Here is a 134,390-nt window from a genome sequence, read left to right on the forward strand (position 1 = left end):
TCATCTACAGGAGCACAGCGGACAAAGAACATTAAGTTCAGCCTCCTCCCACAACACTGCCATGTGAAATTGGCCGGCCTGCTGCAGATCCTGATAAACCCATATCATGCTTTCAGAGAAGAGACAAATAAACAATTCTGGACAGTGGGGCTGCTAACATGTGTATAATGAAGGTAGGTTATTTGCTGGTGCATTAATTAGCACTTCGATCACCTTGTTCTTGTTTGTGCTCAAAGATGGAAAAAGTCCTTAGTAGCACATTTTAGTTTCGACAATGATCCATCAATAATGCTGTATGTTGAAGCGCACAGATAAAGCTCAACTGTTCACTACTAATCCCGTTTTGCAATGATGTGTGTGTGTTTGCATATGGTTTGTCTGTGGGTGTAGTGCAGTGGCCTTGTTTAACACAGCTATTAAATGCAACAATTATAAAATGAGAGACCATTATGCAAGGAAATAATATGTCTCTCAAAAACCGAGCGGGTGAGATCTGCCCTTATTTGTTTAACAGCAAACACCTTAACGATATGAAATAAAAACATTGCATTCTTACCACATAGCATCAGGAAACACACAATATTTTTTTAACATGTACAAAGCACTTCACGTTGCACAGCTTTGCAGAAGGAAATTAACGGTCTCACTAAAATAGCCAGGTGTCCCTAAGATGGATAAATTGGAGTCTTTAACCTTACTTTCACATTGCATTGAATCTCCCCAAGCCAACATTCATGCTGGATTAATCTAAACCCATGTTTCTAAAAGCCTCTGTGAGAACTGACTTATATCGCACCGGGATGTTTTTCTAACCAGGGGATGTGCTTGAAGAATTTATCCATTTCATTTGCCAGTTATTGTTGGATGGCAATGATCCAAAAGCTTTTGAAAATCAGCACAAGCACCTGCCCTTCAGAAAACAGGTAAGAAATCCAGGTTTTGAAGAGACTTATAACATTCCTTCAGTTTAATTGTAGAAGACATTCAAGACTTTCAAGACCTTTGACAACACACACAAACGGCTTTCAAATGTTTATGCAATATCTGGATTTCAAAGTTAAAAGAATTCTGCTTAGCATTCTGTTTAATGTCGTGTCCTCTCTGGCTCTTGCTAAGCATCTACTGTATAGTTTACAACTGACCCTTGAGCTGTGTTCAAAGCGTCTTATTATATCTGTGATCTCCCCTGATGTGTCCAGTCCTCTAAAACTCCTTTCCTCTCTGTGTGCGATAGGGATCTTAAACACTTCACCAGTGTTCTGCTTTTATCTGGAGCGAGCACTAATGTGCCTCATTACTTGCCTAGGCTGTTCCTCATGCACTGTGAAAGAGCGATGGATGGGAGAAGCTGAAGGAAGAAAGAGGGGAAGTAAATGAAGGAGGAGAGAACTGCTGGGAGCTTGAGACTAAGAATGCTCCTTTGGGGTTTGTTCGAGAAGCCAGGCGAACTCAGCAAGGCGTGAAATATGCACATTCTGCTCTTGCTGTTGTTGTGACTGTGACATGTCATTTCAACGTTCAAATTTAAAGCTGAAGTTTGTCATTTCTTTTCACGTTTAAATACTTTGCGCAACTTAATATGCAGAGACGTCTATTAAGCAGCCATTTGTTGATTGATTACCACATAAAATACATATGAAAAATACATAACCAATAGTATTAGTTCGGAGAGGTGTCTCTGTTGCCCTATACCAATGGCATACTAGAGGAGTGTGATCAATATAATTATTTGTCTGATAAAATCGTGCATTCCATAAAAATACAAAATGCATTGCTGCAGTGCTATTTATTGAACAACCTTGGAGCCCCAAGGTTTCACGTGTTGTTAAAAATATTGAAGATATAATCTGCAGCTCAGCTCAGAGGAACTCTAAATGATTATGTGCAAGAGGGAGGATTTTAGTAACTGCTGTACCATAGCTTATACCATCAAGAGAGGCAGCAGGAAAGAGGAGGGGTTAAAAGTTTCGACAGGTGTGAGAGCTTGTTTCACACTACAGTGCACAGCAAATAAACATACTTGAATTGGTGTGTGTGTTCACGCAAGGCTGATTCACAGCTGGCTATGAAAGAGAAATGCAGTGCGGTTTTCCTCTTTGACAGTACGAAGTAAGAGACAGGAGTATTTATCAAGGGAGACAGCTCTTGCATTCTTTGTAGCAGGCGCCTACGCACAGGTGCATACATACAGTACCAGGTGCATTGAGACTTTTTTCTTATCAATTAAAATCTTTCACAGACCACCTTTGATATGGGATTTCATAACAAGCCATTAGGGTACGGGCTGTTTTGGGACTTTTTTGGGAGACTATTTATTACCCAATTAGAGATGAGGCAGCATGCAGCTCAGGTTTGTGCATCCAAGATACCCCTGGAATCCCCAGTTATGAGACTGAGAACCTATTACAGTGTTTATTCATATTTCAATAGTGGCTAAATTGGCAAGTCCGCAGCAATTTTGTCTTTTCAGCACAGTCCACTGCCGTCTGCACACAAAGACTGCAAGCAGACCCATTTTCAACCATGCACGAGCAAAGAACAAAAAATGTCACTTGTTTTAGTATAGTATAAACACTTTCAAATTAAAGATTTTAAATCAACATGTCGAATGTACTTTTACTTTTTCCAAAAATGTTCCAGTTTACATTTCACGTCAAAAAGAAATGTGAGCCGAGCCTCATTTTCTCTCGTGCGCTCATGGCATTCACAAAACATTGCATGCCTTGAAGAAAGAATGTCAGAGACTGTGTTGCTCTCTGTATGAGCTCTTTTGCCACTCATCTACTTTTAAAATAACAAACGCACAAAACGTAAGTGGCAATAAGGGGCCACCTCTGGCTCGGCCCCTGGTTGGCAACACTCCCAACTGTGTTTTTAATCTGTAGTCAAAGACTAGAGTTCCCGTTGGCTGCATTGTCATACTCCACAAATAAATGTCTCTTATAGTGCACATTCATCAATCTTTACACACATTCAATGAAGTATACTTTAAAAAGATTGCTTGTTTAGTTCACCCAAATATAAAAATATCGGTCTTCATTTATGCACCCTCATGTCGTTCATAACTTGTCTTAGACTCTTTCTTATGTGCAACATAAAAGATATTCAGTGGTTGTCCTCTTTTAATGAAGGTTTACTACTGAGCAAAGTATACCATATGTATGTATCTATATAGGCTTTAGCCAAGAATTCTGTTCTAGAAAGCTGAAGTGTCACCCTCTCATGTATTTGTTTTAAATCTCCATCACTAACTCGCTGCAGACCACCAGGTTTACTCTTTCTTAATTCATTTTGTCAGAGAAAATGAAACACTGTTTTATAGAAGTAACAGACTTCAATTTAATGATCTCAGTATTAATATTTTACCCCAGCTCACTCAAACAAATGCTTGCGTTTAGCAACAGAATCTGGACCATATGTGGCTTACTGTACATGGCTGATGCAATTTGGAGTCTGACCTGCGACATGTCCCAGCCCCTCCCTATCCACCAAATCATTTCCTGTTCTCTCTCCACTGTGATCTCTCAACACTGACAATTATTACCAGAATAATTGTCTAATTTCTGTGTTACCTCATATGATACAGATCAAACCATTAATAAAGCCATTCACTGTCATCCTACACAATGTCAGACACGATTTAACTGAATAACAGAAGACTGATGATTTAATGTTTATTTCAATAGCCCAGACAGTCAAAAAGATGTACACTTTAGCAGTTTTGCCAACTAAAGGGACATAGTTATGGCATTCTCTGGTCAGTTTGATGTTCTCTGATAAAGCTACAGAAATCGCAGAGGAACTGTTTTTTTTCTTTTTAAATGCGCACCAAGGAAATATACAGTGGCGTAGAACCACTGCTCCCCCACATGGTGATAGCTAGTAACCTCTATTTCATGCATGGCATCTTCAAACCTGTCATGTTTACAGCCTAAATGAACAAATTTCAAAATATTTTCTTTTAATAAAAAGTCAAAAGTAGTATTTAATATGTTGAATTTATATGGATCAAGAACTTTCAGGGGTCAGATCAAACATAAATATATCCTTAAAGGGAATGAAAATGATGTCATCCTCTAGAGATTAAACAACAGTAGGAAGAGAAGTTGGATCGGCAAAGGACCATGAGTCGGGTTTCGAACTTGGGTTGGCTGATGTGCACTTGCCCACAAGACCAAGTAACCGATTTTAACAGCGCAATATATTCTTGCCAATAGTAAAAAGTAAAAAATAGAACTTGTGGACAGACGATTGTGTCTTCATGGGCATTATACAGAGGACTACAAATGACACAAAATGGCACACCTCCAGGGAGACAGTACCATGCATTTCAATAACTGTCACTTTATTGACTTTGCTTAAAGTGCACTGAGACTTTTTTACAGCATCAGTACATGGACAGAGATTTTTGCTGTAAGTGATAATAACCATTTTATCCAAAAGAATGCAAGGTTCTCCACTTCATCATGTTCTAACTATACTGGCCAGCACTGGGACAGGTGTGTGATCAGTTGCAAAGAAATAAATGGTAATGAGATAAAATAAAAGACACAACCTTCAGACACAACCTTCATTTGAGATTCAATAAAAGCTCCCCTAAAGTTGGATTTATCTTTTGAGCCCTTTGATCACAATCAGTCTGGTGTACAAAAGCATGGAGTATGCTGGTCCTGCACTACTGGAGACCTTCAAATGTACAGAATCAGTTTGAGTAATATCATGAGTCCACCTAAAGAGAGTGTAGGATTCCGTGGCTGTCATTACATTATATGTAATGTAAATTTATAGTGTGGTTACATGCCTAAATGAAAGGGTTAAATTGTTTGTAGCCTGACTATGTGCCCTAGGTACACCCGGCGCAAGGCGCAGAGCAAGTGTCTTTGCTAGTTTCAGCCCGACGCATATCTCATTTTCCCGTCATGCGCCAGGTTGTTTAAATAGCAAATGCATGTGTGCTCATTCGCGCGCCCATGGGCATATTGGTCTAGAAAATAGGTGTGCTGGGGCGCATTCTGGCGCATTGCTATTTTGAGGAACTGAAAACAGACTGCGCCATAGACCAACTCAAACCTGGTCTAAAGTCTAAAGTCAATGGCGCAATATGTTTTTATTTATTTGAAGAGCGCGTTAGGAATATGCGCCTATAGGCGGGTGCACAGCGCACGTGCATTCTGCTTATTACACACAGAGGAATACGCAGAAGCACACAATAATGCCAAATATAAAAATGAATTACAATGTAAAATAAAGAAACACGCATAAACTTATACTTATGTACCGAATAGTATTTTAGATTTGGGAATGTTTTGTTAAAAGGGACGGTTCATCTAAAAATAATTGATTTACCCTTGTGTCTTTCATTACTTTCAAAATCTCAGCTGTCTTGTGTACATACAATGGAAGCCGAGGGAGGACAATGTTGTGTGGTTACCAACATTCTTCAAAATGTCTTCTTCTGTGTTCTGCAGAAGAATGGAGGTTATCCAGTTTCAAATTGACATGGGGTGAGTAAATGATGTAAGAATTTTCATTTTGGGGTGAACAAAAGCCTTAAAGCATGCGAGAACAACAAAAAAAAATGCAAAAGGCCAAACTAAAACAGAATCATGTGAGAGGACTGGACCAATGCAACTTAAACAAAAGCATAGCAGAGAACTAAAGTATTTGTTTTAGATTTTCATTTTTATTCTTCAAAGTTCGTTTCCTATCATAACATAAATGAATATTTTTTACATTACCTTACAAGTGTGAGGACAATGTCTTCCAAGTGTAGAGGTCAGCCATAGAAAGAGTTTTTATAAAAAGATCATTTCACAAAATCCAGCTCAAGGAGCGCCAAATCTGGGGTGTGAATTCTGATAGCCACTTGTGCCAGATACCTTAGAGGACATTGATTTGAGCGACACAGTTACTCTTCCTGTTCTCTAGATGAAACATTAGGATGCTGCACTGTGCAAGCTCTCTGTCGCTCCCCCTCTCTTTTCTTTTTCTTAATCTCCCTTCAGTATGTTAATGTGTAAAAATAAAAACAATACAGTATGTAGTGGAGTCGCAAGCGACACTACAAATCTACACTGTAAAACTTTGCTGTTATTTTGCAGCAGGTTTGCCTGTAACTGACTGTAGATTTGATAACTGATTCATATTTTCCTAAACTGTTGTTAATTTGAGTTAAACTTTACTTTTTATCAAATTAAAATACTTTTGAGATTCAAAATGAGCCAGTTATGAGAAAGCTGGTCTCATTACTGGCATTAGCACAGCAACACTGCAAACAATGACATTCTCCCTAAGCATTTTTGTCTTGTTTTCTTTTAAAATATTTAGAACTTCTTAAATTGTGATACATTTACAAAACAAGAAAAGTGTCCTAAGATATTTAGTCTTGTTTTATGAAAGAAAACTACAGCAAGGTTTTACAGTGTACACTAAAATTCATGTAATGCATTAGAACAAACAGACAATAATGATTTATACAGCAGATGGACATACTGTACGTGATGTGATGGTACAACCTCAAACTCTAATGATATTAAATAATGTTTGTCAGGAAAATAACAGCAATACTGTAGCTGGGTTTCCATCCAAATGTGAAGCAAATCTATTAAAAAAGGCAAGTATAGAAAATAATCGGAAAAGACACCCTCAGCGGAAACCAATTATCAGTCATGTTTGCTAAGTCAAAATGTATATTTTAAATTTATAAGTAAATGCCATGATTCACATTAGCTCACTCATTTCTTACAAGTAAAACAGTTTGATGGAAACATAGCTAGTGCCCTCATGTCATAATTTAACATACAAGTCAGGTAAATGGTGATGAAAAATGTCAGCAGTAATTGTATAAAACAAGTGACTCTACAGTGAAATGTCAGGGTTGTATATATGGTTGTGCATGTGAAATAAGTCTCAGTGGGAATTTCGATCAGAGGGCTTTTAACACTAGATCCACCACAGGGTCAAATTTACACATGGATGTTTTTTTTACATGGAATGTACATAACAGATTTTCAAAAATATATCCAAGTCTCCCAGTCATTGGCTTCTCCTAAAAGTGTGTTATTTACAAGCCCCTGTTAATAATTGTTTAGATAACACCAGATTAAAAACCTATAAGCGCCGTCAGGTCAAATTTACCTCATGTTTTGTCCTCTTATATATGTGTTGTGAGGAAGGCTGGACCAGAGCCGGGAGTCGAGGCGTCAGCTGTACAGGTCTCGTATCACGGAGGAGATCGGGAGCATAAGAGGACGAGCGACGGGAACATAAGAGGACGAGCGACCGGACCGTCAGTGAGAGAGGACCAGGCCTTGCTTTTAGTTGTGGTTTTGTGTGTGTCGCCGGCAGTTGCCCGTGAGGAGGCTGCTGGCTGTCTATTTACGTTTGTATTTATTAATTAAAAGTTGCTTTATGTTTGCCGGTTCCCACCTCCTTCCTTCCTTTTATTGAACTGTGTTACAATATGATACAACTGAACAAATTAATAATTATTTAGGTGAAACTGCACTTGAATTTGTTGTTGCATCAATTTTTATACCACTAAAAAGTGATTTTCTTACTTATTACTTCGAACATAAAACAACAGCACAAAAACATAGTTGGTGATTTAAAAAAATCTTTCATGTCTCTAGACATACTTTGTGGTGACAGATACATAAAACAGTGACATAATAAGTTTTTAACCATATCAAAACAATATTCATGTGCATGGGTACATTTTACAGCAAACTGGCTTTTTTATTGTTAAAGTTAAAAGGTTAAATTGAATTTAGCATTAAAGTTTAAGGTGTGTTTGATTTCAGATAGGGTTCACTGGGCATTTAGACTTGTGTTAAGGTTAGGCATGTAGGAGTGTACAGTGAGGTTAATGTTTGTGTAAGAAGCAGGTTTTCAGAGACTTTTAGGATTTAATTAAACAATAGGATTGGAGTATTTTGTCTTTTAAAGTTAGCTTATAAATAAAACATGGTGTGTGTGTCCTAGGATCAGTATATTTTTAGGCATATCTGTTGCATTTTCCTTTCCATTTATAGATCAATGGATATATTTGATGTGTGAATTAGCCTCGGGCAATACTTTACATGATGTTATAGCTTTATGTTGGGGCCATTGCTTGAATCTTCTAAACTTTAACTAAAGGGAACATTTATATACAGGCAGACATTAATAACATGTTGATAACATTAATACAACAATTATACATTTAAAAATGATCATGCACAGTTTATACATATCCCACAACATGCAATGTGGATAAAGGTGAACAGCTTTGAAATATATGGACAATTTTGTCCGTGTAATGAGACGAAAGGTGAGCTATCCTCAGGAGAGTAAAACTGATCTCTCTTCCCAAACACACCGCCTGATTGATTTTCCTTTGACCTCTTCTACTCTGATGTTTCCATATAATACATTAGTTGCTTAATCCCAAAAGCAAATAGTTTAAATCTGTCAAACGTGAAAGTTGTTTGATGCCTAACACACTGGAAATAATCCACTATATAAACAGTATGGAAACCTAAAGCACTCTGAAAATGAACGGTGGGATTTGACATATTCACAGATGAACTCAGATGGGCAGTTTAATTTGAAATAAATAAAAATGACTCAAAAGAGGTGAGTGGGTTACATATGTAATGTACATGAAAATAGCAAAACAAAAATAATTATGCAAAGACACATACAGTATATAACAGTGAAAATATGCTGGGTTATTATCAACCCAGTGTTGGGTCACAAAATAATGAACCCAACCGTTGAGTTTATATTAATGCTACCTTGCTGTTTTCCATTATTGGGTAAAATTATAAACATTTACTGGGTTCATTTAACTCAATGGTTGAGTTGGTTTATTTTTGACCCAGCACTGGGTTGAAAATAACGTGGCTTTTGTAATGTAAATACTTGATGAAAGACAAAAACCCATAGATTACAGTTACTTTCTATATGTCTGAAGTGTTGCTGAGCACTAGGAGCTTACACATATTGAAATCAAAGGAGGTATTTCGTCTAAATCTGCTGTACAAATATAATTTAAGCTATTTATAACTAAAACCTGCTTAGTGGAATTAATGTGGACAGTTCTAAAAATGTAATAAATATTTTCATCCATATTTATTTACCAGGGCTAATTTGCAGGGAGTCATGGTGCTACAGCATCCTGCTCAGCAGATGGGCCCTGTCTGACGTGCAGAACCGAAAACAGATCATTTGAAATGCATTCCGGTTTATTTTTGGAATGAAAGATTAATATTTGATCAGGTCAAATACTTCAGACAAGACAACAGAAATATGCAACGGAGCTCAGTGTTTGGGTTATGCATAATTCATGGTTTTCAGTTTCATGAAGGCATGAGGGAAGGCATAAAATAAACAGAGATGTTTAATGTGTGCTGTGCGTTCTGTTTTATGAAAACTACTGTAAATACGATGTGGAGAGTCAGAACTAACTATGCCTGATTAAATCACCAACATGATCGCCTGGGAAATCAGCATGTTTTTTTCTGCCACAAAACTGACTGTACTGAATTACCGACAAACATCACTATTTTTCCTACCTTAAAGAGGTCGTATGGCGCGAATACGTGTTTTTCAGTATCAATTTAATAAAATATAATATCATACAAACAGTTGCCTTCTTAAAATTATTTGTTGTTTTCCTCATTTGATAAATTGGTTTTGATGTGTCTGCTAAGATTTGTCGTTATAGTAATAATTGTATCACATTGTCAAATTATGTTGGATTAATTCATTGAAGAAAAACAATTATAGTTTTTTTCAGCGTTTGATCTCATCTCCGTAACAAAAAGTTGCCTCTTACCATATTTGGAACATCAGGTTGTTCTGACTGGTACGCCCACCTTACTTGCTATTACATTCGGCGGTCTTAGTCAAGTCATACCACAAACTGATGTAGATTTGTGGGGTTGTGGTTACACGAGGCGTTTCAGGCAGGTCTGGGTGAGCATTCGCTTTTAGATAGAATGCATCTTTTGTTCCGACACTTTGATTTTGTAAGGATCTACCACGAGACCGCTCCTTACCTCCGGACCAGCAGGGGGCGATCTACTCTGGATCAAACCTCAACACCGCCCTAATCAAGCCTGATGCGCTACACCTGAACTTAACCCTATTTAAAGGGACTCATGTTATCTACCCTTTGTTCAGTCTTGAGCCTATGTTACCCATTGTTTGCACCTAGCTATATTGAAGTGGCCTATTGTTTTGGAATATTGTTTTTGGTACCTTTCTTTTTCAAGTAAACTCTATTTAGTCTAAAAGACTCTTGACTCGTTTGCTGACTCTGCTCTTGGATTCATGAAGAAATCTATCATCTAGGGTTGAACTCTGACTGCAAGACTGAACCAAAAGAGATAATCCTGCGGAAGGAGCCTCACCACCCTCTAATGTTGATCGTATTTTGTCTGCCCTTTCAGAACAAGCAACATCCATTCAGAGACATGACCAGATGCTCACTGAGGTTCTTCAACAACTGAGTCTTCGGTCGGCAGCACCTACAGAATCTCAACAGTTATCCGGGAGTCCTCCTCAGTTGCTGATAACGTCCCTGTCAGAGCCGAAACTTCCAGCACCGGAGCGGTTTGGTGGTAGTCCGGAGAAATGGCTTTATTACTCAGTGTACCCTGGTGTTTCATCTGCAGCCTGGCAGCTTTCCCACAGAGAACAGCAAGGTGGCCTATATAATCACGCTTCTTATCTGCAGAGCGTTAACCTGGGCTTCGGCGCTGTGGGAGCAGAGATCCACACTCACCTGAGACAGTGGGCTGTTTATAAGCGAGACGAAGAAGGTATTCCATCACCCAGCCAGCGTTGGAGATGTGGAGTATCGCCTGCTTCAGCTTTCTCAGGGCACCCGGACTGTGGCGGAGTTCGCCATTGAATTTCGTACTCTGGCTACAGAGAGTGGGTGGGATCAACGAGCCCTTAGGGCTACTCTCTATCAAGCCTTGTGTCCTGAACTCAAGGATGAGCTGGCTTACAGAGATCCTGCACCCGATCTGGAGTCCCTTATCAATATGGCTATCCGAGTAGATTTCCGTCTCAGAGAACGGCAACAGGAACGAGACAGAGGGGCTAGTGTGTGCTTTCCCCAAGTACCTCTCAGAACTCATGAACGACAGTGGAGAACCAGGGATACGGAAGAACCAATGCAACTTGGTAGATCCAGACTCGACCGGGTAGAGAGGGACCGACGCATGAGGGAACACCACTGTCTGTATTGTGGAAATTATGGCCATTTTCGTTCCAACTGCCCTGAATTGTCGGGAAAAGCCAGCTCTCGCCCAGGAAGAGGGGAACTGGGTTGAGAGTAAACCTCATCTCCTCTCCCTGTACCCTTGGAGTGATTATTCAGGCAACCATCTCACATAACAATCAGCGTCACCAGATAGGGGCATTCATCGATTCAGGAGCAGCTGGAAACTTCTTGGATCTGAAGGTAGCCAGGGAGCTAGACATCCCAATTGTTCCCCTTCGACCCCTTAACATCACAGCGTTGGACGGCAGACCGCTGGGCTCAGGACAGGTCAGTCATTGTACTTCACTCCTACATTTTGAGGTTGGCGACCATAAGGAATGTATAAATGTTTTCCTGACTCAATCCCCAGAGCTTCCTCTAGTTCTTGGTTATCCATGGCTAACCTGTCATAATCCACAGATCAACTGGGCCGAGGGTTGTATCCAGAGTTGGGGAACTAACTGTTGCACCTCTGCTTTCTCTCTTTGTCGCTCCCCAGAAACTCAAGGAACCATCCCAGAACCCTCTCCTCTCCCCAGATGTCCTGCCAGACAGGACATGCCTAGCACGCGGGGTCTATCAGTCTCACAGCTCAAGCCCGTCTCAAGATTTCCAGCCCTTCATCCCGAGTTGTCCCGACTCCCTCAGGCTTTCTAGTCCCGAGACCCAGACGAAGATACCTTCCTCACCTCTTTCCGAATTATCCCGAGTTCCTCTAGAGTATGATGATCTCAGAGAAGTCTTTAGCAAGTCTCGAGCCACCTCACTGCCTCCACACAGACCATACGACTGTGGGATAGAACTGATTCCAGGAGCAGTTCCACCTCGGGGCAGGCTTTATTCCCTTTCCGCCCCAGAAAGATTAGCCATGGAGAAGTACCTGAAGGATGCCCTGAAGAGTGGTTTTATCCGTCCTTCAGTCTCACCTGCAGGAGCGGGGTTTTTCTTTGTCGAGAAGAAGGATGGAGACCTCAGGCCATGCATTGACTACAGAGGTCTCAATCACATAACCATTAAGAACTGCTATCCTCTACCCCTGATGACGTCTGCCTTCGAGATCCTACAGGGTGCTACCATCTTCACCAAGTTGGATCTCCGAAATGCCTACCATCTGGTCAGGATCCGAAGTGGAGATGAGTGGAAGACTGCATTCAACACCCCGACAGGCCATTACGAGTACAGGGTGATGCCGTTTGGTTTGATCAACAATGTTCTCAGAGAGATGCTTGACAAGTTTGTCTTCGTCTATCTTGATGATATCCTCATTTTTTCAACCAACTACCAAGATCACGTCCAACACGTCCGCCAAGTCCTGTCCCAATTACTCAAGCACAGCCTCTTTGTGAAACTGGAGAAGAGTGAGTTGCATGTGCCCTCAGTCTCGTTTCTTGGTTTTATTGTCTCGAGGGGTAGTCTCCAGATGGATCCTGGCAAGGTGCGTGCGGCACGAGAATGGCCTCAACCCAACTCTTTAAAACAGGTCCAGCGATTTCTTGGGTTTGCTAATTTCTATAGACGCTTCATTAGGAACTTCAGCTCTGTGGCAGAACCACTTACCGCATTGACGAAGACATCAGCTCAACCTTTCAAGTGGACAGAGAAAGCAGACCAAGCTTTCTCCAAACTTAAACGTCTATTCACCTCAAACCCCATTCTAACACTCCCGGACTCAGAGTTACCTTTCGTAGTGGAGGTGGACGCCTCAGATGTGGGGATAGGGGCAGTTTTATCTCAAAGGTCTGGAAAGGATAACAAGCTTCATCCCTGTGCTTATCTGTCTCGTCGACTAACCCCTGCAGAAGGAAATTATGACATCGGAAATCGGGAGTTATTGGTGGTAAAGGTAGCCCTAGAGGACTGGAGACATTGGTTGGAGGGAGCTAAACATACTTTCCTCATCTGGACGGATCACAGGAATCTGACCTACATTCGAGATGCCAAGAGACTCAACTCCCGTCAAGCTAGTTGGGCTCTGTTTTTTAATCGGTTTGATTTTGTCCTCTCTTATCGACCAGGGTCCAAGAATGCGAAACCTGACGCACTCTCAAGGCAATTTGACGCACCAGAGGAGGTCCCGAGACCAGAACCCACCCTACCCTCCTCCAGAATGGTGGCAGCGGTCCAGTGGGGCATTGAAACGGCGGTCAAGAAGGCACAACAACCAGACCCAGGTAATGGTCCAACAGAGTCCGTTCAGATGTGTTGCAGTGAGCACATGACTCCCTTCCCTCTGGTCATCCTGGGGCCGTGAGGACGGGCAGACTCATTCGGAGGAGGTTTTGGTGGCCAAGGTTGCAAAATGATGTCCTGGACTTTGTGGCTGCCTGTACAGTTTGTGCCAAGAATAAGGAACCCAGAACCCACCTTCAAGGACTTCTGCATCCCCTGCCCATCCCTTAGCGGCCGTGGTCACACATATCACTCGACTTTGTCACAGGCTTACCGAAATCCCAAGGTAATACAGTCATTCTCGTGGTAGTGGACAGGTTCTCTAAAGCATGCCATCTCCTGGCCCTACCCAAACTTCCCACAGCAGGCCAGACTTCAGACCTTCTCCTGCAGCATGTGTTCAGGATTCATGGCTTCCCCGAGGATATGGTGTCAGACAGAGGCTCCCAGTTCACGTCTACGGTTCTGGAAGGCTTTCGGTAGCCTCATCGGGTCCAACATCAGTCTATCGTCTGGATACCATCCTCAGTCACGCTCAGAGACTCCATCAAGAAAAGTTCGGGAGCCGTTCTTAGAGGTCTAAAAGACTCTTGACTCGTTTGCTGACTCTGCTCTTGGATTCATGAAGAAATCTATCATCTAGGGTTGAACTCTTACAGATGTATGCAATTTTACGTGTCTTAATACAGGCATGGGCAACTTATAACATACCAAAGACAAATAAATACACTCACTTAAAGGATTACTAGGAACACCATACTAATACTGTGTTTGACCCCCTTTCGCCTTCAGAACTGCCTTAATTCTACGTAACGTTGATTCAACAAGGTGCTGAAAGCATTCTTTAGAAATGTTGGCCCATATTGATAGGATAGCATCTTGCAGTTGATGGAGATTTGTGGGATGCACATCCAGGGCACGAAGCTCCCGTTCCACCACATCCCAAAGATGCTCTATTGGGTTGAGATCTGGTGACTGTGGGCTATTTTAGTACAGTGAACTCATTTTCATTTTCAAGAAACCAATTTGAAATGATTCAAGCTTTGTGACATGGTGCATTATCCTGCTGGTAGTAGCCATCAGAGGATGGGTACATGGTGGTCATAAAGGGATGAACATGGTCAGAAACAATGCTCAGGTAGGTCGTGGCATTTAAACCATGCCGAATTGGCACTAAGGGGCCTAAAGTGTGCCAAGAAAAAATCCCCCACACCATTACACCACCACCACCAGCCTGCACAGTGGTAACAAGGCATGATGGATCCATGTTCTCATTCTGTTTACGCCAAATTCTGACTCTACCATTTGAATGTCTCAACAGAAATCGAGACTCATCAGACCAGGCAACATTTTTCCAGTCTTCAACTGTCCAATTTTGGTGAGCTTGTTTAAATTGTAGCCTCTTTTTCCTATTTGTAGTCGAGATGAGTGGTAGCCGGTGGGGTCTTCTGCTGTTGTAGCCCATCCGCCTCAAGGTTGTGCGTGTTGTGGCTTCACAAATGCTTTGCTGCATACCTTGGTTGTAACGAGTGGATATTTCAGTCAAAGTTGCTCTTCTATCAGCTTGAATCAGTCAGCCCATTCTCCTCTGACCTCTAGCATCAACAAGGCATTTTCGCCCACAGGACTGCCGCATACTGGATGTTTTTCCCTTTTCACACCATTCTTTGTAAACCCTAGAAATGGTTGTGCATGAAAATCCCAGTAACTGAGCAGATTGTGAAATACTCAGACTGGCCCGTCTGGCACCAACAACCATGCCACGCTCAATATTGCTTAAATCCGCTTTCTTTCCCAGTCTGACATTCATTTTGGAGTTCAGGAGATTGTCTTGACCAGGACCACACCCCTAAATGCATTGAAGCAACTGCCATGTGATTGGTTGATTAGATAATTGCATTAATATGAAATTGAACAGGTGTTCCTAATACTCCTTTAGGTGAGTGTACATTTCAAGTCAAGTCAGCTTTATTTATATAGAGCTTTTGACAATTTTCATTGTTACAAAGCAGCTGTACAAGAAAACATTGACTATAAGCAAAACATCTAAGGTTATGCCAGTCAGAACATAGGTCAAATAGCAGACAGAAAATAAATTCCTATATGCAGTGTTAATTAAATAAAACAAAAAAATTATTGCAGCCCCCCCGGCCAGGCAAACAATGCAAAACGGTATACAAACAGTGGCGAGGAACCCAAAATTTAATTGGAGGAGAAGATAAAAACTCAGAGGGAAACCAGGCGTAACTAGGGGATTCCAATTCACCTCTGGCAAAAGCTGCAGCCTCTGCACAAGATCGACAGGGCAAAATAAAACAAATTAGATTTAAGAATATCATTAATAATCTAATAGCGGCTGAAATTTTGTAGAGTCGCCCCGTCCATTTCGTCTTGTACAATGTTCTTTGTAACTTATTTGTTTAATAGATATTTGAACATCTGTAAACATACTTTTTGTCTTTCATTTCTCTTTGTTGTGTATTCAGTTTGTTTATTGGTTTCTGTTATTATATGTTTATGCACTAAATCTTTACATTGTTTTAATGTAAACCATTGTTATTGTTTATGTTATTGTTGCTGTGTTTTTTTTACTATTTATGTGCTGCTTTTATTTATTGTTTGACATTATTGTATTTTTATGTTTCTCTTGTATTGTGTGACTTTGTTTTGTTTATTTCTTCTGTGATCTAAATTAAGGTGTTATTGTTGTTTGGTACCTCTTTTGACATTGCTATATTTTATTGTCAGCATCACTTAAACAATATATTTTTCAACTATTCGACATATAATATTATACATTGTAAGTTTGGCAGCACTTTGGCTCTTTCTTGGGTTACACATGGGAAACAGGCAGTGTTATGGAACGGTTAGGGCTGATTCCAGGGAGTTGGGTGAGTGTTGGTCTGCTTCAGGCATGGTTCTGGCATTCTTTAGGCAAGCAGCTTAAGGGCCATTAGAGGGAAGTTGTCCGTGGTGGTATGTGGGCCATAACAACTGGCCAAATTGAACCAGATAAGGCCCATAACCAATTTGCTACCTGGGGAGACGGGAGTGAGAATTGCAACATCAGTATACTGTATGCGCAGAAAAAATACAAAGGATGTATACTGCCATGAAAATAAATAAATGATGTTTTACATTTGGCAGATGCTCTTAATATAGCAAATTAAAGTGGATTCAACCTATACAGCACATTTTATCAATGTTTCCTGCGAATTCAACCCATGACCTTTTTGCATTACCAATACCAATTGAATATAAATAAATGATGACTATGCTGGGTACTCTGAAGAGAGAAGGATCATGGTATGCACGTTAACGTGTCTTTTTAACCTAAAATTCTCAAAAATATCATTTAAAAATTTTCCTGGGGTTTATTTTTATGGACATTGGTTACCAAGATTTTTTTGTGCTTTTTTAGTTTACATACACACAGAAAAAATACAAAACCAATTACAACATTAAAGCAATTGTTCTCCATAGGAAAAACATAAGGTTTTATATTCGTATTTTAGAAATGTATCATTATTTGTGAGGCAAAATAAGTCCAAAGAGGTCTTTAACACCTATCACTTACTGTCACTGACATTTATCGAAAATGAAGTTGCATGATTATGTAGCATTTATAAACTATTTGAAATATTCCATGCTTAAAACAGCAGTTCTTTATGAGTTTGACATCATCAGCAGTAAATGCAAAGTGACTTGTAACTATGGAGCCACAGGAAATCATGACAATGAAGATAAGCTGATGGCACCTCCCAAACGTGACCAGTCCCAAGACAGAGTCGTAGCACAGACTTCAGAGGAGGAAAAATAAATCATGAACGTGTGCAAGCAATAATGTCCAATGCTCAAGCCCATGACATGTAATGTTGCCCAGCTGAACTGAAAATAAGTTTGAAGGAATGGGAACTCGCAATGCATACACAGATACACATTACTAAAGAGAGACTGGAATAATAGTACAGTCATGTTTAAAAATAGCTACTCAATAGAGTGAAACAGTTGCGGACAGACTTTAAATTATTTCTGGCACAGAAATAAATTCAGTTTTCCTTCCCAGTTTTGGAGTGGACATCTACTAATAGTATATACTTTGACTATGCTTGCTACGTAAAGCATTCTAAAAGCTTGTGGTTGAACATATTGCACACAAGCATCTCAGCTGAGGTCTAGGTACCTGTTAAGAGTCTGAGAACACGTATCCATTTTTTTCTAGGCAGTCTCTTTTCCCAGACAAAGATTGAGTTTAGCCTTGTCCCAGGTTTAAATGTGATACTGATTTCTTCCCACAGTCCGTGGCATCCACTATGAGACTCCCAATTGCAATCTCTCCCTTCCTCTTTCTTCCCACAGCTAGAAGATATCCAATTTTCCTCTCCTTAATGGCTCTTCCTGGCTTTATCTTGTGAGACACACACAGATTTCAGAGATAGGTGAAAGCCCCCACTGTATCAAATGTCTGTGGAGCCAGACACTTGTGATGACACATTGTACAGTACCTTTCACCTGCATCATACAAGTTTGATACCATTATATGAGACATTTTCTTGTTTGTTTTAAGGATACTATTTATCAGAACTGCGTTATTACAAAATCTTGTTGATTTAGAAGACAAATTGTATACAGTATTTAAATATCATTTGTATGTTTGTTTTTAGAAATGAGCAAAACACATACAGTATGCAATAAAACTTACATACTGAATAAAGTAATAATATACAATGTACATAACAATATACAGCGGTGGCCAAACGTGATGACAGAGGGAGATATTTGCATTTACATTTACTCATTTGGCAGACGCTTTTATCCAAAGCGACTTACAAGTAGTTTTTTTACAGTGTCACATTACTGCAGAGCAATCAGGGGTAAGGTGTCTTGCTCGAGGGCACTTCAGTCATGACCTGCTGGCACTGAGATTAGAACCGGCAACCTTCTGATCACAAGCCCTACGCTCTAACCACCGCAAAAAAAGAAAACGCTCATGGCAAATAAAGCATACATTGACTATAATTTGATCAGTTATATGTTGATTATCCTGTCTAGTATTATTTTTTACTATCACTGTCTATTTTTACCATTCTGGGCCTTGACTGAGAACGCTTTGTACATGTGTGTTGGAGTTCTCAGTTAACAGTATGGAGGTGTAAAATTAATGTAGATTGTATAGGTAAAATAATCTTGCGAAAACTTTAGACATGTTTGAGTTCATATTGAAATCTTAAATAATATTGACTTTTGATTGCAGATTTGGGATCAGAGTTGAGATCTTTCTGAAACTAATGGAGATTTGCATGGATCATTTTCTCAGGAGAAATATCTGAGGCACAGTGGACTTAAGCAAAAGTTTCTAATTGCTATTCATATACTTTCAGAAATATTTAACTCATAGCATAACCTGATAATCGTTGTGTTTATCATTTCTTTCTTCACTGTTGAAGCTCATAACCTTCCAATTGTGTTCTCCTTCTATCTCCACTGTGTATACCTCTCTCTCATATTTCCTTTCATCCTCGCTGCCCCTTGAGCAGGCTTTCGTCTCCATCTGAAAGGGCCAATTTGATCCCTTGGGCAGATTTTCACTATACATGTGACCTTGCCCTGACTTTTGGAAACAAGCACCTTACAACACAGTTTATCCATCTTCTGGACAACAATGAATCACCCTCTGGCAGGTAAAAGTGTAAGGAAAGTTTAATTAGGTTTGACACTACAAAAAAGTTACATTTATTTTCTACAGCACGGCACAGGCAGCTCATTTTCTAAATCACCACGCTGAAATATCTTGCTGAGAAGGTTTTTGCAAATACAATTTGTGCTTTTTAACTTTGGAAAATGTATTGCCTTTGAGTATGACTCAAATTTATGTTAGAAGATCAAAGCAAGTATTTCTGGTCTCTGCATTTGACGTTTGGCAAAACGACAATTTAGCACATTATCTAGATGTTTGCTGTTCTTTGTTTTCACACATTTATGGCCAATCTTTGCGTGACACCTGGAGAACATACGTAGAGATGCACACACACTGGCCATCTTTATGAATCTCTTCTGAGCCATAACTTGTCTTCACCCCATTATATGTAACTGTAAACAGAAGTAAAGGAGCAGGAAATTTGTGCTGACACCCCAATAAGCAGCCAGGGCGATGGCAGAATGAGCATTGTTTTGGGGCCATGAGAAATAAGTGCTGACTTTGGAATGTACTGGAAGAATTACACCCCAGGGACTCAACATAAAAGGCAAAAGCAATCCGGCTATATACAGGGGCAATGCCTATGAGCATTTATCAAAAATATGTGTTCGAGGCAATCTTAAACACAAATTTAAAAACAGATTTGAGGAACAAAACCGGAAAAGGCCTGTTATATTAGTGTCTATACTTAGAAAACAACTTAATTTTAATAGCACACCATTTAAAAACCTGCCCAATGGTGTGCTAAAACACAGAAATTGCTTAAACCTACTGGCCCTAGTGTCAACACCATTACTTAAGAGCACATTTGGAGGGGAACACATTTGTCACAACTAAACTTGGCAGTGTTTAAATTAGTGTTTCTACGTCGCTACGTGAAGGACAGAAAGATTCACAACTTTGTAAGACATGCATAGTCCTTACTCAAAAGAACTCAAAGCATAGCAAAGGCAAACATTTTACCCTTGTATCCTATAAATTGTAAAAAAAAAATTAGAACAGAGGATTAGAAAAAAAGTAATTTTGGATTTCAATTGAAACTATACTTACTCTCAATGCTTACTCTTTGTGACCCTGTTTCAGATTGGACCCTCAGCCCATGTGGTACTTTTGATGCTTATGGATATGAAGGACCTCACAGAAATGTGCAAGCCACAAGACTGTAAGTCCACATCAAGTGTCCCAGGCTTGTGAGATTGTAAACATGGTCAAATTTTTTTTGCCAAACCTCAGGCTCTCTAACATCAGGTGTGCTTGAGCAGTGATTTTGAGCAATAAATATGAAGGGTGAGAACAATTAAACCACAAAAGCGCTCTCAGTTACAGCCAAGGTTATGCTTCTAAATAACTAATGAGCTGTCTTTGCTCAGAGGCAGTACATCTGTTTATTGCAAGGCCGGGAGAGACATTGCAGTAATTCATGAATTAAGTCAAGTCACTTTAAATTAAACTGCTCTGGAATGTAGGTGATCACTGTTAAGGTTGTTTGGGTAAAATGTCACACTTGTCTACCACTTAGAACGTTAATTTATCTTAAGATTACCCCTCAGGCTCGCATCGCTAGACACAAAAGGCAGTGAGTAAATAGTCTTTACGTGTATTCAGTTTTTGTATTTGTCCCATATTAAACATTTATCTGAAGCTCATATTTTTTCATCGTTACCTGAATTCCAAAATAGACTAAAACAATTTGTATTTATTATTATTTATTGAAGAATTATTATTTAATCATATTTAATTGCCACTTAGTGTCAATGAGATCAACTAAGCCGACAGTCCAAGTATTTTAAAGCCCCACTGCAATGCCATGGAACGCGCAGCAGTATTTAATATGTAAGCTAGACATATCGAGTGACCCCACCCCCCTTTTAAAATAACCAATAGCGTTTCGTTCATGGCACACAGTCAAAAATGTCTATCGAAAAAATAGGAAGATCATCAATACCAGTGATGTGTCATTTGAGGCTTTTTATTTAAGTTGGAGAGTGACGACACTGGCATTTGTCTTCTCCTTCACTCATCAAGGCTGCATTGTCCGATCTCTTCCATTGAGCCTTAGCATTCAACTTAGCATTCAACTGACGCCAGCAGGGACTAGAGAAGGGAGCAACAGAGTGAAGAATGCAGACAGCAAGGTACACTATCAGATGTTCTGTAAACCAAGGTTCAGGCACTAAAACGAGACTAGGCAAGACTAAGGCAAGAATTAAACAGGCTAGATACACTAGACCTAAGTCAGTCTGAACTGGTGTGAAATAACGGGGAAACACGAGGGCAGGGCAAGTGACGTAGACAATGAGCACATGCCCTGCCGTCAAACAACGGAATACCCGTGCTTGACCAAACACAACACACCTCCCGTGCCAGACAACACCCAGACAAGACCGAAACCACAACAGTACCCCCCCAACATCTCCCTGGGGAGAATGGCATCGACAGAAGACTCCCCCCCAGGAGCCTCGAACAGGCGAGAGAGCGAATCAGGTTTAACATTCTTAGAGCCGGGCCGTTATGAAAGGGTGAAGTTAAATCTGCCGAAGAAGAGCGCCCAATGGGCCTGGCACGAGGCTGAACGGACACATTCCAGGTTCTTATGGTCCGTCCAGACCAAGAAGGGTTGTGTCGCCCCCTCCAGCCAGTGACGCCACTAGCCCAAAGCAAGATGAACCGCCAGTAGCTCCCTGTTGCCGTATGGTAATTTCAAGACCGAAACCACAACAATTTGTCTAATAGAAAACGTGCATTTGTGGATCAGGCGGCACACGTGCATTCATCCTGTTTTGTACATTTGGATCTTGAGACATATTTTGCAGATTTTGCATTGGACAATCCACACGCACATAAGTTCTGATCCACACACAACCGTGCCTAAGAAAAGCAACTACCACTAGATGGCAGGCTCACGGAGCTTTACAGAACTTGGTGGCGTGAAAGACTGTATATGGTTGACTTTCCAAACATTTACGTTATAATCTCTGTTTTTATCACATAATCAAGCCAAATCGACTTCATGACACAAGGCTCTGTTTGTTGAATTTTCATTCTTTTTAATGTAGTGTATGGCTTCACAACAGCCTACATTGCTTGCATTCAAACTGTCTCGAATTTCACTGCGGGACAGCACATCATTTGAACCTTTCACATCTAGCTTTAATATGTGAAAAATTGACGATCTAAAATGACCTGTTTTCAGCGTATTATGCGTGCGATTCGTTTTTAGTTCACGTGCGTTTAAATGAATTGTGACTTCTTGGCTTGATTATGTGATTATTGCAATGCGCTTCTGGCTGGACTTCCTGCTTGCACAATCAAACCTCTCCAGATGATCCAGAATGCGGCGGCAAGAGTGGTCTTCAATGAACCGAAGAGAGCGCATGTAACTCCGCTCTTCATCAGGTTACACTGGCTCCCTGTTGCCGCCCGCATAAAGTTCAAGGCTTTGCTCCTGGCCTACAAGACCAACACCGGATCTGCACCATCGTATCTCCACTCGCTAATGCAGATCTATGTTCCTGCCAGATCACTGCGGTCTGCAAAGGAACAACGACTAGTGGTACCATCCCAAAAAGGAAAAAAGTCACTCTCCCGTACCTTCACTGGATCTGTTCCACATTGGTGGAATGATCTACCAGCTGCTACAAGATCAGCAGACTCGGTTGCCATCTTTAAAAAACACCTAAAAACGCATCTCTTCCGTCAACACGTTGCTGATTGAGTTTTTCCTAATTCTCTTCCCTTTCCTTCTTAAAAAAAAAAAAATAAAAAAAAAAATAAACCTTACTAACCTCACTATTCTTAGCTTTTATACTGTGCTAGGCTTTAATGGACTAGTTTGATGCACTTATGTATTTTCGTTGCCTATGTTGTTATAATTGCTTCCAATGTTTCCTCATCTGTAAGTCGCTTTGGATAAAAGCGTCTGCTAAATGACTAAATGTAATGTAAATGTTCTGCTGTTTTTCAATGTTTATGTTTAGTTTGGTTAGAATAGCAATGTATGGAAATTGCATAGAAGCAGCATCGCACACTGTTGTAATGGCATATATGTAAATGTTTATAAACAAAGCTTTATGACTTAAAGAACATATACAGCATGTTTTATATGTATTTTGATTTCTGGATAAGCACGTTTGTTATTTGTTGAGGTGTCTCGTTTTTCTGTTGATCTGACATGCATGCTACTATGATGAAAATTAATGTAGCTCACTCTATATCTAATAAGACGGGAAATTTCCTGACTTTAAACTATTAACCATTTACATGCTTTAGAAATTTGCATTTTAAGAATGTACTGTGAGACTATAGATATAAGTTACTGTTGTAACATTAATAGGTGATAACTTACCTGACATTAACCCCGTACACAGAAATCTATGTCTGCATGCATCTGCGTTTCGTTTCTGCAGCTCCAAGCCGTACACTACATTGGTTAACGTTTAAGAGCCACATGTTTTTAACTAAAGCGGAATGAAGATAACGTTAAATGTGGCACATCCTGAGTCGGGAGAAGACTTGGAACTTGACGTGACATGCAGCGCTGTGCTTCTCATCCGGTGGTCACTGCCGCTTTGCAGTCTCCATTCCAGAGTGAATCATCATTGACTACACACACACACACTGTGCACAAACTTTTTGAACTGTTGCCTTCAAACACCAGGACTTCCAGACACAGAAGCAGCTTCTTCCCCCACAGGCAATCTCCCTTCCAAACAGATAACTGCTCCTTAAGAGCAAGATTCCACTTTCACTACGCTGTACATGTGTCTTATATGACCAGGTGACAAGCTTCTTCAACCGATGGGAGGCTTTGCAGAGAATTGTCCACATAAAAGGATCGTTCTATGGACACTCGAACGTCTTCACCTGGCTGACTGTGGTCAAACACATGTTTCTGCAGCGCAAAGGTTGCACAACAGGGACTACATGTGGTGCCAAATGGAAGGACTTGCCATGAGTAGATGCTGGGGGGTTCCTCTGTCTTCAGATCACGCCACAGGAAGCGCAGCAATGGCTTGTCCTCTGGGAGCACCCTCGCCTGATGAAACATGCCTTTAATATCGCTGCCGACAGCAATTGCATGCTCTCTGAAGCGCAGCAGTACACTGAGTAGACTGGAACTTAAAGTGGGCCCAGGCAACATCAGCTCATTAAGGGTTTCTCCCTTGTACTGTTATGGCTCACCATGTCATGTGGGATGAACCAGGACTCGGCTGCTTTGCTCAGCTCCTCTTCTGACACTTTAACTGCATAGTCCACCTTTTGCAGCTTTCCAATCTCTGTACAGTATGCAGCTGCTCTTCAAGGGTCCCGCAGCAGGTGCCTCTCTGTACTTCGGGGATTAGCTAGCACAGCCTCGTTAGGTGCCTGAAGCTGTGGCATGTTCTTTACCCTGACGAGGAGAGGAGCGTAGCGCTGAATTCCGTCAACCTCTACTCGTGAAGTTTTTCGCTCCTGTATGGCAGAACATCCAGCTACCACAATCTCTCTACACTCTGTATAAACTCGTTTGTGGGTGAGAGGATGGAGACGTGCAGGCACTGTTGTGATGTTGCCTGCTGCTTGCTGTACCTGGTCGTCCCCTGAAGTGTCCAACCCAACTTTGTCTTCACGGCAGCTGGTCCTCCTTGAAGTCCCAAATGCACAGGCTCCACTGGAGTGATTAAGTGGGTATAATCTGACCAGATTAGCAACAGGGGTTGCACTCTGTTAATCGTCTGAAGAGGGAGGCCTCTTAAATGTTTGTACTTCCTCTGAAGTGCCTTCATTGAGTAATTGTGCTCAGCCAGACCCAGTTGCCCAGCAGTGAATGCTCTGTAGATCTTGAAGGACTTCTTTGGATTGTCTACTGGGGAGATGGAGAACGTCTCGGTTACGTATGTAACCTCCGTTCCCTGATGGAGGGAACGAGACATTGTGTCGACAGAATGGGGTTTGACTTGAGAACCTACCTTCTCTGACTGACTTGAACAGGCCAATGAAAATTGGCGAATGAAATTTGCATGCCGGACTCCGCCCCCGGATATCCGGGTATAAAAGGGAGCCGGCGTGCCGCATTCATTCATCTTTTGTGCTGAGGGGCCTGAGGATCGTGCCCCGACTGCTGCAGCGGGCGGCCAGTGTTGTGGCATGAAGGACACAACGTCTCGTTCCCTCCATCAGGGAACGGAGGTTACATACATAACCGAGACGTTCCCTTTCTGTCGGTCTCTCGACGTTGTGTCGACAGAATGGGGTTCCTCGGAAAACGCCACAGCGCTGTGCCGCGTCACAATTCCTCGCGAAGCGACACTGACTGGCCTGGGCGTGTCAGACGTGAGCGCTTAGCATGAATTGCAACCTTCCAGTGGAAGGGAAGGAGTCCAGAGCTTTCCTAAAAAGATGGGAGCCCCTTCCACCGGCCGTCACGGACGGCGGCCTAGTTCTCTTAACAGCGAGAAGCCGCCCGGCACCGTAAGGGCCACTGGGAAGCGTCATTCCCCCTGAGGGAATGCGCTACGGAGACCACTTCCTACCGCAGGGAGGAGCTTTAGTGGAGATTCACACACGGTCTCACCGGATAGGGGAGAGCACGTGGGAGACATGCAGACACGAGAGGGTGTCGCGAGCAGGTGAAGTACACCTGGGAGAGGTCATGGGCCATCGATTGAGAGCCATTCATGAGAAGACAACAGACGGAACCGCCCTGTGGGGGGGTTACTACGTGTGGAGCACTAGGCCTTGTTTGAGTCACTGCTAGATCTCAGAAACAGGCCAAGGGAGGCAGGGCCGCTCCGCCGGGCCCGCCGCCGAGGAGTGCTTAGTGATGGATGGAATGCCTACTCTTCACCCACGTGGGGGGAAGAGGGGAGGCTAGATAGCGCCGCGTCTCACCTATGGAGGGGCGCTATCGCAGGCGTACGCCCACCGGCTGCCGGACTTACCTGGCGGTGCTTCGTAAGACTCTGGCTGATACCGGTTCCACGCGGAGGCTGTAGAACCTCGCGAAGGTGCTGGGCGTAGCCCAACCCGCAGCTCTACATACGTCTGCCAGAGGGGCGCCCTGCGCCAGTGCCCACGAGGAGGCCACACCCCTGGTGGAGTGTGCCCTCACTGCAAGCGGGCACGGGAGATCCTGTGATCGGTAAGCCATAGTGATGGCATCCACGATCCAGTGCGCCAACCTCTGTTTGGAGACAGCCCTCCCCTTGTGCTGACCTCCAAAACAGACAAAAAGCTGCTCAGAGCTCCTGAAGCTCTGCGTGCGGTCCAAGTAGAGGCGCAGCGCGCGTACTGGACACAACACGGAAGGGGTTGGGTCTTCCTCCCCAGAAGGGAGCGCCTGCAGGTTCACCACCTGGTCCCGAAAGGGAGTGGTGGGAACTTTGGGCTCGTAGCCAGGCCGGGGTCTCAGGATAACGCGAGATTGACCAGGCCCGAACTCTAGGCAATCCGTGGCCACGAAAAATGCTTGTAGGTCCCCTACCCTCTTGATGGAAGCGAGCGCCACTAGGAGAGCCGTCTTCATCGAGAGATGAGAAAGAGCGGCATCTCCGAGGGGCTCGAAGGGGGGCCTCTGGAGGCCCGCCAGGACCACATTGAGGTCCCAAGAGGGAACGGAGCGCGGACGGGCCGGATTCAGCCTCCTCGCGCCCCTCAGGAACCTAATGACCAGGTCGTGCTGTCCCAGAGACTTCCCACTAACTGGTTCGTGATGAGCGGCAATTGCGGCTACATACACTTTCAGCGTGGAAGGGGAGAGATTGTTCTCGAGTCTCGACTGCAGGAAGGACAGCACGCTCCCGATCGAGCATATCCGTGGGTCTTCTCTACGAGAAGAACACCAGGACGAGAAGAGGCGCCACTTAAATGCGTATAACCGCCTCGTGGCCGGGGCCCTAGCCTGAACAATGGTTTCCACCACCGCTGGGGGTAGACCACTCAGGATCTCCTCGTCCCGTCCAGCAGCCAGACATGGAGTTTCCAGAGGTCTGGTCTCGGATGCCATAACGCGCCCTTCCCCTGAGAAAGAAGGTCCTTCGTCAGGGGAATCGGCCAGGGGGAGTTGTCGTCAGGAGCTTTAGCTCCGAGAACCAAGTCCGGTTGGGCCAGTAAGGCGCAACTAGTAGCACTTGATGCTCCTCTTCCCTGACCTTGCACAAGACGTGTGCAATGAGGCTCACTGGGGGGAAGGCGTACTTCCGCTTGTCCCGCGACCAGCACGTGCTTGTCCTGCACGAGGGGAAGGAACCTCCTCAGTGCAAGCAGCACCGCCAACAACTCTAGGCGATTGATATGCCAGCGCAGGCGGGGGCCCGTCCAGAGACCCGACACTGCGTGCCCGTTGCACACAGCACCCCAACCCTGCAGGGAGGCGTCTGTCGTCACCACGACGCGCCTCGAAACCTGCCCAAGAGGGACCCCTGTCCGCAGAAAGGTCATTGAAGACCATGGGGTTAGGGTGCGCCGGCAGAAGGGCGTGATCGCGACGCGCCTGTTGCCGGTGTGCCACGCACTCCAAGGAACTCTGCTCTGTAGCCAGTGCTGTAGCGGTCTCATGTGCATCAACCCGAGGGGGACCACCCCCGCCGAGGACGCCATGTGTCCCAGGAGCCTCTGAAAAAGTTTCAGCAGGACCGCTGGCTGCTGCCTGAAGCTCCTCAGGCAGGTCAGCACCGACTGGGCACGCTCGGAAGAAAGACGTGCAGTCATGGAGACAGAGTCGAGTTCCATACCGAGGAAGAGGATGCTCTGCACAGGGGAGAGCTTGCTCTTCTCTCGGTTGACCTGTAACCCCAAATGGTCTAGGTGCCGGAGCACCAGGTCCCTGTGTGTACACAACAGATCTCGGGAGTGCGCCAAGATGAGCCAGTCGTCGAGATAGTTGAGTATCCGCACCCCTTGCTCCCTGAGGGGAGTGAGGGCGGCCTCCACGACCTTCGTTAAGACTCGAGGAGACAGGGACAGACCAAATGGGAGGACGCAATACTGATATGCCTGTCCCTCGAAAGCGAACCGTAGGAACGGCCGGTGACGAGGGAGGATGGACACATGGAAGTACGCGTCCTTCAGGTCGATTGCCATGAACCAATCCTGACGTCTGACGGACGTCATAATGCGCTTCTGCGTTAGCATCCTGAACGGCAGCTTGTGTAGGTGCTTGTTCAGGGTACGCAGGTCCAAGATGGGGCGGAACCCGCCACTTTTCTTGGGGACAATGAAATACGGGCTGTAAAACCCGGAGTACATCTCGGCCAGAGGGACGAGCTCGATCGCCCCCTTCGCCAGAAGGGTAGCGACCTCGGCCCGAAGCACGGGAGCATCTACCCCTCCCACTGAGGTGAAGAGGATGCCCCGAAACTTGGGTGGGCGCTTGGCGAACTGAATCGCATAGCCGAGACGGATCGTTCGCTCTAGCCACCGTGCTGGGCAGAGCCAACCAGGCTCCCAGGGACCGAGACAGGGGGACCAGAGGTTCGATCTGATTCATTGCCCCCGTGGGGGGTGGTTCGATGGCTGGCAGTACGGCTCCCTCGTCGTGGGGGGGACCCCGGGGAGGAGAGCGGCTCTGCCGAGGTGCCTGCCGAGCGATATCGCGGCACACCGCACCGTCTGACTGAGGGTGCTGGTGGCCACGGAGAGTTACACCAAAGCGTGTGTCTCGCCGGAACACAACGTGGGGTTGCCGAGCACCGTCCTGCGGAGGGTGAGAGCGGCTGTGAGAAAGACCCAGGGAGAGAGACAGCTCTTTTTGTGAGAATGTGGGCACCAGGCCCTGAAAAGGGCCCGGCTGGTGTTGCTGGGACCGGGCAGGCACCGTCCCAGTCCGACCCTCTAGCGATGTAGTTGCTTGGGTCGGGCCCGGTGAACTCGATCTCCCTGGGTTCACCCCGTCAGGAACGCTCCTGCTTCCGCAGAGGTTGGTGACGGGATGGTGCTCTCCTCTGCGACGTCCTTCTCCGGGAGGCCGCCTGTGCAGGGGGCGCTGGAGTCGGAGTCTGAGTCGGAGAGGGGCGGGGCTGCTGGGAAGCAGACGCCGCATGGGACCTCGACGGACGATAGGCGGCCGGGGCGTGGCGGGGCAGGATATGCTTAATCGCCTCCGTCTGCTTCTTTACAGTCGAGAACTGCTGGGAGAAGTCCTCGACCGTATCACCAAACAGCCCACCCTGCGCGATGGGAGCCTCGAGAAAGCGAACCTTCTCAGTGTCCCGCATCTGCGCAAGGTTCAGCCAAAGATGTCTCTCCTGGACCACCAGTGTGGACATCATACGACCCAGGGCTCGCGCCGTCACCTTCGTCGCCCGAAGAGCGAGGTCAGTGGCTGTGCGGAGCTCCTGCATTGTCCCCGGGTCGGACTTTCCCTCGTGCAACTCATTCAACGCCTTGGCCTGATGGACCTGCAGGATGGCCATGGCGTGAAGAGCCGAGGCAGCTTGACCCGCAGCGTTGTAAGCCTTCGACACCAGTGATGCCGAAAAACTTACAAGCCTTGGAAGGGAGCCTTGGTCGATCCCTCCAGGTGGCAGCTGTCTGCGGGCACAGGTGCACCGCGACTGCACGCTCCACCTGTGGGACGTCCACTAAGCCCTTAGCTGCCCCGTCATCGAGGGAAGTCAGGGCGACCGAGCTAGTCTGACGTGCACGCGCCGAAAAGGGGGCGTTTCAGGTCCGACTGAGCTCCTCATGCACCTCCGGGAAGAATGGTACCGGTGCCGACCGTGGCTTAGAGTCAAGGCCGGCCCCAAGATACCACGTATCCAACCGCGAGCGTTGGGGAAGAGGCGGTGCGGTGCACTGCAGCAAAATGCTCGCGGCGGCCCGGGAAAGCATGGCTGACATCTCGACGTCCGCTTCATCCTGAGCTCGACCCCACGGGGGTGGAAGCTCCAAGGAATCGTCGGGGTCGGATGCCAAGAGGTCGCCCTCCGATGCTGCGAGCGACATCTCATCGTCGTCACGCCCCGTGTCCGAGTACGTGATGGAGGAACAAGGCGGCGTACCGCCTTTTCCGGGACGGTCAGACGAGTGAGGCGGGGCGTGAACGGTCCGCGAGCCGGTGGCTGACGGATTGAGGCTCACGGTAATTCCCCGATCACCCTCGGTGCTCGCCGAAGCGGACGGCAGGGCTGATGCCGCTGCTGCCGCAGAACGGGAAGCACTCGAGGTGGCGGCTGATTCTCGCAAGAACACAGCTACCCGTGACCGCAACGTCTGAATCACCATCCTCCCGCAGTGCGGGCAAGATGTATCCACAAATGCTGCCTCAGCGTGCTGGGGTCCCAGACACCTGAGGCAGACATCGTGTCCGTCCCCTTCCTCGATGAGTGCGCCGCACCCACGAGCACAGCGGGACATGCCGCGCTGAAGAAACACTAAGCCCTGAAAAGGGCTCGCTCTTTAGAGAGACGCTTTGGAAGTCGCCGAGACGCCCAGGGGAAGTCACAGGAAAAGGGACAATCCGCTGCACCACGTCGTAAGACCAGCAACACGTAGATAGTATCTGCGAAGTCGTCAGCATCAGGATGCGAAGGCTCCGAAGAACAAAAGGTGAATGAATGCGGCACGCCGGCTCCCTTTTATACCCGGATATCCGGGGGCGGAGTCCGGCATGCAAATTTCATTCGCCAATTTTCATTGGCCTGTTCAAGTCAGTCAGAGAAGGTAGGTTCTCAAGTCAAACCCCATTCTGTCGACACAACGTCGAGAGACCGACAGAAAGGGAACAGCACTGCAGTGCCATACAAAACCTGGATATCCTGCTGAACAGTTCTTAGGATAAAATGTTCTGGCTCACCAGTAAGCTTCAGGCATTGCGCTGCTGTGGGGAGGAGGATAGTTCGCTCCGACCCATCGTCAAGGATGGCATATGTCTCCAAAGTGTGTTCACCGTTACGCAGTAGCACTTTACTAACTTTCAGTAGGACCTGGCTGCATCCCGCCCACCTGTTCATCATGCGGCAGTGGCGGTGTGAGAGGTGTCATCCTGGCGTGTCTCTCTGGGAATCTCAACATGCTGTTGTAGGGCCGCTGTTGCTCTAACAGGGTAGCCGTTTGATGAGGCAAATGAGAGGACGGCTGCAATGCTTGGAGGGAGATGTTTTTAGATTAGATTAGATAGATTAGATTCAACTTTATTGTCATTACACATATACAAGTACAGTGTAACGAAATGTAGTTTAGGTCTAACCAGAAGTGCAGTTAGCAAGTGCAGGATATACAGTTAGAATAAATACAGAATACAATATGAGAGAATATAATACAGTGGGCATGGACTATAAAAATATTTTGCAGTAGGAATGTTCTATGAAAATATGACAGTAGGTATATACTATAAACATTAATGTACAGGTGGATATGAACAGATAATAATTTAGACTAAAATAGTGCAAGTGACTTAGGTATGCATAAATTATTGACATTGGCTATTAAAGTCGCAGTGCAATAGGTGAGTTAATGCAGTTGTTGAAGTTAATGCAGTTATTAAAGTTATGGTGGAGTATACGAGTTAATGCAGTTAATAGTTTGCAGTCCAGAAGATGAGTTAATGCAGTTTATAGGTTACAGAGCAGTAGATAAGTTAATGCAGTTATTGAAGTTACCGTGCAATAGATGAGTAGATGCAGTTAATAGAATTACAGTGCAGTAGATAGGTTAGTGCAGTTATGGAAGTGGTACATTAGTGCAAATGAGCATTCAGTTAAATATTCCTGGTGTGCAAGTGAGCAGTATAGAGTGCAAATGATGCTGTGTGTGTGTAAACAGTCCGGTAGAGCAGATAACATGAAGTACTGGTGTGTACAGTTCAGTCATGCATGCAGCCCTGTAGTGCAATGTAAACAATGTTATAGCAGCATTGGAGTTCAAGGTAAGAGAGGTAGTGGAATCAGTGGGGGCAGAGTTCAATAATGAAACAGCTCTGGGAAAAAAAGCTGTTTCTTAGTCTGCTGGTTCTTGTCCAGAGGCACCGGAAGCGCCTACCGGAAGGCAGGAGAGTAAACTGTCTATGAGCGGGGTGAGAGGAGTCCTTGAGAATGCTGCGAGTTCGACGCAAACAGCGTTTCTTCTGGATGTCCTCAATGGCAGAAAGTGTAGTCCCTGTGACGGCTGGGCTTTTTTCACCACCCGCTGCAGTGCCTTGCGCTTAGCAACAGAACAGTTCCCGTACCAGACTGTGACACAGTTGGTCAGGATGCTCTCTATCATGCAGCGATAGATGTTCACCAGGATAGTTGAAGACAGTTGGTTCTTCTTCAGTGTGCTCAGAAAGAAGAGACGCTGGTGAGCCTTCTTGACCAGGCATGAGGTGTTGGTGGTCCAGGACAGGTCCTCCGAAATGTGAGTCCCCAGGAACCTAAAACTGGAAACACGTTCAACAGCCATCCCATTAATGTGGATGGGGTCGTGTGTGCCTCCTTTCGCCTTCCTGAGGTCCACAATGATCTCCTTTGTCTTGGAGGTGTTAAGGAGCAGGTTGTTGTCGGTGCACCATGTGGCCAGGTGCCGGACCTCCTCCCTGTATGCAGTCTCATTGTTGTTGCTGATGAGACGCCATGGACACTGCATCATCTGTGCTCCTATTGTTGCAAATTGGTATGGGTCCAGTGGGGGTGGCAGAGAGTCCTTTAGGTGTGCCAGGACCAGCCGCTCAAAGCACTTCATGACAATGGGTGTGAGTGCTACAGGGCGGTAGTCGTTCAGGCACGGTCGGGTTAAAATCTTTTGGAATGGGCACAATGGAGGTGGATTTAAAACATGCTGGAAACACTGCTCGGGGGCGAGGGACAGGTTGAAGATGTCCGTGAAGACCCCAGCGAGCTGCTCTGAACATGCCCGGAGTACGCGACCAGGGATGCCATCTGGGCCAGCAGCCTTGTGCGCGTTGATCCGACTTAGTGCATTGTGAACATCAGTGGCGTTAATGATTGGGTGGTCAGCAGAGGGTGTAAGCTTGGTAGCTGTTTCCTTGTTGTCTCTCTCAAAGCGAGCATAAAAGTCATTAAGCTCGTTCAGGAAGACGGCATCTTTGGCTATGGGGGTGGAGTGGTTGGGTTTGTAATCACTGATGGCCTGGATGCCCTGCCACATGCGTCGAGGGTCAGAATTGGAAAAATGCTCCTCTAGCTTCAGCTTATAGCAGTGCTTGGCCTTTTTGATGCCCCTCTTCAGATTTGCCCTAAAGTACTATAGGCCTGTGCATCATCCGATCGGAAGGCAGTGTTACGTGCTTTCAACAGGAGGCGCACTTCCTTGTTCATCCATGGCTTCTGATTAGGGTACGTGGTGATCTGCTTCTGGGTTGTAACACTATCAATGGTGGAATTTATGTAGTCCAATACAGAGGAGGTGTAACTGTCGATGTCCGTGTGAGAGCCACTGGTGGCCTGAGAAGCAAACAGACTCCAGTCTGTGTGTAGAAACCTTTCCTGGAGTGAAAAGTCTGCCCCCACAGGCCACACCTTGATGGTCTTCACTGATGGCTTCACACGATTAATGAGATTAATGTGTGTCAGCTGTGGCCTAATCGTTAGAGCGTTGGGCTTGTGATCAGAAGGTTGCCGGTTCTAATCTCAGTGCCAGCAGGTCATGACTGAAGGGCCCTTGAGCAAGGCACCTTACCCCTGATTGCTCTGCAGTGATGTGCGACTGTATAAAAAACTACTTGTAAGTTGCTTTGGATAAAAGCGTCTGCCAAATGAATAAATGTAAATATAAAATTAATGTACTTGGGGGTGAGGAACAAAGAAAGGTGATCAGATTGACCCAGGTGGGGGAGGAGGCTGCGGTGTAAACTTCAGCCATGTTTGTGTAGACATGATCCAAAGTTTTGTTTCCTCTTGTGTGGCAGGAAACATGCTGATGAAATTTAGGGAGCACTGTCTTTAAGTTTGAGTGATTAAAATCTCTCCGGGTGAGCAGTCTGTTGTTTACTTATGGCTGCATGGAGTTCTTTCATAGCAAGCTTGGCATCAGCATCCGGTGGAATATAAGCTGCCGTTATAATGGTGGAAGTGAATTCCCGTGGCAGATAAAACGGTCTACATTTAACCATGAGAAACTCAAGGTTAGCCGAGCAGTGTCTCCCGACAATAACAGAGTTCGTGCACCAAGTTTTGTTGATGTAAATGCACAATCCACCTCCTCTTGTCTTACCGGATTCCTCTGCCGTTCTATCCGCCCGGTGTGTGTTGTAGCCCGCTAACTCAATAGCGTTGTCCGGTATATCGCTGTGTAGCCATGTTTCCGTGAAGATTATGACATTGCAGTTCAAAAGTCTTTTGCTGTTGGTGATGCAGAGTCTAATCTCGTCCATTTTGTTCACTAGTGATCGAACATTAGCAAGGAAAATGCTGGGTAAAGAGAGCCGGTGTGGTGTTAGCTTTAGCCTAGCTCTCAGCCCTCCGCGCTTCCCCCGCCTTTGTTTACGATCTTGACGCCGCCGACAAGCACTTCCGCCCGGCCGTATAGGGCACCTATAGATTAGATTAGATTAGATTAGATTCAACTTTATTGTCATTACACATATACAAGTACAGTGTAACGAAATGTAGTTTAGGTCTAACCAGAAGTGCAGTTAGCAAGTGCAGGATATACAGTTAGAATAAATACAGAATACAATAGTGAGAATATAATACAGTGGGCATGGACTATAAAAATATTTTGCAGTAGGTGTGTTCTATGAAAATATGACAGTAGGTATATACTATGAACAATATATACAGATGACTATATACTATGAACATTAATGTACAGGTGGATATGAACAGATAATAATTTAGACTAAAATAGTGCAAGTGACTTAGGTATGCATAAATTATTGACTATATACCGATATACCGGACAACGCTATTGAGTTAGCGGGCTACAACACACACCGGGCGGATAGAACGGCAGAGGAATCCGGTAAGACAAGAGGAGGTGGATTGTGCATTTACATCAACAAAACTTGGTGCACAAACTCTGTTATTGTCGGGTATCATCGGATGTTCTGACGATCTCAGGGACGAATTGAATGTTGCTGATACAACTTCCGGACATGCGTAAACTGAATCCAAAAGCTCCTGCCGGGTGTACGATGTAAATGCACAACTGTTCTGGACGAACAGACCCGAGATGAGCAAGAAATACACTATATAAATGCTAAAACTGGAGAGACGCTGAGCCTCGCAATGTTCACGCGCCGCCATCTTGGTCTATATCTTCCATCCAGGCTGGTCGTCGGATCTCTCGGTGGGGTTGGGCATTTACTGGGCGTGTATGCTGATCCAAAAACATCTCTAAACAATCCCACGGTGACCACGCTGTATGCGGCTCGAAGGACCAAATGTTTTGTTGGAAAGGACTGTTAATTTGACTGGTCTTTAAAAGTCTATAGTCGCCAGGGAGCTTCGATTAGAATGCAGACAAGATGTTCTGTTTAGGTGTTTAGGTCGCCAAGTTCTGTAAAGCTCCATGAGACTGCCATCTATTGGTAGTTGCTTTACTTAGGCACGGTTGTGTGTGGATTAGAGATGCGCTGTTGGAGGTTACAGCCGTGGACTCCGTGGATAAACCGCGGATCGGGCGGATGACGTGACGAAAAATCAAGCACACTTTGAACAATTTTCACTGTGCCTGAAAAAGTCCAAACAAAACCAGAGGGCAACAACCGAAGAACCTTTCCTTCTTCTTCTTCTTCTTTTTATATGGCGGTTGGCAACCAGCTTTTTGGTGCATTACCGCCACCATCTGGACTGGAGTGTGGATCAAATGGTCACCCTACACTTTCCTAAATTCTTTTAAATAACCCAGTTACCTTCAAAAAAGAAAACAAAAAGGAAAAACAAATTTCACCTGATTCTCTTTGCAGTATATCATTCAAATTTAATGTCATGTGGATTTCCCCAAGTTGTGAAATAAATCTTTGTCTGGCTTGATGGTACTCAGGACAAAACATAATTACATGCTCTATGGTCTCTTGACTATTACAATATTCACACATTCCATCAACATGCTTTTTCATGGTAACTAATGTTCTGTTTAATCCTGTATGTCCTAGCCTCATTCTGGACACCACATCTTCTTCTTGCTTGCTTCTGCATGTATTCCTACTCCTCCCCACCTTTCCTTGAATACTATGCAGGTGTCTTCCAGACTGTTCGTTATCCCATACAAATTGCCATTTTTCATTTATTTTAGCTTTGATTATACTTTTGACTTCAGCTTTACTGTATTTAATATTCAACTCTATATCAGACTTCCCTGCTGCTTTCTTTGCACATTTATCTGCTAATTCATTACCTCCTACACCTATATGAGCTGGTACCCATATAAATGTAATACTAATACCAGACTTAAGCAGATTGTTGGCTAATTGCATTACCTCATATACTATGTCCTGTCTAGACTCAGAGTGACAACGTTTAAGGCTTATTAAAGCTGAGCTAGAGTCTGACGCAATCACAGCTTGCTTGGGTCTATTGCTCTCTATCCACAATAGGGCCATCCATATTCCTATAATTTCTGCTGTATATACAGCTAAATCATCATTGATTCTCTTTCCAGATTCAATGTTTAATTGAGGGATAACATAAGCAACTCCCATTTTCTTATCAGTCTGCTTAGATGCATCAGTATATAAAATGACTGCTTCTTTATATTTGCTCGCAATGTAACTCTGGACCCTGTAATGATCCACTTCAACATCCTTCTTTTCCTCTAATAAGCCCAAGTCTACTGGAACCTCTGCCATCAACCAAGGAGGAACAACAGGATATGCCACTGTAGGGCTTATTTCAAGAGCACTGATTCCCATATTTATTACCTTTTGTTTTATTGTCCAACCAAAACTTTTAATAAGGTAACTCTCTCTCTCTTGACACTGCCATAAGACTGATTGACTCATGTGTTTTTCACTATGACCCCTTAGATTTGTCCAATACACAAGAGACAGCTGGTCTCTTCTAAGATAGAGCGGCATCTCTCCCATCTCTACCTGGACTGCTGCCACTGGCGAGGTCTTAATTGCCCCACAGCATAGCTTCAAACCTTGGTTCTGAATTACATCTAATTTCTTAAGTGATGTTTTCGAAGAACCTTTCCCGGCTAGGTTAGATCTTTTAAGAACGGTCTAATGCATGAGCACAGGTGTTTCCAATTGATTGGTAATTGAGGTAATTGGTAGCTCAAGTGCCAGCATCAATTCCCAGGACCAACAGCAGAGGTCGTCACAGTAGGTGAAGGCGTTAGCTAATGTAATTTATTGTAATTATATGGCGAGATTTTGCACCACTTCCGGGCTGTATCTAGCAACAACCCTTATTAAAGCCATCCCAAAATCTGTTATATGTCTAATTAAAGAAACTCTCTCTTATTCTGTCGCTATAATCCCACATCTCCCGGCACTTTCAGTTGAAGGCCATGATTTTACAGGATGCCAACTTTCAAACAAAACGATTAGAAATAAATTTAACAACATTTATTTTCCTATATTAGTTTATAGAAACTTAATTTTAAATAAAAATCAAAAGATACCATTCTCAGACTTCGAACCAAGTATTTAAGATTTCCTTTGCCCCCCAAAGTTAAAGAAGTTCATTTCAAAATTCTAAATGGGATATATCCATCGAGTGAATTTTTACGAATTCGATTTTGTTTTGACTCCAATAAATGTTTATTTTGTGACGATATTGAAACCTCAGAGCATTTGTTTTTTCATTGAATGTATGTAGAGGCCTTATGTTCTGACATTTATGACTGGCTTCATCCAAAGATAACTCACCTCGAAGACTTCACAGCAAAGGACATTATATATGGACGTTTAATGGGAAATGACAATGACAACTTCCTGGTTAACAATATCCTCATGCTTGGGAATTTTTTTGTGCATAAAGCTAAATACCTAAAGTTTCTATGCCTTTCATGGTGAATTTGTTTAATTTACAAAACCCCTTACAGTGATTAAGAAGAAAAATGCAATTAGTCTTTTGTCTACAATAGAAGAACATGATTTAAAAGAAAAACCCTAGCCCCTTATATATATTTTGTTTTTAATTTATTTATTTTATTTATTATTTATTATTTTATTACTATTATTATTATTTATTTCTTTTTCTTGTTTGTGTGTATGTTATGCACATGCATCCGTTTTGTACGTTTTATGGTTAAGAACTGTTATTATTGCCATATTGTTTGTACATGAATATTTGTTCAATAAAGAAAAAAAAGCAACAACCCTCCCCTGCAGGCCCAACTTACAACAAACCAATCAAAAACGGAAGGGCAAAATAAAGCCCCGCCCTACATTTCTAAAACAAATCTAATTTCAAAGGCCGTTTCACTCGGATACATGTCAGAATAGGTTTCGTGGTGACTTTAAACAAAATATACGCTTTCGTTTTATAATTTAACATTGTGTTTATCTCGAAAAATAATTAATAAAATAAACACTAGTGGGTTTGATATTTATTTGTGCGTGTGTTTTTGATAACGTCCTTTTCCTTTAGTGGGGACTTTTATTTTGAAATACAAAAAAGACGGAAAGCTGGTCTGCATGTGTTTCATGTTGTCAAACTTTATGGGGTTAGTTATGTTAAATCATCAGAAAGCAGGTTTATTACGTAGTATCGGCAAACAACTTTAAGCTGTTTATCATTTGTTTAATTGCTGCTTAAAACAACTCTTGTCTAACCTGATAGTTTAAAAGGTCGTTTTATAACAGTTCTTTTGTAAAACAGATTTCAGTATTACTTCGTAACATCCTTCTAAAATAAAACGTTGTCTTCAGGATGCAGGTATGACTGTGGTGAATGTATCATTCGCTGCGGCTGGGTTTTTAGGAATTTATCACTTGGGAGTAATAGAGGCAGTACTGAGACATGGAGATAAACTGCTCTGCTCTTTAAAAGCCTGTGCAGGAGCCTCAGCTGGTGCTTTAGCTGCCGCTGTGATGATCACTGCTCCTGATAAACTACAGGTGAAGCCATTCATTTCTATTGCACCAAAACATCTACAGTATTTATCAATATGTATGTATGCAACCTGCTGCTACAGGATTACAGACATTGTATTGATTCACCCAGTACAGATCTGTGTATGTGTTTGTGTTTTACAGCATTGTAAAGATTTCACGTATAGGTTTGCGAGAAATGTAAGAAGTCAAAGCTTTGGAGCAGTGACACCAGGATATGACTTTATGCTTGAACTGCGGTAAGAATATTAAATTATTTTATCCAATGGAAAAAAGTTTATAATTATTTTATTCAAATCAACCCCACATGACCTTCCATACCCTTATATTCCCATGCAGAATTATAATCTGTAGGATTGTTCAGACACTGGATGTCTTGGCCATCTCTAGTTTTTAAATTCACCTGATTTCAAATAGTTTTGAATTGGATTGTCATTCCGTGTCAACTCAACCAGAGGTCCCGACTCAATTTCTTTCTATTTTTAAGAAGCAAGACCAACTTCTACAGAAGTAGGACCAACTTCAGTAGTGATGAAAGACAACATATTAAATTAGATCTGTATATCTGTGAGTAAATCTGTTGATTTTGGCAATCCTTGATGCATTTTATGCCAATAGTGACAAGTTTGACAAAAACATTTTTTCCCCTCTTATATGGCTCCAAATTTCAGCAGAAATTCTTTGTTTTTACCTCCCTCTACAAATGAATTACTTAATAACTATTCATCGGTGGCATTTCATATTTTGACTTTCATCACTACTGATGTTGGTCTTTCTTCTGTAAAATAGAAAATACATTTTATGACATTGTTTATTGCTCCCTGAATTCTTTCTAAGTTGCTTTGGATAAAAACGTCTGCTAAATGACTAAATGTAAATAATAAATTTGAGCCGGGAAATACTTATTTTGTTGATTTGACACGGAATGACCCATTAAAATATTACAATTTGAATATGAATATTGAAGATTAGAGAGGGTAAAACCACCCACTAATAATGCAAGTAATTGTCTGTCTGTATGTTGTCTTAAACAGTTTGTGTAAGGAAATAGAAACCCTCAATTAATTTGCTACTATTATGTTTATTATGTATGTAATAGGTACAGTATGTTTTTTCCCTGCTGCATTTGCAATGGGTTTAAATTGAATGTGTTTGTAATTTAATCTAGTAATTCAACAAAAGCCCCAACTGTTCATTTTAGTTGTCCAATTTCTTAGTTCCTGAGTTCCATTTGGCATAATAGAAGCGTTTTCAATTGCTGTGGAGCATAAGTTTTAGGATTACACACATGTGTTATAGCAGAACCAAATCAAACCCACTGCTTTTTTACTACTGAGCATGTGTGTCTCTTATTCTGATTTTATTATAAATGTTATTATTTACAAACGTAAAGCGAATCGATGCGTTTGTTTAAGATAAATATCTATATTGACAGCGCTATTAATATTAATGTTTAACTTCCGTTATCCCTTTGTTGCACGTGGACCAGAGGCTTGTTTTTTTCCCGGCGAATGACATTGACGAAAGCTTTCAATTTTGCATCCCAGTTGCACATCTCTTACAGCAGCCACATTCATCCTGACACAGCTGGCTAGATCTTTAAGGACGGTTCCTGGCTCTGCTAGAGTGAACCGTCTTTTTAGTTTGAACGATCTGAAGATAGTCCTATTTTGATGTTCAAATATGTCACCTCCTCAATGCTTCTTGTGAAATCGCTGATACTGCTGGCATTAAATGAAATGGCAGGCATTTTTCTTTTTCTGTGGAAGAAAATAACAGCTGTGATATGCAAGATCCTCTGAGGGCTTATGATAATCTTGGAATGAATGGTACCCTTTATTCATTTTGATGAAATATCTTCGGCATGGAACACTGAGTGGATGTTTCTTTCTTTATTCCTCCTGCCTTACCTCATCGGTTTGGCCAGCAGATTGTGTAATTACAATATGATGTTGGGGAAAATAGTTTTCACTCAGGTTGTTAATTATGCAAACACGATAAATGAGCATCTGTCCTTTGGATTTTCTCTAGGGGAGGCATTGAAGAGATTCTCCCGCCCGATGCACACCAGTTAGCCAATGAACGACTTTACATTTCAGTAACAAACTCAAAGACGCGCAAGAACAGTATAGTGTCCGGCTTCAGCTCAAAGGAAGACCTTGTTCAGGTATTCAAGCCAGCAGGTCAACACACCATTGTTTTCAGTTACAGATAATCTTTCAATTACACTGATGCCCAAAATGAACTTGCCTATTTAATTATCCACATCATAAACGCTTCCACTAGACAGAGTTACTGCTTTGGAAAATATATGCTGCTGTAGAGTTGGTTAATATGTCCTCTGTACGAAAAAAATGACGAATTTGCAGTGGTTATTCATGCTGACATGTTCACATCAAACAGAAATAGTTATTTTAAACTCTGATATTTTCTTAACTCCTTGTTTTTATGAACTTTCTCTTTACCTTCCTGCAGTATCTGCATTTTTATACTCATATGTTATGACTGTTGTTGCTTAAGGTGCTCTTGGCCAGCTGTTTTGTGCCCATCTATGCTGGAGTGAAGCCAGTGGAGTTCCAAGGGCAGGTAATTGTCTAATGCAACCAGTTCTCTTGGCTTAATACAGTCTCTACGCTCTGCATGGTTCATAGTATTTGTCTCTGCTGAGAACTGCTTTGTACTGTTTAGACTCTATATAGATCGATTAGTTTTTTGAAGCTTCAAAAACTCAGGCACTATTAAATGGCATTACAATGCTAGGAATATTATTTTAAGTCGACTTTTACGTCATATTGACCAACTCTGCCCCTTTTTAAAATAACCAGTTGTGTCACAGCCTTGAAGAGCCACATTTTACAGTTTATGACAGCCACAGTAAAAACAATTCGAATTGTCTAATAATTTGTTTTTTGGAAAAAACACTGATGCGTTCTTTGTTGGTGCATGACTCCTGTTTCTTTCTGCTCTTCTGTTTATAATGTTAAAGCTGTTTGCATATTTTGATCTCTAGTGCCATTCCCTTTATAGTAAATGTACAAAAAAGTGACTCATTTTGACAGCAGCTTCTGAATCTTTTAGCATGTAGAGACAAGACGCTTCAGATTCTAAAGAGTAGGCTATTTGATTGGACAGGAAGCCTGATGAGAAGCTGACGTGCAGAATGATCTCATCAAAGCTCTAGATATTTTTGGGGCATGTGAGAGTAATTTTTGAACGGTTTCATTTTCTAGATGTTTTGAAGCACACTAGCTAACATACTTTACTTACAGTAAAGTGACAAAACTTAAATTTCAGGGGAACTTGACAAACACGTGGGCACAAAACTCTGCTTTTACACTGATGAAATAAACACATGTCTTTGATATGGCCACATCTGTATGTTGTCATTTTTCATAGAAATGGATGGATGGAGGATTTACAGACAGTCTTCCTGTTCTTCCTGTGGGACGTACAATCACAGTTTCACCATTTAGCGGCCGGCAGAATATTTGCCCAGTACATAAGGGGAAAAGCAATCTTTACATGAGACTAGCCAACATGAGTGTTGTGGTATGTTTTTAGCACATACATTTTAAAAGACAATTATGCATTTTGCACTATGTACCTTTATTCAAAAGACTTAGGGCACATTCAAGGAATACATTTTCTATAAACCTTTTTCATCTACACAATGAGGACTATAAGAAGTATTTAACATTTTAACTTAAAAAGAAACCTAAAAAGTAAAGTTATGTAAGAGAGGTAACGTCAATTGTTTTCTACCCACAGTTCTCAAAGGACAATATCATAAGGCTAAACCAGGCCCTGTTTCCTCCCTCATTACAAAGACTCAAAGAACTGGAGCGAGAGGGATACCAGGATGCTGTTCGCTTTCTAGAGCAAGAAAGATGGATGCAGTAGTTGATTTTAGTTGTTCTTTACATCTTGAAAATCTATGTTGTGGCATATTGATAGCATTTTCAAATATGAACTTTTCTTCATCCAGTTTCCAATTATTTTGTGCCAAAGCAGGGCTATATTTTTACTTCTGGGGTTGAGTGCCAATATAATACTTTGGTCTGTAACTTGCTGAATGATATTTTTGCAAACAGATCAGTTTTATCACACATCTTTAAGACGTCCGTCAGTCAGACTCAGAGCCCTGGGCATTTGAAATATAACCTAATAATATATTTCCAACATGTCTTTTGTTGAAATCTGTTCGTAATGGCTTTTAAGCCTGTCAACCACAACTTGCCCTCTTTTGCTAACACTTGCTGCACATATCAATGCGGTATTTCAGCAGGTCATTGAGGACAACCATGGGGAAGAAGCCTTTGAAGTTTAACCACAAGAGAGACAGTTTGAGCTCAGCGAGTATCCTCACCTCTCATAACAATCAATTTACTTGCACTTGATTCTGCGAGAGCATTGTGATCATATTAAGAATTCTATGAGAATGTGTCTCCCTGGGGAAGGGTTAGCAAAGGGTTGTGGGTATTTGTGATGTGGCAATCCGTAGAAAGCGGAAATATATAAGAAAAAAAACTCATTTATATGGAACAGATATGCTGCTATTTCTCCAATTAAGAAGCCATTTTATTGGTTGATCAGTGGTTAGTGCTCAAAAATATATTTTATGCAAATTATGTGATGTAATCTGTCACTTCTAAATGATCCTTCATTACAATCAAGTATAGAAACAGAACGGAACACCATTAGCTTGATGATGATAGATTGTGCATTATGTATTGTAGCTCAGTGGCAACATCTACATCATTTTAAAATGTATAATGCTGATGCTCATGCGGTATCGGGTCAATCTAGAACATTATGAAGATCTTGCATCTCAATTTGTGTGTTCAGATTTGTAGTTCATATGCATGCACAGATCACGTTTGTTTTCCTTTTGTGTTTAGACTGAATAAGGACAGACGTATAGTGTGAAAGATTTGTCCAGAATACAGAAAAGCAGTTGAGTTTTCATGCAAATAGGTGTTCGAAGTCAACAGTTATGTATAATAATACTTATGTATGGGTAATACATATTACTATATAATAATGCCAATGACTTTTATCCAATACAATGAACAAGCAAGAAAACCTTGTTTGAAATAAAGCTTAGTAATGCACTTTGGATACGGTTGCTCCCTAAGTGTCAGTGCATGAATGTAATATTGCTATTCTATGACTACAGCTAGATGTGACTTTGAATGGATGGTGTAATATAATAGGAAATTGACTATGCCTAGACTTTATATACAGGATCTATTTATACAACCCTTGATATTGGAATTATGCATTATTTAGCATTTATAATGAGTGTTTTAAAATCAGTTGGATATTGCATGTGTTTATAATGCAGCTGAATGTTTAAACAATGTCGTTTTTATTTGTGGTAATTTGATTGACATTTTCTTGAATATGTACCAGTGGCAATGTTACTCATTAATGTAAACAGAATATTGTGCATATATTGGTAGTTAGTACTGTTGCACATATGCACAGAACAGACAATGTGTGAAAGATGCTGGAGAAATAAAAGAACAGAATGTTGTTGAAATATTACTTGCTATTGAAGGATATTGATATTGCTTATGATGTAGTAGTTTATGTAATAGCACGATAAAGCCACACAGAAAACCGTCAACAAAATTTTGCGTGTCGAGAGATCTACACAAACAGACAAAACAAACCTCTGCACTTTGTATTAAAAATATTCAATTTTTCTATACAAAAAACTGGCAGAACAACCCTTATTTGTTAATTGCATGGGGAAAAAGTGAAAACCATTGCAAGCAAATTATGAGCCGAGTGGCCAATAGAGGCATTTACAAAAGTAATCTCACTTAATGTCATACAGCGATGTTACAATCTCCATCACTCTCATTAATTGCCTCATGGAAAGGAGCATGATTTCAGCACGCAGAGCTAATAGTGCTCAGTGATGAAGAACGTGCCAAGTGCCTGATTAATGTTTATGTCCAGAGAGGTGTGTGCTTACAATTACAGCAGATGAGATAAAAGTTTGTGCTTAACAAGTGTTGAGGTGCATCTGCCACGAGAGAGAAAAAGACCAAAATCTGAATATTTTAGAACTGGCATTAGAATCTCTGCTGTTAAAACAAGGCTTGGCATCCACATCAAGCCTATTTTGGGGGTCTCAACAATTAAATCCTTCCCTTCTGGAACTAGTTTTGCCAAATATGGTCCAGTTTTGTATTACATTCATCACTTTGCCATAGGCAAAGTTTTATCTGTTTACATGGACAATCCGCCAATCTAATTAGTGGTCCCTATATGACAACAACATACTTGAAATGTGTTACTGTGCTGCCAGACACAGTGAATGAAGTGTCTCTTTATGGTCTTTGTGAGGACTGGCCTTGTCCGTGCTGAGTTAATGAGCGTTTGGGGCTAAACTGTTGGAAGCTGAAAGTGGTTAGAGGAAAAACACAAAACACAGGAGCCCTTCCAAAGCCAGACTCAAATTAACAGCAATTTATGTCAAAGCTGAGGACAAAGAGCTGCCTGTATCTCTTTCACTTCACTGATAAAAAGAGACATGGCTGTGTCTGGGCACTCATTGGCAGTGTGCAGCAGCTGTCACTAGCATGGGTGAGAAAGGTCACTGTGAAGAGAAATGGGATGTGTAAAAACGTTGCGATGCAAAATACAAGGAGTTGCAATTATAAATACATTTTCAAACCAAGGAGGCAAGCTACTGTACCAATCACCATACTATCCGTCCTAATAGTATTTGAAAGTAGAATTAGTATGTCCCACATCGTAGTATGTTGAAAATAACATTCCAAAGATTCCTGGATGGTGTACTACATTGGTCTCAAACTGTGGTGTACCAGTGGTACTTGAACAGCCCCCTGTTGGTACGTGACATGGCAGGAAATTAACAACTCTAAATTCATTTAGTGTTTTAAATACAATGTTACATGTTTAATACGTGACGGATAAATACGGAATACATCTCATATAGCCTCAGGGATGGATTACTGACCGGGCCAGTGCCCAGGGACCCTTGACCACCTTGAGCCCGATGGGGCCCTGGGCTTCAAGGTTGCGCCATCCAGTTTGGCACAGAGAACCCCACAACAATGAAAACAAATGTTTATCTATGTTTAATATATGGGTTCTATAGCCTATACAAGGCATCTGTGGATACACTGTAAAAAATGATCAACAAATCATTGCAACATAGGTTTTTATGTTACTTTAACTTATTAATTAAATAACATTTAAATAGAATTTTCTGAATCCTTTGCTTGATGGTTTGATGTTTATAGACATGTGTCAAAGGTGCATTTTATGGTGAGAAATCGTTTTTTATTTTTGTAATGCATTAAATACGTGAACAAAGCCAAATGCAAAAATACAAGATTTTTCATATGCCTTAATTTGGCCCATTGTAGATTTTTCGCCGTGTAGATAATAGACTTATAGAAACCATGTACAGAATATGTTTAGCGTACCGCAGGTATTTGACGCAGAGCGAGAATGGTTTTAATATTCATATCATCTTAACTTTCACTTTCTATAACTGTGAACACGCAGCTAAGGGAAAGAACGGAAAAAATGTGGGAAGATGCCCCGGGGACCTTTGAAGTCATAATCCGTCCCTGTATTCACGCGGAAGTAAACGATGTGATACGACTGCCATTAGCTATAGTGGCTCACCGGAAGTCTAAAGACAAACAGATCAATGATGGCAGCGCCCACATTTCCGTCAAAAACAAGGTGAATAGCCTATATGCAATTTTTATACAGATGTATGAATTATCGTTTATTTTTCATTGGTCGATGTAACTCAGGCGTGACGGGTAGCTCAAACACAGAGTTTTATGTATTTCTGAACTGGAACTGTTTAAAGCTGCTGTTAATGTTGTGAAGCGCTAATTCAACACGCCTCTGCATCTACTCTAGGTTACATCAATGAGGCCCATGTTGTGACTTAGTTTCAACGTGCCGCATTGATGAGCTGCTGCCATAAAGTGTAGTCTCTGTTTAAACTGTGTTTTGTGTCCACTGTTACTGCTGACTAACTTGAAAAACATGGGAAGAACGTTCTTTAGTTTGAAAACAGCTGGTATATTAAAAAGTGTTTGTATTATCAATAATACATTAGAATTGGTGGACGAGGTGTAAAGATAAAGATCAATAGCTCTACTCTTAATTTGAATGTTTATTTGTGTGATTTTTCTATGGCGGTCATTAGGTGGTACTTGGAACAACTAAAAAGGTGGTAGGCATACTTGATCTGTAAAGTTTGCCGGCCATCTTTGCTGCACGCATCCGTACAGTTACTACGTAATTCAATCAAGAGGTGAATGTGTGTACTGATATTTCTACAATCGGTGCTAAATTCCCAATCATATTTCAAAACAACATTTAAAAAGGACGTAAACTGTAGGCTACCATTGTTTCCTATTGTAATGTTGTACATCTCCTTTAAGAAAAGGAGTTCCAATGTGGCTGCGCTGTGAAGCAGAAGCCATGTAGCATGTGGAATGTGTGGTGATAGCAGGTGGTTAAGAGCGGTTCTGAGTAAAGTGTTACATTCTCTAATGAGTACTGTTGTCCACTTAAAGTCATTAGACCTATGATCAAATTGTGCTTAAAAACACATGCGCAAAGCTTCACTCGGGCAGCCATATTGCACGTTGCGTCCCTCCCTATTCAATTCAATGGCATTGGCGCATCTTGTTAATATTATCTTACTACTCACCGTTTACCTGAGTTTTCAAGGTTCTTTAGAACCTGTGAATATGATCAATTTGACCCGTTTTGGAATCAAGCAAATGGTCCACAGGTCAACACCCCAAAGAACCTTCTAATAAGACATTAAAGCTTTGATAAATCTACTACAATATAATTAATAGTATAATGCATTGTTTGGAAAATCTTACCATTCATGAGGCAAATGTTGAGGCACTTAAAGCAGCATTGAGTTAAACATCAAATAACACAGCAGCTTTAGAATGATTTAAGTTTTCCATCTAAAAAGCCATTAAGCGTTTTATATGTGTTATAACCACACTGTAAAAAATTCTGCCGTATTTTGACGGTAAAATACTGGCAGCAGGGTTTCCAGCTGCGGACCGTTATTTTACGGTTTCACTCATTTACGGCTTTCTGTAAATTAACGGTAAAATCCTGGCAGCAGGGTTTCCAGCTGCGAACCGTAATTTTACGGTTTCACTCATTTACGGCTTTCTGTAAATTAACGGTAAAATCCTGGCAGCAGGGTTTCCAGCTGCGAACCGTAATTTTACGGTTTCACTCATTTACGGCTTTCTGTAAATTAACGGTAAAGTACTGGCAATATGGTTTCCAGCTGCGTACCATCATTTTACAGTTTTATTAAATAGCATATTTTCAGTAAAATACTAGCAGCAGAGTTTCTGAATGAATGCTTTTTATTTAAATAAATTAAACAACAGACTGGCAAAGATGAGAAGAGGAACCATAAAATTACCAAACAGATATGTTGTGCATAAAGAACCCAGTCTATAGACATATTTAAACAGATAAAAATTTATTATTATTTCTCCATAAACAGATACTGTGCAAAAAGAACAGTCTATAGACATATTATCTAAACTTCTTAAACAATAGAAAACATTGTATTATTAAACCTTGAATGGGCAAAGAACTTTCCACCATCTGTGACCAACTTCACATGCTGGTAGTCTGAAAGATAGGAAAAAAAACTTTAAGCAGAGTATCTATAGAAGGTATCTCTAACCCTACTCTTGGAAAGCTACAGTCTCGCCACGGTGTTTAAAATGAATGAAATGTGCACTGTGTGTCGATGGTCACGTCAAACAAGTTGCCCCAAAAATAACGCAGACTTGTTGCATGATGATGCTCTGCTCGTGTAACTTGTGAATTTTCGTGTAACAGCCACGACTATGCTGATCCATGAGAAAGACAATGGAGCTCAAAATTATAAAAACGCGGTGTGTTCAGCAACACAGAGTGCATTACTTAATAAAACGGCCTGCTTTTATAACAGAATGCAATTCAGTAAAGAGGCAACCTTTGGATTAACTGATGAATATTTTTACTCACCACCTTGCCGGTCTTCTTGGAGACCTTTCCTCTGCAGGTATTGGAGACTCGTTCTGGTTTAATTCCAATTAAGCGTCTAGGTTCAACAAATTTTCACAGAATACAATAACCATTTGTTAATCATTCTGATTGAAGAATTTATATACACTAAACAGTGAAAGGATGGAAAACTCTTAGAGGTCGTACCTTCGAAGAAATTCTTAAGTGCAACAAGCCTCCTCCTGATACTGCAGATGGAAGATGTACACTCAAATATAATACGGCCCTCTAGACTAAGCATCCATCTTACAACATTTGCCTGCCCTCCAATGTCTAAAATGAAAAAAAAAACATTTACATTATAATTTCAATGAACTGCCTTTGAGATTGCTTCATTTGAACAACCGGTTACCGGTGACACTAACCGAGCATAATCAGACGAGGACTGGCAGGTAGAATGAGTGTCTTCTCAACATCAGATGAAGATGCAGTAATCTGTAGAGAAAACACAATACATGGAAAAACATCAAAAAATTACTTCAATACAGAAATTTTAATAAATTACTAGTGGGAAGAAAATGCATAAAACAAGTCCATCTTCATGTTCCTGAAAACGGGACCGCTGAAGATTGATAAGCAGGTGGGCCATCTCTGTGTTATCCGTCTGGGACAGAAAAGTCTTCATTCCTCCCGTCTCTAATGTGTGATTTAAGGTGCTTATAAAAGGTCCTTCAGAGTTTACACCTGACTTGACACAAAAAAAACATTAGATGTTAATTCAAATAAGGTCACTGACACAGATCGGATAACAGTGAGTTACTTATTGCAAACAGGCACAATTAAACCTGACATGAGAAACATGCATATGTCTCAGAAATGCAGGTGTAGTACTACATATGTGTCCACAAAGCTTGCAAAAAAACATTGCTTATCTTTAACACCACGAAACAGCACAAGTCTGAATTTCATTCATTTATATCTGGAGGGATTTAACGTTACCTCAGGTAATAGTCACTTTACGGCAATTTACCAAGTCTTCTTGGTCTAGCTAAGGTACAAAAGCATACCACACATGTAATATATTGCGCTAACACACACAAAACTGTATTTTTTACTTTATTTGAAGTTATTAAGTAAATTATTATGTTATATATCGACGTTGTACTGCATGCGCTTATCGCCAATTTAACGAAGCAAACCACCAGTCTACTGTACCGTATTTGCAACAGAACGTGTGTGTGGAGACACAAAACTCATTTAATAATCAAACTTGAATCCCGTGAATTTCTTCAGACGAGACTTGAAATGAAATGTATGCAGCTACGAAAACCGCGAGGTGTCACACTGACTAGAATTCATTCAGCAGGTCCGCCACTGACTCTTGTGCTGCGGAGTAAGAACCCGAGCGGCGGGGGAGGGGAGAGCAACTAGACTGGTTTAGTTCCCATGATCGACTACCTTGTAAATAGCTTCAATTTGAGATTGAATCTGTAACGTTTCTACTACAACTTTTAGTCAAGGAGTGTCGTTGAATTATCTAACAGTTTCCCCCTTCCGCACCGCTTCTGATGCTCGTCAGTGGTGGCCATTTGAGAACTCTCTGGTTTGTGTGTCAGTCTAGGTAATTCGCGCCACGCAGCTCAGTCAAAATATATAAGTTTCGAAGCGCAATATAATAAAATAATAGATAAATACAAATAAAAACACTTACCTTGACAGTGTCTTGGAAGATATGGCCGTCTCCTGGCGTACTCGTGTTCTCGTTGACTTGTAAAAACGTCATCCGTAAATTAGCTAACGTTAGTTGCGCAAGTAACGTTACTGTTGTCATCGAGCCAAGAGCTTCAAAATATGACTGTTTTGTGTAACAAAATGTAGTTTTGAGAGTTGTTTAGACGAGAATGTATGTGTATAAAGTTCAGATCTGCTGTCGTTTAATAAAGATAGCGTCTATTAAAAAATTTGCTCCAACTGTTTCGGACAAGTGAGTCGATTTCACTTATGCACCCCGCCCAACGCAGCCTCACCTCGGCAAGTCTTTCTTAAAATCACCTGATGTCTCTGTTAAAGGGTGTATTTTTTATGAATACATTCTGAGTTATCATACCCGTTAGCCTTTCTCTTCCAAACTTTATTTCTATATCATCGACTGTATTTGTCTGAGGATCATCGATACTTTAAGGTTGAGTAAAACATGGGGTCATTTTGTTTCACCCCTGAAAAAAACCCTTTAAATAGGGGATTTAATTATGTTATCCCTTTAATTATTTGTCCATGGGGAAATTGTTTTAACTGAGGGCAAAGTTAAATTGTAGGCCTACAACTTGTATATTTCTTACTGTGCAAACTTATTTTACTTTGTAATAAAGGATTGTGTAAATTATCACAGTAATGTTTTGAATTACTCTGTTTAAATGTAAATCCAGACTAAATAAAGATTAACTCTGATTGCCTTTGTTTGCTATACAGCTCTTTGCGGTTAAATTCCGTAAACAGATTTACGGTTGAATGTTCTAATTTTACTAGCGAGTAATTAATTTACAGATCAATGGCTGTAAATTAACATTATTAAACCGTTTTTTAAAAGAACAGTATTTTGCCGTTAAAATTGGCCGTATTTTTACGGTAATATTTTACAGTGCAGTCATAAGCAGGGCTTTGATCCTTTTCTTTTGATCTTTATGTCAAGCCGACTACCCAGATTGCAATTGACTGATCTCACCACATTACAAAAGCATCCAGAAAAGCAGGATGATTTAAGCCCTATCACATTCAAGGGCCCTCTATAGGTACCATTCGACAGCATTTTTATTAGTCAGTAATGTCTCATATCGACATGATGCATTTTGAGCTATTCAGAGCGTTCAGACAAGTAACTAAATTTTCATTCAGAATACATTTATTTGATCTGCAAGTCAAATAACAACCAATGTAAATGCCATTCACAGTCCTGGATAAACAGAAGTGGTGTATCATACATCGTCAAATAGTGAACACTAAATGATTTGTTACACTCAAAGGAGAAATTTCCCTCACACAAATTCGTAATTTCATTCGTAAATATGTTCTAAAGATGTTGACAAGCATATGCCATTTAGACCAGCATAATAGCAAAAATCACATCATCATTTTTATTTCATTAAACAGAACATTTTAAATGTGATGAGATTAGCGCAAAGATCATGATGTTGACAGCGTGAAGAGCCTCTTATAGTTGGCAATGTAAATCATTCCGTGCAGCTTGATTAGTCACAAGTGAAAATAAGCAAAACAGATTGGATTCCAAAAATAACCCCTTAAACACCTAGAAGCACCAAAGCCTGTAAGAGTATTATGGGCATTGAGTTGTTACCCATTTCAGGCTAGATCAAAGCGTGTGAATAAAGAGGCAGTAATTACTGCTTCACAAACCCCTTGACTTCCCAGTGCTATATTCAGGATCATACCAGGTCTCCAAACTAGAGGAAAACAGCACTCACTTACTTGCGTGCTTCCTACACCGAAATCTTCTCTTCAGTCGCAAGACTGACCTTATGATACAAATGCACCCTTTTTTTAGTGAAAACACAAGATCAGATATACTTCCAATATTCCATGGAAGGTTTTTCACAACATAAATTAAATCCAACTTTAATTTATTTCAATAAAGCTGTCATTTTGAACTCCAGTCAGGTCTATTCCCTTCGAGTCTCGTGACTCTTCCCTGTCTGATAATCTCGTTCACAACTGCAAAGCTGACTGAGAGAGGAGCAGCAAGGCTGAAGCCATGGTTTCCAAATCAGGTTTCCACGGGAAAACTGCATTGGCACAGGCTTCAGACTCTGCTTGTGATGGCTTGCCGCTGTCCTCATAGTCTCTAGAACGGAGTAGAACTTGGGCTCTGTGTCTGGAGTCAGGGGGGTGCTCTCTGACGGATCGCTTGACAGCTCGAAAAGCAGCGGAGGGTCGTGGTGCGTGATGAAAGGCTCAACGCAGAAGCATATATGAGTGTGGAAGCAGGCGGAGCTGTTCTCTGGGTAGAAGTTGGGTGTAAACAATAATGCCTTCCAAACTTCAGTGCCTGGAAATACAGGGTAATTGTTAATAATGTTTAGCAAAACCTCTCACTTTCATGTGAATCAATTTAAGTGTTTGTGTGTGTAAATGAGAACGATAAAACTAACTGTCAGTTGGGTGCCATCTCACAGCGTTCAAGTTAGCATTGCAGTAATGGAACATAAATTCATGTTCAGAGCGTTTCACTTTCCCTTGCAAAAGGGGCAGCAGATCATGGCCATCGATGTCTCTGTAATACAAACAATGTATCCTAACTTCAACTGACAAATGGGCTTAAAAACTAGGCTACTATTTATTAAGCAGAGAAACATACTTTCTAACCCTTTGACTTTTATACATTATACAGTAGATCTGCACAAACAGTTGAGGTTATATATAGCTGCATTCTTTCTCTCTGACTGCAGTACATATAGTAACAGTAATCAAGATTTACCCAAAAGCCTTGACTGGCAGATCCTGTTGCTAGGTGACACATACTCACCTGTCGCTGGGTAGAGAAACACCAGCTAAATTCAATACTGTGGGGAAAAGATCCATGTTGCTAGTGGGCTCATCAATGACCTTCCCTGCAGGTATGACACCAGGCCAATAAAGAATCCCAGGTACTCGAATCCCACCTTCCCAATTGGTTGACTTGCCAGCTGCTCAACAGAACAGCGGGATGGAGGATGTGACATTGTTTTTCCCGATTTTCATTAAAATAATGAAGCTTTTACATAATGCTTTCTTCACTAGTAGAGGAAAAGGCTCTACTTAACCCTACAGTATGTCTTTGGACATGATGTATGTAATACCTCTGTATATGCCGCTAAAACCCCTGTGCACTTCTCCATGGATGGAAATCTCTTCCAGGTGTGGCCCCTGATCTGAGGTCACATACACTAGTGTGTTTTCCTTTAATTTTAAGCGCTCAAGGGTCTTCATGATCTGACCTAGGAACAGCAAGAACACAGTAAACAAATCACAAAAATATAAATTGAATAGAAGTAAATACTGAAACAGAAACTACTTAAAATTTGAAACCCATACTTAAGTCAGAAATTCATACAATAGACTCATTTTCATATTCATAGAATAATGGTACTATTAAGTATCCAAAGTTTATCGAATACACAAGTACAGAAGTTTTAGATATTTTTGACCCAAGACTGCCAAATTGAATTATTTTCCTTCTCTTGAAGAGAACTGCGCTTGAAACTGTGAGGAATCTTTTGACAGGAAAGGACCCGTCCTCCATGACAGTTCCTATTTTGTCACATAAACAATTTTCATTTTTCAAACTGGACCCATTTTTATCAGTTCAAAAGATTTACAGATAATTTCAAATCCATCTGTCCTATGCTCAGTTTTTTTCCAATTCTTTCTCAGCTCAGCTACCAATACACTATGTTACGAATGGAAAGAAAACAGCATGAAAAAGTAAAGTCATTCAGTACCTACACTCCAGTCCACTTCCATGACAGCATCACCATAGAGACCATGCTGGCTTTGGCCTCTGAAGCGAGGAGATGCAAAAAGTGCAGTGTGGACTTGGATGAATGAAAAGAAGAGCAAGAAAGGCCTCTCTGAATTCCTTTTAAAATGTGCAGAACAAACCATGTTATGTTCCATCTTTAGTCAGACAATCACAAAACATGTCATTTCAAAGTTATTTATCCCACTAGATATCAGAGATCACTGTCAGACAGAAAGAGATTTGTTTTCATGATAGTTTTGACAAGGTTCGGTAGACGCCATTCTATAGAGCCTTATAAATATTATAGTTTCAATCAAGAGAACTCTTGGAATGTATTGCATTTCATTGATATGGATGTACAAAGGATTTGTTTTGGTGGACTAGATGTGCTGCACTGCAGCTGTTGGCATGAGTGAAGGTTGTTGCCGAAACATGCACATAATTACAAATAATACAAATAAATGTGAATTCAATTTCTTACACTTAAAGATACACCTTCAGATTTCTAAGATCATGAGAAACATTTCAACTCTTTTACATACATTGAACATACATAAAAACAGTTGTTTTAAAAAGGTGGACACATACCTTTCCAGGAACTCTGTGGCCTCGTTGGTCATCCTCTGTGTGAGGTTCTCTAATATGAATGGTTGCTCTACAATCTCCGCCCCCCTCATGAGAAAGCAGTTTAAATTTGGAAATGTGTACAACATTAGTTGAAAGAGACCCATCACCATCCCTATCAGGACTAGAAAACACAAAACTACTTTCCTGGGCACAGTTATCACTCCTTTAAAATGGAGTAAAGCAAGGGAGGCTAGACCAATGCTAATGGCCTTGTAGGGAATGTGAACATGGGCATTATGGAAGACAGATCCATGTCCTGGCTGGCAGTCCCGGAGATTTGTCATTATAGTACCGTAGAAGTGATCAAAACCATGAGAGCTGGGATGATGACAATGGTCTGCGCTGTCTTCACAGTTAAGGCCCAGGTGCCATTTTCCTAGAATTGTATTACAGAAATCAATACAACTACACAACAGCACAGTTCTCAGCCTGACATTCATTTAGTATTCTTACTATGTGTAATGCCTCAGGAGTGACCATAGAAACATGGACACAATTACACAACCACCTCACATTTGCGGAAAACCTTAGCATGAGACCGAAAAACAGTTACGCCATACCTGAAAGCAATGCCTCCCTGCTATGGTATGCAACTGGCACCTGTTGTCATTCTTGCTCACTTACTTGTACATTCACTGGCAACTTGATTTTAGGTACACCTGTTCTATTTAGTTTTCGCCAGAAGGTGACCAATGATTACCGGTATTATATGCCCCATGCTATTGGTCATTTTGTCCGACAAAATAGTCAGTAGAGATAATACATTTATGCTGGTGTACTTGCAAAAATTGTGAAGAGGTGCAACACAGACAGCAGGAACCCAGACACATTTACTGGATATGACATTATAAATGCATATTGCTTTTTATGATTTTATTTATAAATAAATAGGCAACTTTACATGGGGAGTGTTGCTCCGTAATATTGTTATCCTACAGTACGTCAAAAAATGGTGCTGGGGTTGAGTTTCTCCCTGTGACCTGTAGGCTATACCTTCAATCTTTATTTTTTTTACTTCATTTTGAGTACTTTAATTTCCTGGATATAGCCAGGCTAACCATTGTGTCCATTTCAGTGTGAAATCAACATCTTTTTCAGTTGTAATTTCAAAATATTTTCAAAAACTATTTCAGAGGGCAGAAGAGAATAGTCAGACCAATGGTTAAAATAACAATGATAACAGTAAATAACCATTTGTTAAACCTGAGATATGCAAATGATCACCTGTATAGTTTTATCCACACAAATATTCAGTACAGTAAATGCCTTTTGAACAGCAACAATGGATTGTCCACATGCAGGAACATTTTTGACAGCCAATCTAAATCAATTAGTTCTCTTTCCTTTTGTGCCAGTGGAAACAGTTATCCCCAAATACTTTGTAATCATGTTAAAACTATTCCACAAAGCTCTGGACCATCGGAAAAAAACCTTATAACGGGACAATCTGGCCCCTGTAAATCATTTGAGGTGCTATTTATATTTACTTTATTTAAATGGTCACTATGGTGTCCATCATTCTCTCATGGATGAGAAGGATATATAGAAACAGTTAAAAAAATATTGAATTAGGTATCTAATTTAGGAATTTAGGTACATAGCCATGCATGCAACATGTTTGTGTGTTTTGACATACAGTGAGGGAAATAATTCTTTGATCCCCGCTGATTTTTTTAATTTGCCTGTTTACAAAGAAATGAAGGGTCTAAAATGTTTATGGAAGGTTTATGTTAACTGACAGAAACTGAACATTAACCAAATAATAAGGGGAAAAAATTATATAAAGGTTATAAATTGATTTCCCCAATGGGTTAAAGATGATCATGAGAAAGGTTAAAGATCAGCCCAGAACTACACGGAAGAAGCTTGTTAATGATTTAAAGACAGTTGAGACCACAGTTAGCAAGCAAACCATTGGTAACACGCTGTCCCACAATAGATTGAAATCCTGAAGCACCTGCAAGGTCCTCCTGCCCAAGAAGGCCCGTCTGGCTTGTCTGAAGTTTGACAATGAACATCAAATTTATTCAGAAAAGGCTTTGGAGAAAGTGCTGAGAGACCAAAATTGACTCCTCTTTTTGGAGGGAGAGAAATGCTGACTATGATTCCAAGAACACCATCCCTACAGAGAATACCATATATGGTAACCTGCTCGATAAAGAGTTTTAATGTCTCCCAAACACATTTGCTGTACAGTTGGTGAAATAACGGAAACAAAATGTATAGGATAATTCTATGTAAGTCGCTTTGTATAAAAGCGTCTGCCAAATGCATAAATGTAAACATATTACTCCCCAGACAAAATTATGCTATAAATGTAGTCAACGTTGTATCAGTGTTCACAATGTGCTAATATATTTAGCAAAATTCATGCAAATAGGTTTTACAGCACGGATTTGTTTCGAACTATTGAGCGCTCCAAGAACCACTTGACCACACGGCGGCGAGGTTGCGTGTCTTAACTCTGGCTCTGGGAAGGACTAAGCATCCCTATGATGCATCCTTGTGTTTGACAAGCACCCTATGCAGGGCTTGTGTCACTTCTGGTTTATAGACCAACAATACAGTTGTTGCTAGGATGACAAAGGTCACTTTACTAGTAAAATAGTTAAAGATTAGTTTAATACTTCGGGTTCAAGGCAAGATGTTAGCACCCAAACATGCAATATTTGCCAACCATTTTACAACAAAACGTTAAAAGGGTAACCGGTTAAACATACGTATATTCTTATTTTTATTTTTTGAAAAATATGATTAGTTCCCAGAACTTTAACTGATCTCTAGGAACAGGGACATTCTAACTGTTAATGTTAACATTGAAAGTGAAGTGTAAAGCATATTTAGTTGCATATTAGGGAATATTTGCATATTGTGAATTAATAGAATACAAATTCTGTCATTTATTACTCGCCACCATGTTGTCCCACAACCGTAAGACATTAATTCATTTTCTAAGCACAAATTAAAATAATTTTTATGAAATACGAGAGCTTTTGACCTCCCGTAGACAGCAACACAATTACCACTCTCAACAAAGTTTATAAAGACAGAGGCCAAAGAAAGCAAGAACAGACTTGTGTCCTTGCTATTTCGGACTTGGTAAGTTCAGACTTGGGAGTTTGAACTTGTGAGGATGGGAGGACGCAGTCCGGTTATATTAGAAATGGAACAGTAGAGTACTTAATGCCATCCTATGTCATAATATGTAGATTTAGATTTAAACAAAGTTAAATTGGATCATGTGACAAAACACAACAGTGCTGTCGTTTTTATTTTAAAATATTTATATGTGATTCTGGCAATGACTGCTCTGATTTAAAAAATCTAAGGTAGCGTACTTCAGTAAGAAGCGCTCGGATACAACATTAAAACAAAAATAGAAAAGTGAAACTTAACTTTTCCATCAGTACAAATGATTAGTCCAGGAACAAATAAAAGATTTATAAGACCAACGACTGCCTGTTAGATATGCCTAATATCAATTCAATCTCATGCTAAACCGCTACAAAGACATCTCCTGTGTCAGCCTCCATTCACACATGAACCATATCCCTCTTAACCTTACGAAACATATTGTTTGTTTCTGGATCATGACAATTTACCTTGGGCCTTTTCATATCAAATTTGGTAAATTATATATATTCTAGACGTTATACTCAGTGTGATAAATGTTACATAAACATTAATAAATAGGTGTCTTGTTGTAAATAAATAGAAGACTAAAGTATTGATGTAAAGACAATTATGGTGACCTCAAAATGGGTTGTACCAGTGTTAAAGTCAAACACCCCTGCACTTATCTGATATCCTAACTCAGTAGTAACCATAATTCTGAACATGCTCTCTCAGTCCCCATATGAACATAAGAAAATCATTGATTTAAAGCTTAATTCCCCTAAGACGCATTACTGCATGCTCTGTTTGCAATGCGAATCAGTCATCTAAATGCTCTGTCAGTGCCCTTCCAGCTCTCCTGCTTGTGTTTTGCTGTTTTGTTTTTAAGGTGTCCCCTAACTCACATTCATACCTATGGTGAACAACACATTAAGTTGATGGTCTGTAGAGCTGCTGGCATTTCATCCACCTCCATTCTCCATTGAAGTTTACTTGGCCTTTTACATGCCTTGGAACATTATAGAATGTGAAGCTGACGCCAAGTCCTATGTTGCGTGTGGTGTCGCCATCTTGGGAGGATCGTACTCCACTGATGTTTTTGTTTTGATATGTACCATTACTTGTTTTGTTTGATATATGGAGAAATCGAAAGAACCAGGGGCTTTTCCTGAAAGACTCTGTGTAATGCACAGCAAGACCGACCTACTATAGTTATATTTCCTAATCATACAAGAAAAAAGAAAGAAAAAGGAAAAAACAGCAATCCTCCCAGGAAGGCGCAACATTCAACAAGGCGTGACGTAGGTTCACATTCTCCATATGTAGTCCATGGGATTTTGCCTTACCTCAAAGACAATACTGGACCCCCTGCAGTTTGGTCACCGAGCAAACAGGTCTGTTATGAAGTCAATGTGGGACTGCATTATACCCTACAACATCTGAACAGACTAGGGAATTATTACAGGATCCTGTTTCTGGACTTTAAAACAATCATCCCAGCACTCCTCCAGATAAAACTAACCCAGCTCTCTGTTCCTAGCTCTGTGTGTCAATGGATGACCAACTTTCTGAAAGACAGGTGACAGCTAGTTAGAATTGGTAAATTTACATAACTGTCTGGTTCGGCTCATTTGCAACAACTGACCTCCGAAGTCTTCAACGGATAGTCCAGACTGCTGAGCGAATCACTGGCACAGCCCTCCCTACTCGCCAAGAACTGTACCTATCCAGAGTGAGATAAAGAACTCGCAAAATCACTCTAGACTTCTCACACCCACTTTCTCTTCGAACTGCTGCCTGGTTGGCGCTACAGAGCACTGAGTACCAAAACTGCCAGACTGAATAAGCATGATTTGGAGCGGCACATACCTCTCAATAAAAGGTGCAACAGCTTAAAATGCATATCAAAGAACTAAGACATGAGGTCAAAAGAACTGCCAGTAGAGCTTTGAGACAGGATTGTATCAAGAGACAGATCTGGGGATATATAATGTTTTGAAGGTTCACAGAAGCATGTAGCCTCTATTAATCCTTAATGAAAGAGGTTTTTGAACTACCAGATCTCTTACTTGAGCTGACCTCCTGTCCAAACTGAGCCATCGATGGAGAATGGTCTTGGTTAGAGCGGTGACCAAGAAGCTGAAGAAGATTACTCTGGTTGAGCTCTATGATCATATATGGAGATGGAAGAAACTTACAAAAGGACAAACATCACTGAAACACTCTACCAATCTGGGCTTTATGGTAGAGTTGCCAGACTCAGTGAAGACACATAATGTAACTTTCAACTAATCTTTCAACCAATCAGAGACAAGATTCTCTGGTCTGATGAATCTCAGTTTCATTCATCATGTCTGGAGAAAACCTCAAAATACAGAGATAATGATCATGAAAACCAAGCCCATAACATTCAAAACCTTGGACAGGGCAGAAGGTTTATTCTCCAACATGACGATGATCCTAAGCACACAGCTAAAACAAAGCAATTGTGGCTTACGGACAACTCTGTCTATAACCTTCGGTGGCCCAGCTAGTGCTCGGGCTTGAACCCAACTGAACATCTCTGTATACGTTAACCTGAAAATGTCTGAGTTTGAGAGAATTTGAGGAGAAAAATGGCAGAGAATTGCCAAATGCAGATGTGTAAAGCTTGTCACATCATACCAAATTAGATTTCTAATAAATTTGCCAAGTTCTAAGTCACAAATCTGTTTTTTGTTTTGACATCATTGTGCACGGAGAGTAGATTAATGAAAATGTTTTATTTAAAGCAGTTTAAGATAAGGCAGCAACATAACAAAATATGAATAAAATGAAGGGGTATGAATAGTTTTGCTAGGCACTGTATATACTCATATGTATATGTTGTTGATATAATATTCAGACATCCACATTCCCCTGCATTACAGTATATGATGCATTATAATTTGTATATAGTACATCTGTACATGCAATATACTGCCTATTGTCCTTTTGTCTAATATTTTCCTTTTTGCCAAATGTGTATTAACTCTCACATATTTATTTTTACTTTTTGCTACCTGTGCCTGTCACTTTTTTTTACCTGTATGTGCACTGGAAGCTTCGGTCACGAAGACAAAATCCTTGTGTGTCCAATCACACTGGCAATAAAGCTATTTCTGATTCTGATTGTCGAGCGTATGAAAGTATTATGACAAATGACCTTTTATATTATAAAACAAACTAAGTCTCAAAACATGCAGCTTTAATTAGCATTCCACAATAACAAAGGCATATTATTCCCAGATATAGTGTACACCCCTAAAGAAGGTGCTACAAAAGGATCTTTACAGCGATACCACAGAAGAACCATTTTTGATTCCCCAAAGAACCATTTACTATTAATTTATTTCTATAAATATTATATTCTACGCATCTAAAGTACCCTGTTTTACTACAAAGAACATATTTGCAAAGCAGTACGATTCTTATGAAATTAAAGGTTCTTTATGGAACCATAGAGTCTATCCGAGCAAACATCAGCATGTTATGAATAACAGGTGGCAGTGACTTACAGCAAAGGGCGGTGATTCCCGGTCTCTTTGCTGTACAAATAGTGGTCGTCAAGCAATAAACATGGGGTCATGGGTGATGCCATGATAGTAAAATGGTTGTACATTATTGGGTCAACCAATATTTTTATGCACATCTAGCTTTTCAACAAATGCATCATGTACTAAGTAAATGTATGCTCAATATTCTGTATTGTAGATTGCCAGCTTGTGGACCCAATAATTAGGATCAACAATTATTAGCACATAAACAGACCATGGATCCAAAACATGTCAAAGCTGAAATTTGTATAACACCTTTCCATAAAAAAAAACAGTACACTTTGGGCTTTAGTTACTCCAGAGGCATTTAACACAGTGAGATATCAATCTCTGTTATTGGAAAACTTAGGTCAATAACCTAACTGCCATCTGCAAGCGCATATACTGTGCTACTGTATATCTAGGATTACACTACATGTAAACGTTAAGAGTCACTTAACTGAAATGTTTTTTATGTTAAAATAGTTTAAACTGAAGGTAAACGCTTACGTTTAAAAAAAAGATTTTTGCATTCACACATGTCATTGTACAATGATATTACTTTAGATTTTTCTGACAAAATATAGTAATTAAAATATGTTTTTTACATTTTACATTTACTTGAGTTTCACTTAGAACAATTATCCATGTTGTCATGAAGGAACAACAGCTATGGCATTACCAATACTGTCAGATCAAATTAAGTTATGAAATGAGTCTGTTTTACTGCTAAGAAATTGCTCTACATGTCTGCAAAATGAAAATCTCTTAAAATCACTAATAAAGCAAAACTATCAAAATAACAGAATTTAACAGAATACAAAAAATATATAAGCCTCCTCCCGTTATAATCTTGATATAAATACATAAAATAACAATTTATTTCAAGATTTACTTCCATTATCCAGTCCAGGGCTGGGAATCGCTATGACGTAAGACGTAATTAAGTGACTTCTTATTTGTGTGCCACTGGAACTCAAAATATCAAAATCCTTAAACACACTTAAAAGTTTCGAGATAACTGAGGAAGTAGATTATTCATACCATAATATGATGGCTAATAAAATACTGAGAAAACAGTTCTTTACATTGTTGGCAAAGGGTCTACGCTAAAGATAGTAAAATATAACAGTTTGATTTTTTATTTTCTTTATTTCGCAACATAATTATTCTACAAATGTGGAAAAAATATTAAAGAACAAATAAGCGAGTGACCCTAAACCAACAAATGTACGTTGATTAATGGATAATTATATCACTCATTAGATTGTGAACATTTTTCTCAAAGCACTCTTTATGTTAGAAGTACTCAGCTTACCAATTAAAGCTGTAGCATAGCCTTGCTCTTTAGCAACCCTGGCAAAGGTGATTTCCTCACGTGGAAGACCTCCTGATGATGCAGAAAAGAGATACACTCCCATGCGGCCATTCCCAACCATACCTGCACTCTCAACAGAAAATACAGAAACAAAAACCGTTGTACATTCCCTGACCAATCTCAAAACATACCACAAGGATCATGATCAATTTTGATCACACTTATTATGAGCAGTTTTCAGCTGAACTTCGGGTGCAGATGCTCCAGGTCTGACCTGATCGGATTGGGTATCTGCCTGTAAGGAAGGCTGCCCTGCTGGGGGTGCAGAGTGGAGCAGCAGCTATATGGTGGGTCAGTTTGACTCCTTCCTGGGCCAGTCTGTCAATATGAGGCGTCCTGCAGGCCAGTGGGATGCAGAAAGACAACTTAATGAACTTGTCAAAAAGAACTAGGAAGCCACTTTCAAACCATCTAATAGGGAAGTCTCTTGTCTTGATCATATCAAAGCCAGCGTTATTTAAATCTAAAACTGTTCCATTGTTACATGAAATATACATGCATACTACTTAACAGCTAATGTTGGAAGACATTATTATAACATAGGCTACCAAGCAAGCTAATGGGAAATGGCAACAATTCGTAATAAGAAAAGCATGATATAAACCTAAGGCTTGTGTTCCCATAGCAACCAAGGTCTCCAATTCCTAAATCATCCACCATCATTAGGACAAAATTAGGTTTGGTAGCTGTGTCTGGATTAGCTGAACAGAGAATCAGACCAATGGGGCATATGAGCCAGGTGAATGACTTCATCATAAGTCCTGAAAGAGAAAGCAAACAACATGATTAGAAATGCATGCAAACAATAAGCAAGATATGGCAGTAGTGCAAAGCCAAAGAGCTTGTTCAGTAAGACGACGATCACCAGAAGTTGTGAAAAACAAGAATGTATGCAATGGAAGTCGTGAAGTCTGTAACAGTGGGTTAAATCATATTTCACTTTGCCCACTTAAGTGTATTGGCCGACCGTGCACTCGGGCTAGCCTATATATAATCCAATTTGATGCATTCTTAATTTTGGAAAGGTTTAAGCATTCATTGCGTTTTCATGATGCATTATTTTCCTAAAACGGCAGGTGTGCTTTCCTACCTGCTGCACCCGGAACGAGAGAGAAATCTTCCAGCCACTGACAGACTTGCTGCAGTCGCGATACTGAACAGTGCATAACATGCTTCGTTTTCAAATCAGATTCATGATGACATAAGGAAGTAAGGCGTAGGTCACGTGTTTGTTTGTTTGGTTGGTTAAAAGTTGGCAGTGTCTATAAGCGTTGACTTAAACAGTAATGTTGACCGTCTTTATGAAATCAAGACCTTTATTTTTAGCAACTCTATCGAGTTACTATTTTTTGACATTGTCTCTGCGTAACAACTAAAGTGAATTCACAGCCAAGGGCTGTGGTTTTACCACACAGACAGACAAACATCGCCACCTCTTGTATCTTTTTGGTATAGGCCTGAAATAAAATCGCACTTTAGGTCAGGATTCTATGCTCAACCTTGTTGTTCAGCACAGGCAGAAGATTATATAACTTAGATTCAGCACAGGCAGAAGATTATATAACTTAGATTCAATATAACAATATCGAAAACACAGTTTCCATTGTCTCATGTACTCTTTCTTGTAGAACGTACAGTACATTGTAGCAGAGACACTGAAATAAACTCTTCATGGCCCACTGTTTTAAAGTATCTTGTTTAAAGATTGTTTCTTTTTTAAAGCCATTTTCAAGAAATGTTGGCTTTTTGCTTCAGAGTTGATACTTCGAATTCCACTGACAATTTTCTTGCCAGTAGACAAAATGTTTTTATTCATTTGCCTTTTCACATTAGAACTGCAGTATGTTTATTGTTTAATTTTATAAATGAATGTCAAACAAATAAAGCTTAAACTTTGAACTTGAACTTGTTTTCTACAACTTTGTTTTTGCAAAATACATTTTTACTGTAAACAAACAACATGTTTTTTATTATTTTGCTTTATATAGAGTTAATGCATTTGGTATTATTCAGTAAAATAAATAAAGTAGTGTATTAGAATCGTATTACAGCATTCATTTTGAGAATTTGCGGTTAAAAGCATCAGATATCAGGATGTATTGTACTTGCATAGCCCAACCTTTTCTCTGTCTTGGTGTTTTGCTCCGAACCATTCGCTCGCAATACACATCAATTCAAGTCCTCATCTAGCATTTCATCCATGGAACGTATCCACTCCTCCCGTTACCTCTGCAAATCTGAAGCCACGGAGACATGGATGGGTCATTGCTAATAACCACGCTCGAGTGCTCCGAGTGCACCGTGGGCTGCTGGTCAGCAGGGGATGGTGCTGAGCTGTTTTTTTTTCATTCCAAAGCCCTTAGTTTAGATGCATAGTAGGCCTGTGTCTTTAATCTGTATTTTAGCCGTGTGGGCTTTTCTGACTTGTTTATTAATCTCTTACAGTGGTTGCTTATGCACAGTACTTGCCAACTGCCTTGTATGCCAGTTTTTTGTGTAGGTTACTGGAGAAATATTTGGACTTTTTAGCGTTACTTATAACGCAGGGGAAGGTAAACAAATATTTGTAGAGTACTAAAACAAATTAGATTCCAAAAACGTTTAGGGTTTTCTTTTTGGCAACACATCTAACATATATACTATCATATGTTTTCATATTCAGGGTGATAACATGATTCAGTGAACGTAACACATTGTCCAGTTGATGGCAGTATCAGCTTTCTAACATGGGCGGACCGTGTGCTGGTCATTATTTGCTCTGGGTATTTCAACGGGGCCTATTTACTACATACATTTTTTCCAACCTGACATAGAGGTGCATCTTAAAAATATGCTAGCAATAAATCACTGAAGGCGAGATCGGTAGTAAAAAACCTGACATAGTAGTCTAGAGGCTTTCCTTAGGGGCTATCATCTCAGCAGGTAACAGCTCTAGCTCATGTTTGTGCCTAATACAGCCCACCCAGGTGGTAGAAACCATTGCGTATCATGTTAAGGTCCTGACCCACCTTCATGCTTGGTGATCGATCTTATCAGAAAAAGGCTGTGAAAGACTGCGCACCTGGACCTGAGGGCCATGAATAATAACAGGATAGTTTACAACAGATTGTTGCACTAATTATATTGAAGAAAATTACATTTAGTTCAAGAATATGTGTTCAAATAATCAGTTTGGTTTTGATTCATTGAATAGAAAAACATTCTTTGTTTTTCCTCTTTCTTCAACATTCTGTCTGAACAGACCCCAGCCCACATCCTCACACTCCGATATGCACTGATTGAATAAAAACTATTTGTCAATCATAAGTGCTTTAGGGGGAGATAAAAAGGTAGAGACAGAAAAAACAAAGCATCTAAATACAGGAGCCCTCACAATGTGTTTTTAAAAATGATCAGATGGTTTACTATGCAGTCTTGTAGTATCATGTCTTTATTGTACTCTACTCTATAGTCTGTGGAGAACGTCTTTGTACAATATTGTTATGAGATTGACTCTTTAAACATGTGTTAAAAACATCTTTAATCAAAATTCAGTCTGTGCTTATTCAATTGAGAGACAATGATGCATGTTTTTTTCCCCTTTGAGGAAGCAGGGCTTTTAAACACAATCTTTCTGTGATTACTGTCAGTGACTTTGGTACCTTTTCAAAGAGAAAATCTTGTTTTGAACTGTTTTATATAATGTAGATCTTCCACATTTCCTCCTTCCTTTCCGTTTTATCTCAGATTACTTTCGGGATTAATGTGAAATAAAACCCTTAAATTGGGAAAAACAGCAGCTAAACAATTTGTTTGTAAAATGGTATTTAACAATTTTGTAAAATAAATAGCTGTATAAAATGTTTCATCTTTGGCAAGCTATTGACCTGCATGTTTATGTTGCATTTCACATATTTCCCAGCATGAATAGTTTGTTCTAATAAAATAAATTGTGCGTACAATGGTTTTGTGGCTCTCATGGGAAACATTTGTTGTGTATTGCCCTTTGTGACTGGTAGGCACAATACTGGCTTGCATCCATAACTGTGACTTACAACAGGAACATGCTCCATTAAGTGTTTTCAAGCTGTTTCACACATTTCTGAATTTGAGCAACAGATGACAAAGATGTCAATTCGCTTGATGAGCTGGGAATTTAGTTATTTATTGACTCAAGCCAGATACAGTTTGCCATCCTCCAGTGGTGCAAAAACCACAGCAAATGCCTGCGTGTTTTTTGTAAAGATCTTACAAAAGGATAAATGTAATCATACTGTCATTTATGCTTGGATTAGAAGGGAAAGCAAGCTTGAGCCAACACAGGTGATTGATCTCAACTGCTCAAACATGTGCACACAATAATTGTCATTTCTTACTTGACAATGTCATACACTTCTAAAAAGTATGTATTAAGCATTTGTGACTGAACACTCAAGCTGTGTATTTGTGTAACAAGGCACACTGGAATCAACGAATTGTCACAGAAAGGCCCACTCTCTTTCAGGTACAGCATCTTGTGAGTTATAAGCAAGCACAGTCACTTCTCATTGCAGTTGCACAAAGAATAATGCGGAGACAACCAAGCCTTTCTGTCTCTATTAGATGTCATGTCATCACTTGTCACTTCTTGTTTCTTCTGCTTGGGCTGAACTATCACTTTGCTGTTTTCTCTTTATTTTTCGTTGTTTCTCACTTCCATTTCTGAAGATATTATTACAGTGTCCCTTCGAGGGAGATATGTATAAAAATAAAACTTCAAAAGCACAATATGCACGGGTTTTGCATTTAAAACATCCAAACCACATTGTTATATCTGGTTGCGTGTGTCATTGCATGTGATAAAATTTAATAGATATAAAACGTTATTTCATTCCGTCATCCATGAACATGATTTGTGAGTCCCATCAGATTTCCAATGTCAGTGGAGGTAAAGATGACGACAACCATCATCCCACACTCCCTTACAGCATCATCAAGCTATACTTTGCAATTGTTTTTAAAAAGGAAAATCTGCTGTGCCTTTTATTTAAAAACGCTGTTCTTGTAGAGTTTGCATGGAAAAGGTTTACATGTAGGGGTGACATCAGAGATTTGCCTTTTCAAAGTAAGGTTTGGGTATTGGGTTGGATTAGAGAAGTCGTGTCTTACAAGTACTAATAAACAGCCATCCAATAATATGCATGCTAATAAGCACCTTTTTAATAGTGACAATTGTTAAAAGTGTTACCGGAGGTAATTGCCAGTGTTAATGCAGGTCAACAAAACTGGACAACTGTGTGACACATAATCACAGAAATAGGGCAGCTGAGTTTTTCTTGTATTTGTTCTCGCACCCTATGACTAGACTAGCCTTGAATTTAGTTCTCTGTGTCTTTTTGCAATTGAGACTACTGGATTTTATTATTTAATGCTGTCCACTCATCCAGGAAGCTAATGATCCATTCATTCTTTCATTGGTTAATTCACTCATTTGTCAAAAATGCTGGCCATGTCCTTCTCTCCGAGCTGAGGTGGAACAGAGGTGTAGCTGTACAAGTGACAGAGCCAGAGGTGATCAGAGGATCTCTGCACTGTGTAGCTCACGCTGACAACTTTGACAACAATCTTTTCTTAATTGTTTTCAATGAAAACTGCGATCTTCCAAGCTCAATGGGCTCTTTGTTACTTTTACATAAATGCTCTAACTGTCAGTGTGCTTTGCCTGAGGTGTGAAAGTAAAGAGGTTCTGATGCATGCTAGAGGGTTAAAATGTTATGTGTGTACATGTGGTCCTGAAACCAAATGGTAACACCAGTAGTTATTTAACCTTGTGGGGACATTACTAAACAAACTAAATTATGTTTATTTGGAAATGTAAGAAAGGCAGGATGTTTTCTGTGAGGTTTAAGAGTAGGGTTATGTTATACAGTTTATAAAAATCATTGTCTATGGAAAGTCCCCATAAGACACAAATGCCCCAACTTAAGTGTGTGTTTATTCCTCACTGTGCGTTTTTCAAAATGGACATGTGGTTGTGAGAGATTGTAGTGCCTAGGTGAATATGGCTCTATGCCTGGCGCAATGCTGTTCTGTAGGTTTACTCCAGTCTTTTGAGTTTGTTTAGCTTCTGGTTGTTTTGACTGCACCTCTCCTCTATTCTATACACTCTGTCCCCAATGTTTCATCAAGAACATTGCCATGTAATCTATTTGGTCTGAAAATATTAACAAATATAATACTTTTATTATTATTTTAGTCACAATGTTGACACTACACTGTCTCATTTTCTCCCCCCAGCTCTAAAGTTCTTAAAGAGACTCATTTCTTGTATGTAGCTTGTCTAATCTCCTAAGAAGTTCTAAATTCCCAGGCTTCATTTCCACCGCATTTTGCCTCCAGCAATGCTAACTGGAACAGCTTACAGAGTATGCCAGTTTTGAGTGGAGACTGGCACACATGTTGACGTCCTAGTATTATGTTTTCATCCCCTCAAACCTCTGTCTTCTCGTAGCTTTAGCAATTCTATAAACAATCATACAGGTGTGGAAAGAACCAGGTGCCCATCACCATCTAAACAGCTTGTCATCGGTTCTATCAGGTGTATATACTTTGATGTTTTTGGAGAGCGATTGCTCTGTTAATGCTGATCTGTTACTTGTTGCGAGGTCGATTTTGGCAGTGGTATTGATCGTCAAAGCCAAGCTTCTGAAAAATGCACAGTACAATTGTTATCATTTTTCTTTTAAACATCGCCACCTCTCCTCTTTTAATTTTCTTATTTAAATCTAGCTTTGTTTTTACGTCTGCTTTTTTGGTAAACCCTGGTGAATCTGACGACTGAACAGTCTTTGGTTACTCTACACAATGTGCTATTGATCATTACAAAACAAGCTAGGCTAGGAAGCTAAAAGTCATTGAAGGATGGCCATCCTGTTTACAGAACTTACAGAATTAAAGGCCAGACAGAGATCATTCATCGGGCATGCTTTCACAAACCTTATTGCTTGATGCTTGATCATGATTGAAATCGAGATGGGCTACATTGAAAACCCAGAAAAGTTGAGTATAGGCTACTTCATTGATTGAGTTAAACCATTTAATTGAGTAATGAAGTCTCCCAAAAAGCGTATATTTTAGTTCACTTTGTGTTTATTTGATACTTAATAATTTAAAACAAAAGGTATTCAACAAATCCATGCCCAACTCTGTCAACCATTGAAAGAGAACGTATCTCTTTATATTTTTCTAAACCCCTGTTGATAGAGTCTAACGGTCAGAAAAAAATCATTCTTTGCACTAGTTCTCTATTTAGAAAAGAGGAAAAAACATGCATAAGGATATGATAAAAAAGGATCGTTTTTGAGAGAGTACGTTGAGAGATGGCTCTTCGTAGAATATAAAACAGTTACTATATTTAAATTCTCATGTGCTCATATATGAGGAATTCTAAAAATGGCACTTACCTGATTATGGAAAATCATGCTTTAAAGGGGGGACTGGATGTACGTTTTGATAGACTCTGATGACCAGCGGCCCAGCACTTGGATCTGAGGCTGTGAAAGGCCTTTTGGGGCGGCCTTAGTTGCTGTGCCTACACGGAAGGAATGGCATGAGAAATGGTCTGCGGGGATGCTGGATTGGAGCAACACAGCTTTCAGATGTTTTTGGAACCAAAAGCGTGTGACGGGGCGGTTGGAATCGTCGACGAGGAGGGGGTCAGATGAAGATTTGGCTTGTGGCCTTCTCATAGCAATTTTTTGTGAAACATCTACAATACTGAAATGAATTTTAACTTTATTAAAACAAATGGCCATCAGTTCTTATCCTTTGAGGAAACAACATTCAGGCATATGGGTATTACTCACTGCATTGTTTATTGACAATTTTAAGGTCATTAGACTAATTCAGTTAAATTAACTAGGATTTTTTTTTATTATGGGTCTTAAACACAAACTTTAATTGATGATTACTTTAAAATTTTCAACACAAAAACATGAGGGCTAACAGTTTAAAAAACAAATCAATTTGCATATCACTGATGGCATTAGGACATAAAACAAAAATCTTGAAACGGTAAATATTTTCTGCGGTTTTCTGGAATGGCAATAGTAACCCGTTTATCCGGTTTTTAAATATGGGATCATTGAAATATCAAAAGATATCAAAGAAATATGATCAACCTGGACGGATGTCAAAAAGAAATCTTTTGAAGAGAACTGGAACATTAAACCACATCATTAGCATACAGGAAAGAGAACTAGGGAGTAAAATCACAGAAGCATTAATCATAAAGAGAATGACAGCAGCAGCAGCCTTGAGTGAATTATGATGAGCCAACATAAATTTGATCTCTGCTCTCATCACCGTCTGGAAATGTCATACTTGTGAACTATGATTGGTTGGTATACACAATATCAATATTGTGACAAAACTGTGCAGTCTTGTGAAGTGATAAATGACACATGCACTACAGTCTATAATAATCAGAGCAAAAACAAGAAAATTTTTACTGAACTATAAAAATATACACTTTACACACTTTTCACTTTCACGTAATTGTACATCATTTTACAGCTTGTAAAATTGTGCAGTTTTTATCACGTATAATTGTCCAAAACGGTAATATTACAGAATTTTTGAGATTCTTTATTAGATTTGTAGAATACTGTCAAAAACCATTAAACCACAGAAAATGATTATGTATATTGTCTATTTTAGAAAAACATTAAATTACAGAAAAACAATAGAAATTTACAAAATAATAAATAATACATGGAAGACATGTAATTTTACAGGACAAAAACATTTATTTTAGTTTTTATTTGTTATTTTACTATATATTTACGTTATTACTAATTGTATATTTTTTTGCAGTGAAAAAGAACCATTTAGTCAAAGGTTCTTTAAAGAACCATCTCTTTTTATGATCTGAAGAACTCCTTCCCCTTCAGTCGGTCTCTCGACGTTGTGAGAGACTGACTGGGGTTTGATCTTGAGAACCTACCTTCTCCGAGATAATTAATTATAAAACGCCAATGGGCCTGGCGAATGGCACGCGCACGCCAGTCTCCGCCCCGTGCATACGGGTATAAAGGAAGATGGCGGCGGTCATTCACTCATCCTTTGTTCTTCGGAACCTGTGTGCTTTGTTATGCAACGCACCTTACTCGACTTCGAGAAACTTTTTCCTGCTGGATTTACGACGCGGAGCAGCGGACTTCTACTTTCGTGGACTTCCCCTGGGCGTTTCGGCGGAAGGCTACAGACCCTTAGAGGTAAGTCCCTCCGGCTACGAATATGTCTCGTAGCTGTGTCCTCGGATGCGGCAGACTCATCCCGGAGTCTGACGGCCATGATACCTGCGTCACTTGCTTGGGGCTCAAGCATGCTGAGGCAGGTTTCACTGATTCGGCATGTCCCGCGTGTGCGGACATGGCAATCAGGGTGTTGCGGTCACGGTTGGCTACGTTCTTTTCGAGCGCTGCCACCACCCCGTCTGCTTCCCAGGCGTCTTCAGCCGCTGTTTCGGCACGGTTGATCGCTTTGGCGAGCGGCGGGGGTGATTCGGGGATTCCTATGGATGTCGCTCCGTCAGTTACATGCTCGCGGACCATCCATACCCCTGCACGCTCACCTGGTTTGTCCCCTATGAGCGGCAGACAGCCGTCTCATAGTGGAAAGACTGCCTATAGGGATGATGACTCCATTTCTGTCGCTGCATCGGACAGCTGCCTGCTGGCATCTGATGCGGAAGACTCCTCTGATCTCCTGTCGTCAGGCAGTCGAGTGCCAGAGGAGACGGAAGCGGAGATGTCGGCCATGCTCTCTCGGGCAGCCGCATGCATCGGGTTGCAGTGTGTGGCTCCACCCTCCCCGAAACGCTCGCGGCTGGATGCATGGTTTCTGGGGTCGGGGCGTGGTCAAAAGCCGCGCCCCGCCCCGGTGCCGTTCTTCCCGGAAGTGCATGAAGAGCTCTCCAAGTCCTGGCATGCGCCCTTTTCGGCGCGTATCAGGCAGGAGGGTTCGGCGGCTGTGGCTTCCCTGGATGGAGGAGCGGCTAGAGGCTACGTCGACGTTCCCCGGGTGGAGTGTGCGGTCGTGGGCCACTTGTGCCCGCAGACAGCTGCCACTTGGAGGGGTCGACCTAGACTCCCGTCCAGAGCATGTAAGCTCTCTTCGACACTCGTGTCGAAGGCTCACAGTGCTGCTGGACAAGCCGCTTCTGCTCTCCATGCTATGGCAATCCTCCAGGTCTTTCAGGCGAAAGTCCTGAAGGATTTGGACGGCGGGAAGCCCGACCCAACTCGCATGAGTGAGTTGCGCACTGCCACAGACCTCGCGCTACGGGCGACGAAGGCCACGGCGGGCGCCCTGGGTCGGTCGATGTCCACAATGGTGGTCCAGGAAAGGCATCTGTGGCTCAACCTTGCGCAGATGAGCGACGCCCAGAAGGCTCGCCTTCTAGACGCGCCCATCTCGCAAGCCGGGCTGTTTGGTGATACCGTGGAGGACATAGCGCAGCAGTTCTCCGCGGTTCAGAAGCAGACCGAGGCGATCAAGCAGATCCTGCCGCGCCGCGACGTGGCCACCAGCAGGTCGTCACGTTCTCGGCCGCAGTATGTTTCCCAACAGCCCCGCCCTTCCTGCGGCCCATTTTGGATCTGCGTCGCCTGAACAAGCACCTGCACAGGCTGCCGTTCAGAATGCTGGCGCAGAGACGCATCCTGGGCTCGGTACGTCACCAGGATTGGTTCGTGGCAATCGACCTGAAGGACGCGTACTTTCACGTCTCTATTCTCCCCCGACACCGGCCATTCCTACGGTTCGCGTTCGAGGGAAGGGCGTATCAGTACAGGGTCCTGCCATTCGGTCTGGCCCTGTCTCCACGGGTTTTTTCCAAACTAGTGGAGGCTGCCTTAGCTCCTGTCAGGGAGCAAGGCGTGCGAGTGCTAAACTATCTCGACGACTGGTTTATCTTGGCACACTCGCGAGATGTGTTGTGCACGCACAGGGACCTTGTGCTTCGGCACCTAGACCGTCTAGGCCTCCGGGTCAACCAGGAGAAGAGCAAGCTCTCCCCCGCGCAGAGCACCTCTTACCTGGGGCTGGAACTAGACTCTGTCCGTATGACAGCACGTCTCACCAACGAGCGTGCACAGTCAGTGCTGCGGTGTCTGAGGTTGATCAGTCAGCATCCCTCGACGTCGCTGAAGAACTTTCAGAGGCTCCTGGGGCACATGGCGTCCTCGACGGGGGTAATCCCTCTCGGGTTGATGCACATGCGGCCGCTTCAGCACTGGCTACAGAGTCGGGTTCCCTGGACGGCGTGGCACGCCGGCACCAGGCGGATTACGGTAACGCCGCAGTGCCTTCGCACTCTCTTACCCTGGTCAGAATTGACCTTTCTCACTGGACGGGTCCCCGACTGCGGTGGCATATCAACTGCCTAGAGTTGCTAGCAGTCCATCTGGCACTGAGGAGGCTCCAGCCCCTCGTGCAGGACAAACACGTGCTAGTCCGGTCGGACAGCACGACTGCTGTGGCGTACATCAATCACCAGGGTGGCATACGCTCACGGCAGTTGTCGCAACTCGCCCGACGCCTCCTCCTCTGGACTCAGCAGGTGACGAGGTCCCTGCGGGCCACATTTCTCCCGGGCTACCTGAACCAGACAGCCGATGCGCTCTCTCGTCAAGGCACTCCCCGCGGAGAGTGGCGGCTCCATCCCCGCGCAGTCCAGCTCATGAGGGAGCGGTTCGGTCAAGCACAGGTGGACCTGTTTGCCTGCCCGTACTCCACCCATTGCCCGCTCTGGTACTCCCTGACCGAGGGTCCCCTCGGCACGGATGCCCTAGCACACAGCTGGCCGCGGGACAAGCGGAAGCAGCCTTCCCCCCAGTGAGCCTCCTTGCACAGGTCCTGTGCAAGGTCAGGGAAGAGGGGCATCAGGTTCTGGTAGTGGCGTATCTGGACCGCACACGGAGCCTAAGAAGCTCCGAGCAGCTCTTTGTCTGTTACGGAGGACAGCACCCGGGGGGGCTGTCTCCAAACAGAGATTGGCGCACTGGATTGTGGATGCCATCACGGTGGCATATCAGTCCCAAGATCGCCCGTGCCCGCTTGCAGTGAGGGCCCACTCCACTCGGAGTGTGGCCTCCTCGTGGGCACTGGCACAAGGCGCCTCTCTGGCAGACATCTGCAGTGCTGCGGGTTGGGCTACGCCCAGTACCTTCGCAAGGTTTTACAATCTTCGCGTGGAACCAGTAGCAGCCCATGTCCTCAACGCCCCCGGCGTGTAGGACGGACTCCTGTTCTGGGCGTACGCCTGCGAAAGCGCCTTCTCCCCTGGCCAGGTGAGACTAGTGCGTTATTTAGCCTCCCTACTTTCCCCTCTCGGGCGAAGTATAGGCATTCCATCCATCACTAAGCATTGCACTTGGTAACAGACTGAGCGGAGCCGTCTGTTAGAACCAGGTCCATTATAGGTAGAGTCTTCCCTGCTCAGGCAGACCCCTGTATTAGGACTAGTGCCCCATACGTAGTGACTCCCCTCTGGGTCGTCCTGTGTGTTGAATTCCTCACTTAGGATTTCCCGATTGGTGAATCTGTGACCTCCCCGCCAGTGGTCTCACACCTGGATTGTCCCCCTTTTCGGGCTAACACCTTTCCGCATGATGTTCTTCCCCGCCGGGGAGACCATGTTAGTATCTCCACATGTAACCTCCCCTCCAGGTAGGATGTGGCCTCCGTAACACACTCTTCTAAGAGGAGAGCAGTGTTTCCCCAGTGTTCGGCTCCGGACAGCTCCTCGCTACTAGAGGCGTGCGCAACTGTCCGTGAGGCCGTCAGTAGAGGCTTCTCAGTATGACCAATACTATGTGGCTGGAAGATTACGTCTCGCGGTAGCACTCTTGTGACTCGCTAGCCCAGTCAGGGTCGCTCCGCTAGAGGTTGTGATGTCGGTGTAAGCGCTGTGGCGTTTAAGATTGATCCCCAGTCAGTCTCTCACAACGTAGAGAGACCGACTGAAGGGGAACGTCTCGGTTACGTCTGTAACCTCGGTTCCCTGATGGAGGGAACGAGACGTTGTGACTTCATGCCACAACGCTGCACCGAATCACTGCAGTGAACGTTCCAGGTTCCTCAGTACAAAGGATGAGTGAATGACCGCCGCCATCTTCCTTTATACCCGTATGCACGGGGCGGAGACTGGCGTGCGCGTGCCATTCGCCAAGCCCATTGGCGTTTTATAATTAATTATCTCGGAGAAGGTAGGTTCTCAAGATCAAACCCCAGTCAGTCTCTCACAACGTCTCGTTCTCTCCATCAGGGAACCGAGGTTACAGACGTAACCGAGACGTTTTCACCACAAAGAACCTTTTTGAAACAGAAAGGCTCTTTGGGTGTTAACGTTTCTTTATAAAACCATTTAGACAAAAAAGGCTCTTCTATGGCATCGTGAAGCACCTTCATTTTTAAGAGTGAAGGTGGCAATTTTGTATGAATTGATATAATGTGATTTGTACAAAACATACCTGTACAATTATTTGAAAAAAGCAAGAATGAACCCCAACACCACGCCTAAGCCTAACATCACAGGGACTAAAGCATATTGTACCCCTACATACAGATTGTATGAATTCTTCCTACTTAGTAAAATTGTTACCGATTGCCATGGGAGTGTGTTCAATTTCTGTATCTTTCGTGATAAAATTTCTCTAATGTGATGCACGACGTGATGAACCAGACAGATTTCAATCAATGCTGCTAAATAACCTTTACATTTGTTTCCTTTAACTGCGAAAGCCATAACATTTTTCACAGTTTTTAAAAATATATTTAAATTAGAGTGGTGTCAGACTTTCAACGTAGAGTCAGATGTCAATTGCAGTGGTGAAATCGAGATGCTCCCTTTGTGTCTCATAAGTTAGTTTTAGCACTGTTCATTTTCCTGGGCTTTGGAGGCAGATGTCCAACGGGAGTATCTCAATGCAAAGCTTCTCTCGCACTTTTACAGAGTCTGAAGCTGGATTTCCCAGGAGCAGTGCTTTCAGTAGGTTTGCCATGAAGTCTGGACGGGTATCTAGGTGGTTGCCAAAGTCTCCGACTTATCAAAGGATCCAGCGGTCTCTGATGAGTCAAAGCACGCAATATCCATGAAAGTGTGTGCATGTGCGTCTGTGTGCGCTTTAACACATAGCACTCTGTTCCTGTTCACAGCCCATCTGCTGCAGTGTTCTTGATCAAATCCAGAGCAGCATGGGGAAGATGGATTGAGTGTCAGATGGTCTGTATGTATGTGTGTGTATGTGTAAAATAATAAAATCTGCTGTGTAACTGAATAACAGTCTGGGAATACATAAAAGAATATACAAAAATGATTATTATGATTCAAATCTGCATGAGGATCGGACGTTCACAACACTTTGTTCAACTTTTCAGAAGGTCAAATTGATATTATCAAGAACGTCCATCCGTCAAAGGCTGTTAAATCTGAATCAACAGTCTAGATTATTCTAGGTATTGAGGAGGCTTTCAGAAATAATAGCATTTGAGTATGAAATCATGAAATGACAGCGTCTCAATGAAAAGGTTTTTGATTTGATGATAACTGACATTCAAGTTTATTATGTTCTTCAGGATAGAATAACTCCAGCTATTTGCTTCATACAGTATGTCCATCAGCTTTTTCTATTTCTATGGAAACACACTAACGCACAACATGTTGCCCCACACTGTTCTGCCCCAGACTGTGCTTCAGTCTCTGCCAACACCTGCACCGATCAATGCTAATCCTAATATCATTTGGTTTGAAAAATTGATTTGCAGCCTTGTTTGCTGGTTGTAAAATAAATTGGACGATCAATGGTTTCAAGGTTGGTCCAAACTCCATGTTCCGTTAACTGACATTAGCTGAGCAAACCTTTATTCATAAAAGGCATTTATGCTTGTTAAGTATGTCTCTATAAAAATACTTTAGCCTCAGACCAATACAATCAGGTGATTGTATATTTCTACTTAAAGCCATTAAAAAGTTGATTGTGGACATTGTGGAGTAAACAAAGGAAACAGATTTTTATCAGATACCTCTGATATGAGTCTATGGTCCTGTGGAAAGTGCCCTTGATTAAATATTGATTTTCTCCACACATTCAAGCTCTTTGTAATGAGACTCATCTAGATTGTCAATCACAGTCTGGGTTCACGCCGCCAACAATCCTCAAAAGCTGTGTCTGTTTCCTAACATTCTGAATCTGGGTCATTTCAATGTTATTGGTGTGATTTCAACACAACTTTAATCTTAGATTTCAACAATCATTATAGTGCTTATTCATACGAAGTGCAGTTGTCTGTTTATAAAACCAGGTTGCGTAGTATTTGCATTATTACGTAAAATGCTAATGCAGGCTATAAATATTGCACATAGCAATGTTCAGGTTTCTGTATGAACACATACAGCTTAATTCAAAGGTTCTATCTGACATTTTTGTTTCTGATTACCTATTCACATTAGGTTTTTTTTAAGATAAAGAAGAAGTACATTTTGTGACTTTTTAAGAAAACAGAAAGGTCTTTTACTCTAACTTGGTTCTAGGAGGTTTACAATGTTAAGCCTTAAAGTCACCAATTTAACTTAATCCCAACAATAAACAGCATGTTATTTCAGCCACACTGTACTTATCTTTAGAGAGAAAGTCATTTTAACGGCATCACTTTCTGTTGAATACAGTCAAGTTCCTACCTAAAATTACCATCTGTAGAAATCTGGACAAAATATTTGGCACTGCCTTTTATGCTTAACTTGAACAAGACAAAAAGTTAATGAAATGAAATAAATGTCATGGACAGCAACTTTTTTATACATGTCAACATTATGTTTTAAAACAAACTAAACCGTTTGTGATTCTTGAAAATTATTGCGTCAGGTAATGTTTTGCAAGATAGAACCTTAATTCCAAGCAAGTGAATACACCGTGTCTACACCGGACGCGACAGACGTGCTGCAACATGAAAACCTGCTTGTTCTTAGCCGGTTTGTTGCGGACAAAAATCTAAATTATAATGGGCTATTATGCATTTCTAATGGTTTTTTTTTGTGTCGTGCCGCTCCTGTCTGGTGTAGACACTGTGTTACAATACATTTAGAGCCTCAGGCTTTTTTATATATGAAAGAGATTTGTTCACAATATAAATTTTATTACATGCAGAAACTTTAAAACTCAATATCTCATAACTGCTCAGAGTTCAGACTTTTAGACAGTTTCATCGGAAGCACGCACAGGCCCGAAGTTTACTTTAATTATGTGTTTAGTTATAATGCCAAAAGGTTTACTTTCTAATAACATTTTATATTACATTAATTGTATTAAATTTAATTAAAACTACTCAACAGTTATAGATTCTTTGCGAAGATCTACCGGAAGTTACGTTTGGGCCACACACCATTGGGTTGAGTTGTTGCCACAAAACCTTCTAAACAGCTAAATCGCCTGTGTTAAAAAAAGTCAGATTAACTCTCACAGTGTATATATAATCCACAGTTTTGATAATATATACACTGTGAGTGTTAATTAGAAATGTTTTAATTCCTAAGTGATGATTTGACTATTAAGGTCTACTAGACTATAGTGAAATAATTATTCATTTTATAATCAATAGAGTACAAAGTGCACTCCAAACCCAAGTGATTGCAATAAAGGCATGGCAAGGAGCCCTTAGCTATGCTTTCATTGCTGCGAGCCGTACGGTAAGCTTCACTCTGCGTTTGCTGTAAATTTATGGCTCCCATCTCTGAAGTGTGATTCCACAGGCTCTGCTTTTGATTAAGCACCGATGTGTGCCTCATCAGCACTATCAGAACAGCCATCTCTGCGGCTGTCAGCAACACCCACACACCCAAACAACCATGTTCACTTTTGCTCTCGTGCACACACAGACATGCCCATTGAGGTAATATATCTCTTTCTTGGCTGTGAGTGAGGTTGGCCATCATTTGAGGGAGTCCGGACCTAGAGTGGTAGGCGAATTAAAAGAGCTGATCGTTGTTGACACCGTGTTCAAAACAAAAGGAAAGTCTGTCTGGCATGGAGTTTGTCTTAGTCTCATCTAGGATCACGCAGACAGACAGCGCTGTCGTTTCTGTTTAAACGACTCAATCATCCACAGGGCCGTTCCCGCACAACACCACATTTGTTCGGAGTCTTCCATGGTTACTGTTGTATTATATTTATTTGCTCAACAAAAATATCACAAATCATGTTAGCGGCATTACGGGTGATTAATGTATCGCCAGTGGAATACAACAAGGTGTTGCCACGGCAACTGGCTTGGGAAAATAAATAATTCAGAATGTGAATGAAAACATTCTGTGTTAATTTGCCATGCTGAGTTAATCCTTAAAGAGATGTAGAAAAACACAAGCATTAATCTGGTACTTTGTCATAGCGGATCTCCTAAACGATTGTGGAAATTCACTCAGTAAGCTGAATTTTCGCTCGAGGCCATCAGAAGGCTAGAACTGCATTGTTAAAAAAATTATGCGGCTTTGCTGTCAGCTCTGCTACCGCTAGTCCAGTCAGCTACAAATCAGCTATTTCATTGACACGTAGGGTTCTTGGAGTGCCTATAATGCAGCGGACAAAAATATCTTGTTTTGCTGCTATTTTGTTATGGAATTCATTGCCAGTAATCCCAGTGCAGACAACATGCATAATCCATATTAAGCAGGATTTAGACAAGGAAGAAAATGACTCGACGGCGCCTGACAAACAGGGGCAACATGGATTCAGTGCTGTGCTCCACAAAAACAAAGTTTCAAAACATTAATCCTCATGGAAGAAGATTGAAGGGCCCCAGATATATTAAACCATAATCTCTTTATCTCAGGAGCTTCCGACAACGTTGGGAACATCACCACATCACCGCTCATTTTAGTAGATCTAATTTAATGGCGAAGTGTTTCTTCATAAAAAATATATATTGCTTATATTGGATAGCATCAAATATACAGTGCTACAATAACGTCTCCCTGTGCTAGGTACTGATGGGAGGAAACAGCATCAGCGCTGTGCCATAAAACTGAGAGTAATAACTGCACATCTGTTCTCATAGACACAAAAACATACTCGGAGGAACTATGATACATACACGTGCACTTGTGCTCACACATATATTTTTAAATCTAAATGGGCACTTACCACACAATGTAGAAAACATATGTGTATTATGTATTAAACGGCTGTACGCACATATAAGCGATCCTCTAATTTGTCTGTGTCCTGCTTTCTTATTGGATCTATCAGAGACGACACTTGCGAGATAAAGACAACAACAACAGGCTTGCAGTAATAGCCAAAGGTCCTGGAGAAGCACAAGGCAGGCAGAGCACATTCTATTAGATTAAACTGGACAATCGCATTACATCTCATTGATGTTGACTTCATTATCTTCCAAGCAAATCTTATTCAATCGTATTTAAAGATCGTATTTAAATGTCATTACAAAAGTGTACTAAATACCGAACGCTCATTTTCATTTCAGTCGGACAACGCAGAAATTACAGGAAGCTATTATCCTTTGAACCACATATTTTTGTAATGATTTATCCTGGCAGCACTCGTCCATGTAATCTTCTAAAGTGGCTCGGGATATGCGAAGGCCACATTGCAACACTCGCAAGAACACATTGCACCTTAAAACATGTTGCACTTGGAAGTGTTGCCAAAATGAATGAAATAAACAAAAACATTACGATTTTTTATTCGTTGTGGTGCCACCACATTTCTTGTGCGAATTTCCAGGAAGGGCGTGTTAAGCTGTAAGTTACATTTGACTTGCTTTGAGTGTGTGTGACTGTTCTTGCAAAGAGTTCAACTCCATGCTACACGAGATTCTTCTTCCCAGAAATACATACTTTAATAATATTGTAATCAAACAATAAATAATAAAATCAAAGCTGTGCTTGATGAACATGAGCTCAGAGCTTTGTAGAAAAACGTATTCACACAAGATGATAATGAAAAGAAGCTGGATCAAATTCTCCATCACCCAAGTAAGTCTTCCATGTTTGGATTTGAGTGGTCTCTATGTTAAAGAAGACCCCGAAAAGGTTTGCTGTAGAGTTTCTGGAAAATGAGTGTCATCAAGCTAAAGTAGTTGGCACTACTTGACGGGTGCCTACTAAACAATTATAGCCATAAATGAGAGTTAAGGCCATATTGCAGACATTTTTTTAAATGTCTCTTATGGGATGGACCAGTTGTGAGGCAACCCATGGGAAAGTGAGAAGAGGAAATATCACATCTCCCTCAGGTTTTTCAAAGTGTGAACTATTTTGATACATATTTCATCTACTCACGCGTTCAGTCCCTTAAGTCATCTATTCTCTCTTTCCCTTGCAGTCCCTCGATCTTTTGCCTCTCTCGCCGAAGATTTCTTTTCTTCCTGATGCCTTTTCCCTTCCTCTCCCTTTCTCTCAACCTCTTTCAGTATCATTCTCCGGTCACTCTCTGGAGCATCATAAATGTGTTGCAAGCGGATCGAGTCTTCCCAAACTCCCCAGCCCCCACTTTTTCATTCTCCTTTTCTCTTCTAAATCCCTGTCTCTGGGTCACCAGAGTCCAGGAGCTCTCATAAATCCTAAGGCGCAGTTCAACACTTCAGCAGGGAAACTAAAGACACTTCCAACCAGACCGTTTTGTTTTCTAAGGCTTTCCGTGAAACAGTTCAACTCCAGGTGCAACATGAAGAGCTCCATTGATTTACTGAGACACTCGCTGTATCATTTATACTAACATTAGGCCTGGATTCAATTCACATTCAAATATATCTGACTTAATAGATTACGATGAAGCGGCATTGGCAAGATAATCATTACTTTGAGGTTTTTACAATGTGTTATTGCAGGTTGAGGAATAAACTGAAAACTCCCTGTTAAAGCAACATTTTGGAGATCACTGTTCGACTCTGTTTTGAGTCATTTTTAAAACGATAAATGTACTCAAGAAGCAAAATTGATTGAGATACAAATATTGTATATATTATGTAAATATTATATGTATACTGTGTATTATAAAAATATTGTAACATATCTCAAAGTTTAATGTAAAGATTTTCTTACCCCATTCGATTTTTCTTGTTTAATTCAATAATATTTCCCAGTTTTTAATTATTGCAAGATTTCTTAAAACATTTTATAATACATCAAGCTATTTCTTTCAAAGTGTTGTTACTTGAAAACAATAAAAAAACTGAATTGTCCTGTGCGATGCTCCCAAAGGGAGTGGAATAAGAGACATATTTCATATTCTTATAAAGACTACCCATAAAAAAAAATCAGTGCATCAGCTTAAACCAAGCACAAACACGCATATACATGAAAATTACATGTGAGGTACATGAGCATATGGAAGTCATACTAGATTACCCAAACAAGCCACATGTAATATCCATCCCATGATACAATCTTAATGTGTGTAGATGGGAATTATATTAAGAAACAGCTGTAGGCTAGTGCATCTACAGTATAGAAAAGCTTACAGAGGAAACTAATGTAGGCAATATATGCCATATACTGTCTCCCATCTTTCTGCTATGGCATTATTGTAAAGGGTAATGACAACAGGACATATCAATAAACTGTATTACAAACAGCACATATACACATGCTTCCATGTTACATAAGGGCCTGGTGTGGAGCTGAATTCTAATGAAAGTGACTAGAGAGCCACAAGAGCTGCCTGCATAGATATGTGTATGTTTGAGTAACAACACAATTGTCCCTTGAGCTTAGGGCTTTACGACTGCTTGGTTTGCGCGCACACACTGAACTATAGAAATAGAGGCAAAACCCTGTCTAGCTGCATCAACAGAATGTCTCTTTCCATTGAAAAATAAACCCAATTATGTTATTGCTATAGGCTGGAAGTTGTTTGCCAGTGCAGGAGAGAATATGATTGTTTTGTATCAACTGGAAGTGTTTTACTAAGAACACTTGTCAATGTTCAGATGGGATTCGTGTTTTTATATGGATGTTCTTAATGCATTTTTAATGGTAAAGATTTGACTGCCATGTCGCTCGCAGTGTGGATACACATGCAATTTTATATTCACACAGACAGCACTGTTACGAAGCACACGACCAGTATTATAAAGGGAAAACAAGGTTAAACAGATTTAATCATATAAAATATGTACATTAATGTGTATCATCCATGGGAATTTACAAATATATTTATACAAATTCTCCTAGCAAGGGTTTGTTTGTGAACGATGCTGGGAAACCGCGCACGAGAGCACATACATTCATGCACATACATACTGTACATCTTCACACACATGGAAAGTTACAAATCCACGTAACACATTTGTAATGCATACATAAATAAATAAAAACCATATAGTATATACAGGAATTACAGGAATGCAAACAAACATCTCCACAGCATATTGAGCACACACCACAGGACACCCTTATAAAAACTCCTTTATACCAGAACTGGAATTCATTTCTCATCGATACCTCATTTGCTGCTATTGACACGAACAAGCAGAAAAATTCCATGCTGAACAAACACATGCAAAACCACAAACAGTACTGTGTCAGGCTTATTTACAAGTCAAACCGAATTAGACATCACATGCGATATTGGATTAAAGAGGCTCCGTTTGCAGTGCTTATTATCATTTTTAGGAAGGTTGAAATTCAAAGAATCTCCATATAACCACAAGCTAACAGTTTCAAAACCATTCATTATCTGCACTTCAATTGTTTCTTGTTTTATCATATGGCTTTTGCTATTGATGGTCAGATCTTTGTTGCATATTCGATTCTAATTAGTTTGTGGAAACCCCACAGGAAATTACTGGACCCTCAGATATCATAACATCAATATGATCTTCTCATCACAGCAGGTCCCTGTGATACGTTCGGAGGCAGTCGACTGGCTCAGGTTGAAACGCATATAGCCGTTCTTTGGTTCTCCAGGTTTTCTGTCTTCCTGAGGAGTCGGATCTGGTTTGAATCGTTGCAATGTGGTTTTCAGTGCCGTTCTATCACCGACCTTAAATGGTGTTTCTTAATCCGGGGTTCTACGGGGTAGAGTAAAGCGACACCTTAAAGTTAAGAGAGAACTATTCATCTTCTATACAGAACTTATTCATTAACCTTTCCAACAAGAATGTCTTTTCAGACCTCCCCTATTAAGATTTAGACTTACGGCTACAAGGTTGTCATATAAACTGTGAAATGAGTAAGGGAATGAGTCCTCTCAAGAATCATGAGCTGCATGGTGTAACTATAAAAAGCTTACTATAATGCAGGACTGGCCTGCCTTGAGCTGGTGTCTGGAAGGTTCTGGAGGTTACTGGTCCTTGTCCTCCTGTACCGATTACCTGGACCTCAAGCCTATAGAGAGACGCAAGCTGAAGACCAGAGACTACCAGGATGTTACGTTCCTAAATGCAGGCACAGGGAGAAATTTCTAAATCAAATCATAATGTCTGTGAAGTTTTCAAAAATCCAATTACGCTGTCTAAGAACTTTGAGGCACACAGTCAAAACGGATACAAACTTCAATGAAATAAAATAGATTTTTGGTTATTACATTTAGTAGTTTCTATGGTAACCTACGGAAATGATGGTCGAGTTTAGAAGAGCTGGTTTATGCTGACACACCAGCGTGGAAAACCCAACATATTCTGACAATCACATATTCTTTAAAACATTTCATTGTCACCAATTATCTTTACCGTCATGACTTACAGGAGGCAGGATCTGAGACTGTGATATGAGACTGTTGGGCAGATTATTTCTGCGGCTCTCTGTGATGACCTCCGCCCATGTGACCTGGTAGCCCGTGACTTGCTGTGGGGGTTGAGGCATTGCCACCACCCATGAGAACAGGCCCGTCACGTTTCCCATGTAGACAGAAAATGCTGCTGTCAGGTTCTCTGCCTTGATCAGGACCTTCTGAGGAACCACTGCATTAAGAGAACAAACAGAATCACGTAGGAATCACGCGACACAGCATATTGAATGTGTTAGCCTGAAGGCACATTTGGGAACATTCCTTATAAAAACACAAATTTAATCTTCTGAAAGGAATGGTTTTGTAGATGACAAGTAATAGATTTGAGCAGTACGGTCATCTTATTTTATTAAATCTCTGAATAACCTGAGGCAGTGGAACAGGGAATGGCTTTGGGGCTCTTGCTTTGAATGGTTGCACAGGAGGGTGTGTAGAAGGTTGTGCTCTCCGCCTGTGCTCGAGCCTTTGATCCTACAGGCTGGATGATCACGTTGTATTTGCAAGAGAACTGAAGACCAGGAAGGCTGGCGAAATTCTCCTGGTCAACGAGATGAAAAGAAAGCCAACGTGAGAAATATAATGCCTAAAAAACATTCGGATGAAATCTACAGTTCGTGTATTGCAAAGCACAGGAAGAGATTTCACTGTTTCTATGCCGATAAAGACACTCGTTTTCCATTTTTGATTATCTTCCTCTCTCGTGATAAATCACAGGGACGTCAAACCATAAGGGACGTTCCCGCACATGGTTAAATCATGCACCATGAAAGATCAATGAACAACACATAAATCCTCTCTCTGGAAATCCATCTTATGTACGAGCTGTCAAAATGTGGCCTCACACCAGTAGGGAGGAAAGAAATGTTCTTGACTGGTTACCTGGGTGATGAGCTTTTCCTGGGTCCTGGATCCATTGTGACTGCAAAACTCTGGAGACCACTGTACACGGTAACGATTCACAGTGGGATCTGAAATGCAAAATGTATTAAAGACTCTGTCTACATGAGTGAACAATGCAAGATTCATGCCCTCTTGTTATTTCAAACCTTTATGACTTTGTTTCTTTTGCAGAACACAAAAGGAGAGATTTCAAAAAAACGTTGGTAACAGAAAACCGTTGTTCCCCATTGACTTGCATTGTTTTTGTGTCCATACAATAGAAGGCAATGGGGACAGATGTTTTTTTTTCTCAACATTTGCAGAAAAAAGACTTTACTATATCTTTTACCATAATTTTAAGCAACATAGACATCATAAATGGGTAATGTCATTTGCCTCTATTAAATCACCATGTTATGCGCATTTTGGAAAAATGTAAAAAAATATCCTGACATGAGGAAAAACTGTTTGAATGAGATATCCTTGCAGAGTATAATGTGAATCTGTATATGCACCGTTTTGCAAGATTTGGCAAGTATTAAGTTATATGTTTTCATTTCCATGGCAGCTTTTATTTTGAAGTTTAATAAACGATCAACTCATCACTCATTAACAGAATGAAACCATTGAATGGTAAGCTGCCGAAAAAAGTTAGGCCAAGAAATGCCTCATCAGTTCATCAGCACAAAAGCAGGTCCACAGTTATTTCAGAAAGTTGTTTTTATAACTTTCAACACACAAATATTGTTCTTTATTTACCTACACAAAATTAAAACTTTATTGAACAGAAAGCATAGCTCTTAGCGAGAAATTAAATGCAGACAGCAGAACAGTTTTCTTAGACATGATGTATTGTCTCTGTCATACCTCCCTTTTTCCAGTAAACCCGGACCTGAAGCTGTCCATCTTGATAGAACGGTGTGCCCACGTCTAACAGATCTGACTGGGGCTTTACGAAAACTGGGCTGACTATGGGTTCCAACTCTGTGTTACATCAAACATGGGGAGAACGTATAATGTTACGAATGGAAAACATTTACAGCTGTTTTTCACTGTATTTCACAACACCCAAATGAGTGCTATTATGTACCGAGCAAAAAATGTGCAGCAATTATAAGAATAGTTTCATACTGGATTGTCTCTGGTTTGTAGTAAACTGAAGTATGGCCTTGGAGCCCTTGAGGGGGACCTGACCCCAGTATGAAACTGCCTGCAGCTCCACTACGTAACTCCTGTTCTCTCTCAAGTCATCCAGCTCAGCATAGGTAGAGTCCTACACAAACACACAAACAATAGCATGCATTAATTGAATGAAAAAAGATGGGCTCCATATGAGAATGAAAGAGAATCCCATCATGTATAAATGTTTACCACCTAATCCTATAAATGGGAATCTAATCATGTATAAAGAAAAAAACTACTACTCTAATATTTTTTTATGAAGATGTTATACATTATGCCCTAGTGTACATTCAGCAAGGTTCTTTATTTTTCAGACTAAACTTCCAAGTCCCTCAGGACGTAGTACAACCATCTCTTGGATACCTACAGGGAGAAAATAAATAAACTCTTCAAAATGATCTCACTCAACACTAAACAATTCAGCTGTTATTGAGAGATTTCCTTTTCTAAAACAAAACTAGAATGGATATGTTGTTTTTGGCTGCATATCACATGGCGCCCAGAAGTGTTTGCATTTGCCAAGAAGGGTGATGCAATGTCGTACCACCCCAGTTCGACGTCTGAAGCTTTTGTATTAAGGGCTTGGTGTGATCAAAGGCCCGATCTCCAGTTGTTTATCTTGCACCATTTGCACCAAGATATCTAATTTGTTGTGGCTTGCAGTGGAGCTTAACACTCAAGGGGTTTTGGAAACAATCCAGTATATGAGAAGGTGAAGGAGGATGAGAGAGAGAGGGTGGGCAGAGAAGTGGAGAGTGCGGGGCGATGTTATGAATTACCCCATTGACTGTCTGTCTCCTTTTGAGTTTGGGCAGCACAGTGTGGTCGGAATAGCTCCAGGATAGTTTAAAGTGATTGACAGGGATGTCTAGGTCTGCAGTCAGGATCCAGCTGAGGCGGACGGATACAGAGCGATCTGCACCAGAGGTCATGTCGCTGACGTGGAGGTCAGTGGGTGCCAGAGGAGGGGCGGGATCTGAGAGGGGGCGACACTGATGTCAGTTACAAGCTAGAAATACTACTTAGTAATTACAACAGGACATAAACCAACAACTGCATAAAATCCCCTTAGATTTAACACGCAAACACACCTTTAGAGGATCTGAAGTGTCTACTGGGAGTGGTATATCCTCTGGTCCCATGCACATTGACTGCTGCCACCCTGAACTGATACCAGCGACCAGGCCGAATGTCTGTCAACCACACACGCTCCTCTGATGTCTACAGATGTATGAATATGTAAGCATAAAATGGTTGAAGAACGTACTGTAAGAAACCCATGTAACGCAAGTTTAGACTTACCCGTGCCACCACCTGCCACTCAGTTGCTCCATCTTCACTGGGGTGGATGCCGTAGTTCCATCTTCTCTGCAGAACGTTCAACACCGGCTCCGCTGAGACGTTGAATTTCGAGGACCAGCGCACCTCCAGCGCACCAGACTGTAGCTCCTCAAAGACCAGCTCCTTTCTAGGTTTAAGGGGAGCACCTGGGGATCATAGCAAAATGAACAGCTTGTGATATTTTATCTGGAGTAAACATGTTATGTCATTAACTGATAAAATGTTGATGCTGGATTTATATCCAATGTTTTCTAGCTGCAAAAGGCAAAACTATATTTATATACTACAGTTGTAGCTGTGGTTAACCAGCTGGTTCTTACCCCTGTAAAGATTCTTTGGGGACTGACAAGTGTGTCCACAGCCGTTCGGGCAGCACTTTTTCTGGGACGAACACTCTCCGTCTTCTTCACATCCCTCCACGCAGGCAGCAGCAAACCCGCTTGCTCTCTCTGGCGCTGGGCAGTCGCCCTGTTTTACCACCATCACTGATCGCAGAAACTCACAGCTGGTAACACATTCCCCGTGACGCTTGGGAAACGCGCGCTGAGGACATAAGAGATCTTTTTCATACCCGAGTCTTCCCTATTAAAGGAACCTAAAAATGAAAATTCTGTTCGTAAGCTGTTCCAAATCTGTATACGTTTCTTTGTTCTGAAAGATATTTGGAATTGTTCTGAGAGAATGTTTGTAACCAAACAGATCTTGACCACCGTTGACTACTATAGTAGTAAAAATAGCTTTATACATTTCTTTGTTCTGTTGAACACCAAAAAAGATATTTTGAAAAATGTAGGTAAACAAGTGGTTCTGGGGCACTTTCTCATTTTCCTTACTATGGGAGTCAATGAACTCCAATAGAAAGAACTGTTTGGTTACAAGCATTCTTCCCAACTTCTTTCTCTGAGTTCAGCAGAACAAAGACATTCATATAGATTTGGAACAACTTTAGGGTAAGTGAATGATGACAGAATTTGTATCTTTGGGCGAACTGTCCCTTAAGGATATTCATTCATATCACATTTGGTTGTAGCGCTATGTTCATTACAAGATGGTTATGAGATGTTATGTGTGTAATACATGTGTTGGTAATGAACGGCTCATTTAAATTTGTGAACACAAATGTCTGAAATGATGGATGAAGTTTCCAATCAGTGCTGGCAGATAATCAAACTAATATTCTTTTTTTTGAAACCCCTCTGTTCTAAAGGGGAACAGCTCTAAAATGTACCCGCACACCCCAGAAACTACTAGATCTGTGAAGACTGGTGCGGTCTGTACCTCACATAAATCTTGACAAGGTCCGTCTTTCAACTCCCAGGAGTCTTTGCATGGCTCCAGGCACTGTGAACAGACAAGAAAGGTCTGAGTATCAGAAATCTCGGTTATAAGGAACTATATAAGGAAGGTATGGCAAAGCAAAACAAATCTATCATCCTGAAGACCAATCTAGAGTTCAAATCATTCATCGGGTTCATATTAGTTGTTTCTGATAATGTGCGAAAGGTGTTTGATGACTGTCGTTACACACCTTTTCTTGGAAATGCCAGTGGAGAGATTTTATGCAACCTGGAACGTTCTGTGATCACTGACATTTGGATTCAGAATTGCATATTTCAAGCAATGCTGCTCTTTGCACACATGCCAAAAGTCTCTTGTTTCATTGCCTCCACCTGACTCTCTCTATCTCATTGTCCTTCACTCCCTAGCTCATCTTCTATTCTCTTTTCCTTAAAATTGACACTTCACTTCCTGCATGACTGAGCATGGCCGCCTCTGGGGAATTCACATTTCCAATTTCATGCCATGATGAGACACAGCGGTCACTGTGGAGCTGGGCCTAAATACTGCACCACAGTAGCCTGCTGGGTGAGAGATAGTGAACACTATACATTATGCTGATCTTGGAACTGTCTTTATTCTGAAGTTCAAATTTTCCATCAGCATGAATGGTCAACCTTTACAGCCACCTTTGCAAAACCTGCAAACTTCCTTCTGAAGGAGAAATCCTGCATGTGTCAGTTTCTTTTCGAGAGTTTGCATTATGATGTTAAGGATTTAATATGAGGAAAGGGCTCAGAATGAGGTGGAAGCATATATCCGTCGGTGTGTGAGAATTGTTAATATACGTGTGCTTGTGTGACTAAATTATGCGGACTGAGGTTATCCTGGGGCAATGTTTGGGAGCGAAAATGAGAGTGGGAAACACATTTATCCAGGAGGGCAGTAAAAATGCACACCTTTTAAAGACAGCACAGGCTCAGGGTGGTGCAGTCGTCGGAAACTATGAATAATGGGAGAGGCACAGGGGCAGTCCGAGGCGGGAAAGGAGGCAGTTTTATTAAGCTCAGACCAGCCAGAGCCCTGCTGTGATCGCCTGGAGCGTGAGTGCTCTAACCACACGAAACACTGTCTCGGAGTAGCTTGAGAGTGCAGCTGAGAGAATAGCGGTTTGTCTGCCTGTTTCCCGTACAAAGGAAATAAACTACCAACTCATCGTGCAAACACCACATTAAAGGGAACGTTCACTCAAAAATGAAAATCCAGTTTCCATTTATTGCCCCTTATGTTGTTTCAAATCGGCATGACTTTTTTCTCTTCCGTGAAACACCAGCGGAGATGAGGGACATCTCTGTTTTATGAACAAAAAGTGCAGATGAGGGACATTTTACTTGACAGCTGTGGCCACCATTTACTTTCATTTTATGAAAAACCTTTCAAAAGAATAATTTGCTTGGATATGCTTTCAATAAGGCCTTGCATAGATAGAAAGTCAGACAAGCTGCAGGTTTCACAAGGTTTGGGGTAAATACATTTAAATATATTGGGGTAAAAAAAAATATATGTGGCATTTCAAGCATTTGATCACTGAAAAATCCATTTAACAGTGTAAATATCTATATTAGGGGCACCGATATATGATGCACATCTTCAAATTCTATACTCTGTGAATATTTACTCGATGCAGAACAAACATCCACAGGCTTTATAATTTATCGGAAATAATTAATATTACACAGTAGATGAATTTCCCTCTTTATAAACAATCTCATTTAACCTCTACCATTGTAAACAAAAGCTTGTTCTGAGGCAGGCCGCATTCAAAACTCCGGTCCCATTTATCAGTCTCTCAACTACACCACACAATGGTCCACTCTCTTTGTGTAACAGCCCTATATGGTACATTGCATGGTAGAGGCAAAAGCACAACTATTTATCACGTGAAATATTCCAATTCTGGGATGGTGGGTTAAACTGCCGCCTCTTTTGGCAACAAGGATCACCTTTGTAAAGTCAACCCACACCATGCTCTGGTCCACTAAGAAGCACCTGTAATTTCCATGAAAGTTCTCTCTTCCAGTGACTTTAGTGTACCCCAGTGCCAGTTCGTTTTCCGCCCCATTTCAGGCTCAAATCAAGCATTTCCATCAAGCTTAGGAAAAAACATTATTTATGAACTGCGGACGTGGAGATTAAGCTTTTAATGTAGCTCTAGTTCAGCAAACATGCATTAATGTCCTGCCTCTGAAGAAGCTACACCAGCCAGAGGCTTAGCTATGCATGTTCTGTACTTTTTTTATCATTACTTGAAAAAAGTGAATTTAATGTGTAAGATTTAAGACTCCTGCTTCCATTTTTACATTTTCTCCACGTCAACAATTGTCCCATTGTGTCACTTTAGGAGAAACATATGAGCCAAACTCAGAACAACACTAAATCTGAAAGAGCACCACGTGAGCAACAGAACTGTCTTGGGATGACCTGAATGACGTCTGTTGTGGCCATGCATAATGCTTGCTTTGGGTCCAGTACAAACACATCTCATCCGCGTTGAAAACCATGCCTAGATAATAATGTGTCATAACCAAGCATCCCACCCATGTGGCTGATGCTCAGACAGATTGTTTTTGCCTTATTTAGTCTAAAGCTCTGAGAGGCTTTCCCATCAGCCTCGGGATTTATTTAAAGTGGCTGTAACTAATGTCAAATTTAAAAATATTGTAAACATCTTATTAAAACAACTTTCTCTCTTTATTTCACGCTTGCAGTGCCCCGCAATAGATGAAAATATCTAGGTTGATAGGTCAGATGTTAATGTTCAATGGTTAAAATACCCATGTGAAGCACTTTTTGGTTTTTAAAGCATAGTTTTACATAGTCAGGTGGTAAGTGAATTGAAACATTCCTATAACGGTGCATATTCCTTATAAATGAGCAGATTTGAAATAAAATATTTTGTATCCTAAAAAGTAAGTTGTCTCTCAAAAACGTGCATCTTTTTGTCACAGCCATAACAAAGTTATGAAAAAAAGAGCAAACTTGTGTATCAACTTAATTTAAAATAAAAAGCTTACACTGATATTTGTATGATGTCTGGGATCAGGGGTTATCAGGGGATTAGTAAAATATAAACAGATAATTCAATATATTGATAATACACATTTTCAGAGATTTACTATTTTACGTTTTGCATGAAAATGTACACTAACGTTGAAAGGTTTTTGGACACTTACTTATGTGTTCATACATTTGCCACAATTTAGAATAATAATACAATTTTGGAAAAAAACAAAGGGACTAATGTTGGAACAATAAAAATAATCTTATGTTACATTACATGTTATATTTCATCACCTTTTGACTACAGCTTCTTGAGGTCTCACCCTGAGATGCTTTTAAAACAAGTTTCCATCTATAATTTGCTCTTATTGGCTTGCTCTTATTCTTTAGCTCATTATTCAGTCAGTCGTCCATTTCTAAAAAAATAATTTAAATAAAATGTTAGTTTTTTATTTTTGTTTGCAAAATAATATTTTGTCTACTAAACTAATTTCAGACATTTAAGCATACACCTTCAGATCAAGGTTTTTTTTAATAATGTGAAACATTTCACTCAAGTGTCCAAAAACATTTGTCCGGTAGTGTAAATGTTGCATCCATAATGTTGAAATAGCCCTTCCCATTTTGGCACCTACCAATATTCTGAGAAGGAAAAAAGCTATGAGATTTTGAGTTGACAGTTTGAGTAGACCTTCTGCTGCAATGAGGTTTATCAATGGTTGTTTGTGTTCATAAGCTGAATTAGGGATGCACCATCTGGCCGGATACCAAGCTCATATTCTCGTACTCGTGAAGATACACCGATACCAAAGACTGATATCTCACGTGACATACCTGACAGAACTGAATGAACATTGCATATAAAATTATGTCTTTGTCATAATGTGTTTGAGGCTTTGTTGAGGAGTTGTTTGTAATGAAGAACCTTTTCTATTTTTATTCGTTTTAGTGTGTTATGCTTGGAAAATTGCCACCTCAACCAAAAAATACAGGTTCAGGCATCGGTATCGGCGAGTACCAGAAGAAAATGCCAGTACTCATTGCTAGTCTTTAAAAATGGTATCAGAGCATCTCTAAGCTGAATGCATATGTCAGTTACAAGATGCAATGGTAAACAAGGTTAGAAGAACAAAGGCTGCTTTCTGTGATGATATGGCTCTTTAATCACACAAGCACACTTTGTTGCAGGATTCTCACGAAACAGAATTAGGGATGAATGCGGTTTGAAAGCCAACAGGTGTGAATGCAGTGAGCAAACCACCAAAGTTATGGTGGAATCTTTATCTTAACAGGTCTAGCTATGAATCCCATGAGCCATACACAGAATTAATGGGAAATGACTGTGCCTTTTTCATAAATAGCCTGGGGGCTAATTTTGGCATATGTACATTGCTGTAAAGCTATGTTCATTCATATGCATTGTCCCTTTTAAATAAATAAATAAATAAATACTCCTTTCTGCATAGTACTAAACATAAATCCTAAAGCTGATCTTAATGTGTCTGCATACTGAAAATAAACAGCTTTATTATATGCCATATTAATGTCTATAAATATTGCTTTCTGACTTCCTACTGAATGTGGATTCTGTATGATCTCCAGAAAGTGTTTAAAAAGCATTGTCCTTATTTGAAGCCAATAGAGAAAACTCTCTGGAGAATGCAGGAAAAATCTATGAACCAGTTGGCCAAATGTTTTCATGGATCGTAGAAGAGAGGTCAGAACTCTGGCTGTTCCACAGAACTTACCCCGGGGGTGATATGAATACACACGTGCTGTGCTCTTTCCAACCATATGTGCACATACATCAATGCATACAAGATCTCGAATCCTTAAGCCGCCCCTCAAGCTATGAAAAGTCTGCTTAGCCGCTTAACCGTACATGCACAATCATGAACTGTTTTAAAAGATCCAAACGTCCAGATGTACATTCATTTGGGCGGCATTGTGCGGATTGTTGCTTATGTAAAGGAATGCAGGCATGGCGCGTTGATGGAACAGCTCTCATCTTGAACAATACATCAAAGGGAGCTTTACGTAATACCACAGTGAAATGTGTGGAAAATCTGCATTGGCAATATGTCAGTTCCATTCTCCTTGTGCTACCGGCATATTATTGTTATTTAATGACTGGGCTGCTAGAGCATGTTAATGTCCTCATTAGGAAAAGTGGGTTGAGTTTTTACTGAAATTAGCATATTGCCTGGCAGAAAAAAGTCAAAAACATTGGCTGTATAATATACAGTATGAATCAAAAAGCACAGTGTTTCAATTCCATTTGTATCGGTCTCATTACCAACGTGACCTCTAGCATTCTAGTGAATCATAATCTCATTTCTGTATGACAACCTGCTGGCTAGATATAATAGTCCAAGGCAATAACTGATACAGTAGCATTTACGATGATGTATGGTGTCATTACGGGAGGTATACAGGCATAGCAATGTTTTAAACTGACAGATCTGTGTTGGCTTTTATGTCAAGCTGCTGTGAAATGCTATGTAATTTTGACAGAAATTACCTTTGCGCACTGTTTATGGCTCTGACACCATCCGAGGGATCCATTACTCTGTGGACAGAAGAGGCAGATGGAAATGCATGTCAGAATTCTGTGATCACCCTTTCACATCAGGCAGGCTCATTTTAATGTGTCCCTTCTGAGCGGAGAGCCTTTTAACAGATATTTCCTATTATTCAGTCATTATTCTTATTTGTAAAAACTAAAACAACATTTGTGAAATTGCACATAAATCAGAACAGTCATTGTAAATCCCCTCACTTATTGAAGACGGCTAACCCTCAGCACTTAAACCTCAGATATCTTTCACCAGCAGCACACAACCTGTTTGCATAGCAGATCTCAGAATTTTCTATACTGTAGCATGTAAGGAGCTGTCAAAGCCTTTTGCGCCTATGAAGAACATAGCTGTTTCAAGCTTATTTGCAGGTTGGCATGCCAAAGGATACCTTTTGTGTCTAGAATAATGGGTATTTAATACAACAATAATAAAAGACAGTACAGTTTATTGCACATGGTGTGAACACGGAGGAAACCACACAATCATTCCTGCCAGATCGGGCAGCTATAGCCACTATAGGGAATAGGTCTAAACAGATCCATTTTAGCCTGTGGTGGAATCGGTGGATCCAGTCTGGAGCATGATACGGTCACGTGGACATGACACGTGCTTGCATCCAAACTACACAAATCTAATTCCTCAAGTCAAAAGGTATGTGTGAAAGATATCTGCAACTATTATTGCTTTTATAACAGATTGTATGTTTCAGTGACAAAAGCAGGAATGTACAACTGAAATACTTGCATATGCACTAACCTAACCAACAAATGTTTTCAGAACCGCATTAAATGCTCTGATCTCATGATCATTTATCACCGGTGATAGCTCCAAATACAAAATCGTATGCCACACCACAGTACGTCTTGACATTCAGCTCTGGCTGTTCAAATTAACCCATGACCCCAGTCTCAATTTGATACTAGAGGAAAAATGGTAATTGCCAAAATGGCTTCCCCCACTTGGGAGACAGCATGAGTGGGCTTTAGGGATGTAAACACAAAGACAACGATCATCAGATACCAAAGGCATTCATTTTAGTTCAGCTTTTGCTCATCCGGCAGAATGAGAGCAGCTGTTTGAGAAAACTAGCCGCTGTTCGAGTTTGAGAGCTTTGGAATGCTTTGAACACATTGTGGAATCGACGTTGAGACAATGAGTAGCTTCTAGACCAGTGTCTAATTTGATAACATCTCCAGAGAGACAGCTTGTCATAGAATAAAGCATTTGATAACAGAGACTGATGTGCATTGCTTCCCTCTTCACTGATGCCTGGCCCAGATAAACCACAAGACTGTCACTGTGATGAGCAGACAAGGCATTTGCAGATACAAAACTTAATTTGAATGGATGTATGCATGGATTTGGATACTTCACTGTTTCTTGGGGCACTTATTCTTAAAGGTCAGTGTAATTTCAGGCATGGCTTTGGTCATGTAGAAACATTGCATTATATCACCTTTAAAGTCAGAGAAAAGCTTGCTGAATATTTATAAAATAATCTTCTAATACTTCTTTGGAGGAAAAGTAAATAAATTCCCCCATCCAGTTGTCTGTTCGTGGGTCAGTGTCAAAAACTCAGGATAAAGATCGGGAAGGAAATTAAAATGAAGATGAATTGAATAACAGTACCAAGGGAAGCAGACGACCCCCACATCAAAAACTCATAACTTTTCATAACTGTATAATATTTTATCAATATTGTATTCTGTATTTATTCTAACTGTATATCCTGCACTTGCTAATTACACTTCTGGTTAGACCTAAACTACATTTCGTTACACTGTACTTGTATATGTGTAATGACAATAAAGTTGAATCTAATCATCTGAATCTAATCTAATCACACACACAGAGAGACAACACAAACCCACATAAAATATAAGAGGGACACACACAGGAAGTCTCTAATACACACTCCCACACTCATCTTCCACTGCACCCACACCCCTCCACAGTCTGTCATAACCAACATAAACAGAGTTGCAAGTAACTTTAAACTTCTAATGAAAACCAGTGTTGATATTCAGACTGGCAAAGATTTGTTTTCTCTGTAGTTTTTATTAAATACATATGTTTGGTTATAGGCAGAATTCCACTGGGTAATGAGCTGGTGAGTGACTTTACCTGTATTCATTTATTGCTGTACATATGCAGCTCTACAAATAACAGCTTCGCAGTACTGGAAAAGTGCAGGTGTAGAGTGATGTTACATTTACTCAAAGCTTTATACATACTAGACATGAGACAATAGATGCTCTTTTTTGGAGTTTTATGAATAGCATCTAACATATCTGACCGTATAATATGAATATTATCTCCTTAAGAAGAACTGGGATATATAACCGAATTTGTTATCCCTACATATTGAATTATTCCACGCAATAACATTTACTTGTTAACTTCATTTCACTTTACCTGGAAATGTCTCGTGGAGAGCGCGATGCGCGTACTGTGAAGGCTCAGGCACCTGGCGGCACACCTCGTACGGAAAATACTGCCAAGAGCTGAGGACGAGTCCTGACGCTTCAGGACAACAAATTCGCTGTTCAGTAACAGTGTAATCCCCACGCACAGACCGGTAAACGCGCCGCGCATGTTGGCGAAATGCAAGTGCTCTATTGGAACGTCTACTGAAGCGCGTCAAAGTAAAACTGGACGTGTCGTGCAGGCGCTTGATGCAAATAATGAAAGTTCAACGAGCGCGTGTGGGCGTTGCCTGCGGAGAGGCGCGGGCTGCTATTGGCCCGTGAGATACGCGGGATCAGGTGCACCGGGAGAACACAGCAGCAGATGTTTGGTGGTGAAGATGACATACACCGTTTATGTTACGGAGCGCGGCTCTCTGTGGATTATTCACGTTAAAAACACAATCGTCTAGTACGAACATTGGGTGTATTAAGAAGCAACACTATGAATTAGATATTTTTTAAGCGAAATAGACTTTGGACAACCTCATATTAATGGCTGTTTACGCATGTGGCAGACGCTTTTATCCAAAACGACTCACACTGCACTATACATTTGTTTCTAAGCATGTGCAATCCCCTGGGATTGAACCCACGACATTGGCGTTGCCAGCTTCATGCTCGTCTAAACACTGCGCCACGGGAAAGCTGTTTGCGCAAATCATTTGGAACCTGTTTCGATTTGTTGTGTATTTGAGCCACTCAAACTATTAAACATTCGTAGTGTGAGACACTTGTAACTGCTGCCATCTCTTGGTGACAGCTTACCAGCAGACCAGAGAAATGGCACACAGAGCTGATTTCTTGCTTTTATCAGAAATGACCTGGTTCAGTCGATTATTTCATTTGCCATGAATGAAAGACAGATTATTTGCCCTTGACTTGTTAACTCACTCAAACCTTAAAAAACTGTGGAAGGATCATTTTTACTGTTAGAGTCTGCCGTGAGTCAAAATGCCATCCAATGCACACATTTTCCACTCTGTCTCATCTGTGGTGTTGAAACGCAGCTGTGCTTGTGTCCGATAGAAACCCTGCCACATCGTTGGCCAAACCCTGAGCCCATCTGGAGCAGGAAGCATCCAGGGAACCCCACAACTATTAAAAAGGTTTCAGTGGTAGCTGAGAACAACAACAGTTTTATACGCAGAACGTTTAAAGCCACTGCTAACATATACCACAAGGTATCTCTAAACGTTTTGGCTACGATCCCTTGCCCAAGGAATGGAGAAAATATGACGTGTTGGAAATGTTGAACGAAATTATGTGCTTGTTTCACTCTGTCATGCGAGCCGATGTAATGAATTGAGCTTCACAAGGGAGATCCAAGGGCGTTAATGAGACACCCGTCCTCCTCCCTACTGGCTTTTATGAAGTAGCAAAGTTTCCTGGTGTTGTGGCAGCTGTGCTGTCAGCAATTAAGCCATTTTTTTACAGGTGATTCAAAATGGCTTCCTTCAGCAGGCTGAGCTGACATCAGGCCTGTGGTAATTCTCAACAGCTGATAACTGCTCTCATGCTGTGTCAGACTACGACTCAAAACTTTTATTCAGAGGCCATATAAAAAGATGTTGTTATTCTCTGAATGGAGTGCTCCAGGTGGGCGAGCCACACACCATAACGTTTAGGAGGTGAGATGTCACTGGGTTCTCCTCAAAAATGGCCTTTTTGTGTTACTTGCACATACAAATAACTGTCTATGACCTCTTTAATTGTTTCTTTACACAGTTTTGAAACTGTATGTTTGTGTGGAGAAGGAGTGTCAGTGCATATGAATAAACTATTGCTGTGGGGTCTTCAGGTCTCCTGCAGCGTCACTGAATGGTGTTTCCCATACCCCCTTCAGTTTCCAGGGAAATGCCTTGGCTGTTGAGTATCCCAGCTCGTAAAGAGACGTACAGGGGGATCCTCGATGTTTATTTGGACTTGGTAGGGGAGGATGAGGTAGGTCAGTCTTCCATTTCCCTCTTTTTCCTCAGTATAAGGAAACAACCTGTTAATATGCCCGCAAATAACCTTTTATTGTGTTGTTGTGGGGAAACTAAATTGTGCACATGTGAATGAAAATGAGACAATGAACAATCAATCTACATAAAATCAATTGGGGTCAGGCCTAAAGTAAAAACATTATAGCCACAAAAAAAAGGTTTCCGCTCTTGGCCGGTTTATTAACTCAATATATGTGACCCCAGACCACAAAACTGTCATAAGTAGCAGATATTTGTAGCAAAAGTCAACAACACATTGTGTGGGTCAAGATGTTTTTTCTTTTATGACAAAAATTACAATATTAAGTAAAGATCATGTTCCGTAAAGATATTTTGTCAATTTCATACCGTAAATATATAAAAACAAAATTTTTGTGAGTGGATGCAGCTAAATCGCAAACAAAACTGACCGGAAACAAGCCTACAAACTTCGCTCACTACTGCCTCTGCTGTCTATGAGTGCGTTTACATGTACAGTCTTACTCCGATTATGCTTAATAGGCTGATAAAGTTCTTTCCTGTAGCTCAGTTGTAAGAGCATTGCGTTAACAATGCAAGTTTGTAGGTTGGATCCCAGGGGATTGCAGATACCTATGTATAAATGTATAGGATAATGCAATGTAAGTCACGTCTGCCAAATGTATAAATGTAAATGTGCTCTGTTCTCTGAGGTGTCAAGCTGCCCGCAATCTTAATGGTATGCTGATTAATTATGCATGGTTTGAATTACTGATGTGTGGTGGTGTGTAGTTGATACAGTATGTTTTAATGTGATTTCTGGGGATGTAATGTGTGTATATGGGTGGCCACATTAACTAATTTGGTGTATTGCACAATGACATTTCATACCCTGCTGATTTTATATATATATATATATATATATATATATATATATATATATATATATATATATATATATCCATCTGGTAAAGCCACAAATGTCCAATAATTAACCTGGTGGAGTGTCATTAACATCAACTTTGGTAGAAATTGTGTGTGTGGAAAATGAAACTACCCCTGGTGTTTTAATACGTAGTTTTATTTTTATACAATAAATGATAGCCTGCATTTGACTTTGTGTGCTTAAAAATATTCTTGGCCGATTGATGCTCAACTAAACACCCTTCATGTCTATTTTTGCCTGTCCTTATATATATTTATCTAGAATCCTTTGAATGGTATTAAACCACCTTCCTGTTTTCTCTTCCCATTGTTTCTGCCATTTATTCTTCACATGTGGTTTGATTGAAGACTTTATTTCACTCTTACTATACTTTATCTGTCTGTTTTTTGTGGCTTCCTTTGCATACTCATGCCAACTCATATCCTTTTACTCCAACATAAGCTTGTACCCAACAGAAAGCTACATTAATGTCAATCATCTAAATCCTGTTTGAAGAATCTTAATCAACATATCTGATCTGATTTCTGAATTATGTGTTTTAATTGTAATTAAAGATGAACTTGAATCAGAACATAAAAGTGTCCTTAATGGCTTTCTTCAACCTGTTGCAATGCCATTAGAATTGCTCTCATTACACCAGTGAATATTGACATTGACATTAAATTCTGAGACACTGAATATCACACCTACTTCTATGTTTTTCAAAGCAAAAGAAAATATTTTGGTTTTGATTGTCCTTATTTAACATCTCTACTAATTTCTGTCCACAAGAAAACATATCAAAAAACATATCTGATCTGCATATCAGAAATTACGTATATATTATGAACATATATATATATATAGCTGTTTCACCTACATTTACATTTATTCAAAAGCGACTTACAAGTTGTTTTTTTACAGTGTCACATTACTGCAGAGAAATCAGGGGTAAGGTGTCTTGCTCAAGGGCACTTCAGTCATGACCTGCTGGCACTGAGATTCGAACCGGCAACCTTCTGATCACAAGCCCCCACCAAAATTACAGCTCCACAGAACCACAGAGCCTCCGAGTAACACATGGTGTTTCCTTACTTTTAGTGAATCGGTTGAATCAATGATTCAACTCCTTCGTTAAGTCGGTGACTTGCCACCACCTACTGGCAGTTTAAGTTTCATATTTAAACTCATCATTTAATTGTATAATGTTTATGTTCCTAATAAAGAATATGTAGGCTATGTGTGGTAACCCTATCTTCATAGAGTTAGGGTGATATTTAACCGGATGTCTCTACCCGTTTAGCAGGCCTCTGATTTTACGGTTGAAAGGGTACGCTGGCGCGTTTGGCTGCCGCTCCTCTCTTACGCTTTTTATTATTTGTATTTATTTATTTAAAGTTGCCTTGGTGGCTTTTAGGCCTGTATAGGCTATTGGCGTGATGTGGGTACGCGTTTCACCCGCTGGATTACTGATTTCATCTCTGGGCGTCTTTTGGATTTTGGGGCGTGGTCCATGATTTTCGCTACTTTGAGGCTTCTGTTGGATAATGTTTTACGGCCATGTCCCTAATAAAGAATATGTAGGCTATGTGTGGTAACCCTATCTACATACAATTAGGGTAATATTTAATGACTGGATTGCCTTCTCTATGTAACTTCGTCAACCTGGTTTCGATTGGTCACACCACAAGGTTTCCCTGTGGCCTCAAAGCTTCAGCACCGCCGCTCGATTGCTAATGTCTGATGTGAAACACGCCCCCACTCATGCACACAGACAAATAAATAAATAAATGTAGAAATAAATACATATATCCATGAATAAATGTGGAAATAAATAAAAGTGGAAAAATACATAATTACACATAAATAAGGAAATAAAAGTATAAATACTCATTTTTTTTTTGCTTCTTGGATTTATTTTTGTCAAGTCAACAATTTTCGTTGTTACAAAGCAGCTGTACAAGAAAACATTGATTATAAGCAAAACATATAATGTCATACAAGTCAAAACACAGTTCAAATATCAGACAGACTATAAATTCCTATATGCACTGTTCATTAAGAAAACTATAAAATTCTAGCAGCCCCCCCGGCCAGGCAAATAGTGCAAAACAGTATGCAAACGGTGGAAAGGAACCCAAAACTCCATTGGAGGAGAAAAAAAACTAACCAGGGGATTCCAGTTCCCCTCACGCTTGACAGTGCTTGCACACAAGGCAAAATACAAAAAATTATTTAAGATTATCATTAATAATCTAATAGCAGCTGAAATTTTGTAGAGTCGCCACGTCCTTTGTCCAGTTCTATCAATACATGCATTTGTCAGGTCTGGGCATGGACTGTGTCCTGCCCGCTCTGGTAACCTTGGACTGCATCCTGCCCGCTCTAGTAACCTTGGAACAATGAGACAAGACTGGCAGAGTAGAGTACTGTTCTCCACTCTTAAATGCAACAAATGCATCAGTTGTCATTAGAAGTGTTCCTGGTTCTGTTTGATTTTACTAGTTCAGCCTAAACCTTCAGAATATTTATATTATGATAGTGTAGTGTATGCAAGAATAAAAAAATGCGTCTTTAGTCTAGATTTAAACTGACAGAGAGTGTTTGCCCGGACAGTGCGTGGAAGACTGTTTCAAAGTTTAGGCAATAAATAGGAAAAGGATCTGCCGCCTGCACTTGATTTTGAAATTCTAGGTATTACCAACTGACCGGACGACTGAGAGCATAGTGCACGTGAAGGACTGTAGTACGTGAGAAATTCACTCAAGTAGTGAGGAGCTAAACCATGCAGGGCTTTATAGGTAATAAGCAAGATTTTAAAGTTAACCAGTGCAAGGTTGACAGAACCAGGTTAATATGCTCATACTTCTTTGTATGTGTAAGAACTCAAGCTGCCGCATTTTGGACCAGTTGGAGTTTTAGTAATAAGCCTGCAGGGCAACCACCTAATAGTGCATTACAGTAATCTAGTCTTGATGTCTTAAAGGTATGAATTATCTTCTCTGCATCTGATGGTGACAGCATATGACATAGTTTAGATGTATTTTTAAGAAGAGAAAATGCAATTTTACAGGTGTTGGCGACCTGGTTCTCAAATGACAGAGTACTATCGAATAAAATGGCAAGATTCTTTACTGAAGATGAGGGTTTTGTGGAACATCCATCAATAGTTAAGCAGTATTCTTGGTTGTTACGTAGGGCGGTTTTCGGTCCAATAAGTAGCACTTCTGTTTTGTCCAAGTTCAGTAGTAAAAAATTGTTACTGACCCACTTTTTTATATCGACTATGCATTTCACTATTTGATGGAATTGCTGTGTTTCATGAGGTTTCGAGGAAATATAAAGTTGCGTATTATCAGCATAACAGTGAAAGCTAACTCTGTGTCGCTTTATTTAAATATCCAAGAGGTAGCATGAACAATGCGAAGAGCATAGGCCCTAAGACTGAGCCCTGTGGTACACCGTACTGGACTTGTGATTTGCGTGACACCTCATTGTTTATTGCTACATATTGAAAACTGTCAGATAAATAAGATCTAAGCCATTTGAAAGCTATTCCCTTTATGCCGCAATAATTTTCCAGTTTATATAGGAACATGGTGTGATCAATGGTATTGAATGCAACACTAAGATCTAGCAGGACCAATAAGGAGATACAAACTCGGTCAGACGCCAAAAGCAGATAATTTGTAATTCTGATCATAGCAGTCTCTGTACTGTGATGTGCTCTGAATCCAGACTGGATCTTCATTAATGTCATTCTTTGGAGAAAGGAACATAATTGAGTTGAGACTACTTTTTCCAGAACTTTAGATATGAAAGGTAGATTTGAAATAGGTCTGTAGTTAATTAGTTCTCCAGGGTCGAGATGGGTTTATAAATGCCACCTTATATGCTTTAGGAACATGTCCTAGTGTCAGAGATGAGTTAATAATGCTAATAAGAGAATCTATAATTTGTGGGAGCATCTCTTTCAGTAGATTTTTTCTAAGTTTAAGCATTAAGACTATGTGCCATATGACTAGACAGGAGGAAAGCACCAGCCCAGGAGGGGTGGAGGCCATCACTTTTCAATAGGTCAGGTCTGCGATCAAAACTCTTCCAGTTATTTATAAAACGATATAATTCTGCAGGCACCACTCAGACAACCAGCCATTTAGTGACGAGAATCTGCAATGTATCTCATCACCACGGTAAACAGGGAGGGGGCCAGAGAATATTACAGTGTCTGACATTGTGCCTGCGAACTCACACACCTCTTTATTATTATCTTTCGAACATCATTTGTTCCGACGGGAATAACAATCTGACTGAATTTACGATTAGCCTCAGCCAGCACATTTAAATTTGACTTGTTGTCAGGCGCTCTGGCTCCCGGTAAACATTTCACTATGGTGGCTGGTGCCTCTATGTTAACGATCCGAACAATAGAATCACCAATAACTAGGGCACTTTCAGCAGGTTTCTCAGTCGGTGTGTCACTGAGTGGGGCAAACCTGTTCGAGACTGTAGTCGGAACGATTGAGTGATGTTTTGACCTGCGACTACGCCGTCTCGGGGTCACAAAGTTTCCCAGCTGCGTGGGATCTTCAACCGGAACCATGCTGTGCGCTAACATTGCTCACATCCAATGTGTTTGTAACACAGTTCGTAGATGTAGGGAAGGAAGGAGGCGGGAACCGGCGAACATTCAACAACAGTGTTTTCTATGGTCCTTACCCTCTTACTATCTTCAGATAAAGATTGGATGCAAGAGTCTAATTCGGAGATCTTCTCTGTCAGCCTAGCTATTTCCCTACATTTATCCCATGTAAAGCCCTCGCCGCTGACAGAGAAGGCTAACCTACATATTTGACATGAGGTGCAAGTAAAAATAATAAGAGGATGTGGTGAGGAAGGCTGGACGAGAGCCGTGAGGCGGGGCCGTTGGCGTGAGTGATAGTTGCAATCAGCTGTGCGCGCAACGGTCCCGCATATCTTACGGAGGAGATCGGGAGCATAAAAGTACGACCGGCAGGACTGTTGACGAGAGAGGACCGGGCCCGGACATGTGTTAAGCTTGTGTTTATGTTTTATGGCTGGCAGTCTACCCTGAGGTGGCTGCCGGTCTTTACTGCCATGTTTATTGTTTGTTTATTTTTGATTCAAGTTTGTTAAATGTTCGCCGGTTCCCGCCTCCTTCCTTCCCTTTTATGGAACTTCATTACAGAGGAGAAGCCATTACTCACCAGGTTTGAAGAGTAATTCCAATTTACCAAGGTTGCTCGATGAATCTTAGTATATACGCTTAAAAGAGAAACAGTTAGCACACGAAATGGCAAGATGATATTTATCAGTGTAAACAGAACGCCTGCTAGCACACTAATTTGATGCTAGCGGTGCTGAGTTAACTATCAATTTTGGTTTAAGATCTTCAAGTAAATACCAGGACAGGGTTATTGCGATAAGTTAGCAACGACAGTGCTAAGTAACAATGTATACTACGAATAAAATTCACTAATATTAAAACAAGTGAAAGTGCAATTGCAGTGATACAAACAAACCGCCGGATTTTTTTATTTTTAATTAAGGCAGGTTTGGAATTCCATAGTATTTTAAAGTAAATCAATAAATAGTAAATAAATATTTTAATAATAATTAGAAATAATGTTTCCAGTGACGCACTTTAGTAGTAGAAGGCCATTATAACGTATTAAGGCAAGGCTCTAGACTAGTGGGTGGCATAATAGCAAAATGCTGACTCACCTTGCTTTCAGTGAGCCATTGGTATTGATACTAATAAACTGGGACGTCTATTAGGTTTAGATTCAATATACAATCTGTGAAGTTCCTAGGCTGCTGATTGATTTGTAGGTCAAATAAAGCCAGTGTAAAGGCCTGAGGACTGGAGTCATACAGTATGCTTGTGTTTTTTGGTCCTGGTCAGAATCCTGGCAGCAGCTTTCATGAGTTGGAGCTGCCTAATGGTCTTCTTGGGAAGGCCAGTGAGGAGTTCATTTCAATAGTCCACACTACTGGTGATGACAGCTTGAACTAGATCTTCAATGTCTTTGTATGAGACAAACATCTAATTCTAGCTATAATTTGATGACAGTAAACTGATTGGCTTATTGCTTTGACATGGCTACAAAAACTAAGGACAGGCTCCATTATATTTATGTAATTATAATAAGTACTTTTTATTGTTGCAGTTGTGGCATCCCACAAAACATCTTAATTTGCCGTATTCACACTTTAGGAGACCTGAAAAGCTCAGCCCTACAACCAAAGTTGCTCCTTAAAAAGAAAATACAACATTAGGCAGAAAGGAACCTATTGAATGTCTTCATACAGAAGCTACATGATGTGGATAAATATTAACACCTTCCATTACTGGGTGATGATTTAATCCGCTTGATCAGATTGCTGTCATTGCATAATAATGAAATGTATAAACATTGCCATAAAACAGTGTTCACGTTTTAGAATAGATCATCCTACCAATGTAGTACCAATGTATACTGTACATATATTTTGCACAAAATATAGTATCGAGGCTAAAGGCTCCATGAGGTAAAAGGCACCTTAGATTTTATTTATTTTCACTACATGGCACACAATAAAAATGCTTTAGCATCCAAAACATGCACTTTTCCCTCTGCATGTAAATTACTCTTGTTAATGACTTTCAGTTTTATTCAAGCTAATTTAAGCAACAATTTTTCAATAACAGAAGAATGTGTAAAACTATGGCATTTGGGGTAAAGAAGCACCCCTGCTGTTGGGGCTAAAGGCACACTAAAGTAACATGATAAACAGCTGGCTGATGTTGCCATTTGTTGGCATGACATGGTTAGATTCAGATGGTAAATATCATATATTTTTTTGGGTGTGTCCACCTTAGAAATAATCACCATATTCATAATTAAACCAATATTTTTTTTACAGCTGGGCTGTTGAATGCTTCAATCTAGTTGATTGACAAACATTCTATGGGTATGCATTAACTTTCAGTAAATGCACACCAATAAAGGTGTTCCAGGTCTGCCGACCGCATTACAGTTTCATATCACTTCGCCAAGTTTAAATAACAGAAAAGTTATCCACAAGTTTCCGAAGGGCACTACTGTAAAAATCAATGTGGGTTCAACTTCTGGTGAGGTGGTGGAAGTAGTGTATTGAACCTTGAATACCTTATTCTGATGACAAAAAAATTAGACTAATTGTATTGTAATACTGTTGATTTCATGTGGTAATCAATTAAACAATTATTTCAAAACTGATAAGCAACACCTGCTGTTCGTGGCTGCACATACAACAAGGCAAAGCTTATTTCACGTCGTAAAAACGATGAGCGCTTCACACACAAATCTAAAGTTTAGTTGCTCATGTGAGGGACTGTACTGTTTTAAGACGAACTTTAAAATGTGGACTGCTTATCTCAAACAAATAGATTATAACGAACATTAAATATCACTGAATGTTTTCATAGTTTAAAAAGAGTTGTTACAGACATTCAGGAAATGTCTGTAACAGCTAGGCTCACAGCAACCCGTTTTGGTGTATGTCTCTTTAAATGATAATGAGTTACTGCTCACCCCACCCCCCTTCCATCCGGCGTGACAACACAACACAAGTGTAGTACTGCAAACGTTTAGCTAAATTATATTTCCTGAACTCCTCCAGGGTAAATTTAGTTTTAAACGTCTCAAATCCTTCGTCCTGAGACAAAATAATCCGTCACAGTAAACATGCTTGTGTATGCTTGCCTAAAATAACGTAATGCTGCAGAATGCAGATCTCTGCGGAATTACGTGGATTTTAGTTACACACAACGTGAGAGCATAACTAGTATGTTCTGATTGCTGTAATGATTTTTTTTAGCCTAAGGAGGAATGATTTGAGACGTCTAAAATGAAACTACCGCAGACTTCGCCCCTGTTCATTAGCAATTCAATAGTAACAGCTTGCCACAACAAAACATATTAACGCACATAATGTATTAACATAAACCCATACTACTCAATATAGAGTAAGTTTAACACTGGCTTTGGGTTTTCCATTCAGCCCGTGACTGACTTAGCTCCCTTCGATATCATATGCTTACGTTATCCTCTTATATATACGGTACATGTACGTCAATTACGACTGTTAATAAATCGGCAGCATTGTCTCGTTCAGTTGGTCTCGATCCCTCTTGAGGAACAACTTTGAAGTTAATCCTGTGCTTGTACTGACCCAGGTTGATAAAGAACTCCGGCTGGAAGTGATTCACGTTAAGAAGGATTTTACTTATGGTTTCTGAGGGAGTTCCTCTGTCTCGATCTTTCGAGGTTGGGACTCTAAACAAAGACTTGTGTTTGTCTGTGCAGCCAACTACATTATATCCTGCATGTTTTTCACAAACTTTAGCCATGGCGGTATGTACACCACTGTTGCTTGTGAAAACAACAATGGCGGAAGCGCTGTGGTTGGAATTGTGTAGATTAAGGTAACATTATCCCTCTACGTCACAAAAGGATTGAAATCTGAACGTCTTGATTTCTCACATGCTTGCAGGGAAAGTCTTACCAAAACAAATTTACTGGGTTCTTGTATTACACATATTCTAAGTTGGTAGATGCACTGGCGTGTCCTCCGTATTCTCGTGAAAGTGGGTCGGCATTAGAAAGGTACATACAGAGTGTCCTACCTGTATTTATGGAACAAGACAGCCTCAATGACGTAGCAGGCTTCAAATGAGACCTCTGGACGATGCAGCCTTCTGAGACGAGACACAGGCATGTGTTTCATTAAGTACACAATGCTAACACAATGCTATAAACAGACTACACGCTTACTATCAACGTCACCACCACCAAGCCTCCGACAACTCTTTCAAACTTTATTAAATATGTGTTCATTGGTAAGTAATTACTCTGTGAATGAATCTGCATCTACGTTTTAAGAGATCTGTGCCTGTGCATTATTTGTGAGCTTAATATGTCATATATGTTATACGTCTAACGTCCCTGGCAAAGGAACTAGTCACTATTAGCAACTTGTTAGCAACTGCCAATTTAAAGACACAATAAGGCTTTTTAAAAAATCACCAGCGGGTTATAATTGCTGTGTTTTATGTCATAGAATAAAACGTGTAAATATTTAGAGGTTTTGTTTACCACAGACCTTATTTGTAAAACAAAAGGGAAAAATGGAGGCGGCCAATACAAACCAGCACAGATTCGGCTACATAAGGAGTTAAAAATATCATATTATTATGATGTTTAGTGCCACAATCGACAGAATACAGTCTCTAATTCGATATTTGAACACATACCTGCTTCCATTGCATAACAAAAACACTGCTGACAGATGTAGTTAAAACAATAAAACGACCAGAATGAACAGAAACAATCATCAGAAATGCTTGCATTTCACTTCATAACAATTAAGATAAAAAAACTACTCTGTGGAATGTGGATTATGATTTGGGTATGTGTCTAAAATATGCTCAGGTATGCTCAAATCAGAAACGTCTTATCATATACACTTCTTCTTGTTTGATTTGGAAATATACTAACTAGGTTGGTCTTGCTGTGTTAAAAACTGCTCTTTGCAGTTTCACTTTGATTTGTCCATATCAAATAAAACATGTATCTTTATAGGGGATCTTTCCAAGAGTCTGCCTTTAAGCCCCGCCCCCAAAAAAACATGTCACAATGTTTACTAACAGAAAAGGCTCTTTAAGTTAAAATAATATTTTTTTTGTATTTAAAAGTGAACTGCAAGCGTTTCACGTATCATAAAGCTGCTGGCTATTAATCTGATAAACATTTGACATAATATAACAAATTATTTTTAAAGGGTTCATCGGATGAAATCTGACTTTTTCCTGTGTTTAAGTGCTATAATCGGATCCCCATACCAAGCATGATCAGTAGAAGGAAGTGAAAGCCTGCTGTCACACAGAAAGAGACACACAGGAACATGCACGCACAAACATGCATGCACACAAACACATACTTACATGGGCTAAAAGGAACAATAATTCATCCTTTTCTTTGAAGTGGGCCATCATCAACAGGACAGCTGCAAGGCCTGGGTCAACATCTCAGCCCTCTCTGTCAATATGTGCACAGATTGATATCTGAAAATCACATTTATGGTTTCTGCTTAGGTGTGCTGAAAATGTTGACTTGGCGGTCAAACCCAATAAAGTCAGATGTGGCCTAGTGGTTAGAGCGTTGGGCTTGTGATCAGAAGGTTGCAGGTTAAAATCTCAGTGCCAGCAGGTCATGACTGAAGTGCCCTTGAGCAAGGCACCTTACCCCTGACTGCTCTGCAGTAATGTGTCACAGTAAAAAAACTACTTGTAAGTCGCTTTGGATAAAACCGTCTGCCAAATAATAAATGTAAATCTAACTTACACCATAAGCATCAGGTAATTGCGCGGTGACTCCCCCTATTTTAAAATTAAATAACAAAAGCAAAACATATCAAATATGTTAAGAAAAAACAGGAATATTGGTACACACCTATGCACCTGTCAGGTTCTTGCATCTGTGTCTTGGTTTTCCTTCATCAAGACATCCATTACTTTCTGTTATTGGTCAGATTTCCCGCTATTTTTTTCCTGTATTTTGATTAACAGTACATGTTACATACATTTACATATTCAACAACTGTTTTACAGTCAAATACAGTTGATATTACAGTTAAATACTGTGCAATTTATAGAAATCACTAACCGTGTAGGAAACCAAGGCCCGATTTCTAAGGCTTAGCTTAAGCCAGGACTATGCCTTATTTAATTGAAGTCGCTTTTATTTAATTACTTATGTTTCTTGAGACAAAACAGTGGCACTGACATATTTTATGATATGTCAGGGCAAGGAATTTTCAGTCAAGACAGCTCAAAATTTATTTTAGTCTGGGACTGGTCTTAAGCCTTGTCTGTGAAACCGGGGCTAAATGTATGCTATATTTAATGTTAGGGTTAATTAATGATCGGAAATATGTTGTTAAATTGAGCATAAACGTTATTGACCTATAACGTCCATGTTAGTGAGGGCAAATGTTTTAGTTAGGGAGGGCAAACGGTGTCTGCCCTTGCATTTGCAAGATTGCTACAATATTATGTATTGCTTAAATGTTTTTTTAACTGGCAGATATAACTAAATGCATGATAATTATTCACAAGATTATTTTAATCAGGTGGTTTAACGGATACGCTTTGGCACAATTAAACTTTCTAATCACCTTTCATGAAAAAATAATTACAAAACACAAATAGGTCATATAACCAATTAATTACCTAAATTAAATTACTGATTTATTCAAATGAAAAATGAAGACACGTGTAAAAAAATTATTTTAGAGCAACATGGGCGTATCTTCGTGAGAGACATCAACCAATAGGCAAAATACAGACAAAATAATAATTACAGTCAATAAGCTTTTTCTGTTACAAAAATAACATTCAATTGACATCATTATTCACAATGGGGAGTGTAAATGGCCTGTTATTGCCAAAATGTATATTTTTATTAAAAGCAAATAGTCCTACAAAATAAAAATGAAAATAAAAGCTCTGAATGTGCTGTACTTGAAGAAAATGGAAAGCTTTGTTTCATGTGTTGTTTACTTAAGATTATTAATGCAACCTGTCTCTTAGAACTTCAATTGCACTTGTCATTCCCTCACATGGCTAATCTCTGGCCCGCAATCCAGTACAGTAGGTGGCGGATATTCACCTCAAGTGTATTTTGCCACCCACCGTTAAAAAGGAAAAGAAAAATTACGTCACATGATCACGTCAATACGGTGGACAACGGCCGATCGCATTCATACTACCACCATTCAGGCAAAACAGTACCTATCCATTTAGCCCTCGTTAACTTCCTGAAATTAAGTACCTTCTTATTGGGTATGCCATTTCGGATTCAGCCGTTGTCTATAGATGCTATGCATTGACGTCACGTTTCCCACATGAACACGCCGAGACACGACCCCCTTGAGCGCCGCCCAGGACACGTTGCCCTGAGTGGTAAACACGCAGCAAAATGGCCAATAGGAGAAACAGAGAAACCACAATTATTTGCTGAAATTACAAGCATCTGGACTCGACGATGATCCTTTTCGACATCCCTATGACTTACAAAGGAATCAGGTGTTCCTGGACACTGAAATGTTACACGGAATTGCGTTTCCTGATATTGTAAGAAGTCATTTTGTTGAATGTTTTGGCCCTCACGGGGGCACGCTCTGGCGTGCTCACGTGGTAAAGTGACGACACGTCCATACCCTTTCTATTGAAACTAGACTTGTTTGTCTTTTTAATATAATGTCATAATAACAGCCTGTAACGAGTGAAGAAACGACACGTACAACTCTTCCAGTTCTTTCAATGCCCCGGAGGGGAATTTATTACAGGGTCCAAAATTAAACAAAAAGACAGTGTCTCTGTGCGCCGGGGTACGTTGCAGGGTGGTGAGCCATGCTCTTCCTTGATCCCCGTCTGCGTGTAGTCCCTCGGGGCCGTGCAATCCCTCGTATCTGTGAAGTCCCTTTTATCCGTACAATCCCGTGTGCTCGTGTGAACCCTCGTGTCCGGGCAATCCCTTGTAGAGTCTTGTTGCGGTAAGCGTGGGTACGTGCTTGCAGTCGGCCGTCAATAGTCGGAACCTGGGATAAACAGAAGAAATCAACATTAGGCATTGGCATGTTATGGAGTGGTAGCTCCCCCCCAGCTCTCCGAGTGGATGACCAGATCGTCTATGTATGCTTCCGCATAAGCTTGATGGGGCGTTAGGAGGATGTCCATCATCCTTTGGAAGGTTGCTAAGCCCCGTGGAGCCCAAACGGTAGTACCTTCTACTGCCAGTGTCCCGAGGGGGTACTGAAGGCTGTTTTTTCCTTTGCATCTGAGGCCAGTGGTACCTGCCAGTACCCCTTCGTTAGGTCCAGGGTGGTGATGTACCGTGCTTTCCCCAGACGATCGAGAAGCTCATCCACTCGGGGCATGGGGTATGCGTCGACACTGGAGGCCTCGTTTAGTCGGCGAAAGTCATTGCAAAAACGGAGAGTGCCATCGGGCTTTGGGACCATCACTATGGGGCTCGACCAGGCTCTATCACCCCCAACTCCTTCATGCGGGTGATCTCCTCTTCTATAGCCAGTCGGCGAGCTTCCGGGACCCGGTAGGGCCGCTGCCTGACGATGAGCCCGGGAGGGGTCCGAATCTCATGTTGGATGATCCTAGTCTGCCCGGGCCTGTCGGAGAAGATGTCGTGGAACTGACTGACCAGGTTGCGAAGATCTTGCTTCTGAATGGCGGATAAGTGCTCTCCCATGGGAATCTCTGGCGGCTCTGTTGCTGCGAAAGCGGCCATCTGGGCTGGCAGCGCTATCCATCTCTTTAGTAGGTTCACATGATTCAGCTTCTCCTTTTTTCGACGTCCCGGTTGACGAAAGCGGTAGTTGACCGGCCCCACCTTTTCCATGATGGTATACGGCCCACTCCAGGATGCCAGGAACTTTGAGGTTGCCGTCGGGAGTAAGCGCAGCACCCGGTCACCTGGCTGGAACTCCTGAGGTCGGGCGGGCCGGTCATACAGCCTCCGTTGGGCACGCTGAGGTGTTCCCGTACCAGAGGCATCACTCTATCGATGCGGGTCTTCATCTGCCGTATGTGCTCGATGATGCTGCGGTGTGGAGCTGGTTGTTGCTTCCAAGCTTCCTTGGCCGTGTCGAGTAAGCCTCTAGGTTGCCGGCCAAAGAGAAGTTCAAACGGGGTAAACCCTGTGGAGGCTTGGGGCACCTCACGGACCCCGAACAGCACGTATGGCAGCATGAGGTCCCAGTCGCGCCCATCCTCTGCCACCACTCGTCGTAACATCCGCTTCAGGGTTTGATTAAACCTTTCCACCAGTCAATCCGTCTGCGGGTGGTACACGGATGTGCAAAGTTGTTTTACCTTTAACAGGTGGCAGAGGTCGACCATCAACCGGGACATGAATGGGGTCCCCTGGTCCGTCAGTATCTCCGAGGGGATACCCACCCGGCTGAAGAACAGGAACAACTCCTTTGCGATGGCCTTGGAGGTGGCCTTCCTCAGGGGTATGGCTTCCGGGTACCGGGTGGCGTAATCGACTATGACCAATATGTGCTCATGTCCCCGGGCAGACTTGGGCAGCGGTCCCACCAGGTCCATCCCCACGCGCTCGAAGGGTACCTCAATGATGGGTAAAGGAATGAGAGAGCTGGGGGGAGGTCGTTTGGGAGACTTTTTCTGGCACGTCGGGCAGGCTTGGCAGTGTCTCTTTACCTCTGCCTCCAGACCGGGCCAGTGAAACCCAGTCCACGACCGACAGCTGTGCCTCGTTACCTCTCGCTATTGCCATGGCGACGCTGATTGCGCTAGGGGTGACTCGCCACACAGCCGTTTTTTATTGTTGGGACAGGACTCACAAGTATGGGACAGGCACATTTACTTATTTGCTGAAACACACACAAAAATAACAGTAGGCTACAAGGCAATTAAAACTTTATTATTTTGTCTAAACTATTTGTATCAATACTGTGTGCCTTTACCCCATGCTGGTGAGCTTTTTACCCCTAATGTGGGGTAAAAGCAACCCCCATCCCCCAATCCACCTTACACATTTAAGGTTTAAGGTTTTTAAACTAAATTAATCACTTTTTAAATTAATCTAATTTATTTTCATTTGTTGCTGCATAAATTAGGCCTAGCAGGAGAAAATTATATTGTATCATTTTATTTTTTTTAAATGGCTCTGGTAAAACATGGATGGTCTGATATTGTCATATCCACAGTCATAGGATTCTTGATTTAATAACTCTGCTGACATCTGGTGGATATTAACGGCATTACACATGTCCAAATTTTGGAGGCAAACCCTCAACACTGTTACAGTTTTGGTCATAATGTTTCGTAATAATGTAATCTCATCACAGATTGTCTTTTTTGTTCAGAATGTATAATAAATAATGAGTTTTCATTATTGCTGACATTTTGCCACTTACCCAACAAGCCAACTTATTAATGCAACCATGCAATTTATATGTTTCCTAAAGGATAATTGTCATGCCACAGGAGTAACACATACAGACACGCACTAACAAACTGCAAATAATATCAGTTAGAATATTATTCTGTTATTTATTGGAACATTTATGTGCTGTAAAGTTTTTATTCATATGACATGGTAAAACTCACATAATATTATTTATTAATTAAGTGTTTTTTATTATTAATTAAAATATATAAAACAATTTATAACAGTTTTATCAAGGATTATTTAGACTGGTGTTTAAAATCTAAGCATGACCTTTATTTAGTTAGGTTAGGGAATACCCGTGTTCTATCACGTTTAGCAGCCAACGAGAGATGTCTGGAATGGCCTTCCACGCGTCCAGAAACAGGCATAATGGCCGAATGGGGGTTACCGTCAGCGGACTGTTTAGGGGAGCACGTCGGTCCCGCAAGGCTAAACGCACTGAGAATCCAGCGGTCTACGGACGCTCCCGTGGACGAGATAGGGCTGGTTATAACTGGGGCTAACTGCGGCTTCGCGCTGCACCGTGGCAGGGCAAGGGACGCAGCATTGGGAGTGTGAGGGATAAAGAGCTCTTTTTGTGAACCGGTATGTGTTTTTATTGCATTCACACAAACAACATTTACAACATTGCAACGATCGCCCGCAACCGCGGGGGAACTCTGATGCAAACAGCGCCGTTTGGGGAACACCGGCACGCTCACAGACTCTCTCTTCCTCTTCCCAGGTCCGTCAGGACGACGGCTTGGCAGCCGATTACGCTCCGCTGTCGTGGCGTGGACCTCTCTTCGGCCCGTACCTCTTCTTAGCTGGGTCGACCATTGTCTAGGTCGAACGTCCGGCTCGCGGCCTCAACTAGCCGGCGCGGGAGCCGCATGCTGTTTGGCGGGTCTCTGCGAGGAGTGAGGCGCGGATGAAGAGCGAGCTCTCGGAGATGGTTGATAAGAGCGTCGAGGCAGCACGTGACTCATGGCCTTGGCGCGCTTTTGCGCCTCACCAAAACTCTCTACTACCGACTCCACGACGTCACCAAAGAGGCCGGAGGGAGTGATCGGTGCGTTGAGAAGGGACTTATGATCAGCGTCCTTTAGATCCGCCAACGTAAGCCACAGATGACGGTGGAGGACGACCATAAACCCCATAGATCTGCCGATAGCCTGAGCGGTGCGCTTCGTAGCCATCAGAGCGAAGTCGGTCGCCGCCCTCAGATCGCGCGTAGCGTCCGCCTCCAGGCTGCCGCTATCCACTGAAGGATCTTTGCCTGGAACACCTGCAGCACTGCCATAGTGTGCAAGGCAGAGGCGGCCTCGCCTGCGGACGCGTATGCCTTACCGGCGAGATGGGCGATAAACCTGCACGGCTTCGAGGGCAGGCCTGGGTCCGAGCCCAACGAGGTGGTGGAAGGGCACAAATGAGCGGCGAGGGTCTCCTCGACGGGTGGCAACGGAAGGCAGAGGACGAAGGCCCGGAGTCGACCCTGTGAGTCCACGAGCGATGTTCCTGCGAGTCCTCAAAACACGCGCCGGCAGGTCCGCACAGTGCGCGCAATCAGACTTGCAGAGTGCATCCTCTGCATGAGCAAGGCCCAGGCAGGCAATGCAGTGCTCGTGAGTATCGTGCGGGCCAATGGGGCCCGCGCAAAGATGACAGAATGAAGCCATCGGATGCGGTGAAGAAGTATCCAGTTGTGTCTTCAACGATGGCAGCGTGAAAAAGAAGATTCTGAGGTATTGTCGTCACATGCACCGTATTTATACTGTCTAGATCCGTCAGCATTTGCATACTGTTGCATGTCTTGCGACAATTGGCCAGTTTTTTACTGGCGTTATCCTATAAGACTTCAGGAAAAGTGGAAAAGAGGAGGAGTTTCATATGCGGTTCTCCGCAATGTCGAAGTGACCGCTCTCGAAAAGGAACTATGGGAAAGTAGCGCAGCGGGATGGAAAATCACGATGTCTATAGAATGGACGGGCCGGTCATACTGTAGCTCACAGAAGCACACACATACTTGGTGTTCTCGCAGCACAACAAAATGTGCACTCAGACAAATGCTCCCACATATATTTTGAGGTCACACAGGTTAAATTAAGGGAAATATGCAAATGCATCCACCATCAAGGAAACTAGTCTTCCTTCTTGCTTTTGCATATTTTCATTTGACCAATAGATGGAGTAGTAGTTCAACCTTTACAATCAAATGTTTTGTGCTAAAACGTGTGCAGTGCACTAATCAAAGGACATGAAGGTGTGTTTAATTATCACATTACACATTCAGCTTTTGATTGATTAAAAAATATAATTTTGAATGTAATATTTGATTTAATAATCTACAGTGTAACCTTGTATTTAGAAATATGATCAAAAGAGTTGTGATGTTTTTCTATGCCTAGTTATTTTTATTATTGATTTTATGTAAAGACACAGACCTAAACAGAATCCTTTTAATTAGCACCTTCATTTTGATGGACACAAAGATCATTTGTAGGCCCCTATAACAATACTTGATTTAATGATAAGTGCTGTACCAGAATCTGATTATATGATGACTGAACAGTTGCTTGACTGTGAACAGTAAAGGGTACGTGTGTTGTCACATATCAGACATGAGAGTCATGCACTGCAGGTGTGTTACATAATAACTGCAGTGCCGAATGCGAGAGAGCGAGGGTATAAATGTAGCAGCCTGACAGTAGGGTGTGGTCATGCATGAATTTTGTCATGCCGAATCTGTGAGAGCTTGAAGAAGCCTTTTGTGCTGTTCGGACATTATGTTGTTTACATGCTATTGTAAAAATGTTGTCCTCATTGAAATCCTAAAAATTGTAATAAAATAATATTACAAAACAAATACTAATGTGTCACGGAAATGCAGGGGGAAGAACCCAAGTGCAGGCAGCAGTGAAGGGGTTAACAAAATTATTTAATTAAACACAAAACCAAGACCCACGCATGGGGATAATGAAAATAAACACAAACTAGAAACAAGAAAACAAAACACTTCCCACAAGAGTGCAGAAATAGACTAAATGAAAACACGATACAGCGACAATAGACATGAGGGCATTATATGGGGAACTAACAAGGGAAGATAACAATGGGCAGGTGTGGGTAATGAGACAGATGGAAAGCTAGACTAGAAACGAGAGGAGCTTGGCCAAAGACGAGACCGGAGAGAAAGCATATTATGTCATGACCGACAATAATGTGTTTCTCTCCACACAAAACACAAGATTCTGTCATGATTCTGCCACCAGACTAGAAAACCAAGACAAAAGGAGGCAGAACCATGACAGAACCCCCCTTAATGAACGCTCCCTGGTGTTCACCAAGGGAACAGACTAACGAGACAAGACCGACTGAGGGACACAAAATCCCCCAAAACATGGTAACCATTTATAAAATCAGACAAGAAATGATAATGAAAGGGTTGGGACAATAAAAATAACAAACAAGGGGAGGGGTGCGGGGAACACATGAGTCCATGAGGGGAAGTCCAAAGGGATTTGGGCTAGGTGGGGGAGTCTTTGTCGGGGGTTGGCAGCGCTCTCCGGCAGTGGACTGGGAACCCAACTGAATCGTCGGTGGGACACGACTGGGTACCGACTGGAACGCCGACTGGACGGGGCTGGGTACCAGCTGGAACGTCGGCTGGACAGGGCTGGGTACCGGCTGGAAGACCGGACGAATAGGACTGAGTACCGACTGGACAGGGTTGGGTACCGGCTGGAAGGCTGGCTGAACAGGACAGGACTGGGTACCGGCTGCTGGGCAGTGGCCCCCTCCTCTGCTTCTTTTTTGACCGACCCACGGGACTGTGACCCAACAAATGCAGCTGGGTCTGATAAACCATTAAATATATATTTTGTTCATTCTTTAACAAATTATGGCCACTAATCATGTATGAACATTAATTTGACATTGATGATGTTAACGATGATGAAGTATAAAGACAATGTCTCTGTGTCTGCTTTTGTTCTGTCAGTCCTTAGGTAATTGTTTGGAGCCTCCCTTGTGTTGCTATGAGTATCACGGTTCCATTGTCAAGGATAACCCCCCCATCTCTCTCTCTGTTTCTCTCTCTCTCTCTCCTCCTTTGAGTTGAGACCTCCTGCTGGGCTGGCAGGGTGTGGCTCTCCGCAGCTTGAAAAGATTTGGCTAAACACCATGACTGACCCCCGATACATTTGTGTGCAATATATCCGTAGCTAATATATTAGGAATTCGATTTGAGTTTAAATTTGGTTTGTATTCAGTTTAATATAATTGTTTACTGTTTTCCTTGTCCCCCAAGATTATTATTATAAACACGAGCCTCGCCTAAAAGGCAGAGGGGGAGGTGTTGCTGCACTTTACCGTTACTCTTTTAGCATTTCTCAGAAGTCTAATCCTCAATACAATTCTTTTGAAGTCATGGTACTTGATGCATCAATACCTAATACTAAGGACAAAACATCTTTAAAATTTATTCTAGCTATTGTATATAGGCCTCCAGGGCACCACACAGATTTTATTAAAGAATTTGGTGGGTTCTTATCAGAACTAGTACTGGCTGCAGACAGAGTCCCTTAACATTCATGTAGATAATGATACAGATGCTTTAGGAATGGCTTTTAAAGACACTCTTAACTCCATGGGCGTTAGTCAACATGTGTCGGGACCTACTCACCTTCGTAATCATACTTTAGATTTAATATTGTCTTACGGTATAAACGTAAAAATCCTTCAGCAGAGCGAAGACATTTCCGATCATTATCTGGTATCATGCTTGCTTCACTACCCAATGGTGGCAAATCAAACTCCAAGTTACAAATATTGTAGAACAGTAACTTCGACTACAAAAGGTGCATTTCTTGATAATTTGCCTGAATTGTCTCAAATCTCTAGCATGAGTAATAACGTTGAAGATCTTGACTTTACCATTGAAAATATTAATGCCACCTTCTCGGAAACGCTAGACATAGTTGCTCCTCTGCGCTTAAAAAAGATTAAAAATGACAGACCGACACCTTGGAATAATGAACTCACTCAGGCTCGAAAGAAAGCGGCACGAAAAATGGAGTGCAACTTTAAGAAAACTAAATTAGAGGTATTTCGTACTGCCTGGAAGGATAGTACTAAAAAATACAGGAAAGCCCTAAAAACGTCTAGATCTGCATACCTTTCATCACTTATAGAAGAAAACCAGCATAACCCTAGGTTTTTATTTGATACAGTGGCTAAATTAGCCAAAAATAAATCGCCAACGACTTCTGATTCTGTATACCAGCATAGCAGTGATGATTTTATGAACTATTTCACAAATAAATCCAAGATATTAGAGAAAAAATTATAACTATGCAACCAGAAGTGAATCCCGCTGAACAAACGACTAACTACAGCGCCTCTAAGGAGAAATTACGTTTATTTTCTACTATAGATCACGATGAACTCTCTAAAATCATTAGATCATCTAAATCAACTTCATGCATGTTAGACCCTCTACCTACAAATCTACTGAAAGAGATGCTCCCAGAAATTATAGATCCTCTACTTAGCATTATTAACTCATCTCTGACATTAGGACATGTGCCTAAAGCATATAAGGTGGCTGTTATAAGGCCCCTTGTCAAAAAACCCCATCTGGACCCTGGAGAACTAGTTAACTACAGACCTATTTCGAATCTACCTTTCTTATCTAAAGTTCTGGAAAAAGTAGTCTCAATTCAAATATGCTCCTTCCTCCAAAGGAATGAGATTAATGAAGATTTCTAGTCTGGATTTAGAGCACATCACAGTACAGAGACTGCTCTGATTAGAGTTACAAATGATCTGCTTATGGCGTCCGACCGAGGTTGTATCTCCTTATTGGTGCTGCTAGATCTTAGTGCTGCATTCGACACCATTAACCACAGCATGCTCCTACATAGACTTGAAAATGATGTCGGTATTAAGGAAATAGCTTTGAAATGGCTTAGATCTTATTTATGCGACCGTTTTCAATATGTTGCATTAAACAATGAGGTATCACGCAAATCGCAAGTCCAGTACGGTGTACCACAGGGCTCAGTCCTAGGGCCTATGCTCTTCGCATTATACATGCTACCTCTAGGAGATATAATAAAGCGACACGGAGTAAACTTTCACTGTCAAGGTGTGTTCACATAGAGCGCGAATGAGGCGTCAAGCGCGAGTGATTTACATGTTAAGTCAATGCAAAGACGCGATAGACGCGCTTGCGGCGCGAATGGCGCAAATGAGGCGGCGCGAATGACGCGAATTGAGCGTTCGCCGTGCGAAACTCGCGAATTGAGCGTCCGCTGCGCGAGTTGAGAAATCTGAACTTTGGCGAAAATTCGCGCCGCATTAACCAATCAGGAGCCATTTCGCAATAAACGGGAGCCGCTTGCCAGAAAGCCCCTCCCATGACGCGAATTTGACGCGCGAATGAAGCGAGTAAACACAAAATGTTCAAGCGTCCAACTACTCGCGAATAGCGCGTTTTTGACGTCTCATTCGCGCTCTATGTGAACACACAGTTATGCTGATGTTAACTTTATATTTCCTCGAAGCCTCATGAAACACAGCAATTCCATCGAATAGTGGAATGCATAGTCGATATAAAAAGTGGATGAGTGGCAATTTTTTATTACTGAACTCGGACAAAACTGAAGTGTTACTTATCGGACCGAAAACCGCCCTACGTAACAACCAAGAATACTGCTTAACTATTGATGGATCTTCCATAAAACCCTCATCTTCAGCTAAGAATCTTGGCTTTATATTCGATGGTACTCTGTCATTTAAGAACCAGGTTGCCAACACCTGTAAAATTGCGTTTTTACATCTTAAAAATATATCTAAACTACGTCATATGCTGTCACCATCAGATGCAGAGAAGCTTATACATGCCTTTTATGACATCAAGACTAGATTACTGTAATGCCCTATTAGGTGGTTGCCCTGCAGGCCTATTACAAAAACTCCAACTGGTCCAAAATGAGGCAGCTCGAGTTCTTACACGGACAAAAAAGTATGAGCATATTACCCCGGTTCTGTCAACCTTGCACTGGTTACCTATAAAGCATCGCATAAACTTTAAAATCTTGCTTATTACCTATAAAGCCTTGCATGGTTTAGCTCCTCACTACTTGAGAGAACTTCTAACGTATTACAGTCCATCACGTGCACTACGCTCTCAGGTGTCAGGTCAGTTGGTAATAACTAGAATTTCAAAATCAAGTGCAGATCCTTTTCCTATCTAGCGCCTACATTTTGGAACAGTCTTCCCTGCACTGTCTGGGAGGCAGACACACTCTGTCAGTTTAAATCTAGACTAAAGACGCATCTTTTTAATCTTGCATACACTACACTATCATAATATATATATTTCAAAGATCTAGGCTGCACTAGTTAGATCAACCGGAACCAGGGACACTTCCAATAACAACTGATGCATTTGTTGCATCAAAGAGTGCAGAACAGTATTCTACTCTCAGCCAGTCTTGTCTCATTGTTCCAAGGTTACCAGAGTGGGCAGGATGCAGTCCAAGTTTACCGGAGCGGGCAGGGCGCAATCCATTCCCAGACCTGACAAATGCTGGACGAAGGACGTGGCGACTCTACAAAACTTCAGTCGCTATTAGATTATTAATGATAATTTAAATCTAACTTTTTTTATTTTGCCTTGTTGTGCAAAGCACTGTCGAGCTTGTGCAGAGGCAGCAGTTTTTGCCAGAGGGGAACTGGAAGCCCCTGGTTAGGCCTGGTTTCCCTCTGAGGTTTTTTTCTCCTCCAATGGAGTTTTGGCTTCCTCGCCACCGTTTGCATACTGTTTTGCACTGTTTGCCTGGCCGGGGGGGCTGCTAGAATTTGATAGTCTTATTTAATTAACACTGCATATAGGAATTTATTGTGTGTCTGATATTTGACCTGTTATTTAACTTCCATAACCTTTTATGTTTTACTTATAGTCACATGTTTTCTTGTACAGATGCTTTGTAACAAAGAAAATTGTAAAAAGCACTATATAAATAAAGCTGACTTGACTTGACTTGACAGTGACGTCTGAAAATAATAAAAAAAACTCTAGGATTAGCATGAAATGCTTTACAGGTTATGCAATAGTATTCTATGTCTTCACTTTAATCATTAGGCAGCTATAACCAGTGCATCAGCAACGCATGGGGTGGGGATAAAGGACTGACTGTAAAATGTCAAATGAAAAGCATTTTAACATTGTCAGCATATAATGGTTAGCTTGCTCTTAATCTTGCTCTTCTGGTATCAGAAAGTGTTATGACTTCATTCAATGCAGCAGAGTACACTGATATGATGTGCTTGAACTCTTCATTGCTCTGTATGTGCTAAAACTGTCATGATGGCAGTTTTTATTTATGAAAGTAGATTAGAATTCTGGTAGAAGGAAATATAGGGAAAATTATTTACTCAACGTACTCATGTCACTTTAAACCTATAGGATAAAAAAATCAGGAATGCAGTTTTTTCCCAATGACAGTAACTGGTGACTAAAGGTACATTAACAGTTAAGTAAAATTTAATGTTTTTCCTTTGCGTTTTTGAAAAGTGTCACATACGCTTTACAAATTGTCAAACTATGGACTATGCATGCCAGGCCTGTAGTAGACAATAGCACTTTGTAAAGAAATAAATGTCACTTTGTAAAGTATATTGAGTAGCATAAACAGTAGTCCTTAAGTCCAGTTGTTTTAGATACAGTATACTCGCACATGCTTATAGACTGAACACGTAATACTCAAAGTAAATCTGTGATTTACAGTTTACAGAAACGATAAAGGTATATTTTTTCGAAAGCTTTGAAACCCACTTTAAAAAACACCCGTTTAAACGAACAGCCAAAATGCATAAATAGTTTTCTGTTTTATAGTTTAAAATGTTGGCATGTAAACATACCCCAAGGCTGTCCGTCACCACATTCTGCTCTTTGTGTTTCACAGTTATTGAAGTTTGGGAAATATGTGAGGGAGTTTATGAGGATCTATTTTTTTCAAATGTAGATTTTTTTACACAAAGCACATCTTTGAAACATGGTTTCACACTATTTGTATGAAAGCAGTACCCCATCTCTTTTCTACGACGTGTTGGTGTGTGTGCTCTCTTCTCTGCATTATGCATGTACATGTCTTGTAATCAAGACCTCCTGCAGGGCAAGAGCAGAAGTGACTGGAGTAATAGCTGTCAGGCTGAGCAATCGTCTGTTTGTAAATCAATAGAGTTTTCCTTTAACAATAATATACTGCCCTGTCTATCAGGTGCAGGTTTTGAGGGCTATATGCTAAGAGAGAGTCACAAAACACCAATCTTCGTTTGCATGTGATGTGTGTTTAGTGTCCAATGAAATAGGGAAATAAAATAATGTCTCTCTCGATGACCTATTCTTTTTTTATCTGTAAGATATTACTTTTGTCTAGGTAGAAAGTTGAAGAGTCTAGTCGATGGAACAGTTACTTCCCCCGACTGCGTTGATGAAAAGCTTGATGGGAAACAACTTGCTGACGACACAGCTTAAATGCTTTTTGGGAGAGAATGTCAGCTAATATCTTTTTTCTTAAGTCTTCCATTAATAAGTCCATTAAATTGGCTTTTGTTGAAACTAGTAACTTTGTATTAGCACCTATTGTATTATTGCTCCAGTATGACATATGGCGTATTGCTCCCTGAACTCTCCGTAAATCGCTTTGGATAAAAGCGTCTGCTAAATGTAAATTAACCAAAGTGTGGAAAAATAACATGAAATAAACTGTCCTCATAACCACCTTCACCTAAAAGCAGTGGCCATTCAATTGCATCGATTTCATCAAAAAGCGTTTGAATAAATACAAAACATGAAATATAATTTAAGTCTAACTAAATTCCAGCTTTTTATTATTTGCTTTTGAAAGCGTTTTTTTATATTGTCCAAAATAATTCTGAAATACTATAAACAGGTTGATTTATAAAAATTACATTTGGACATAAGATTCTTAGCTAGCAAAAGAAACCCATCGACCTCCTTTTTCAGCGTTTCCATGTTTAATTTTATATAAATAACATGTTAAATTTAATGAGAATTATACATTAAAGCGCAGATTTATCTATGCCAGAGCCCCTCCTTATACCTAGCACTAACCACTAATAACTGTAGACAGCGTTTGTAACTTAACTGAATGAAGTACTTTAGGGATTATTAAATAATACATGGAGGCGTTCATGTGGTAAAAGATGTCCAACATGCATGTATGCATAGCACTGAAACTTAAATTGCAGTCATGTTACAAAACTGACCAAACAAAGTGTCCAATGTTCAATAAAGAGAAAGAACAGCAAACTGCTCGTTTTCTTGTAATTTATTTTGTATATATATTTTGAAGACTTGAGAGAAAAACATTGGAATTATATACCAAAACGTGAAAAAAGGTGATGGACAAGAATAATACTTACGTTTACATTTAATCATTTAGCAGGCGCTTTTATCCAAAGCGACTTACAAAGAGTTCAGGGAGCAATAAGCAGTATGTTATAAAAGAGCAATAGTACAATAGGTGCTAATACACAGTTACTAGTTTCAACAAAAGCTAGACCACTTACCTGTTGAGAGAAGAGAGAGGGTTAGTGTATGTTTTTTTCATAATGTTTTTTTCATTTGTCTGTCAAGTATTCACAGAAGAGATGGGTTTTTAGTTTTTTGGAGGTTGTGAGAGATGTGGTTGACCAGATCGCGTTAGGAAGAATGTTCCACCAGGAAGGAGTTGTGAAGGAGAATGAGCGGGAAAGCAATTTAATGCCCTTATGAGAAGGCAATACAAGGCGCCGCTTGTTTGCTGAACGCAGGGTTCTTGATGGGTGTAGGAGTGTAGTAGGGTATGCCGGTGCAGATCCAGTGATAGTCCTGTTGGCAAGCATAAGTGACTTGAATCTGATACAGGCTTCAATCGGTAGCCATTGGAGAGAGATGAAAAGGGGTGTCACACATGAGCCCTTTTGGGCTGTTGGAAGACGAGGCTTGCTGCTGCATTTTGAACCAGCTGAAGTGGTTTGATAGTCTTTGCAGAAAGACCAGCAAGGAGAGCATTGCAGTAGTCCAACCAACCTTGAGATTTCCTTTCACACCCTCCTACACTCCTACACCCCATCAAGAACCCTGTGGTCAGTAAACGAGTGGCGCCTTGTATTGCCTTCTCATAAGGGCATTAAATCACTTTCCCGCTCATTCTCCTTCACATCTCATTCCTGGTGAAACATTCTTCCTAACACGGTCCGGTCAACCACATCTCTCACAACCTTTAAAAAACAACTTAAAACCCATCACAAATGAGGGAAGGTGCCCAGTCCTGCTGGAAAATGAAATCAGCATCTCCATAAAGCTTGTCAGCAGAAGGAAGCATGAAGTGCTCTAACATTTTCTGGTAAATGTGGGGATTCCCACACTGCCAAAGGTACCAAAGCTGGTTCAATGACCAGGTGTTACTGTGCTTCATTGGCCAGCAAACTCGCCTGACCGGAACCTCACAGAGAATCTATGGGTTATTGTCAAGATGAAGATGAGAGACACCAGACCCAACAATGCAGATGACCTGAAGGCTGCTATCATAGCAGATACGTCTTTAAGATTTACATACACTCCACCACAGCCAAAAGCAGTTCCACTGGTGACAGGGACTAAAAAAAATGATAAGGCATTTGAGGCAGATTTTGAGTAGTAAAACTAGCTTGAAAATAAATGATCAACGGAGGACAAATTGAAACGAAGAGTAAAACTAGCCTTGAAGAATATAAAAGCAGATTTGCCGCTTCTCGGAATGTTCCTATATGTTACTTATTCCATATTCCAATTGCCTAATTCAGGGGTGTCCAGAAATCCTTTAGGAGCAAGATCGATGACCCCTAACTTATTCCTATTAAAAATATAAAATACATTTCTTAATAACTTCGTTCCCACAAAACAGGGAACAGAAAAGATAATAGTTTACACCAACATACAGTGATTACTGAAATCCACTGTAACCTGGAAATGTGCTGTCACAAGCCTCATAATGGCTCAAAGCTATACATCTGCCACATGGACCGCTTTTTGTTCTACTAGACTCCTACATCCACTCCAGGTTCAGTTAAGGAGACAGACTTTTAGCAGTAAGCTCCCTCTCTCACACACACTGTGGCTGTTAGTCCAGTGAGGCTTAATAATGGTTTGCTGCACACTGGGATCTTGGTTCACTGATGGTAAAATGTTAGTCTCAATAATTGAACAAGGCTGAAAAGATGGAGCAGAGTCTCACGCAAGCTCGGAAAACAGAAGCTTTCTTTACTGGAATAAAGGGAGGGGAACATGACTGTTGAAATATATCAGAGTACCTAGATGACACGCAGAGTGGGGCACCAGTCAGAGTCACACATAGACGTGTCATCTTAAAACATAAACAAATGTTACTGCACACTGCACATTGACCCCAACCTATTATTAAACAATAATAATATTAACATATATAAATAGGTATATTATTGGACACTAGCCAAACACAAACCGGAAGTTAACTGGGGATCAGGTGTCGCGCATCTGATGAAATGGTCTATACAATCACTTTTAATTTGGCTGTAACATCACAGTTACCGACTGCTGATTTATGTTGTGAAAGGCAGCAGCTGAACTCTTTGGGGTATCACTTTACTGATGTGAACCAAAGACTTACTGGAGCCTTTGCCCGGGATGCCTGCCAGACCTCAACATGGGGCGTTGCTAGACATGAACGTCCTGAAGGTGGTTAGTACAAGACGTTGGTTAAATGGGTGACTTGTCCCTTTTGAAAACCTTTACATTGCTGTAAGTAACAGTAAGGTTGTTGTTTCAGTACGCATAATGTAGATGTTGCCACAGTTGAATGAATTTGGGTTGTGTCAGGTTTGTTTTAAATTACATTATAACTGTTGTGTGAAAAACAACACAAGCTGTGTTACATCTGTGCCTATAAGAACAACACATTGCCTCATTTATGAAACAGACGACCAAACAATGGGGTTACGGTCGTTTCCACGCAAAACTTGAGTGCGATTAAATATCACCTTTTGCTTTACCCTTTTGATAACTGATAAGGAATTATGACAATGTAAAAATAGATTCCAATTCGATAAAGTATTTTCTTCTCTAGCCTAATTATATGATCATTTAAATGCTTGAAATTCCAAGGGTTAACGGGTGCTTTGATGTACAAAACTTTAATAATTTAAGATAATTTCCGACAGTTAAAATGCAACGGTCTGCCAATTGAGGATGACTGCTGTGGTGTAAATGTATTAGATCATGGCACCAGATGGCATATACGTTCTGTCACACCAATGAATAGCATCCTTTTATCTTTAATTGGGCATTTCATTTGATTTATTTAACCATTTTATTAGATTTGGTGTGACTGAGAGTATAAACCTCAGCTGTGGAGTCAAGTGTACGTTTATCAGAGCTGTGGGGAATATGACAGGGAAGCCCTCTGAGACACATGCAGGTCTGAGCACCCTCTGCTTTCTACACTAATAATAATGATCAGTACTGCAGCTTCCTGTAAGATACATTTTCATAGAAGTGGCCTAAATTTTAAAAGGACAACGAGTGCAGAAAGTGAGTAAAAGCAATTGCTTTCTTCTCTAAACTATGAGCTTCTGTAAACCTTTTGTCCACAGTCCAATTAAAATTTGGCACTGAATGTGTCTTGAGCATTAATTATGAATCCAGAGGAGACCCATTTCATGTTGATTGTGTTATTTTCCCCAAATACACAGATGACCACTTAAGGCGGTAAGGATATGCACAAACCAAACACATTGAATAAAAAAGAAATGTTTAGTCCGTCTATTGATTTTCTCCCTAGTGTTGACCAATGACTCAGCCTTCACTTACCACAGCACATTTGTGTTTTCTCAGTGTTTCTCTTTGTGTGTGTTTGTGTGTGTGTGTGTGTGTGTGTGTGTGTGTGTCTGTGTCTGTGTGTGTGTGTGCACCTTAGTCATACTGGCAATTTAATCATACTAGCTGTCCTTGACGTGCCATTAATAAAACAGACAGGTGGCCTAGACTAGAGGCCGACTTCTAATAAGGAGTGTGTGTGTGTGTGTGTGTGTGCGTGCGTGCGTGCGTGCGTGCGTGCGTGTGTGCGTGCGTTTCAAGATGACTCTTCAAATCAAACCCCCACCATTAACCTTCAGAGATCTGGCATAGAGCCAGACAATCTGACCCCTGCACGCTTATGAAAACAGAGGTCATCAGAAACAATAGCAGGAGCACCACATCAATGCATTTAGATTAGAATAGATAAATGCAGGCACTGGACCATAGATGCTCTTTAGATCTATGCCTTTTTGTTACATTAAACATGAATAAATGCAATACATTACACCTTAGCAATTGCATAATGTATATACATTTTTGTAAAAATCTAATATTTTCAGAACAAGTAAAAAAAGTGTAAAATAATGTATTTTTCCTATGAATCTACCTAATAGCTATTTTTGTTATGCATTGATGTGAAGACATAACATGTCAAATTGAAACTTAATTCAGAAATGTTTATGAAAATCTAAATGTGACCACTATGAATTATGTTTGATTTGTTAAGTGGCTGTCATCATTTAATTATTCGATTCCCTGTGAAAATATTGCTGATCGACACCCTAAGAATAAATTGTAGTAAGGAACAAGATAAACAAAAATGCCCCCAAAGATATGATAAATGGGGAAGAAATGCCCTATGCAAAATAAAACTGAATACATTACGACTTTCACGACTGAAATAAAATGTTAGGATGAACAAAAAAGTCGATTACACCATCACATGTAGATCTGCACAAGTTAACGCCTTTTTTCTGTGTTTAGTATTACAACCAGCTAGGCATGGGATGGGCTGGTATGAGATTCTGACGGTATGATGACATCCACGGTATCACAGTATTACTATAACATCAAATGTGTTACTTTTTTCTCACCGAACACAATATGTTTTATTTTTAAGAAACATATAGAACCTTTTGGAACAGTAAACATGTCAGGTTAAATCATTTAAATAAATATTTTAGTTCTTCTTAATTAAATTAAAATAAATGCAGTCAGTGAGTTAAGTGAGCCTTAACCTGTAGCTCAACAATAATCAGAGGTTCAGAACATAAATACATTTCTGTAAAAAATTATTTTAAATGAAAACAAATGCAGTCACTTAAGTGAGCCTAAACTTCCAGCTCAACAATTATAAAACTTTCTGTAAAAAAGTAAAATAGTATTTATTTCAACACGCTAACTCTCTTAGATGGTTGCAAATGTTAATTTAAAGGCTGTGTTCTGACTTGACTTCTTTTTTGAAGCTGCTAGCTTCTGTTTTATATTATAATCCTTTGGAATAAACCATATTAAAAAAAAAAACGTCCTTTATATACAGCAGCTTAGCGGCCTGTATCACGAAGCTGGTTTGGGTTTTGTTAAGTTTGAGCATTCTCGGGCTCAAGAAGGTGGGTTGGTTCAGAGCGGGTTTCGTCACCATGGTAATTTAGGCTACACAGTGATCTTGCTCTGGAGCAGTTTTTATTCTGGGTTAGAGATCGCAAACCAAGACTGGACCAATCAGCTCTGAGAAAAGTGAGGTATATCTGAGGCAGTGAAGCCACTCCCCATGTATCTCTCGCTCCAAATTCAAAAGGTTTACAGTGATAAGATGTTAGAGGGAAAATCTTTGAGTGTTTATTTGTATTGTATTTTAACATTTATTGATTATTATTCAAAACATAATCATATAATTATTATAGGAGTTGATAATGATTATTCATTCATCCTTCATTCATTTTCTTCCGCTTATCTGGGGCCGGGTCACGGGGGCAGCAGTCTAAGTAGAGATTCCCAGACATCCCTCACCCTAGACACTTCCCCTAGCTCTTTCGGGGGTACATGGAGGTGTTCCCAGGCCAGCCGGGAGACATTGTCCCACCAGCGTGTCCTAGGTCTTCCCCGGGGTCTCCTCCCGGTCGGACAGGCCCGGAACACCTTCCGGGGAAGGCGTCCAGTAGGCATCCGGAACAGATGCCCAAGCCACCTCAGCTGACCCCTCTCGATGTGGAGGAGCACCGGCTCTACTCCGAGCTCCTCCCGGGTGACCAAGCTTCTCACCCTATCTCTAAGGGATCGCCCAGCCACCCTGCGGAGGAAGCTCATTTCGGCCGCCTGTATCCGGGGATCTTGTTCTTTCGGTCATGATCTAAAGCTCATGACCATAGGTGAGAGTAGGAACGTAGATTGACCGGTAAATCGAGAGCAAGATACTTAAACTCCTCCACTTGAGGCAGGAACTCTCCACCAACCTGAAGTGGGCAAGCCACCCTTTTCCGACTGAGGACCATGGCCTCGGATTTGGAGGTACTGATTTTCATTACAGCCGCTTCGCACTCAGCTGTAAACCGTCCCAGTGCATGCTGAAGGTCCTGGTTTGAATGATTATTAATTAAATAATATTAAACTGTCATGATAATTACAATAACCAAAACAGGGAAGCACAAGAGTCCAAGGGAGGGGGAACACAAGAGTCCAAACAGGGGATGTCCAAACACCGGCAGGACATGGACAGGATTGCCAGCAGGACACAGACAGGATAGCCGGCAGGACACAGACAGGATAGCCGGGGCAGGAATGGCCAGCTGCACAGACCTGGAATGCCCTGGGGGATCTGTTGCGGGCCTGAAAAGGGAGTCCGGCGGCCTCAACCCTGAAATGGGAGCCCGGCAGTCTCGACCCTGGAAGGGAACCCGGCTGCCTCGACTGTGGAGGGGAACCCGGGGGCTTCGACCACTGCCTCAACAATCCCTCTGTCTGCTGGGTCCTAATATGGCTGGTTCATTCTGTCATGATCAGGGTGGTTATCATGGACAGGAGTACCCAGATGCAGAATACGGGTAAGGTGTTAACATAAGCCGTTTAATAATAAATACAGAACAAGACTAGACTAGACAAGACTAACAAGACACAGGAACTCACCACACAATCACAATGCACCAGCATAAGACAGAAGACACAAGGGCATTAAATAAGAGACTTCAATATATGAAGCATTTTAAAGTAATGAAGCATACATATTATTTTTTATCTTATTGTAAACCTATATGAATAATTTAAATTCAGTTGATTCTGCATTGATACAGCCAATAACTGCCTTCTCAAACTTACACTGCAGCAGTGTTTATTCCTGCCTTGTTAATGTTTTTCAAGGCCCAAGCTTGAAAAAATAAAAGTATGTCCGAAATGCCCATTGGAGCATAGTTTTCAATAAATGTAAGTTTCATTTTCACTTTCAAAAACTTTTGATTGCATTTCTAGTAGGGATGCACCGATATGTACATTTTGGCCGATAACCGATGATATTTTAACATTGGAAGCCAAAAACCGATAAATTGGCCAATAAACAGCATTTAGATATTAATATAACATTTCAAAAAAGGTAACTGTATGTTCTCTTTTTTTCCCATAAAATCATGTACCAAGCCTAACCTCGTTAAAGATTATTAACCTTCAAACTTTTCTGGTATATATTTCTTTCAACAAAAAAATTATAATATTAAACAATATGCTTTTGTTCCTATATTTTACATATTTATAAATACTTTATCTACATACTGTACCTACATCAACAATGTTTTGC

At 41.1% G+C, this 134,390-nt stretch overlaps 3 protein-coding genes and 2 long non-coding RNA genes across 9 annotated transcripts; 1 reads left to right on the plus strand and 4 right to left on the minus strand.

The window, feature by feature from the left end:
• Window positions 1-38,415: 38,415 nt before the first annotated feature.
• On the plus strand, window positions 38,416-44,594 carry pnpla4 (patatin-like phospholipase domain containing 4). Of its 4 annotated transcripts, none has more exons than XM_079463351.1 (7): window positions 38,416-38,660; window positions 38,866-39,054; window positions 39,193-39,287; window positions 41,080-41,215; window positions 41,569-41,634; window positions 42,445-42,597; window positions 42,817-44,594. In XM_079463351.1, exons 2-7 carry the CDS (start codon window positions 38,875-38,877, stop codon window positions 42,946-42,948), a joined length of 762 nt encoding a protein of 253 aa, XP_079319477.1. In that variant the 5' UTR covers window positions 38,416-38,660; window positions 38,866-38,874; the 3' UTR covers window positions 42,949-44,594. The 4 variants fall into 4 exon arrangements, with proteins under 4 accessions (XP_079319477.1, XP_079319478.1, XP_079319476.1 ...); XM_079463352.1 differs by having other exon boundaries at window positions 38,422-38,784; XM_079463353.1 differs by lacking the exon at window positions 38,416-38,660 and adding an exon at window positions 38,664-38,784 and having other exon boundaries at window positions 38,873-39,054.
• A 3,966-nt stretch (window positions 44,595-48,560) lies between these two features.
• LOC306897890 lies at window positions 48,561-49,191 on the minus strand. The gene is made up of 2 exons (XR_013787061.1): window positions 49,114-49,191; window positions 48,561-48,732 (listed from the first exon to the last, which is right to left on the minus strand). It is a non-coding gene; the product is annotated as an uncharacterized lncRNA (long non-coding RNA).
• A 116-nt stretch (window positions 49,192-49,307) lies between these two features.
• On the minus strand, window positions 49,308-51,135 carry LOC306897596. Its single transcript, XR_013787024.1, has 3 exons — window positions 50,804-51,135; window positions 49,518-49,840; window positions 49,308-49,425 (listed from the first exon to the last, which is right to left on the minus strand). It is a non-coding gene; the product is annotated as an uncharacterized lncRNA (long non-coding RNA).
• Window positions 51,136-51,970: 835 nt separating this feature from the next.
• sts (steroid sulfatase (microsomal), isozyme S) lies at window positions 51,971-64,711 on the minus strand. Its single transcript, XM_079463000.1, has 10 exons — window positions 64,368-64,711; window positions 63,882-64,038; window positions 63,492-63,613; window positions 63,218-63,340; window positions 55,193-55,607; window positions 54,585-54,721; window positions 53,943-54,080; window positions 53,630-53,789; window positions 53,256-53,377; window positions 51,971-53,152 (listed from the first exon to the last, which is right to left on the minus strand). Exons 1-10 carry the CDS (start codon window positions 64,441-64,443, stop codon window positions 52,767-52,769), a joined length of 1,836 nt encoding a protein of 611 aa, XP_079319126.1. The 5' UTR covers window positions 64,444-64,711; the 3' UTR covers window positions 51,971-52,766.
• An 18,664-nt stretch (window positions 64,712-83,375) lies between these two features.
• On the minus strand, window positions 83,376-99,059 carry anos1a (anosmin 1a). Of its 2 annotated transcripts, none has more exons than XM_079461534.1 (14): window positions 98,778-99,059; window positions 96,305-96,352; window positions 90,724-90,786; window positions 89,766-89,988; window positions 89,407-89,591; window positions 89,196-89,325; window positions 88,884-89,080; window positions 88,054-88,195; window positions 87,790-87,906; window positions 86,923-87,011; window positions 86,410-86,581; window positions 85,998-86,215; window positions 85,546-85,690; window positions 83,376-85,324 (listed from the first exon to the last, which is right to left on the minus strand). In XM_079461534.1, the coding sequence occupies exons 1-14, from the start codon at window positions 98,955-98,957 to the stop codon at window positions 85,275-85,277; spliced, it is 1,959 nt and encodes a 652-aa protein (XP_079317660.1). In that variant the 5' UTR covers window positions 98,958-99,059; the 3' UTR covers window positions 83,376-85,274. The 2 variants fall into 2 exon arrangements, 1 of the variants encoding a protein (XP_079317660.1); XR_013786977.1 differs by having other exon boundaries at window positions 84,385-85,324; window positions 85,985-86,215; window positions 98,778-99,021.
• Window positions 99,060-134,390: the final 35,331 nt, after the last annotated feature.

The sequence above is a fragment of the Barbatula barbatula genome (assembly GCF_947034865.1).
Source record: "Barbatula barbatula genome assembly, chromosome: 8".
In the NCBI taxonomy this organism is placed as follows: Eukaryota; Metazoa; Chordata; class Actinopteri; order Cypriniformes; family Nemacheilidae; genus Barbatula; species Barbatula barbatula.

What these genes read in the sequence shown, in the direction of transcription:
- pnpla4 (XM_079463351.1), top strand. Translation starts at nt 38,875, where the DNA reads ATGACTGTGGTGAATGTATCATTCGCTGCGGCTGGGTTTTTAGGAATT. An exon ending in CTGCTCCTGATAAACTACAG is followed by an intron (nt 39,055 to 39,192) that starts GTGAAGCCATTC and finishes TGTGTTTTACAG; the next exon opens with CATTGTAAAGATTTCACGTA. An exon ending in CAAAGGAAGACCTTGTTCAG is followed by an intron (nt 41,216 to 41,568) that starts GTATTCAAGCCA and finishes TTGTTGCTTAAG; the next exon opens with GTGCTCTTGGCCAGCTGTTT.
- sts (XM_079463000.1), bottom strand. Translation starts at nt 64,443, where the DNA reads ATGCACTGTTCAGTATCGCGACTGCAGCAAGTCTGTCAGTGGCTGGAA. An exon ending in TATGGGAACACAAGCCTTAG is followed by an intron (nt 63,614 to 63,881) that starts GTTTATATCATG and finishes ACTGGCCTGCAG; the next exon opens with GACGCCTCATATTGACAGAC. An exon ending in GTTTCTCTACCCAGCGACAG is followed by an intron (nt 53,378 to 53,629) that starts GTGAGTATGTGT and finishes TTTGTATTACAG; the next exon opens with AGACATCGATGGCCATGATC.
- anos1a (XM_079461534.1), bottom strand. Translation starts at nt 98,957, where the DNA reads ATGCGCGGCGCGTTTACCGGTCTGTGCGTGGGGATTACACTGTTACTG. An exon ending in CCCAAAGAATCTTTACAGGG is followed by an intron (nt 89,592 to 89,765) that starts GTAAGAACCAGC and finishes TATGATCCCCAG; the next exon opens with GTGCTCCCCTTAAACCTAGA. An exon ending in CAGGCCAGTCCTGCATTATA is followed by an intron (nt 85,325 to 85,545) that starts GTAAGCTTTTTA and finishes TCTACCCCGTAG; the next exon opens with AACCCCGGATTAAGAAACAC.